This window comes from Equus quagga, chromosome 9 (genome assembly GCF_021613505.1).
Source record: "Equus quagga isolate Etosha38 chromosome 9, UCLA_HA_Equagga_1.0, whole genome shotgun sequence".
Lineage (NCBI taxonomy): Eukaryota > Metazoa > Chordata > Mammalia > Perissodactyla > Equidae > Equus > Equus quagga.
Window position 1 is genome coordinate 59,526,718 of NC_060275.1, and position 129,564 is coordinate 59,656,281.

The 129,564-nt window shown below is 41.5% G+C and overlaps 2 protein-coding genes across 9 annotated transcripts in view; one reads left to right on the forward strand and one right to left on the reverse strand.

The window, feature by feature from the left end:
• Window positions 1–5,144, forward strand: part of PPP4R1 (protein phosphatase 4 regulatory subunit 1) — a 76,082-nt gene extending 70,938 nt beyond the window's left edge. For all 7 annotated transcript variants that reach the window (XM_046671341.1, XM_046671344.1, XM_046671343.1 and 4 more), the window contains 4 exons: window positions 1,872–1,992; window positions 2,090–2,224; window positions 2,931–3,072; window positions 3,979–5,144. In XM_046671341.1, the coding sequence (XP_046527297.1) occupies window positions 1,872–1,992; window positions 2,090–2,224; window positions 2,931–3,072; window positions 3,979–4,142 (562 nt within the window). In that variant the 3' untranslated portion in view covers window positions 4,143–5,144. The remainder of the gene's footprint in view (window positions 1–1,871; window positions 1,993–2,089; window positions 2,225–2,930; window positions 3,073–3,978) is intronic.
• A 17,002-nt stretch (window positions 5,145–22,146) lies between these two features.
• RALBP1 (ralA binding protein 1) lies at window positions 22,147–83,673 on the reverse strand. Of its 2 annotated transcripts, none has more exons than XM_046671764.1 (10): window positions 83,544–83,673; window positions 45,559–45,857; window positions 42,878–43,336; window positions 38,801–39,150; window positions 36,913–37,074; window positions 35,734–35,865; window positions 31,891–31,998; window positions 26,278–26,399; window positions 25,905–26,028; window positions 22,147–24,072 (listed from the first exon to the last, which is right to left on the reverse strand). In XM_046671764.1, exons 2-10 carry the CDS (start codon window positions 45,800–45,802, stop codon window positions 23,806–23,808), a joined length of 1,968 nt encoding a protein of 655 aa, XP_046527720.1. In that variant the 5' UTR covers window positions 45,803–45,857; window positions 83,544–83,673; the 3' UTR covers window positions 22,147–23,805. The 2 variants fall into 2 exon arrangements, with proteins under 2 accessions (XP_046527720.1, XP_046527719.1); XM_046671763.1 differs by lacking the exon at window positions 83,544–83,673 and adding an exon at window positions 83,034–83,184.
• Between the last annotated feature and the right edge of the window lie 45,891 nt (window positions 83,674–129,564).

Sequence of the window (129,564 nt, forward strand, 5' to 3'; positions counted from 1 at the left end):
ATTATTATAGTGGGTGTGAAGTAGCATCTCATTGTGGTCTTGATTAGCATTTCCTTGATGACTGTGATGTTGGCACCTTTGCATGTGCTTGAGGACCGTTTATGTATGTTCTCTAGGGAAATGTCTACTCAAGTCCATTGCCCATTTTTTAATTGGGTTGTTTGTCTTAAATTGGGTTGTTGAATTGTAAGAATTCCTTATATATTCTGGATTCTAGACCAAACCTGCATTTTTAAAAGGTATCTTTGCTGCGTATAGAATTTGGGGCTGACAGTGTTTCTTGTAGTATGTTAAAGATGTCACTCCATTGAGTTCCAGCTTCCTGGCTTCTGACTAGAAGTGGACATGTTGCTTCTGCCGTTCGCGTGGAGGGCTGAGTCCGTCTAGTCAGGAGCAAGCTGGCTTGGGTCACTGCGGTTACGTTGTGTGCACTGTGAGCGTTAATTCGTCCAGCTGCGGGCTGCTCTTGCCTTTTGCTGAGGGTGGGAGCTAGGGTGCTCGTGGGCCCTTCGTGCGTCAGTATTCCACCCTCAGCTTTCAGCTGCTCCTGTACCCTGCAAAGCAGGTGGCTCTCGTCCTTCTCCCCTAGCCGTAGCCTACCCTCTCCCTGAGAGAGGGGAGAATCTCTGGAATTCTGAGTGTGCGTCTGTCTTTGGGAGGCCCTATGTGCCTGGGCTTTCTCGGAATCCCCGCCGCCTCCCTGTGGCATCTAGTCTCTGTCTTGTATGGTCAGTGTGGGCACAGGTTTCCTGCCCCTCCCCAGCAGAGCAGACTTCTGCTTGGTATCCGTGTAGGGTCTCAGCTCAAGAAGGTTTGCTGCTCCCCTCCCACCCCGGGATAGCTTCTTCTCTGTCCCCAGTTGCAGTATGTCCTTGCCTGTGTCCGTGGGTGGACAGGCTCTGCTGCCCTGCACCAGCAGTTTACGGCTTTTGCTTTGTATGCGAGAAGGGCCCAGGGGAATGCGTGGGGTTTCACATTTGTCCCCCAACATGTGGCAGTCACTTACTGCCTGCCAAGGGGCCTTTCTCCACTTTGCTTTTCTGGTCCCAGGCTTTCTCGTGTGCACCCAGGGGAGGCCGGTGAGAAAGTTCACAGTGTCAGAAAATAGAGTTGATAAGTGTGCCTCTCTCCTTGAGGATTTATGTTTGTGTATATATGCAGGTGCATTTGTTGTTGCTACATTATTATATTCATGTGTATAGTTCACTTCCTGCTGATTACAGGTGTGAATAATGTTAACCATAAAATCTGAAAAGCAAAGGTCTCATTCATATCCAAGTTATTTCTTCAGGGGCATTGTTGCTTGTACTCAGGTGAGCCTGGTGGATCTCTTAGTCTTCCTATCTCCTCAGGTGTCGTCGGAACAGTTGCTGGAGGACCTCTTAACCTCTTAGTTATCCCTGGTAAATGGAGCATTCCCTTAGAAGCTGCTCATAGCCTTGACAGATACACTCCAGGCTACCTAAAACTGCTAGAACTTTCTTATTTAGATAACCAATTTGTAGATGGAATTTTCTCAGCACTTTCAGAACAGTTACTGTGGAAAAAATGTGTTCCATGTTCCAGCTGAACATACTAGGAAGTACTTTGCTCTGTCTCAGTCCCTGTGGATGCCATTCCACAGCATTTGTTTTCCTTACATTCTGAGGGGAAGAGAGACTTGAACTTGTATAATGTTTAAGTGCATTTCCAGATACACAGAGACTGGAGGTAATTCTTTGCATGAGAGACCAGGTCAATCACTAGTCTGTGCGTGTTCATCTCACAGATGGTATTCGGTATTACACATCATTCAGGTGATTAACTTGTTTTCATTTCTATTTATTTTTAAATTTTAATTATATTTTTATTTTTATAATTCATTTTTGTAGACAGCTGATTTTACTTCTAGAATTATATAGTCCGAGAGATGTTTATGACTATTTACGCCCCATTGCCCTGAATCTGTGTGCAGATAAAGTTTCTTCTGTTCGTTGGATTTCCTACAAGTTGGTATGTGTTAAAGCTGTTACCATTTTAGATCAGCACATTTTTTAATAAGATCATAGAGTAGAAGCCGTGTCTCACTTCTCCATGCTCCCTCTGCCAGGTCAGTGAGATGGTGAAGAAGCTGCACATGGCGACCCCGCCGACGTTTGGCGTGGATCTCATCAACGAGCTCGTGGAAAGCTTCGGTAGATGTCCCAAGTGGTCTGGTCGGCAGGCCTTCGTCTTTGTCTGCCAGGTAGGCGAGGACTTACCCATTTGTGACACGTGTTTTTATCTAGAACTGTTTCTTTCACTCCTTGCCTCTCTCAACACCGTCTTTCTTATCTTAAGGAACAGAACTTGCCCTCTGGCTCTTTGTAGGATCAGCTGCTCCCTCAGAGCTGGGTGTCCGTCTGCCTAGTTCATCCTCTCTCCCTCAGTCCACCTAGCTCTTTAAAAGCTGGCACCCGGGCCTGGCTTGATGGCATAGTGGTTAAGTTTGTGCACTCCACTCCGGCAGCCCCAGTTCACGGGTTCGGATTCCGGGTGCAGACCTGCACACACTCATCAAGCTGTGCTCTGGCTGCGTCCCACGTGTGAAATAGAGGAAGATTGGCACGAATGTTAGCTCAGGGCCAATTTTCCTCACAAAAAAATAAAAACAGCTAACACCCTGCAGCCATCCTCTAGAGGTTGCTCGAGGCCTGGCCTGTAGCGCAAGTGTGAAAATGAACATGACTGTGAACGCCCAGGTCTCTGCGGAGCAGTTTAGAAACTATGCGTCTCTGTGGGGACTTAATGTCGCTTTTGTGTTGAGTCCCCATTGCCTGGAATATTGGTTTAAAAAGCAGTAACTGAAATCTATGGCGCTTAAGTTGTTACTAAAAGATTTCTTGAGCTAGTGTTATGGTGTGGTACCCAGGCGACATGGGCAAGTCTGAAGCAGTCGTTTCTTTTCCCAGACTGTCATTGAAGACGAGTGCCTCCCCATGGACCAGTTTGCTGTGCATCTGATGCCACATTTGCTGACCTTAGCAAATGACAGGGTTCCAAACGTTAGAGTGCTCCTTGCAAAGACGTTAAGACAAACCCTGCTAGAAAAAGGTGGGTGGTGCCTCTCTGGGGAGATGCGTCTTTGGTGTGGGGGAGCTTCCTATTCCTGGAGTGCGCACATGGAGAGGACACAGAAAATTAAAGGACGAGGACAGGGACTTTCAGTTATCGCCCTGCTCTTCTAGTTGAATTTGTTTTTGTAATTCACAAGTTAGTAGTCTGACAAATTGGATATTCTCTTAAGACTATGGAAAGGTATTGCCTTTGGCACGCCTTGCTTGACATCTGTACTGCTGTTTGGGGCTGTACTGCTGTTTGGGTGGCATGAGTGTCTCCTCCCCCTTTTCATAAAGTGTCAGGCAGCAGACAAATGCCCCATACTATTTGCTTTGCTGCAAATTACAAGCTCCTCAAGATTCAGCTGGTTTTATTTATTGTAATCCCCCCAAAATTCCTAGTAAATATTATTTGAATGCATAAACTGATGGATGAAGCACAGAAAGGAGTTTGTAATAGACTTCAAAAAATAGGAGATAAATGCTGCTTCTCTTTTCTCCTTTGGAATTCACTTAAATTTTTTTAATAGCAATTATGATGGAGTGGCTAGAGAAGACTGGTTTTCAGTGTGTGTATGGTTGGTATTTGGAAGTATTTTTCCCCTTACTGAGCTAGCTAATTAATAGCTATAACAGGTATAAATTTTAATGTATTTATTAGGTTCCCTGCTGTTGAATACTGTGAGATTTAGTCTGCTACATTCAGGGTAAATCTTACAATTCTCTTAGGTTTGGGAATTTTTTTTCATACAATACAAATCAGTTATATTCAACATAGCTGGTGTTTATACTCGTAAGGAAATCATTTTTTATAATGACTGAGAACTCTGTATGCTTGTACTTGACACAACTCTGAACTCTTGGACTGATTTTGTTTGTACTTGACACTTGTCACTTCCAGACTGTTTCTTAACCTCTGCCAGCTGCCATCAGGAAGCCGTGGAGCAGGCCATCATGGCTCTTCAGATGGATCGCGACAGCGACGTCAAGTACTTTGCAAGCATCCACCCTGCCAGCACCAAAATCTCTGAAGATGCCATGAGTACAGCTTCCTCGACCTACTAGAGAGTTGAGCCTTGGTGTCTGTCCGGCTTCCTCGGTGGCCGAGGTTGCACAGCGCCCCTGCATGTGTGGTCTTGGGCCAGCCTTTGGGAGGGGGAGAGGCCGTCCTCTCTCGCAGACTTAATTGCAGGTGCCAGCTGCCTCCCCTGATACCAGGGGTTTTATGAGTCAAGAGAAAGTACAGTAAACACTATTATCTTATCTTGACTTTAAGGGAAAATAATTTCTCAGAGGATTATAATTGTCACCGAAGCCTTAAATCCTTCCGTCTTCCTGACTGAATGAAACTTGAATTGACAGAGCATTTTTCTTATGGAAGGGATGAGATTCCCAGAGACCTGCATTGCTTTCTGCTGGTTTTATTTAACGACTGATAGATGGAATTATAGCCAGAAGGCAGCTGTGAGCCAGGATGTGAAAGAGACCTTCAGTGTTACCCTCACTGTTTCCGTGCAGGCAAGGACCTGTTGGGTTCTGCGGCCAGCTGCCCGGTTCGGCCCTAAGTGTGAATAGTTTTCGATGTGTGTAAATGGGAAAGGAGAATTTTTTTGGATTTCTCCTAAGGGCTTGATGCTAACACTAAAGTAGAATCTGATTTTAACTCTTAAATGCAGCATATTGCTGTACACATTTACAGAACGTTTGCTGAGTATCTGCGTCCTGATTTGTTCTCATGCTGGTCATGACCTGAAGGAATTTCTTAGCACGTATCCTGTATGTCAGGTGTTTTTAACTTGATCATGCTCGGCTCGGAGGTGCAGCTTTTTCTTCACATATTGTACGTGTCTGACCACTCTTGGGAGTGTTGCAGTCTTTCATCATGCTGTTTAAAACTGTTGTGGCACAAGTTCTCTTGTCCAAATAAAATTTATTAATAAGATCTATATAGAGAGATATATACACTTTTGATTGTTTTCTAGATGTCTGCGAATAAATGCAATTTGTGACCTGTATTAATGATTTAGTATAAAATGGGAAAACTAGATTAAAATATTTGTCTTTTAACTGGTTTAGTAATTTCTTCCCAATCTGCATGTGGCCCCTGCGCAGTCCCTGCTCTTGGCTGACGGGAGGGGCGTCCTGGCTCCAGGCTCCTCGAGCATCCTCCTGCAGCTGCCAGAGGGCGAGCAGGGGCCAGCGCCTGTCCGGAGCTCTTTGTTCACAGGAGAGCGGCTCAGCTCAGTCGCCTCTATGAAATGGGAACAAGTACAGGCTGCCTTGTCTCACAGGGTGGTTTTGCAGTCAGATGTGAAAGTGCTTTCGCGAAGGGCTGTGCATCAAAGGTGATTGTGCTTAGAGCCAGGTTGAAAGGCCTCGGCCTCGGTGCTTGGTGCCTCTGTGCATTCCGGTTGTCTTTACTCAGCTAGCGGGGACTCCTAGTTGCAGTACGCGGAGTAGCCCTGCTTGAACCTTGGCGTGTGGATTTGGGAATATATAGGCTGCTTCCAGTACAAACTATTACAAGTCAGCCATTGGTGTCTTGTTCTTGCATCATAACCCAGATATTTGTGCACTGGGAACATAAGCGCGAACAGATTCCACTGGGACAGGTGAATCAGTAAGACCGTGGATAAGGTGTAAGGCGGGCAGTAAGGTAAGGGCGGGGCCAGGGAGAATAGAAAGGTGATGGTCTGGTGGCTGGTGGGGGGGACTCTGTGAAGGAGCGTCAGAGCAGAGATTGAAGGAGGTTGTCTCTTGATTTAATTTAGCCTAATTTTTGAGGTGCATATTCTCTGCTATAAAGTTATTATGATACACTTTGCCCCCCAAAATTTCAGTTCCATAATTACATTAGAATTATACACTAATAGCTGCATTTTTTGTTTAAAGCCATGGCAATGATAACAGTACTTTTTGGGATAAAGAACTCGAATTTAGGGTATGCTAGAGCACCTGTAAACTTAAAAATGCACTGGCCAGTTCTCTAGCCCTCCTGCTGCTGCCTGCATCCTCCTGAGGAACATCTCAGACCCCCTTGGGTGAGAAGTGCTCCAGGTCCTCCCTGAGAATTCAGCCACCTTGCCAGCAGTGCACACAAAGGCGCCTGCGTTGGCCAGCAGCTTTAATACGGTTCAACCAAGGCGGTCCCAGTTTGAATAATCTCCAGTGAAATGCAAAATAAGAAAAAGATGGGAGCGTCGCCTCTTAATTTCAGCTCTGTCTGGTAGTGACCTTGGCAGTCCTTGTGTGGCTCCCTGCAGAAGGCTGGGGAGGTGTGGCTGACCCTTTTTCCAGTGTGTGACAGAGCAGTGGCAGCCAAATCCTGAGGACGTGAGGGCTGTGGGGTCCTGTCTAAAGTGCAGCCTCTCCTTGCACAGGATCTTCAAAAGGAGGAAATTGGGCTTCCAAAGGCGGTACAAAACCAAGCAAACGTAGAAAATTGATGATTCAGCTGTTCTTTGAAATCCCCCAGGAGGCAAACACTGCAAACCACTTGGTCTTCAAAGTATTAGTTTCACAATAGAAAAGTGAAGAAAATGGTAATAATTATGTCCTCATAGGTTTTTAATATTGGGTAGCTAATCTCAGAAGATACTTTGTGATGTCTTAGGACTTTTGAATGACCACAGTGAAGAGGAAAACTATTTTTCAAACATGAGAGCTCTTGCTCCGTGGGGGTCCTTGGTCATTGCCAGGTGTTTCTCCCTGCTCCTGCCCGCCCTCCCACCTGGGCAAGCTTCCTCCCTAGCCTGCCTGCCTCCAAGTTGCCGCCCTGCTCGATCCCTGCCTCCCTCCCCTGGGCTGGCAGGAATGTGTGAGCTTTCCTGAGTTTTCAGTGTCCCTCTGAATTTACCCAGCCCCCTCTTGGACTGTTTAGTGGAGTGGCTTGGGGGTCTCCGTTTTGCCAGTGGTCTTTGTCCGTAAATCTTGCAGATATTTCTGTGGTGCCAGAACACTTTAGTTTTTCTGGAACCCTCTAACTCTGAGTTGGCAAGTGCTGAGTTCTTGGGAGAGCCCCGATGCTAACGCCCTCAGCGCTGGCCACACTACTGGTCTTCTCACGGAGCCCCTCCCCGGCTCTCAGTCCCTGGGTGGCGCTTGGGGCGGCTGCCTGTCATATTATACTTGCTAGGTCCAGGTCCCGCTTTAAATTGGGGTGATAGATTTCCTGGCATACTGGAAGCTGAATGTGCTGAAGGCAGCGTGCCCTGAATCTCATGCCCACTCCAAGCTCAGCTCTCCAGGGGCTGTGAAACGCCAGAAACCGCAGGCGTGCAGCTCAGGGCCTCGGGGAGTGGGGAGGAGGGCCAGCAGGTTCTCCACTGACCCCCTGCAGGAAGCAGCGCTGCAGCCCCGGCTCCGGACACGCCGTGGTTTCCTTGTATGGTAAGGTTTCTCTGAAAGATTCCAGGAGGCAGAAACTGAGTGAAAGGAGGAAAAGAGGGAAACTCAGCAACTCCAACCAAGCCAATGGCCTCTTTAATGGTCCTCTGACTCAACCTGGGGAAAGAAGTTGAGTCTAAATACTCGGGAATAAGCAAGACTTGGTGGACTTTGTGGTATTTTTGAATTCTTGCCTAAGGCTCTATAAACTCGTCAAGCTAGATGGAGAACTCGAGATCAGGGCCACCAGGAAGAATTGGCTGCTGGAGGAAGATGCCAGTGGGGGAAGGAGCCTGGCCGCACCCTGCACTAGAGCTGGCCGACGGGGAGGCGGGGGCCCAAGCAGAGGGGGCTGGCCCTTCCTGGTGTTTAAGTGACCTGCATGGGGCAGAGCCTGCTGAATTCACGTATCTCTTTCCCACCAGAAAACCAGATGGTGTTTCAGGTGAGGGTGGAAGGGGGCCCAGCCCTCCAGTCCTCCCACCAGAAACTCCAAAACAGGTAATTTTGTGATACTTTGAATGTTTTGACCTAATGGTGGTTTTGACCTTGAGAACATCTTGGCTGTAAACACAAAGATACCAACAGTGATGTATTTTTGTGGAAGACATTTTCTGCAGTGGATTCCATTAAGCCCATTTTATTCCTGCATCCGTTTTCTATACGGAATTAATAAACTAGTCTTAGTTTTCTTACAGAAATTATTTTCCTTAAGAATTCATTTCCTGGAAACTTGACAACAAGTTCCATTCAGAGACCAGCTTTTAGTCCATGCGACGTTTTACAGCGCTGTTGTACGTTTATTGCTGCCAATTCTTATTTTTTAAGTCAAATTTTGCTGATTTAAGTTTGGCAAGATTTGATAACTTGGAGTTTTAGTCCATAATTTTACCATATGAATCTTTAACCCTGATCAGCTGTATTTAGTTTTAATGATACCAATAGTTGTTAATTGGATACAAAACATCTAGTAGGTAGTATTTTCAGATGTTTCATGAGAACATTGGAGGCAGCGCCTAGAGATTCCTGAGCTGAGCTGCCGTGTTGCCTAGTGGGTTCTTGCCGCTCCAGCCCTGGAGCTCTCACAGCCATGAGCACCCCCAGACTCTGCTTTGTCTGATAGTCCAGTGTTAGCCTAGGACCCCAAGAAAGTTCAAGTTTGGGAATGAACATACTGGAAGAAGGGAAGTTGTTAGGAAACATTCCCTAGGCAGCTGCTGAGGGAAGAGCTGCTCACAGGGCCATGGAAACAGCCTCTCTGGGCTCACGCCGCTGTTTTCCAGAGGCCACACCTGCTGACATTTAACTGCCAAGGCCACCAGACTAGGGATTTGCTCCTCACAGCAGGCCACTGCCAGTGCACAAGAGGGTTCTTAATGGCTCAGGCAGAATCGGAACAATGTAGTGCAGAGCCTGTGTGTATACGCTGACTTGGATGGTCATTTTTCTGAGCTTTTTTCTTTTGGCTTTTAAAGATTTTATTTCTCCTTTTTCTCCCAAAGCTCCCCAGTACACAGTTGCGTATTTTTAGCTGTGGCATGTGGGATACCACCCCAGCATGGCCCAATGAATGGCGCCATGTCCACGCCCAGGATTCGAACCGGCGAAACCCTGGGCGCCCCCGCCCCCCAAGCAGAGCGTGGGAACCCAACCAAGGAGCCGGCCCATTGTTTTGGCTTTTAAATATCTATAGCCAACAGTTGGTAATTGAGAACAGAGCTTCTCAAACACTAAGGTGCATCTCACTCACCTGGGATTTTGTTACAATGCAGGATCTGCTCCAACAGGACTGGGTGGGTCCTGAGACCTAGCACTCGTAACAAGAATCAAGGTGACAATTTTGAATAACAAGGCCCTAGACGAATCTGTTGGTGTGGCATCTTACGTTTTCCAGGTTAACACTCTGTCTGTAATTTTGATAACTACAACAGCACAGTAATCAAAAATATTAAGCATTTAATATTTATATTTCATTTCCTCAGTTACAAATCAATGCTTTAAGATGAGTTCAGAGTAGACACCCGCATGATGACTGGCCATTGTGACAGGTGGTTATGACCCAGCGGCTACGATGGCAGCACCAGCCACTGAGCTGGTGTGGGAGCCGAAAGCCTAGAAATATCCAGGGGCAGCTTTCCTACAGGTGACCTGGAGCAGTGAGGGCCAGCTAGGTACGGGGTCATGGGATCAGTGTGGCTGCCTCCCCCAGTTTGCCATCTTTTAGAGGAGAGCTGCCTCCTTTTGTGCCTCAATACCACACGGCTCAGAGGTGTTGGGATCAGACTATATGCAGTTGCTTAGCAAGTGTCTTACAATTTTACGTTCAAGGCAAAGTACCAAACCTGGTCAATTCTAAAGCCGTCCTCCCCCTGCACGCACCCGCCAGTTACATCTACTTGATACTGTCAGCATTTCATGCATTTTGTCCTCCTTTTGGTTGCATTGGGTCCTCTTCTGCTTCCATCAAGTAATTACAGCTCTGATTTGTACGGTACTGAAGCATCACTTTGACCTTTTGTAGTAGATATTACACTCAGGTAGGTTGGCCAGACTTAAAAAATAAAAATATGGAAAAGGAGAGAAAAGCCAGGAATGGGTATGTTATTGAGGTCACTCATTACTTTAGGCAAAAAAGCTCAAAAAAAAAAAAAAAAAACCCCAAACATGATACTCAGTTAAATAAGGATTGCATGTGACATCCTTATACTCAAATATTAGTCACCATTGATCTGAAATTCAAATGTAGCAGGGTATCTGTGTTTTACATGGCAACCTCACAGAAAGGTCAACCTAAGTTGGCATATTGAAGCCCAGGGAGCCACACGGCACTGTTTCTCCTCTGGACTCCTCGCCCCTGGAAGAGTTGCCTGTAGGGCTGTGCCTGGGTGGCCCCACCTGCCAGGGCCGAGTTAATGTTTCATTCCAGAAAACTTACCATTCTTTGTCTACCTCTACCCCCTGCTTATGAAAGCCAACAGCAGCTGTCATTGGGACAATCTTTTTTTTTTTTTTTTTTGAGGAAGATTAGCCCTGAGCTAACATCTGCCACCAATCCTCCTCTTTTTGCTGAGGAAGACTGGCCCTGAGCTAACATCCATGCCCATCTTCCTCTACTTTATCCGTGGGATGCCTACCACAGCATGGCTTTTGCCAAGCGGTGCCATGTCTGCACCCAGGATCCGAACTGGTGAACCCCGGCCGCCGAGAAGCAGAATGTGTGCTCTTAACCACTGCGCCACCAGGCTGGCCCCAGAACAATCTTAATTGAAGTAAATGATATACTTTTTTATCCCCGTGTGAGAAACTCAATTTTTGGTGTGACCTTTTTCAGAAGGCTACAGACAGTCTCAAAGAAATGGCTCTTGCTTTCTGTAATTGTAGCTGGAATTTTTAGCAGTTTCTTGCTTTTTATTGGAGTCAAGGCACTCTGGTTCAGACAAGAGTCACACTTGTTATCCCCTCTCCGATGTCCCTCTATTTTGACTTCATCGGGACTTCTGAGCCCAGGGTGCCTGCACGCATGCCGTTCACTCTCTCTTGGTCTCAGGGATGTGTGGTGACAGTGTAGGCAGCAACAACCAACTGTGGATTACACCACTGCTTTGAGCCTCAGTCTCCTGTTTATTGCTGAAAACAAAACAGACCCAAAATGGAATCACATGTGCTAAGCCCCACGTCACCAAACCAAGTCTTAACTTAATTACACTTTCAGCTCTCCGAGAAGTGGAATCGTAAACCGGTCACTCAGGAATCACCTGAGCAGCCCTAGTTAGGTAATCTTCCTGATAGATTCCTGCCATCCCCTAAAGGAAAATAACTTTACTATAACCAACTCGCTTCTTTGCCTAGTATAACCTCCTTATTCCTGCTCCCTTCTGCCTATAGAAGTCTTTCATTTTGTACAGCTCCTTGGAACTCCTTTCTATGTGCTAGATTGGATGCTGGCCGAGTCAAATTTATTTTTGCTCAAATAAACTCTTAAAATTGTTACTATGCCTCAGTTTGTCTTTTAACAGTTCTGGTGTCAGAAGTGGGCTTGAGGAGAACCCCAAGTGGCCACAAGAGCAATAAGCAACCAGGCATAAGTACTGTTGAGCCATTTGAGCTCGCTGCTTTCTCGCTGCCTCTGGAGGTCCTGGGTAAGTTTCTCAGATCCCAGCTCTGCAGCTTTTGCATTATGAGCTTTCAGACTTTATTTGAGCATTTCTTTTTCTGCTCTGCAGAAACCAGCCAGAGTTAGACTTGGTCCAACCTGGACACCAGACTGGGTCTGGGGTCAGACTGAGTTTGACTTAAGCAGGATTGGGTCCAGCATGAGGCCTCAAGTGAATAAAATTTTAAGACTGAAAAAACAGGTTAAACTGAAACCTGAGTTTTATAATTCAAGATAATCTTGAATTATAGTGGCCACAGTGGAGAACTTTTAACCTAGATAAGCTTATTCATTTACAAGGGACCCTAGAGAAAAAGGGGTCTCAGCCAAGCACTTATCATAAAGGGTGGAGGGAAAACTATTTTTCCTCCTCTAACGTTGGTGGCCAGGATGAGACCTGCTGGGACCCTCCACTCTCTCCACAGTCTGCGGACAGGATTGTGGGAAAACTGGGAGAAGCCAGCAATGGGAGAGAATTCTTACCAAAGTTTCGTCTCCTAGATCTCTGTCTGTTATGCTTTGGTCGAGAAAGGAAGGTAAAATTTCATGTTGTCCCTTTCCAAATTCAGGTGACAGAGGAAACACTTCTAAGAATTAGATCTTTGAATTGCAACTCGTGAATTTGCTTTCAAGTACCCATTGATTGTCAATGCTTTCTCTCCCAGGGGCAGCTATATTGCCTTCTTTGAGATTTTTCTTATTTCCTGAGATAAGCCTGTATTGCTGTAAATTTCCCTCTTAGTACCACTTTTGTTTCATCCCATAAAACTTAGTATATTGTGTTTTCATTTTCATTTGCCTTCTGGTATTTTCTGACATCACCTTTGATTTCTTCATTGATCCAATGGTTGTTCAGTAGCATGTTGTTTAGTCTCCACATGTTTGTGACTTTCCCAGCTTTTTTCTTGTAGTTGATTTCTAGTTTCATACTAATATGGTGGATATGAATTCAATCTTCTTAAATTTATTGAGGCTTGCTTTGTTTCCCAACATATGGTCTATCTTTGAGAATGTTCCATGTGCACTTGAGAAGAATGTATATTCTGCTGTTTTTGGATGGAGTGTTCTATGTATATCTGTTAAGTCCATCTGGTCTAGTGTTTCGTTTAAATCCACTGTTTCCTTATTGACTTTCTGTCTGGATGATCTGTCCATTGACATAAGTGGGGTGTTAAGGCTGTCAATTTCTCCCTTTAGTTCTGTTAATAGTTGCTTTATACCCTTTGGTGCTCTGTGTTAGGTGCTTATATAAGTGTTATGTCTTCTTGGGGGAATGTCCCTTTTATCATTATATAATGCTCATCTTTGTCTCTTGTTATCTGTTTTATCTTTAAGTCTGTTTATCTAATGTACCTATGGCTATGCTCACTTTCTTTTGCTTGCCATTTGCTTGAAGTATCATCTTCCATTCTTTCACTCTGGGCCTATGTTTGTCTTTAGAGCTGAGATGTGTTTCTAAAAGGCAGCATATGGGGCTGGCTCCGTGGCCGAGTGGTTAAGTTCACCCACTCCGCTGTGGCGGCCCAGGGTTCAGACCCTGGGCACGGACATGGCACCGCTCGTCAGGCCACCTTGAGGTGGCGTCCCACAACAACCCACAACTAGAAGGACCTGAAGACCTGCAACTAAAATATACAACTGTGTAGTTTGGGGAGATAAAGCAGAAAAAAAAAAAAGAGAAAGATTGGCAACAGTTGTTAGCTCAGGTGCCAATCATTAAAAAAAAAAAAAGGAAGACTGGCAACAGTTGTTAGCCCACGTGCCAATCTTTAAAAAAAAAAAAAGGCAGCATATTCTTGGGTCTCATTTTTTAATCCATCCAGCCACTCTGTGTCTTTTGATTGGTGAATTCAATCCATTTACATTTAGAATGATTATTGATATGTGAGGGCTTAATATTGCCATTTTATCTTTTGTTTTCCAGTTGTTCTATGTTTCCATTGTTTCTTTTTCCTTGTATTTCTGTCTGCCATTTCAGTTTGGTGGTTTTCTGTGTTGTTTTTCTCTATTTTCTCTTTATTTGTGATTTGTGATTCTGCTCTGATTTTTTTATTCTGTGGCTACCATGAGCTTTGTATAAAAGATCTCATACATGAGATAGTCCTTTTTCTGATAAGCCTCTTCTCTCCCTTAGCCTATGCAAGTTCCATCCCTTTCCACTTCCCCTTCTATGCTTTGGCTGTCACAATGATTCTTTGTTGTGTTGTGACTTTGTGACCAAATTGTAGTGGTTATAGTTATGCTTGATGCTTTCTTTCCCTTTATCTTTTATAATTATGTGTTTACTATCCTATTCTGATATAGAGCTGCAATTTTCTGATTCTGTCTATCTCCTTGCTCAAGGTTTTGTAAACATTTGCTTTTTAGTTTCAGATAGGAGGGCTCCTTTCAACATTTCTTGTAAGGCAGGTTTAGTGGCAATGAACTCCTTCAGTGTTTTTTGTCTTGGAAGGCTTTTATTTCTCTGTCATAACTGAAGGATAATTTGTCTGGATAGAGTATTCTTGGTTGGTAGTTTTGTCTTTCAGTATTTTGAATATATCATTCCACTCTCTCCTAGCCTGTAGGGTTTCTACTGTGAAATCCACTGAAAGCTTGATGGGGGTTCTTTTGTAGGTTATTTTCTTCTGTCTTGATGCCCTTAATATTTTTTCTTTGTCATTCACTTTTGAAAGTTTTAATATTATATGCCTTGGAGAAGGTCTTTTTGCATTGAGGTAATTAGGAATTCTACTAACTTCATGTACCTGCATGTCCAGTTCCTTCCCCAGGTGTGGGAAGTTCTCAGCTATTTTTTCTTTCAATAAGCCCTTTGTTCCTTTCTCCCTCTCTTTTCCTTCTTGGATACCTATAATCCTTATGTTACTTTTCCTAATTGAGCCAGATATTTCTTGAAGAATTTCTTCATTTTTAAAAAATCTTAGTTCTCTCTCCTCCACCTGAGTCATTTCTAGATTTATATCTTTGAGCTCACTAATTCTCCTCTCGTTATGGTCGGCTTGATTTTTAATGATTTCTACACTATTTTTCCTCTCATTAATTGTCTTTTCATCTCTAGAATTTCTGTGTGGTTTGTTTTTGGAGTTTCAATCTCTTTGGTGAAGTACTCTTGTTCGTTAATTTTATTCCTGAGCTCATTGAACTTTCTGAGTTTTCTTGTAACTTGTTGAGTTTCTTTACGACAGCTATTTTGAATTCTCTGTCAGATTGTAATCTTCTGTAATTTCAAGCTTGGTTTCTGGAGAGCTGTCATTCTTCTACTATTCTGCTATGTTACTGTAGTTTTTCATGGTGTTTGATGAATTGATCCTCTGCCAGCACAGGTGTGGTAGGAACCACCTTTCTTATTTGCGTAAAGCTTTGGTTACTTTGGTTCTGAGCTGATCTGGTTGTATTTGAGAGCCTGCACTTTCCACTCTCCACTGCCTCTGCCAGTGGCATTACCAGTGCCCTCCTTGTGCTGCTTGTGCCTCTGGGTTTGCTAGTGCCTTGCTGCGTGCAATGTCGCTTCAGCCTCAGGTGTTGCCCCCATGATCACCAGGCTGTGAGCACTTCTGCTTCCGGGGTCACCTGGGTCTCATGTTCCTCCACTGGCTCCCCATGGGCTCTCCATGGGCTCAGATGCTGCTGCCTTGTGCACTGGCTGTTCTTCCTGGTTTGTCTGGGGGTGCGGATTGCACCACTGCCAAGGGTGCTAGGTTCATGGGTCTTGCCATCACTGCCGGGGCCCCAGGGACCTGGGGAATTGTATGCAGCCCCTGCTGCTGGTATAGCTGGTGTTGAAGGTGCTGCCATTGAGAGCTGGATCACCAGTTCTGCTGTAGTTCCTGAAGGTCCTGCCACTGCTGGTGGGAGCAGGGGCTAAGCAGGGAGAAGTTTTTGTTGTTGCTCGCTGTACAGCCTCTGGTCTGTGGTGCTAGCCAGAGTGTTTTGAAAATTCAGGTCAGGGTGTGCCACCCCAGCTGGGAAAATCTGAGTTTTGTATACTATCCCCACTGTTGGAAAGACCTGGCCACTGGCAGCAGGGGTTGGGGAGGGGGAGCAAATGCTGGATCTGCTGAGAGATGGACAAGGAACAAGCCAGCCAACTTTTCCTGCCTCTGCCACAGCTGCTACCAGATGAGCAGGCTGTGTCTGCTGGGAGATGGGCAGGGAACAAGACCCACCTGTTTTCTTGCAGGTATGCAGGCCAGTGTGAGGATCCATGCCCTAGGTTGCTGCTGCGAAGGGAGGGAGAGGAGGCTGCTCCCCTAGTTCCGCTGCCTCCTGGAGGTCTAGTCCACCCATCTTCAGATGTATAGATGCATGGATCCCTTAGGCATCCTGTTGTGCTGTGTAAGGAATCTGTTGGTCAGTGGATGTCTGATTGGTTGTAACTTAGAGAAGAGAGACAAAGGGAACAACTCACTCTGCCATGATGCTGACATCTGTATTGCCTTCTTATTTGTCTCCTTTTGTGTCTTGAGGACTTAGCTTGGCAACTGTCAGGTTGGGGTACCAAAATATGGCCAGACTAAATGTGGGTTGCACTGCATTTGCTAGACATGGCTGGAGGGAAATGTGAGTTGCACTGCATTTGCTAGACATGGCTGGACGGAAATGTGGGCTGCGCTCTTCATTTGCAGCTAGGGTCCTACCAACTGTTGCCAGCTCTCAGGGAAATTTTCTAAATCTTTCCTTTTATTAGCTATCTTTAGGAGTGGCTCTGAATCTTGAGAGGATAGTATCTTTTACACCCTCTTTGGGGATGCCTCTTGCATCCAGGGGTTGTTCAATACTGCCAGGAATATTAACAATTTGTCCAGGCTGAAACTTGACAAGATATATGAAAAGATTTTTTTTAACTAGCTCTATGATCAGAAGTTGACCAAATTGGAAACTAACATTCAGAGCTGACAGAAACTTTTTTTAAAGGCGTTTTCTCCAAAGCTAAAATGAAACTATGTGCCCAGAAGGAAAGGAAAATATTCTTAAGTGTTTATGGAAGGATTTACTAAAATATCCCAAAGACACACAGCTCTAAATAGAGAACATAGAAATCTTTTGATTTCCATCTTAGTTGAAGATCTTCCTGATACAAAGAAGCAAATTGAAGATAATGTAGTTGGATGGGTAGGTCAGCCTCTTGATATCATTCAGGTTGCAAGCCAGATCTTTTTTTTTCAAAGATTGGCTCTGGTGCCAATCTTCCTTTTTTTTTCTTTTCTCTTCCTCTCCCCAAAGCCCCCCAGTACATAGTTGTATATTTTAGTTGTGGGTCCTTCTAGTTGTGGCATGTGGGACACCACCTCAGCATGGTTTGATGAGTGGTGCCATGTCCATGCCCAGGACCTGAACTGGTGAAACCCTTGGCTGCCAAAGCAGAGTGGGCAAACTTAACCACTCGGCCACAGGGCCGGCCCCAAGCCAAATCTTTGTGGAATTAAAAAATATACTTGTCTTGGGGCCAGCCCGGTGGCGTAGAGGTTAAGTTCGCACAATCCACTTCTCGGTGGCCCAGGGTTTGCCGGTTCAGATCCCAGGTGCGGACGTGGCACCGCTTGGCATGCCATGCTGTGGTAGGCGTCCCACATATAAAGTAGAGGAGGATGGGTATGATGTTAGCTCAGGGCCAGCCTTCCTCAGCAAAAAAAAGAGGACTGGCAGTAGTTAGCTCAGGGCTAATCTTCATCAAAAAGAAAAAAAAAATATATATATATATATATATATATATACACTTGTCTTACAAATTGAGTCTTCACAAGAATGGAAATGTGTCTCTAGAAACAATCCAAAGCTCACCTATCCTTTTTACCCAAAGGTGAAACCTCCCCTGTTCATCTCAAAAGGCTTGTAGGTATTGTAAAAGATCCAGACTTAGGGAACAATAGTCCTTTCTGGAGGAACTTGCATTCTTTCTCTGTGCCTTTTGAGATCTAAGTATTCTACCCAGTCTTCTCTATAAAAGGAAAGGCCATTGAAAACTCAGCCTATGAAAAATCTTTAAAATCTTTGCCACATATATTAGTGAAAAGTTTAAGCCATCTGAGTAGCTAACCTTAACTTCTTCCATCTGCCAGAAACATAATTTAGATCCAACTGTTCTTTTATAAACTAGTGAGTTTTGCATTATACCTGTCTCAAGGCTAAAATTTTAAAACAAAAGCTACAAGATCTCTGTTTGCATCTGCCCGTATGTTTGTATGTGTCTATGTATGTAAGTTTTAAATGTGTGACTTTTCCTACCTCTAGATGGCAGTGCCAAAATTAATTTGTAAAGAGCTCTATTTAATTAGCTTAAAGACAAGTAAGTGTTATATAAATCAAGTATACTCTCAGAAATATAGGAACTAACCCAAATGTTTTTCAAGTTTACATGATCTAGCATAATCTTCAATAAATAAAAGCTAGTTTAAGTTTGTTGGTTTAATTAAAACAGGCATGTCTTTAGAGTTATCAGCATTAAATATAATGCAAGCATACAACTTTTATTCTACTTAGGTTTACTAAAAATCAAATAAGCTCACGTTACAGAATTTGTCAGCAAGAAAGATAACTTTTAGCTGTTTAACGTCTTGTGAAATTGTCATGACTAATCTAAGCATAACCTTAAGAACAAGTGAATTATGTAGCTGTAAATAAAAGTTTATAAATGAACTTTTCAACAATAATTATATGTCTACTTAAAAGAGTTTCCAAAATCTTTTTGGTAACTTGAAACCTTAAAGTTACACAGAGACAAATTAAATGATGGATATTCATTGAATATATAGATCTTTTCCAAATAAGATAAAATACTGAAACATTGATTACTGAACACAGGTTTATCCACTTTTGGCTTCCTTTTACAGAGGAACTAAAGATATTTGGGTGTATCAGTAAATAAATATATTTTGTGCCACACTGGAAAATTTCCTATGAAGAAGAATATGCTTCTAGAAATTATGAAATGCACAGTATGTATAAATTTGCCAATCCACAGAATGCTAGTGTAACAGTCCACAATTGCTTACTTCTTAGTTTTCACTGGAAATTAAGGATTCTAAAGGTTAAGAATTCTAATCAACATAAGTAATTAAAACTACTTAGAAATCATAAGGGTGAAAGGAAACAACTGTGTATGAAAAGTAGGTGAGGAAAGTAAAATGATTGATTGTTCCAGAATGAGAAAGAGGAGAAAACATCGGACAAAATCTGAATGGATATAAAAAAGTTGTAAGCTTGTAGATAGAGAATCTTGTGAAAGGAATTTTATGTGTAGTCAAGCTGGCTAAGATTGGAATGGATTTAAGGTGTTTTTAAAAAATGAGTTTAACTTCAACGTACACTGGTGCAAAATTAGAATTTGGTTTTCTCTCTGTTAAACAACAAAGTTTTCTTAGATTATCGGTCTGCTCTTAAGAAATTGTCAAAGTTTTTTGTTTGTTTGTTTGTTTGTTTGTTTACCTTTTAAGTAATCTGCCTGGACAGCGAAGATTTTCTGTCTTACCAAAATAAGTTTCTGTGCTTCATGGTGTCTTTCTCAGGTCCTTGGTTACTTAAGAAACCCCAGTCTTCTCAATATTCAGAAAACTGACTTTTGTTCACAACTATATAACCTTCTGTATTTGCCTTTAACACCTTCTATTTTCACTGGTTACATAGACAATTTAAGTATTATTTCATAATGATCTGTGATCCTATTTAATCAAATGTTCAAACCTTTTGACATTTTCTCAAAATCAAATTCTTAAGCTTTTTTTTTTTTTGCCTCAAACTAACTTTGAGATTTCCCAAAGGGCTCCTGGAAAATCTCAAAGGATTTGTCTCATGTTGTAAAAGAGAGATGCTAAATTAATTAAGTTTATTTGGCATGTTAAAATATATGGGAAGCATTGTCAAATAAGAAGTGATGATAAACTTTTTTAGGTTATATATAAATATGGGTATATGTTACTAACATATAGGTATTCCAGAAATTGAAGTTTCTAGAAATTTGTCAATACTCTCATTGTCCAATTATTATCCTAAATCATTGTACGCCACACGAATAACTACATTTCCTTATCAAATGAGCTCTCATCGGCTATTTGACTATGGGCGTTTTTAAGTCTTTTGTCATTTACAGATAGTTGTTTTACTCTGATTTTTTCCAAGTGAGATTTATGGAAAGGACCCTACCAAGTACCCTTGACATTGACACTGCTGCCAAATTACAAAGTGTGGAAACCTGCGTGCATATTTTACAACTGAAGAAGACTCCACCTGACAAGTGCTGGTGACTTCCGAATCAAACTGGCTAGAAAAGGAGCTGACACTGAAATAGAGTGCTTTCTCCCAAGATGTCAGATCACGATTGTTTCTTTCCATTCCTCCTTCTAGTGATCCTTACACCATGAACGTCTTTATGATCCTTTTCTTCCTCTTTTGCCTTGCTCTGGCCCAGCAAGATACTGCCATCTGAGGCCATCGCAAGGGAGTGGGCAATCCAACCTCTGAACAACTGTTCATTTATCGATGCTGGTGATCCTGCAGTTCTGCTCATCACCAACTTCTCCCTGATTGCCAATGCCTCAGTTTTTCTGGAACAAATTCAGCCCCATCTCTATCATGTCAGGCACACTAACCCCAGGGTCTATTTCCCTGTCTCTGGTTAACAACCCCAGACCCAGGAAACTTTGCATCCAAGTTCTGTACAAAGAAAGGGACACAAGGTAAGGGTAAATCTACGGACCCTTAAATCTTACTGGCCTCCTTGGCTGTCACCTAGTCCTGAGTCACAGACTCAAACCGGAATTACTAGGAGGCATTTGCGATTCAAAATTCACTTGGTTCAACAGACTCCTATTCTTCTGGCTAGGAGTAAGTGCAAATGAGGCCATGATAAGGGCCCTCTCCTTAACTCTTGAAGACATTGCAGAACCTGCTGCTAAAACAATAGCTGCCCAACAAAAAGTCCCTTGACTCTCTCGCCGAAGTTCTTGATAACAGCATATCCCTTGATTGCGTTTAGCGGAGCTGGGAGGCGGCCAATACCACTTGCTGCACTTGGATGAACACTTCTGGGGAAGTTGTGACTCAGCTAAATAAGAGCACTGAACAAGTCACTGGGCTTTTTCTTTTTTTTTTAAAGATTTTATTTTTTCCTTTTTCTCCCCAAAGTCCCCGGTACATAGTTTATATTCTTAGTCGTGGGTCCCTCTAGTTGTGGCATGTGGGACGCTGCCTCAGCGTGGTTCGATGAGCAGTGCCATGTCCACGCCCAGGATTCGAACCAACGAAACACTGAGCTGCCTGCAGCGGAGAGCGTGAACTTAACCACTCGGCCACGGGGCCAGCCCCGTCACTGGGCTTTAAACAGTGACTTCTCCAGCAGTGTGTTTCTTTGCTGGTTGGTTTGGGTCTTGAGGACTATGGCTCTGAAGTCCACTCCAGACACTGGGAAATAGCCTGTTCTAGTCACAGTAGTCTTAGTGTGCTGTATTCTCGCAAAAGCTTTAAAGGCATGTTTGCAGCCACTACCCAACACGCACATGATCTCCCTGAGAACAGAATGTCAAAAAGGAACAAAGACAAGGACTGACTTAGAAGAATGTCAGCCTGACATCATGACCTGTGAATGCCACACAGCAATTCAGCAAAAACTACGACAACTACAGAGCAGTAGCTGGGAGTAGCTCTAATGCCTTAAATTTTGATCACCTCTCTCAGTTAGGCTGAGAGTCTGATCAAAAGGGGGGAATTGTTAAAAGAGACAACAGCCCAAGACAGAGTCATTTATGCTAAACCCACATCACTATGTAATTAGAGACTTAATTACAGTTTCAGCTCTCCCAGAAATGAAATCGTTTTTTTTTTCTTTTTTCTAAAGATTGGCCCTGAGCTGACATCTGTTGCCAATCTTTTTTTTCTCCCCCTTCTTCTTCTTCCCAAAGTCCCCCAGTACATAGCTGTACATTCTAGTTGTGAGCGCCTCTGGTTGTGCTATGTGGCATCCTGCTTCAGCGTGGCTTACGAGCAGCGCCATGTCTGCACCCAGGATCTGAACCAGTGAAATCCTGGGCTGCTAAAGCGGAGTGCCCGAACTTAACCACTCGGCCACGGGGCCAGCCCCAGAAATGAAATCTTAAACCAGTTAATTAGGAAGGGCCTGATCAACACTAATTAGGTAATCTGCCCAACAGACCCCTGTTATCCCCTAAAGTCACTTTGCAAGAACCAACCCACTTCTTTGCCAAGTTGGGCCAACTGACTTGTGCGTCGTGCTAGGGGTCAAAGCTCACTTTCCACTGGAAGCGAGATGTCACTCACAGAAGCAGCTGCAAACCCAATCTCAGCCAGCCGGACTGCGCACACACATGCTCCCCAGCGGCAGCCACTGGTGTGGGGACAGAGGAGGACCTTGCTGTGACCTCTAGGAACCAACAAGTGGGCATCACTTCCGCCTGGCTGAGGAACACAAGTAAGTTATACCAGTACGTTCTGTTCACCTTAAAGAAGTATCACACCAACTCCTTGCCCACCACAGGGCACTCAACTATTTCAAAGAAAGAATGTGTACAAAAAACAAACTTTTTTCCTCAAATGGCTGTTGAATTTATTTGCTTGATCAATAATGGTCCTGGCAAAATTAGTTAACCAACGCTGAGACAACTGTAATGAAATACTAATTTTAAAAATCCATGACACCTTGATAGAAATTAGAGTTTACACAAACAAAAAAGAAACCTTCAATATTGCCAGCAAATATAAAATGAATGTAACATGACCGACAGGACAGCAAGAAGGCTTTACACATTTATATTTGACACCTGACCATATTTTCAGTCACCATAATATCTTCTCTCCAGATTTAAAAAAATAGTATGCTGATTTCTATAACAAAGCTTTTTTCGTACAAAAATCAAATAATGGCCAACAAGTCACAACAGTGCAATAGGTAGAGGATAAAAAACCGCATCAAACAGGTGCTGAAAATAAATACTAACTAGGAGGAGAGGACAGAGCCCTCGTGGGGTTTGTTTCCATCACCGTGTGTGGGGTTTGTCTTCACAGCCATGAGAGCTGACCTACCTCATGGGTGCCATTTATTTGGACAGAGCGCGGCTGAACGAAGGTGCCTGAGAGCTGGCCCCCCAGACGCCTCAGGTCACCAGAGAAGTGACAGAAGCAAGAAAACAGGATTGGGGATCACGGCTAGCATTAAAAGGAGGTTTTCTATTGCTCAATCTCGTCAATTGGGAGTCCTCAGCAGGTTCACTGAGACGACATGGAGAATTGAAAACTTGTTTAACAGTAAATATATGGCTTATTCAGGCAAAGAGACGTTTACATTCCAGCCCAAGCAAGCAATCTAAGTCATTCTGTTTTTAATGGAAGTCAGTCACATTGACGATTCTGGTTTGAGAAACAGATCCTTTGTGTGGGTGCATTAGGCCAAGGCAGCTGCCACCAACCAACCCAGTGAGGAGCACCTGCTGATCACTAGCCGTGAGGAGCCGGAAAGAGCCAAAGGAGCGAGGCGGCTGCTCCTCCACCGGCCACGTTGCCCCAGGGCCAGGGGGCAGGCTCCACAGGCAGCTCTGTCTGAGGCCAACTAGGCCGTCCTGGTGACTCGGGCTCATGGACTGTGGTTTAGGACTGTCAAAGGAGAGGGTGACGAGGGTGGGTAATGGTAACCCCAGTAAGAGCCATTCTGGCCAGTCAGGAAATAGGAGGCAGCTCCCCATTTACAATCTGCACCGAAAAGGTGTAAAAGGCACAAGCAAGAGTGACTAGGTAAGCAGAGATCCTGGAGGGCGAGACTACGGGGCGAGCCACAAGGCAGGAACAGTATTTACCTTGTTTGGTCCCCCCTACCTTGAACGAGAGAAAGAGATCCTGATTCTGCCGTAATAAAAAAGCAAAGAAAGATGATTTTTGGTTTAAAAAGAAGCCACTCAAGGGTTAAAATAGTTATTTTAAGTTAACAAAGAAAATTAATCTTCAAATAAGCTGACACTATCTGGAAAACTCATCTGTCCCCTACAAGCCCACAATGCGTCCACCGCTTTGTCCTCCCGTGTAACCTGAGCCCGACACGGAGAAGTCATACGTGTGAGAGAGGGAAGAGTCTTTGAGAAGAAAAGACGTCTTTATAGAATGCACAGCCGAGAGCTGTGGCTCTGACTCCCGCGTTTACAGTAAGATGCACAGTCTTGCTGGGTCTGGGGTGCCACGAGCACGGGACGCTCAGATGGCCGTCTCCTTCCTGTCTCTGCTCGGCGATGGCTTGGCCTGCTCCTTGCCTGCCTTTGGCTGCTCTTTAGCTGCTTTCGTCTCCGGGGCGCCGTCTCTGGGTGGCTGGACGGCACCCCCGCGCCGCTCGGGCTCAGTGTCGTCCTGCCCCTGCGGCTCGGGCTTGGCTCGCTGCAGCTGGAGCAGGCGGAGCTGCACGCGCAGTTCGATGATGGCCTCTCGCTCCTCGTGGATTGCTTGATTCAAATGATTGTTCTTTATCTTGAGGAATAACAGAAATATCAGTTGTCACTTAAGCAAGAAGGTCAAAAGGACGAAGATTCAGGAGCAGAGAACAGTGGGGTATCCTACGTAAGAATCTATTTTTGTTTTAGTCAATGCAGGTGTGAAATAAGACACCGAACACAAATAAGCCCAGAGGCACATAAACACCATGACTCAGAATGGATAAAACTCAAGAACATAAACTCTCCTAATTACAAAAGAGTAAATACATCTGGAAAACATGAATGTACCAACAGAAAATAATTATTTTACTAATATTAAGTATTCTACTGTTTAAAATAGATTTATGTTTTTGAATTGGCTCCTGATTAGCCCTTAATTAAGGGGAAGGTACAAGTGACTTCAGTAGCAATTAGAGGGGGAGTTAGAGACAGGACAAAATCCTGGATTTGTCTCAAAAGTGAATGTCCTTTGTCTTGTGTGAATGGCATTATCTTCCATCTGAACTGTGCTACTTAGTCAACCCACAGAAAAGCATGATCAGTTTAAACTACCTGCATCGCTCAGCAAAGCTGCAGTGACATAAACAGGAGCTAACCCCACACCCCCAGGCACGAGGCCACGTGACTGACCTTCGCTAAAGGGGGCCCGAAGCCTGGGTTCCATGTGTGCATCTCGTCCCGATAACAGGCATTCCTTGATGCCCTTTTCCTTCCTGCTGACTAAGAGTGGGCAAGACTCAGAGCCGCCACTTTGGACCCCAAGTGGAAAAAGTCCTGTGTGGAGGATAGCAGACCTGCATGTCCACCCGAGGACAGCTCTAACTACCTTGTTCAAACCACGAGAGTACTCTTTGTTACAGTAGCTTAGCCTACATCCCAAGTACTGTAAATCTGGGATGTTTTCCCCCTTAGGATTTTAATATGATCTGTGAAATGTTAAGAAAGCAAAGTAAGGTGCTAAGGTGAGACCTTCCTGGAGCATGGAAGTGACCTGGTGGCCCAGGTCTCAGCGCCTGCCCTGCTTCCCTGACACCCCCCCGCCGTGGCGAGAATCATGACCTTGGGCCTCAGCAGGCATCCTGTCTGCACTCTGGGTGCAGATTCTGTGGAGAGGGCTTTTGTAGGGGGTGTTTCGTGGGGAATTCTAATTTTCTCTGCGGTGGGTAGCTCTGGCTTCCCCCAGCAGCTAAGCGCACCTGAATGAGGGAACCAAGAGGTCCCACTGTTCTCAGACTCCTCTCTAAGAAGAGAATGGCTTCTCTCTCTCAACCTCAGGGGAAACATCTAGAGACTTTGTTTTATTTAGGGTAAGAAGGGACATTCTGATCAAGACCACCGACACCCACCACGCTCTCTTCACTGTGCAGCTGTGTCCCGGTCCCCTAGGGCCGAGTTCCCTCTTGCCTGTGTGTGGCTTATGGGTTGAGACCAAGAGAGAACCCTGCCCCTCATTTTACCACAGGGAGGCTCAGGAGACTTCTCCTTCTTCCACTAGCATTTCTCGTCCTGTTCGTCTTCTCTGGGAACACAGACCAGACCATGCCGAGCTGCTCACACCAGCAGTCAGGTGAGGCTTTCCTTGAGGTGGGAGAGGAGGCACTGTGTGGCACAGCACAGCCAGCAAAGGTCACCACACCTCAGGACAGCCTGAGGAGGCCACATCTGTGCCACCTGCTCGGCGAGAAGTCAGCTCGTGCCCCACATGCGCTTTGGTGAGATGTCCCCCGGTATCCCTCTCTATTCAGCCTCCCAGTTGGTTACCAAGGAAAAGAAGAACAATTCTAAGGGGAACTATGTGGTTTCTACAGAAACGATGTGGTTTCTAGAATTACTGTGGTGTTTTTGGTGATCTTTCCCCAGACTCACCTCCAGCTCTTCGTTCTGTCTCTGCAGGTCCTCCAGGATGACCTGCAGCTCCTCCTCGTCCTCACTCTCGCTCTCACTGTCAGAGGAGTATTCCTCCGTTTCGCTTCGGCCGTGCTGCTGACGACTGCAGGGGCGAGAGGCCAAGGACAACTTTACAGACCAGCAGAGCAAGGTATGCTTGTCTGTCACCTCCCTTCTTTCAGAGTTCCCAGGTTCTCATGAGTCTACTCAACATAACACCATTCTTAAGACTTACTAAGTAAGAACCTTAAAGATGATTAATTTCAGATGCCTAATCCTTCAAGAGCTGAAACAGTTAAGCTTATATTTAAGTAAATATTCTTGGAAATGCCAAATCCTCAGCTTCTCGTACCTCTGAATCTCGGCAATCTCGGCTCTGAGGCGCTCGATCTCCTCCTTCTCTGAGGCGATCTGTCGGCGCAGGAACTGCTCCATGGCCAGAAGCTCCTCCTGCTCCGTCAGAATCTCATTCTCCTACAATAATGATCACTGGTGAACACTTTTCAGAGTCTGAGTCTGGGAAATGTCACTTTTTGGGTGGTCTCCTAGGTCTCCGTGAATTCTTTAGCCCCATATACCTAACACACAAGTTATGAGAAAGCTTGTTGTACTGTACAACCAAAAAATATCCTCTTTCCTTAATGCGAAGAAAAGGCTTCTTTGAGAAAATGTAAACTAAGCTATTTGAGAGGAATGACTGGATTCTTCTCACGACATAAAATGCTGCTTAGGAATCCCATGTCCTGGTTTTGCAAAGACTCCCTGTGAGGCTACACACTGGGCACAAAGCCCAAGTTCAGGTGACTAAGTCTGTTAGCGCTTCCCAGCCCTTCCTGAGTGTCTTCCCACCTCTCAGTAAAGGCAGTCTGTTTTAGGGCCATGGTGGCCTTTGATAGTGTCACCAAGGAAAGAAGGACCCAGGAGATGCGCAGCTGGTGTCAGCGTCGCCTTAAAGCACATCTAGTGAAGAAAAGAGGCTCGCAGGAGAAATGTTTTCTCCTCACCACAAGCCACCGTCCTCCTCAACTCATGTCCCCAGAGATAATATTTAAACAGTAAATATTCTGCTCTAACAGAATATACATTTCTAAAACTGACTGGATCACCCACGGGGAAAAATCCCCATCTGCCCAAGCTCCTCCAACCTAGAGACCAGAGCAGACAAAACTTAGGTGGTAACAGAGATGTAAGGCTATGGAAATTAGGAGCTGGAGGCAGAAAAGGGTCTACAGCATTTCCTTCCAAATAGGTACTGAGGATAAGCACCCGTGGTCGATCTTGAAAGACGCTGTGGTCAAGCTCTAGAGCCCCCAGCGCGCACGAAGACCCTCCTGGAGGGGCTGTGCGGTGCTCCCCAGCTGTTTCTAAACAGAGATGCTTTCCTCACCTCGGCACACCTGCTAACCTCGTGTCCCAGAAAATACCAGATTGAAAACCTCCAAAAGAAAGACTAAATCTGGGACTTTCTTCTCTCTTCAGGGGAAGAGCTATGTGTTCCTGCTTGGCAAAACAATGTATTTTTCAGAAGTGACAGAAAAGGACTGAAACTTGTAAGGCTTTAGGTATCCCACATACATGAGTTTCTGAAAACACAATGTCAGAGCCTAGAACTTCATTCCTTTCTGGTTAAACTCTGGGAACTTCTAGAACAGAGTAAGGGTAACTTGAGAAATTTAGAAAGAAAGAAAGCTCGTCTTGAGCTCTATGCCTGGAATACAGTAGATACTCAACAGCTATTTGTCAAATCAGTGCGGGAATAATAAAACAATTCATCTCCAACATCTGACTTTCACCTGCAAAGAATAAAATCTAATATCTAAAATATCTAAAAGCTGTTATTAGCAACAACTATCAGTTAAAATCTGTATCATTACACTTTAAGGATCCCAAAATTTGTGACATCAGGAAGAATATGTTTTAAAAATATTTATTAAAGTCCAATCTCATTAAAATGGAACAAGTACCACTAATCTGTAAATTAGGGCACGTTATAGGTAACTCAGATCTGTGTATGGATGAGATGAGATGAAATAAAGCATCTAGAACAGTGTCCAGTAAGCAGCACTCACTCAACAGAAGCCAGTTCCTTTCCCCAGCTGAGTACTTCAGCCAACTCCACATTAAGGTAGGGCCAAACACAACAGGCACAGTCCTCTAAAGCCGCTGAACCATCTTACAAGTTTGGTGAGAAGAGTCACACCTCTGTAGTTGAGCTTCTCAAATTGTGATATAAAATGACCATTTACAGTCTTGCAACACACTCCTGAACAACCACTGGGTCAAAGAAGAAATCACATAACATCTAGAGACAAATGAAAATGGAAACAGAACATACCATGGCTTATGGAATGCAGCAAAAGCAATTTGGAGAGCAAGGTTTATAGTAATAAATGCCTACATTAAGAAAAAAAGAAAGACGTCAACCTATCTTTATACCTCAAAGAACTAAAAAAAGAACAAACTCTACCTAAAATTAGCAGAAGGAAGGAAAAAATAAAGATCAGAGTAGAAATAAATGAAGTAGTGACTAGAAAAACAACACAAAAGATCAATGAAACTAAGAGTTGCTTTTTGAAAAGAAAAACTTGACAAACCTTTAGCTAGACTAAGAGAAAAAGAGAGGACCCAAATAAAATTATAAATCAAAGAGGAAACACTACAGCTTTTACAGAGAAATACAAAGGTCTATACGAGACAACTATGAACATTTATACACCAACAAACTGGATAACCAAGAAGAAATGAAATGATAAGTTCTTAGAAACATACAACCTACCAAGACTGAATCATGAAGAAACAGAAAATCTGAACAGACCAATCAGAAGTAAGGAGACTAAATCAGTAATCAAATATCTCCCAACCAAGAAAAGACCAGGACCAGATGGCTTCACAGATGAAATCTACCAAACATAGAAAGAGGAATTAATGCCAATCCTTCTCAAACTCTTCCAGAAAACTGAAGAGAAAGGAACACTCCCAAATGCATTTTAAGAGGTCAGCATTACCCTCACACCAGAGCCAGACGAGGAAGAAAAGACTACAAGAAAAGAAAATTACAGGCCAATTTCCCTGATGAACATAGATGCAAAAGTCCTCAATAAGATACTAGCGAACCAAATTCAACAACACATTATAACGATCATACACCATGATCAAGTGGGATTTATCTCTGGGATACAAATCAATAAATGTGATACACCACATTAATAGACTGAAAAATAGAAATCATTTGATCATTTCAATAGATGCAAAAAAGCATCTGACAAAATTCAATAGCCTTTCATGATAAAAACTCTCAAGAAGTGGATATAAGAAGAACATAGGTCAACATAATAAAGGCCATATACGACAAGCCCATAGATAACATCATACTCAACAGTGAAAGGTCGAAAGCATTTCCTCTAAGACTAAGAACAGGACAAGGGTGCCCACTCTCAGTAGTTCCACTCAATACAGTACTGGAAGTCCTAGCCAGAATAATTAGACAAGAAAAAGAAATAAAAGGTATTCAAATTGGAAAGAAGTAAAATTGTCTCTTTTTGCAGACAACATGATCTTATATACAGAAAACCCTAAAGACTTCACCCAATAACTGTTAGAACTAATAAACAAATTCAGTAAAGTTGCAGGATACAAAATTAACATACAAAAATCAGTTGCACTTCTATACACTAACAACAAACTATCTGAAAAAGAAATTTAAGAAAACCATTCCATTTACAATATCATCCAAAAAAAAAAAAAAAACAACTTAGAATAAATGTAACCAAAGAGGTGAAAGAGCTATCCACTGAAAACTATAAAACACTGATGAAAGAAACTGAAGACGACACAAATAAATGGGAAGATATCCCATGTTCATGGATCAGAAGAAATAATATTGTTTAGATGTTGATACTACCCAAAGTGATCTACGGATTCAACGACATCTCTAGAACAAAATGAACAAAGTTGGAGGGATCACACTACTTCATTTCAAAATATCCTACAAAGCTACAATAATCAAAACACTATGGTACTGGCATAAAAGTAGACATACAGACCAATGGTGCAGGATGGAGAGCCCAGAAATAAATCCACGTATTTATGATCAATTGATCTTTGACAAAGGTGCCAAGAACACACAATGGAGAAAGGACAGACTCTTCAAGAAATGGTGTTGGTAAACTGGTTTTCTACATGTAAAAGAATCAAACTGAACCCTTGTCTCATTCCATATCCAAAAATCAACTCAAAATTGACTAAAGATTTAAGTGTGAGACCTGCATCAACAAAACTATTAGAAGAAAACATAGGGAAAAAGTTTCTTGGCATAGATCTGGGAAATGATTTTTTAGATATGACCCCAAAAGCAGAGGTAACAAAAGCAAAAACAGACAAGTGAGACTGCATCAAATTGAAAAACTTTTGCCCAGCAAAGGAAACAATCAACAGAGTGAAGAGACAACCCATGGAAGGAGAGAAAATATCTGCAAACCATGTATCTGCTAAGGGGTAAATATCCAAAATATATAAGGAACTCAAACAACTCAATAGAAAGAAAATAAACAACCTGGTTAAAAAATGGGCAAAGGATCTGAATAGACATTTCTTAAAAGAAGACATACATAATGGCTAACAGGTATATGAAAAGATGTTCAATGTCACTAATCATCAGGGAAATGCCAATCAAAACAATGAGATACCACCTCATATCTGTTACGTCAAAAACCAAAAGATAAGTGTTGGCAAGGCTGTAGAGAAAAGGGAGCCCTTGTACACTGTCGGTGGGAATGTAAATTGGTACAGCCATTGTGGAAAACAGTACGATGGCTCCCCAAAAAATAAAACCTAGAACTATCACATGATCCAGCAATCCACTTTTAGATATATATATCCAAAGGAAACGAAAACAGGATATTAAAGAGACATTTGCACTTCCGGGTTCATAGCAGCATTATTCACAATAGCCAAGATATGGAAACAACCTAAGTGTCTATCCATGGATGAATGGATAAAGAAGATATGGGATGTATACACACACACAGACACACAAATATTATTCAGCCATGAGAAAGAAGGAAATCCTGTCATTTATGACAACGTGGATGAACTGAGAGGACATTATGCTAAGTGAAATAAGCCAGACAAAGACAAATACTGTATGATCTCACTTAGATGTAGAATCTTAAAAAAAAAGTTGAGGGGCCAGCCTGGTGGTATAGCAGTTAAGTTCGTGCACTCCACTTTGGTGGCCTGGGGTTCGAGGGTTTGGATCCCAGGCACAGACCTACACATGGCTCATCAAGCCATGCTGTGATGGCATCCCATATACAAAGTAGAGGAAAACTGGCACAGATGTTAGCTCAGGGACAATCTTCCTCAAGCAAAAAGAAGAAGATTGGGAACAGATATTAGCTCAGGGCTAATCTCCCTCACCAAAAAGAAAAAACCTTGAACTCACAGACACAGAGAGTAGAAGAGTGGTTACCTTGAGGGTAGGGGAAACGGGGAGATGTTGGTAGCTTAACTGTAGCAATCATTTCACTACGTATAAGTAGATCAAATCATCATGTTGTTCACCTTAAATACAGGCACAGCCCAGAGATATTGTGGGTTCAGTTCCAGACCACCACAATAAAGTGAATATTGCAATAAAGTGAGTCACATAAATTTTTTTGGTTTCCCAGTACATAAAAAAGTTATGTTTACACTATACTGTAGTCTACTAAGTATGCAACAGCATTATGTCTAGAAAAACAATGTATACACCTTAATTAAAAAATACTTTATTGCTAAAAAATGCGAACCATCATCTGGGCCTTCAATGAGTCACAATCTTTTTGCTGGTGGAGAGTCCTGTAAAAAGAGCAATTATCTGCCAAGTGCAATAAAGTGAAGCGCAATAAAACGACGTGTGCCTATATATACAATTTTTATTTAAAAAAAGAGAATCCTGCAAATAGAGAAAAAGAATTTAGCTTACCTGGGCAAGGAGAATATTTATAACTTCTTCATTTTCATTCATTTCCTCTTTGGAAACATCCTCTTTTGAAAGACTGGCTATCTCTTGTGCAATCTTGGTTTCACACTCCTGTCAAGTAAGACGTGAAAAAGAATTGGTTAGCCTATATATAACACATATGCAACAAATTCACACCATTCACCATTCTAGAAGTTTCCCTCTCATTTCCTAGAATTGAAAAAATAACAGTAACAGTCAGATGAACCACCTGGATAGATGGGCATTTGCTAACTGGGCTTGGAAAATAACATGTGGATCTTTGTCTATGGCTTCACTGTGGAAAATGTTCAATTCTGGTTAACGTCCTCATCATTTCTGGAACCCTTTCACATAAATTACTTTCCGTGATACTTTTTTTTGGGAGGGGGTCAATTCTAAGCATACAATTCAATTAGTTTTGACAAATGCATACAGTCAAGTAACTACCACCACAATCATGATACAGAACATTTTCATCACCACACAAAGTACCCTTGGGCTCTTCCACCTTCTGCTGGCCCCTGGCGACCACTGACTTGCTTTCCATTGCTATAGTTTTCCCTTTTCTTCAGTGTCATATAAACTGTATCAATCAGTAAGTAGTCTTTTTTACCTAAAAGCATAATGCTTTTACAATTCGTCTATATTGTCATTTGTATCGGTAGTTTGCTGAGTAACATGCTTTGATATGAATGTACCCCAATTTGTTGATCCATTCACCAGCTGACAGACATTTGGGTCCTTTCTAGTTTTGAGCTATTAAACTAGAGTTGTTGTGAGCATCTTGCATATGCTCTCTGCAGGTATATGCTTTCTTCTCTTAGATAAATACCTAGGAGTGGGATTGCTAGGTCATATGGTAACCACGTTTAACTTTGTAAGAAACTGCCAAACTGTTTTCCAAAATGACTGTACCATTTACATTACCAAGAGCAATATATGAGAATTCCGGTTGCTCTACATTCTTGTCGACACTTAGTTTTTTAGCCATTCTGGCTGGTGTGTAGTGGCATCTCATTGTGATTTTAATTTGCATTTCCTTAATGATTAATGATGTTGAACATCTTTGCATGTGCTATTTGCCATCTGTACATCATCTTTGGTAAAGTACTTGTTCAAATTTTTGCCTTTTTAAAATTGAACTGTTATTGTAACAAACGTTCCACTCTGGTGGAGATGTTGATAATGGAGGAGATAATGCACACAGTGGGTAAGGAGGTATATGGGAAATCTCTACACTTTCCTCTTAATTTTGCTGTGAACATAAAACTGCTCTAAAAACTAAAATCTAAAAGAAAATATGAGTTGTCTTCTAATTAAGTTCTAAGAGTTTTTTATATATTCTAGTTCAAGTCCTTTATCAGATACATGCTTTTTGCAAATATTTTGTCACAGCCTCTGGCTTATTTGTTTTCTTAACAGTGTCTTTTGAAGAACATGTTTTAAAACTTTGATGCAATATAATTTATCAAATTTTTCTTTCATAGTTTGTGAGCTTTGTGTCCCATTTAAGAAATCACTGCCTTAGTAATTTGTTACTTACTTACTTACTGCCTCAGTAAGATTTTTTGTTTTCCTCTGGAAGTTTTCTTTGGATTTTAGAATATAATTCACTTTGAGTTAATTTTTGTATATGTTGTGTGGAAAGAGCCAAGGTTCTTTTTTTTGCATATAGGTATCCAATTGTTCCAGCACCATTTGTTGAAAAGAAAACCCTTCCCCACTGAATTGTCTTGGCATCTCTGTTGAAAATTGATTGCATATATGTGTGGGTCCATTTCTGAACTTTCTATTCTATACATCTGCCCTGTCCGATACCTGCTGTCTTGATTACTGCAGCTTTATAGAAGTCTTACAATCAGGCAGCGTGAGTGCTCCAACACTGTTCTTTTTCAAAATCATTTAGGCTATTCTAGGTCATTTGTATTTCCACGTGGAGAGCTGGTTAATTTCTACAAAAACCATCTCTTTAGATTTTGACTGGGAATGAACCTACAGATTAATTTGAGAAAACCTAACATCTGAACAACATTGAGATATATCACTCCACTTACTTAGGTCTTCTTTTTCCTTTTTCGGTTTAATAACCAATTGTTCATTGCTTTAAATATAAAGAAATACAACAGACTTCTGTATATCTGATCTTGTATCCTACAACCTTACTAAACTCACCTATTAGGTTTTTTTCATAGATTCCTTAGGATTTTACACACAGATGATCATGTTATCTACGTTATACAGACTTATTTCTCTCCAATCTGTATTCCCCTTTTATTCATTTTATTGCATGGCTAGAGTGAAGCTCTAATACAATACTGAAGTGGTGAGAGCAGGAATCCTTGCCTTGTACACCCAATCTTAGTGGAAAGCAGACTTTCACCATTAACTATAACATTAACCATAGACTTTTTTGTAAATGTCCTTTATCAGGCTAAGGAAGTTGTTTGCTAAGAGTTTTTATCATGAATAAGTGTTGCATTCTGCCAAGTGCTTTTTCTGCATCTATTGACATCATCTTGTGGTTTTTCTTATTTTCAGTCTGTTAATATAATGAATTATATTACTTCTATCTTTAAAAGCCATTTATTCCTCAATGCTAAAATCAACTTGATAGAACCTTCTGAGTTTTTTGTGAATTAATGAGCAGGCATGAAAAGACAGCATCAAGAAAACTGGTCAAGTAAAGGCATTCCATCTCTTCCTGTGTTGGCTCTGGTTTGCTACGTCAAAATCCCTTTACCCAAGAGAGATACAGAAGCAAGAGAAACAAAAGCCAAACCCACATCAGCCATGTTCTAGGTCACAGACCCTCCCTCTAAAGGCTGATGGGCAATGCCACATGGTCAACAATCACAATCACGTGGCCTGGTTGGTCAGTCACAAAAACCCGATTCCAGGCTGGATCATGAAGGGAATACGACTAACACTACAATAAACAGGCAGAGGAAGCAACAGATAGATAACCTGGTAAGCAGGAGACAAGAAGGAAGAAAAACACACAGAGGGCTTCTGCCAGTCCTGGAATGCACATGTAAAAATCCCGTGGACGTTTCCTTTCTGACAAAGCTATCCTCCACATAAACGCAAACATCTAACCTCAAAGCAACGACAGTGCGCGGTTGTCTTTGTCTTTTAGCACAACTACAATGGTCACGCACCATCAGTCACGTTCTCTCAGTCTGATAAATGCTAACTAATGTGCCTTGGAAGCATTGTTTGAACCTGCCACTGAATCTGCATGCAGGTTTTAAGAGGGTCCAGAGATCTGGGATCTTAGCTGTGGTGTGGCTGGGAAACTCAGAGTCCCAGAGCCAAGCAACACACACTAAACTAGAGGGGAGATCAAAAGTCCGACTCACAACCCCCAAACTTATCAGGAGTCCCCTGCCACGCTTCCTATTATTAGGAAAAGAAAATCCCTCCTGATCTGCAGCACCTCCACGAGCTTTGAAAGAGCTGCCGCCAAGGCCTCAAATCCTCCAGCAGACTTGGAGATGCATCACTGTCCGCCTGCCGCTCATGCTTAGAAAGCTCTGTTCACAGGTACGACCAAGCAGGAAATGAGAAAACATCTTTTAGTAGAATCATGTTTAATAAAAAAACCCCAACTTTCTAAATTAAACATTTCCCTGAGACTGAGCTGAAGGATCAATCATCCAGAACTGGGAACATTTGAGGGAGCAAATTTCCCATGAGGGAACTTCACTTCAAGAGACATGTATATATTGTATATTTAAAATAACTTGAAACAGTATATAAAAGATTCCAACACATTCTTTTTATATTTTATTATAAACATGATGTACCAAAAATAAATTTACTCACTTGTCTTTTAGCTTCTCTCAGTTTTCTCTTGAGGGCTGTCAAAATTCTTTGTACTTCCCATAGTCTTTCTTCTTTAGATAAATCCTTTATCCCACCCTGCAGATCTCGATGTAAACAATTCAAAAGAAACTCCTAGAAAACAATACACCACATACTGAGTAGTATTCCATGTCTTATCTTAAAATAAAACCACATGCAATTTCTAAAGATGTAGAATTAACTATTTTTCAATTATCACTAAAGGAATAAAATTGTGGCACAAATTATTTATTCAAGGATATGACTGAAAAATCATTCTTATTGTTATGCCTCAGCATTAGGCTCTCATTCATTGTTACATTGGTTCAATAGCAGTTCATTCACGTCCCTTCCCCCAACACATCATCAAGTAAGAAGAAATGGGAGCTTGGAGCAGATAAAAGGGAAGAAAAGCAAGGAGGGATTTGATAACGCGTATGCAAATAAAAGATGGAATAATCATCAAATGTAAGTAAATTTCTTGTGTAGTCCTGAATTTCTTACTCAGTTTGCCAAACACACATACACCCAAATGGCACCGTTTCTTCTATCAAAGTAGCATAGTGGAAGAGCACTGGATTTGGGGTCAAATCTTGGCTCTACAGCTTAGTAAACATGTGACACAAAGTAAGTTATTTAACTCGCCCAAGTTTCAGTATTCTTATTTGTAAAATACAGCAGGGAACAGCAACCTTGTCCAGATAAACTAACATTTCTCGACTGCTTACAACGGGCCTGGCACCAGCTGAGCATCTTTAATGCATTATCTCATTTATGGTAAATTTCACATCAAACCTACGAGAGGATCCATTTTAAAATGGGATCACTGAGGCTTAAAGACATTAAGCAATTTGCCTAAAATCAGTCAATCAGGAGCAGAGCAAGAAATTAAAGCCAGGTCTTTTGATTTCAAAACCTGTGCTGTTTCTACCATGATATTCTGACTTCATTAGCATGAAATAGGCCAAATGGAAATTTCTGGCTTCGGTGTGCCATGAAGAATGTGCCTAACAGCTGCAGACACACAGAAAGTGCTTAATGAACAAGAGCTCATCATCATCATCATCATCATCATCACCACCATCATCATCTTCATGTCTCCAAAAGGGTAGGAGCGAGGTGGGCCCCTCAGGGCTCAGGCGCAGGGCTCAGCACACACACCTGTCTCCTGATCTCCTCCTTGATGCTCTCCTGGGTCTCTGGCAGTGTGGGCATGGTGGCCATGTTAGACCATCGAAGAGGTTTTGTCACTTGCTTTAGTACCACATTTCCAAAGAGCTCTTGCACATGCGTGAAGAACACATACAGGACACGATTGCTAATCTAAGAAAAAAGTAAAAAGATTTGCAAGAAATCCACTAAAATTACCATTTCACCTCATTTAATTTCTGTCTATCACATAGCACATCTTTTAATTCTGGATATGTGAATTAAAGTTTTCCTCAGTAGTGACTAGATATGCTTTGCTAATTAGTGACCAATTTAGAGAGTGGAAAAATATGAACTAAGTCATGTACTCAAGCACCACAAGGAACTGGGGGAAAAAAGCCAGGAAAAGGATGCAGAAGCTGATGACCATCAATTTGTTCTTTTTTAGCACTACAATATTAACTGATCAAAAAAACCTCATGTTCCTTATTTCAAGTTATTTTGAGAACTTTTAACACCACTGGCTCTCCCGGGGAATGGGAAGGAAGAAAGAGCATTTGCAGCTGTAAGCTGGGCTGACAGCGAGAGTCTTCACTCCAGACGCGAACGCCTCCGGGCAGACGTGCATAGCCAGGGTGTAAGTACGAGGTTCAGATGCTAGATCATGGCATTAGGCTGGCTGGGAAGCTAAGGAGAGAAATTATTTCCTACCTAAATCTTACTCTTACAATATACACTTCAATCTTCTGTGATACTGTTACCCCTATATAGTAATATTAAGTAACAATGTAATATTCACCAAACTCTGAGATCCTGACCAATATGAGTGATAAACCTGAAATGTGAGAAACATTTTGCTTCCAAAATATAGCCAATGAGCAATGAAAGAATAAATACATCCTATAAAAGTGTGTTATAACAGACAATGACTGATAATAACCTAGTATATTGGCCAAAGAGGGCTTAAAATAAAAAACATAACCATCATCTCATTTTTTTGCCTTTTGTGTTTGGCCTGAGTAAAATATCAATAATCTAATTAAAGGAAAACATACACTCGCCATCAGCAGGAAATGAGCAGCAATAAATGCAGGCCAAGTATTCACGTTGCGAAGAGACACCAATTACCACACTACCCAATTCCCTGAAACGGCTCCTCAGACTCAGAGTCTCTGAAATGCTTCTCTAAGATCTACCTTTATAAATAAATCTTCAGGTTAAACGCCTGACCAAATAACGAGAGGCCCCTTTGTACCTGAGTCTCATATGTGTGTGTGATATAATTAAGCAATAACGCTATTTGAAGAAATAACCGAAATCTTAAAAATTCTATAGATTTGGGGCCGGGCCGGTAGCACAGCAGTTAAGTGCACACGCTCCGCTTCAGCGGCCCAGGGTTCACCGGTTCGGATCCCGGGTGCGGACATGGCACCGCTTGTCAAGCCATGCTGTGGTAGGCGTCCCACGTATAAAGTAGAGGAAGATGGGAATGGATGTTAGCTCAGGGCCAGTCTTCCTCAGCAAAAAGAGGAGGATTGGCAGCAGTTAGCTCATGACTAATCTTCCTTAAAAAAAAAAATTCTATAGATGAACTCTGTAACTGCAGGTACTATGAGGTCCTTCTCGACTAATGACAGATCACTGTCATCAGGAACTGGTTAATAAACTCACATCAAAGATTATACAACATTCAAATTACATAGCTACAAGCTAGTGGGCAAATATGCTCATTATCTTTTATGTCGACAATGTCCACATTATGAAAGAAAAAGACCAATGTTCAGGCTAATTCATTATCTACTTTCACTGGCTAATTGCTTTGAATGTGACTCAGCAAGAATGTTCCCCTAACTCCCCAGGGCCAGCACCAGAGAGCACGTGTGCAGAGACGGCCATGTACCTGGACAGTTGGGCTGAGCACTATGGAAATGTTCTGTATATTCATTTTTGTTTCCAGTTCCTTTGCAATAACATGGTCCATGTGCACGATCAGCCAGGAAATCAGGAGCTGGTTGCACTCCGGCAGCTCCTTCAGCAGGCGCTGGAATTCCTGCGCTTTCTCACTCTCCGTGCTCCTCCCACAGGCCTCTTCAAAGCGAGGCAGAAGCTCTTTGGTGAGCAGGTTCTCTGGAAGGTCCCGCAAATACTGCTTCAACAAACTGGCTACAGTGTTAGGCTCATATTCTTCCAAATTTGGAGACTCCTCTCTGTCATAGGCTGCTTTCAGCTCATCCACCTTTGATTTAATTCCTTAAAACATTCAAATTCAGAAGAGAAAGAGAATATCGAGAAAAAAAAATCAAACTCACAGCTTTCTCCACCTCTGCACCCACCCCTGGGGGCAGATCTGAGAAGAGCCAACCTGACAATAACAAACTTTTAGTTACGAAGCATTTATCTGCACAGGAGTCAGACAATTCCTCTGCAAACAATATAAAAGACTGAGCTTGGAGGGTGCATTGAACCAAAAGCTAAATGATAAGAGAAAACCTCAATATCTAGAGCAAAAGTCAAGAGCCACCATGGACACAGGAAGCAAATATGCCAATGGATTCAGGCAAAAAAATTTGTTTTTAATTTAAAGATAGGTAAAAATTCAGGAAAAAAATTAAACTATAATCCAAGCATAAGTCTTGCTCTACACAAGCAGCTAACTGTTTTCCCTAACTGGTCACGAGACTGATAACATAAAACACAACTCCACTTGGTGTACATAAGCACGTTCCAAAAAGTTGCAGGTAATTACCTTTTTGTTAAATAAAGACCATATCATAAATGCAAAAGGTGAGTTCTCTATCGAAACAAACCCTTTGAAAATTATTCCTCATTAAATAAACTCCATCTAATTTCTATTTTTAAATTTGAATTCTTTACTTGTTTTCTTAATCTGGAACAGAGCTGGAACAAAAAAAGAGTGAAATCTGGGTTTCTAAAATCAAACTGTTTTGGGGGCTGGCTTGGTGGCGTAGTGGTTAAGTTCGTGCGCTCTGCTTCAGCGGCCTGGGGTCCGTGGGTCTGGATCCCAGGCACGGACCTACACATTGTTCATCAAGCCATGCTGTGGTGGCATCCTACATACAAGATAGAGGAAGACTGGCACAGATGTTGTTAGCTCAGTGACAATCTTCCTCCAGCAAAACGAGGAAGATTGGCAACAGATGTTAGCTCAAAGTTGATCTTCCTCACCAAAAAAAAAATTGTTTTGCTTTTCTTACAGGACAGAAACAAACACTGACACATACAATGAATGTTTTTCAAACATTATATAAGTTTTTAAGTCTTTAGTACAATTTGCACTTAAGTGACATAATTCAGTGACAATGATTGCTCGTAAGAATACAAAGTAGCTTTCTGTTGTTTTAATACTCAAAACTTCAGGCCAATTATTTGAAATAAGCCACAAATCAAGGCTGACAGATTGTAATGGTAAATGCAAATCCTTGTGTTGTCTAATCTGCACAGCATTTTACAATCAATAGTGCTTACATCTGGGCTTTGCCATTCCTACTTGGTGTGATAACCTTTTAATGGCATTACAACAAATGTGTAACTTATCCAGCATTGACAAAATAAAATCAATAACTCCAAATGTGAAAATAACAATCTGAATCTTATTTTTGTACAATCTTTATTTTGAGGCAGAAAAATTAGAAAAAAATTCCTATTTTCTTACTTTTACGACAATATGAGTAAAACATAGTGAGTGATAACTTTAACTGAAATTCTTGGCAAAGATCTCCTCTCTCTCTCATATATATTTAATACATATCTAATTTTCCCCCAATAGTGCCTACCCAGAAAATCGCGCAAGAGAACAATTAGAATATGTGTTTGGTTTGTTGTTACTCTGAAATTATCAAAATGTTTTCATTCTAAAAACTGGACTCTTCAGAGAAAGCATCCCAGGCAGAGAAAGAGCATATGCAAAATGACACATTAGTTTTAAAACTGGAACTAATATATGAATAAGTGAGAACCAAAAGTCTCCAGCAGAAAACAATATTGTTATTAGCACAGAAAGAGAAAAGTCACAGCCATTACTGTGTAGCCCACTGTGCTGAATGCAGCACGCTGCAAGAGCTTAAAAAGCAAGGAAAAAACTGCTCAGCGCAGGAGCTCGGCCTCCATCAGGGGCAGCTCCCAGGAGGCTCCGACATGCCAACAGGGAGCGGGGTCCTGCAGCTCTGACTCTCCAAAAGGACGCCGACATCGCAGACAAAACACAGGGCAAAGACAAAAGCGTCCCTTGAACAAAGCTGTAGAAACTCTTCAGAGAAACTTTCACCTAAAACAAAATTTCTTTATGCCTATCAAAATCACGTGAGAGAAGCAGCTATGTTAGTATTGTTTAAATCTTTAAAGATCTATTCATCATAAATTATTCTTAAAAGTCAAATTTTCAAATTCATTTAAATGTGTTTATTTTTATGTTACTAAGGAGTTATAACTTCAAATTCAATGCCTAATTTATTTTATTTTCTTTGTAGCATTTTAGCCAAAAGAGTCTTAAATGATAACGTTATCTACAGGATTATGTAAAGGTTTCCCCAATTAGCAAAAAAGCCTGCCATTTCTCAACAAAACTTAAATATCAAACCTACCTTCCAGAAATGTGTATGAACCAACTAAAGGGAAAAACTAATTCTAATCTTTATATATCTAAATGTGTATAATTTAACTCATCATGAAAATATGTGTAACCAACAATGAATTTTATAAAATAGATCTCTAGTACCAAGAAACTGAATTACAGGAATGTGATGATTTGGAACACAGATGTCGCCAAAAGTCAGGACGCTCATCCTATACCAATACAAAAGTCAATCTGCTTTGCAAGAAATAAAATCTTTTAACTTTTAATAGTATACAATTTGCTTGATTTTAGACACTGAATATGAATTACATTCTTAACAAGTATGAAACTTAACTTTTCATACATATGGAGCATAGAGCCAGCCCTGACGGTCTAATGGTTAAGATTTGGCACTCTCACTGCTGTGGCCCAGGTTCATTTCCCAGTCTGGGAACACACCACCCTGCCGGTCAGGGAACACACACACGTCGGTTGTCATACCGTGGTGGCTGTATGTTGCTGTGATGCTGAAAGCCATGCCACTGGTATTTCAAATACCAGCAGGGTCACCCATGGTGGACAGGTTTCAGCAGAGATTCCAGACTAGACAGACTAGGAAGAAGGACCTGGCCACTTCCAAAATAACTGACCGTGAAAACCCTACAAAGAGCAGCAGAGCGTTGTCTGATACAGCACCGGAAGGTGAAAGGATGGCACAGAAAGACTGGGCAGGGTTCCGCTCTGCTGTACACAGGGTCACTAGGAGTCAGAATCAATTCAATGGCACTGACAACAATATGGAACACAGATAAATGGAAAATCAATTTCACCAATATATGTAATAGCTGCATATGGCTGACAGAAGCATTCACATTTGGGGCCTGAACATTTAGCAAATAACATTCCACGTCCTTTAGCTGAACTCAGGAAATACATTACATGATTGTGTCAATAAATGTGTCTCTTGGCCACGAATCACCCTTAAGCCAGATATCCTTCCCTCTCCTGGTGATCTCCCTCACAACACTGAGGCTCTGCTTGGAGAGGGAAGAAGGTGAGAATTAAGCAAGGTTTGAGTGCACCCAAGTTAAGGGTCACAACTCACATGCTTCATTTCGACTCATTCCAGGCTGCTGGAAACTGAATAACTCATGTGTAAATCCTCCTAATGAAAGGGAGTATCACGAAAAAAGCAAACTGCCAACACACACACACACACACACAGACACACAGACACACAAAGAGTGTGGGGGATTTTTGTTCAACTGGAAGAATCAAGGAAATGAGTAAGTTTTAGGAGCCTTGTCACAATTTTCCTCACAAGTTAGTATTTTTCCTTCCTTTGAAAAATGGAAGTGAAGTTAATTTTTAAAAACCACCAAGTTAAGTGCATGTCCCCAATACCTGAAACTCTGTAGATGCCTTCACACTTCATGCCATACTTCTCTACATAATCTACACATTCACGGAACACTGCTGGCAGTCGAATGCCATCATACATCATGGTCCTCTCTGCGGCATCAGCCAAAGGAATTCCAAAAATGGGTTTGAGATTCGGAACATCCATCTGAGGCACCTCTGGCTCCTGAACTGGCTTCTTCTTTTTCTTCTTTTCCTTCCACTGTTTAACAACCTCAGCTGCTGTCAAGTCTTTTGACTTCTTCTCTTTATGTTTTTCTTCTTTGTGCTTTTCTTCTTTATGTTTTTCCTCTTTGGGTTTCTCTTTTATTTTAAAATCTTTCTCTTTCTTTTTAGAAAAGCTGGGCTTCTTGAAAACATGGATTCCCTTGGACCTCTTCATTTTGGAAGGACTTTCAGCTTCATCTCCAGAGCTGTCTTCCTGAAAGGCAGCATAGCCTTCAGCTGCCAAAGAAATGCAGGGAGTATAAGTTATACGTTTGTTTAATGTCAGCCTGTCTATATGCTTTCTAAAAACTGGACCAAAAAAAGTGTCACCTGGCACTAGCTACCTAGCTTTCCACTTCGTGGCCAATCCCTCCTGGGCACTCCCAGCAATGAAATGGGTTTCCTCTCAGCTAAAACGAGATGTTGCAGTGACATCTCCAGACCACAAGAGGGCAACATGCAGAGAGCCAGTCATCCTTGTAATAGCAGGTGCTGAAATTGGTTTTACTTTATGCACACATGTGTCGCTTAACGACAGGGACACATTCCGAGAAACACGTCGTTAGGCGATTTCATCTTTGTGTGAACATCAGAGAGGGTATTTACACAAACCTACACGGTATAGCCTGCTGCATACCTAGGCTGTATGGTACCAACCTTACAGGACCACAGTCATGTACGTGGTCCATTGCTGACTGAAACATCAGGTGGTGCGTAACTATAAACGTGTGTAAGTGGGACTTTGGCAAAGCAAATACTAAAAATACACAGGAAAGCCTCTATAGTGAGGGCTAACGGAAAGAATCCTTCTATAAAATAGAGCATTCTTTTGTCATCTGAATAATGTCTTCTAACTTACTTTACTCAGCTTAGATTTTTTCCCACTTGGCCCTGTAACTTGAGGCAGTCTCAAACCACAACACAACTGCATGGCTGGTTAGCCACTCCAGTCATTCCCCTCTCACGCTCCCTCCCCTTCACTGGCTGTTAAGTTCTTTCTGGAGATGCAGCAGGTACTGAAGCCTCATCTGAGTGGAGGACAGAATCAGGAAAGTGCCTAATCTCTGGATGATGGCCGAACCCCCAAGCCCACTTCCCTGCATCAGAAGCTCTGGTTCACACACACTGACAACTGCTTTGTATCACAGCAGAGTTAGCCTAGTTTGGTTTTGCTGTTGTTTTTTTATTATCTATAACTCTCCTATTCTTTTCTTTAGCCAGCTACCTTACAAGCTATTTTATAACAAAGATTAAAGACATTTCATAAATTACCCTTTAATTAAATACCAAACCCCCCACACCAACAGAACAGCAGAAATCTTAAGGGCGTGATACCGTGACAGAAAGCAAGGGGAGTCCTCAGACACTGCGGGTGGGAGTGTCAGCGGCACAACCACTCCGGAAAGTTGTTTCGCAGGCTCTATTAATGCTGAAATCAGCAGGGCCTATAGAGAGCGGTCCCGCTCCCTGGCATAAACATGACGGAACTGCCTAAACACATACAACGGCGTTCCAAGAAGCACTCTACATAACAGTCAAAAACTGAGGACAACCCAAAAGACCAAAAACAGTAGAATGGATAAGTAAATTCTACATATTAATGCAATGAGACAAAACCCAGGAATAAAAAGGAACAAATTACTGCCACATGGAATAATATGGATGAATCTAACCAATATAACATTGGGCAAAAGAAAATAGACAGAAAAGGAAATATGCTTCCATTCATGTAAATTCAAAATCAGGCAGTACCAAGCTGTGCTGAAAGAAGCTTGCCGTCGGGAGGGGTGGGGATGCCCTCTGAAGGGGCAGAGAAAGGGAACTTCTGGGGTACAGATAAGGCTCTACGTCCAAATCCTCGCAGTAATTACACGGCATATCCATTTTGCGATAACTCATAAAGATGTACACAATCTGTGCACTCTATTTGAATGTTATGCTTCAAAAACAAATTAACATAAAAATACTGTGAAACTCAAAATAAAACAACACTTAAAAACTCACCTGACTTGCTTTTAACATCCTAAAGAGCTATGCTTAAACGATTCACACTCTCTACTGAATGGGAACCATCAATGCAATGCATCATAGGACTTGCTTACGATAAATGAATACTTTTTCACAGTTCCAATAAAGTGCACCCCAATCGGCCTACACACCCTACCCAAGAAAGAAAGATTCTATATGGGCCAAATTCCAATATCTACTCTTTATACATTATTTTAAATGACCAATTTAAGAAACTTCCACCAGAAAACTTTATCATTTCTGGAAATTCAGTATTTTTATTTGTGAGATTAAGATCCGAAAACACAACTCTAGTACCACAAAAACTGAGACCCTGAAAAATAAAAGAATGTCAAACAGGAATCTTTGGACATATTTCCGGAAGACAGCAGGTCCGTGTGATTAAAGTTTATGTAAAATATATCTGAAGTATGGAGAAAAATGGCACTTACTCCTTTTTTCCTTTTTCTTAAATTTTCCTTTTTTCTTCCCATAGTCCTTCTCATCATCAGACACTATATCAGGAGGCTCGTGGAGGCTGTCATGGGGAGGCGAGGGCTCGCCAGTGCGGTACAACCCGGGAAACTTAGTTGGGCTGATCTCCTCAGAACTGGGAGTTCGGGTGAGCCCACTGCCATGTTCCACCCTGCGGTGTTCACTGGGGCTGCTGGTGGGGGGCAGGAAGCACTCGGTCATTCTGCCTCCCTGATGAGACAGTGAAGACGGCTTCTCTGTTACCTATCCATTCCACCTGCACAGAGGGAAAAGATTATCACGGTCATCTAACAAACCAAGACAAAAGCACCATACACACACATATCACGGCAATTAATCTTGCATTTATAAATCAAAGATACTTTTCTTCACAATCCCCCTCTAAAAATGAAAATCAAGTTCTCAAAGTAGAACAGAGAGTTCCTTTAAAAAGAACTCACCATTTTAAAAGGCTTCACTTGGATTGCTAACCAACACAGAAACTTACCACAGTCGCCCCTCGGTATCTGCAGGGAAGTGGTTCCAGGACCCCCTGCAGATACCAAAACCCACAGATTCTCAAGTCCCTTATATAAAATGGTAGAGTATTTGTATATAACCTACACACATCCTCCCATATACTTTAAAGCACCTCTAGATTATCTATAATACCTAATACAACATAAATGCCTTGTAAATAGTTGTTACACTATTGTATTGTTTAGGGAATAATTGTTTAGGAAATAATGACAAGGAAAAAAAGCTTGCACACGTTCAGTACATGTGCAACCATCACAGGCCTTTCAACCTGCAGCTGGGTAACTCTACAAATGCGGAACCCACAGATACGAAGAGCCAACTGCGTTTTCCTTAAGTTATGACCAAACAACTATGAATAATAAATTACAAAGACTATTTATATGACTACATATGAGTAGTTTGGTGTCGTAATTAAAATTACAATACAGTCAAAGTGATCTATTTAATGATTCCCACAATTATAGAGCATTAACTGTAATTCTACATTACCTATTAGCGAGTTCATATGTTGATAATAACTATTTTATTTTGTAGTGCAGTTATGTTCAAAGAAACAAAGGAATCCTCATTTACTCAATCCAAAATATAAAATAGTTTCACTAGAAGGGACACTACAAAAAACAAACATAAGAAGAGCTCAAGATTTGTTCACACTTTTCTTCTTCTTTACAGAGAAAGGAGGGTAAAAAAAAGCCTAACTACTGTGTTCAAAAGTTACCTGGATTAGTTCTTACTCCCCTTTAAGATCTTTATGATACTCATTTGAAAAACTAATTCAATCACTTGTTTCTCTTTGCACTCATTTTTAAGGTTATTTTGCACATTTAAAAATCCACAAGCCAAGTGACAAGACGGATAAATCTGACCATAAACAGAGCCAAAAGACGAGTAAATGTGGAGGAAAAATTGCAAATGGTGATAGCAAATTTCTTTAAGAAGCAAAGACATTTTAAGAGGACTGAAATCATATCAAGCATCTTTTCCAACTACAATGGGATGAAGCTAGAAATTAATTACACAAAGAAATCTGGAAAACTCACAAATATGTGGAGATTAAAAAACATGCTACTTAACAACCAATAGGTCAAAGAAGAAATCAAAAGAGAAATCAAAAAATATCTTGCAACAATTGGGAAAAAATATTTGCAAATCATATATCCGATAAAGGGTTAATCTCCATAATATATAAAGAGCTCACACAACTGAACAACACAAAATCATACAACCTGATCAAAAAATGGGCAGGAGATATGAACAGACATTTCTCCAAAGAAGATATACTGATGGCTTATAGGCACACGAAAAGATGCTCCTCACTGATCATCAGGGAAATGCAAATCAAAACTACACTAAGATATCACCTTACACCCATTAGAATGGATAAAATAACCAAAACAAAAAATAACAAATGTTGGAGAGGTTGTGGAGAAAAAGGAACCCTCATACACTGCTGGTGGGAATGCAAACTGGTGCAGCCACTATGGAAAACAGTATGGAGACTCCTCAAAAAACTAAAAATAGAAATACCATATGACCTAGCCATCCCACTACTGGCTATCTATCCAAAGAACTTGGAATCAGCAATTCAAAGAGACTCATGCACTCCTATGTTCACTGCAGCATTATTTATAATAGCCAAGACACGGAAGCAACCTAAGTGCCCATCGACTGATGACTGGATAAAGAAGATATGGTATATATATATATATATATATACACACACACACACACACACAATGGAATATTATGCAGCCATAAAAAAGAATAAAAACATCCCATTCGCAACAACATGGATGGACCTTGAGGGTATTATGTTAAATGAAATAAGCCAGATAGAGAAAGACAATCTCTACATGACTCCACTCATAGGGGGAAGTTAAACAATGTGGACAAAGAGAACAGATTAGTGGCTACCAGGGGAAAGGGGGGGGGGGGGCACAAAGGGTGAAGTGGTGCACCTACAATATGACTGACAAATAATAATGTACAATTAAAATTTCACAAGGTTGTAAACTATCATAACTTCAATAAAAAACAAAATAGAGAAAAAAAAGAAAGAAATCCTGCTATTTGTGAAAGACGGATAAACTTGAAGAACAGGGGCCAGCCCCATGGCCGAGTGGTTAAGTTCGTGCACTCTGCTTCGGTGGCCCAGGGTTTCACCGGTTCGAACCCTGGGTGAGGACACGGCACCCCTCATCAGGCCATGCTGGGGTGGCATCCCACATGCCACAACTAGAAGGACCCACAACTAAAAAACACAACTATGTACTGGGGGGCTTTGGGAGAAAAAGGAAAAAAATAAAAGAAAAAATTTTAAAAGAAAAAATACTCAAAGAATATTATGCTAAGTGAAATAAACCAAACAGAGAAAGGCAAATATGGTATGATCTCACTTACATCTGGAATCTAAAAAAGTCCAACTCATAGAAATAGAGAGTACCAGGGACTGGGAGTGTGGGAAATGGGGAGAGATTGGTGAAAGGGTACAAACTAAATCAAAAATAAAATAAATAAATAAAAATATCTTGCGACAAACAAAAATGGAAACCAAATTGTGGAATGCAGGAAAGGGATGCAAATGAATGCAAAGCATCCATTCCTACTGCAAGGAAGAAGGAAAACTGTCACTATCTGCAGATGACACGTTATTATATACAAAAAAACCTTAAAGACTCGATCAAAAAACTGTTAGACCTAATAAATAAATTCAGTAAAGTTGCAGGATACAAAATCAATACACAAAAATCCATTGCATTTCTATACACTAATAGCAAACTATCAGAAAGAGAAATTCAGAAAACAATCCCATTTATAATTGCACCAAAAAGAATAAAATACCTAGGAATAAATTTAACCAAGGAGGTAAAAGACCTGTATATTGAAAACTACAAAACATTAATGAAAGAAACTGAGAAAGACACAAACAGAAAGATATTCTGTTTTGAAATATCTTGGACTGGAAGAATCAATATTGTCAAAATGTTCATACTACCCAAAGCAATTTACAGATCCACTGCAATCCCTTCAAAATTCCAATGGCATTTTTCATAGAAATAGAACATATAATCCTAAAATTTGTATGGAACCACAAAAGATCCCAAGCAGCTAAAGCAATCTAGAGAAAAAAGAACAAAGCTGGAGGCATCCGGCTTCCTAATTTCAAACTGTATTACAAAGGCAGAGCAATTAAAACAGTATGGTACTGGCATAAAAACAGACACATAGATCAATGAAACAGAATAGACAGCCCAGAAATAAACTTACATATACATGGTCGATTAATTTACAACAAAGAAGCCAAGAATATACAAGAGGGAAAGGACAGTCTCAAGCAAAAGAATGAAACTCAACCACTTTCTTACATCATACACAAAAGTTTACTCAAAATGGATTAAAGACTTGAACGTAAGACCTGAAACCATGAAACTCCTAGAAGAAAACAGGTGGTAAGCTCTCTGAAATAAGTCTTGGCAACGATTTTCTGAATCTGACCCCAAAAGCAAAAGCAACGAAAGCAAAAATAAACAAGTGGGACTACAGTAAACTAAAAAGCTTCTGCACAGCAAAGGAAACCATCAACAAAATGAAAAACAAAACCTACTGAACAGGAGAAAGTATTTGTAAATCATAAATCTGATAAGGGGTTAATATTTAAAATATATAAAAAACTCATAAAACTCAATAGCAAAAAAAAATCTGATTAAAAAACGGGCAGAAGATCTGAACAGATATTTTTCTAAAGACATATAGATGGCCAATAGGTACATGAAAAGATACTCAACATCATTAATCATCAGGGAAATGCAAATCCAAACCACAGTGAAATATCACCTCACAGCTGTTTAAATGGTTATTATCAAAAAGACAAGAAATAACAAGTGTTGAAGAGGATGTGAGAAAGGGGAACCCTTGTACACTGCTGGTGGGAATGCAAAGTGGTGCAGCCACTAAGGAAAACAGTATGGAGCTTTCTCAAAAAGTTAAAAATAGAAATACCATATGATCCAGCAATTCCACTTCTCTGTATTTATCTGAAAAAAACAAAAACACTAACTTGAAAAGATATATGCATCCCCATGTTCAATGCAACATTATTTTTTTTCTCTGCCCCGTTCTTGTTTATTTTTGTACATGCATGAAACACAGCATCATTCTAAAAGCCAAAGCTATGCAAAGAGATATTCTTAGAGAAATGTCCCTCTGCCTCATTGGTTCTTTCCCTTTTCTTCCCTTCATCTTTTTCAACTTACTTCCACCTACCCTCTATAGGTAATCAATCTCACCAGTTTATCCTTCCTGTATCTCTTTTTGAATAAACAAGCAGACACATAATTTTCTAATGTCCTCTTCTTTCTTAGACTAAGGATAGTATACTATAAATATTGATTTGCATTTAATTTTTTCACTTAACAATGTATTCTAGAAACTCTCCATGCTAGTTCATAGAGATCTTCCCCGTTGTTTTTTACAGCGGCATAAGTACTCCATTGTCTGGAAGTAACAATCTATTTAACTATTCTCTTATGTATGAGCATTTAAGTTGTTTCCAATATTTTGCAATTATAAACAATGCTACAATGAATGAATATGCACCTGTGTTTTCTCAATACACCATTATTTACAATAGCTAAGATATGGAAACAACCTAAGGTGTCCATCGATGAATGAATGGAGAAAGCAACTGTGGCACATATACAGAATGGAATATTATTCACCCATAAAAAAGAATGAAATCTTCCCATTTGCAACAACATGGATGGACCTCAAGGGCATTATGCTAAGTGAAATAAATCAGACAGAAAGACAAATACCATATGACCTCTCTTGTATGTGGAATATAAAAAGAAAAACAAGCTCACAGATACAGATAACAGCCTCATAGTTGCCAGAGGCAAAGGCTGGGGGGTGGGAGAAATGGGTGAAGTGGGTCAAAAAAAGAAAGATGTCCTGTCTTTCACATGAGTGCGTTTGCAATTCTGTCTCCTCTCTCTCTCTTATCAAAAGCAAAGAGCTCTTACAAGTGAACGAAAATCTAAACAAATCAAGAGAATAAACAAAGGATGAGAAATAGTTCATAGAAAAATGAGTAATATCTATATGAAAACAATGTTCAAATACAATTATAATTTAAAAATATAAATTAAAACAATGTTATCATTTTTCCAACATCAGACTGGCAAAGAACAAAAAAGGTGTATAATACCCACTGTTGGTAAGGAAGTGAGCAAACAGGGACTCATGCGGATATCTACTAATGGTAGAAGTATAAATTAGCACACTTTTTTTTATTGAGATCACAATAGTTGATAACATTGTGTACTTTCAGTTGTACATTACTATTTGTCCATCATCATATATATGTGCCCCTTTACCCCTTATGCTTACCCCTCAACCCCTTCCCCTCTGGTAATCGCTAATCTGCTCTCTTTGTTCATGTGTTTGTTTATCTTTCACATATAAGTGAAATCATACAGGGTTTGTCTTTGTCTGTCTGGCTTATTTCGCTTAACATAATACCTTCCAGGTCCATCCATGTTGTTGCAAATGGAACAATTTTGTCTTTTTTATGGCTGAATAGTATTCCATTGCATATATGTGTGTGTATATATATATACACCACATCTTCTTTATCCATTCATCAAGTTGATGGGCATTTGGATTGCTTCCATGTCTTGGCTATTGTGAATAATGCTACAATGCACACAAGGGTACATAAGTCTCTCTGAATTGCTGATTTCAAGTTCTTTGTATCAATACCCAGTAGTGGGATAGCTGAGTCATTTGGTATTCCTACTGTTAGTTTTTTGAGGAAACTCCATACCGTTTTCCATAGGGGCTGCAGCAGTCTGCGCTCCCACCAGCAGCGTATGAGGTTCTCTTTTCTCCACAACCTCTCCAACATTTGTTATTTTTAATCTTAGTGATTATAGCCATTCTTATGGGTGTAAGGTGATATCTCATTGTAGTTTTGATTTGCATTTCCCTGATGATTAATAATGTTGAACATCTTTTCAGGTGCCTGTTGGCCATCTATCTTCTTTGGAAAAATGTCTGTTTATATCCTCTGTCCATTTTTTGATCAGGTTAGTTTTTTGTTGTTGTTGAGTTGTGTGAGTTCTTTATATTTTCATTAACCCCTTGTTGGATATATGATTTGCAACTATTTTCTCCCAGTTGGTGGGTTGTCTTTTTGTTTTGTTCCTGGTTTCCTTTGCCTTGCAGAAGCTCTTTAGTCTGATTTAGTCCCATTTTGTTTATTTTTTCTTTTGTTTCCCATACCTGAGTAGACATGGTATTCAAATAGATCCTCCTCAGACCAATGTCAAAGAGTGTATTGCCTATATTTTCTTCTAGGAATTTTATGGTTTCACATCTTACCTTCAAGTCTTTAATCCATTTTGAGTTAATTTTTGTGTATGGCAAAAGATAATGGTCTATTTTCATTCTTTTGCATATGGCTGTCTAGTTTTCCCAACACCGTTTATTGAAAAGACTTTCCTTTCTCCATTGTATGTTCTTGGCTCCTTTGTCAAAGATTAGCTGTCCGCAGATACAGCGCAATCATTTTTGAAAAGCAATTTGGTAATATGTATTAACATTTAGGGACCCACAAGTAAAAATATACAACTATGTACTGGGGGGATTTGGGGAGAAAAAAGCCAAAAAAAAAAAAAAGATTGGCAACAGTTGTTAGCTCAGGTGCCAATCTTTAAAAAAATAAAATAAAATAAAATAAAATTTAAGATATACTCTCTTTGATCCAGGAATTTCTCTTTTAAGAACTTATCCTTCAGATATACTTTTACAAGATTTCAAAGATGTGCAAATGAAAATAGTCACGTCAGCATTGTAAAAGCAAAAACAAAATAATCTAAATGACTATCAACAGAAGATCCGTTAAATCGTGACTTATCCAAACATTGGAATATAAAGTCACAAACGCAATTTCTGAAAATAAATAAGAAATAGTTAACCACTGTTAACTTGGAAGTGGTACAAGGGGAGGGAGAAGAAGATTTTTTAATTTTTTCCCTTCTATATAGTTTGAACCTTATACGTCAATTTATTACTTCTATTACTATTATTGTTTAAAAAAATGTCAGGGGGCCGGCCTGGTGGCATGGCAGTTGGGTTTGCATGCTCTGCTTCGGTGGCCTGGGGTTCACCAGTTTGAATCCCAGGCGTGGACCTACACATCACTCATCAAGCCATGCTGTGGTAGGCGTCCCACATATAAAGTAGAGGAAGATGGGCACAGGCGCTAGCTCAGGGCCAGTCTTCCTCAGCAGAAAGATGATTGGCGGCAGATGTTAGCTCAGGGCTAATCTTCCTCGGAAAAAAAAATTGAATGGTCATGTTTTTTTATCTCATAAAAATCATGCAGCATTACAAAATCATGTTTCTGACAATATTTAATAATGCGGGGAAAAGCAATTTTATTTACAGCACAATATCGATTTTTAAACATTTAAATACATATGCAAAACAATTGTAAGAAGAAGAAAACATTAATAATGATCACCTCTGAATTGTAAGATTATAAAGTGACCCAATTTTTCTTCTTACTTTTCTATATTTCATAAATTTTCTACCCAGTATGCATTATTGCTTGTATAATCAGGAAAAACAGTAAAAAACAGAAGAAAGTTCCTTTAAAGGATCCATAAGCATCACTATAATTCTTCTGCTTTTCTTGATAGGCCCTGACTTTTGGCCATTACTTTTTAAATGTACATTCTATTTTTCCTTTAGTTGAAGGCATCCTAAGTTTTGGCAATCACAGGATTTGAGAGTTTAGAGAGAGCTGGAGTCCAACCAGCAACACAGCTGTACATTACAGATGAGGAAACTGAGCTCCAAAGGCTCAGGAAGCTGGACACAGCTGCAGGGAGGGAGCACAGCTTCACACAACAGAAAGAAAACCGCTGCCAGGCACCCCAGCCACACACATGCACTTTATTTTACGCTCCCCTGCCTTTGCACACGCTGCCTTCACTCCCTGGAGACCAGTCCTCCTTCTGTACTTTTGCACGGCCAATTTATATTCATCTTCAACATTAAGCCTGCAAATGGGTACGAGCAATTTTTTTGGAGTGATGGAGTCTAGATTTGTATGGAGGTGATGGTTACACAAACCTGTAAATTTAGTAAAAATCACTGAATTATACAGTTAAAGTGGGTGAATCTTACGGTATGTAAATTATACCTAAATAAAGCTGTTAAAAAAAAAGGATCAAGTACCAGCATCATCCTCTCCAGGAACCCTCCCTCACAACCCACCCCATCCAGTCCAGCCTTCCATACTGCTTTTCTGTGCCCCCGAATACACCGTTAGCACTGCATGTACCTGCTGTGTTTTAATTACCTCCGCAGGCATCTGTCTTGCCCAGTACTTTGTGAGCTCCAGCATTTAACACGACACAGGGGATACCAGAAGCACTCGTATGTTTACTTCGCAAAGTAATTAGTCTCCTCAATGTTCTCAACATGTTGTGTACTGCTCACAGAACAAAGATTAGAAGAACTTAACCTAGTTCTAAGCCTTAAATTCTAATTAAGGAAACAAAGAAAGGGAATCCAAATTTTCTCTGAGTTCCTGTGGCTTTCGGAACCTTCATGTACATTAACTAACCTTAGTACCTTCTGTGAGAAAAGAAGTATTTTTCCACCTTTACAAACAGGGAAACTAACGCTCAAAGGGCTGAAGTAACTCACTTTAAGGCACACAGCAAGTAAAAGATAAATCTGAGGTCTGTTTGACTCAAAACACCTATTCTTTCCACTAAACTGCTCTTTACGTATCCATACAGAAAAGAGAGTCCATTTAACCCAAGGGGCACGGCACGGCTAAAGAGACAGCAGGAATACGGGGCCTGGTATGAGAATGGTGGGAGGACTGGTCTGGTGGGGGCAGTTTCTGTGAAGGAGCAATGGAACTGAAAGACAAGGTGGATCTGAACTGAATGTCACCTGAATGCCAAGTTGAGGAGCTCAGACTCGACGAGGGAGTCATTACCAATGCCCAAGCCAGGAAGCAACAACACGGGGAGGAGTAAGGGCAGGGATAGGAATAACAAAATGCCAGACAAATTTTTTTTTGAGTTCCTAATAGTTTACATCAATGTGAAATTTCAGTTGTACATTATTCCTTGTCTGTCCCCACATAGGTGGTCCCATTCATCCCCTGTGCCCACCCCCCACCCCCCTTTCCCTGGTAACCACTGAACTGTTTCCTTTGTCCATGTGTTTGTTTATATTCCACATATGAGTGAAATCACCTGGTGTTTGTCTCTCTCACTCTGGCTTATTTCGCTTAGCATAATTCCCTCCAGGTCCTTCCATGTTGTTGCAAATGGGATGAATTTGTCTTTTTTTTTTTGAGGAAGATTAGCCCCGAGCTAACTGCTGCGAATCCTCCTCTTTTTGCTGAGGAAGACTGGCCCTGAGCTAACATCCATGCCCATGTTCCTCTACTTTATATTTGGGATGCCTACCACAGCATGGCTTGTCATGCAGTGCCACATCCACACCCAGGATCCAAACCGGTGAACCCCAGGCCACTGAAGCGGAACGTGGGCACTTAACCACTGTGCCACCAGGCTGGCCCCTGATTTTGCCTTTTTTTATGGCTGAGTAGTATTCCATTGTATATATACACAACATCTCCTTTATTCAATCATCAGTTGATGGGCACTTGGGCTGCTTCCATGTCTTGGCTGTTGTGAAGAGTGCTGCACTGAACATAGGGGTGCATATGTTACTTTGGATTGTTGATCTCATATTGTTTGGGTAGGTACCCAATGGGAGATAGCTAGGTCATACAATATTTCTATTTTTAGTTTTTTGAGGCATCTCCATACTGTTTTCCATAGAGGCTGCACCAATTTGCATTCCCACCAACAGTGGATGAGGGTTCCCTTTTCTCCACACCCTCTCCAACATTTGTTATTTTTAGTCAGTGATTATAGCCAATTTAACATGCATAAGGTGGTATCTTAGTGTAGTTTTGATCTGCATTTCCCTGATGATTAGTGATGTTGAACATCCTTTCCTGTGCTGATTGGCCATCTGTATACCTTCTCTGGAAAAATGCCTGTTGATATCCTCTGCCCATTTTTCGATCGGGCTGTTTTTCTGTTGTTCAGTTGTCTGAATTCCTTATATATTATGGAGATTAACCCCTTATCAGGTAAATGGTTTGCAAATATTTTCTCCCAGTTAGTGGGTTGTCTTTCTGTTTTGATCCTAGTTTCTTTTGCCTTGCAGAAGCTCTTTAGGCTGATGAACTCCCACTTGTTTATTTTTTGTTTCCATTGTCTGAAAGACATGGTATTGGAAAAGATCCTTCTAAGTTCAATGTCAAAGAGTGTACTACCTATATTATCTTCCATGAATTTTATGGGTTCAGGACTTACCTTCAAGTCTGTAATTCATTTTGAGTTTATTTTTGTGTATGGTGTGAAATAATGGTCTACTTTCATTCTTTTGCATGTGGGTGTCCAGTTTTCCCAACACCATTTATTGAAGAGACTGTCTTTTCTCCATTGTATGTTCTTGGCACCTTTGTTGAAGATTAGCTGTCCATATATGTGCGGTTTTATTTCTGGGCTTTCAGTTCTGTTCCATTGATCCGTGTGTCTGTTTTTGTACCAGTACCATGCCGTTTTCATCACTATGGCTTTGTAGTACATTTTGAAGTCAGGGGTTGTGATGCCTCCAGCTTTGTTCTTTTTTCTCAGCATTCCTTTAGCAATTCTGGGTCTTCGGTTGCCCCATATGAATTTTAGGATTCTTTGTTCTACTTCCGTGAAGAATGTCATTGGGATTCTGATTGGGATTGCACTGAATCGTAGATTGCTTTGGGTAGTACGGACATTTTAACTATGTTTATTCCTCCAATCCATGTGCATGGAATCTTTTTATGTCATTATCTATTTCTTTCAATAATGTCATATAATTTTCACTGTATAAGTCCTTCACCTCCTTAAATAAATTTATTCCTAGGTACTTTTTTTGTTGTTGCAATCATAAATGGAATTATATTCTTGAGTTCTCTTTCTGTAACTTCATTATTTGAATATACAAAATGCAACTGATTTTTGTAAGTTGATTTTGTACCCCACAACTTTATTGTAGTTGTTAATTATTTCTAATTGTTTTCCGATGGATTCTTTAGAGTTTTCCATATATAAGATCATGTCGTCTGCAAACAGTGAGAGGTTCACTTCTTCACTCCCTATTAGGATTCCTTTTATTCCTTTCTCTTGCCTAATTGTGCTGGCAAAACCTCTAGTACCATGTTGAATAAGAGTGGTGATAGTGGGCATCCTTGTCTCGTTCCTGTTCTCAGAGGGATGGCATTCAGTTTTTCCCCATTGAGTATGATGCTGGCTGTGGGTTTGTCATATATGGCCTTTATTATGTTGAGATAATTTCCTTCTATCCCCATTTTGTTCAGAGTTTTTATCATAAATGGCTGTTGGATCTTGTCAAATGCTTTCTCTGCATCTATTGAGATGATCATGTGGTTTTTATTCTTCATTTTGTTAATGTGGTGTATCACATTGATTGATTTGTACATGTTGAGGCATCCCTGTATCCCTGGTATCAATCCCATTTAATCACGATGTACAATCTTTTTGATATATTGCTGTATCCAGATTGCCGATATTTTGTTGAGAATTTTTGCATCTATGTTCATCAGTGATACTGGCCTGTAGTTTTCCTTTTTTGTCTTGTCCTTGTCAGGCTTTGGTACCAGAGGGATGTTGGCCTCATAGAATGTGTTAGGAAGCATTCCATCTTCCCTAATTTTTTGGACTAGCTTGAGAAGGACAGGCATTAAATCCTCTCTGAAAGTCTGGTAGAATTCCCCAGGAAAGCCATCTGGTCCTGGGTTTTTATTCTTTGGGATGCTTCTGATTACTGTTTCAATCCCTTGTGATTGGTCTATTTGGATTCTATATTTCTTCCTGATTCAGCTTTGGGATGTTGTAATGGTCTAAGAATTTATCCATTTCCTCTAGAGTGTCCATTTTGTTGACATATAGTTTTTCATAGTATTCTCTTATAATCCGCTGTATTTCTGTGATATCTGTTATTTCTCCTCTTTCATTTCTAATTTTATTTATCTGAGTTTTCTCTCTTCTTTTCTTTGTAAGTCTGGCTAAAGGTTTATCAATTTTATTTATCTTCTCAAAGAACCAGCTTTGTTTCATTGATCCTTTCTACTGCCTTTTTTGTTTCAATAGCATTTATTTCTGCTCTTAGTTTTATTATTTCTCTCCTTCTGCTGACTTTGGGCTTTGTTTGTTGTTCTTTTTCCAATTCAATTAGGTGCAGTTTGAGATTGTTTATTTGGGATTTTCCTTGTTTGTTAAGGTGAGCCTGTATTGAGATGAAATTCCCTCTTAATATGGCTTTTGCTGCATCCCATGAGTTGGTATGGTATGTTTTCATTTTCTTCCAGATATTTTTTTAATTTCTCCTTTAATTTCTTCAATGATCCATTGGTTGTTCAACAGCATGTTGTTTAGTCTCCACATCTTTGTTCTTTTCTCAGTTTTTTTCTTGTAATTAATTTCTAGCTTTATAGCACTGTGATTTGAGAAGATGCTTGTCATTATTTCAACCTTCTTAAATTTATTGAGGCTTGCCTTGTTTCCCAACACATGGTCTATCTTTAAGAATGTTCTGTGCACACTTAAGAATGTGTATTCTGCTGTTTTTGGATGCAGTGTTCTATATATTCCTAGTAAGTCCAACTGGTCTAGTGTTTCATTTAATTCTTCTGTTTCCTTGTTGATTTTTTGTATGATCTATCCATTGATGTGAGTGCAGTGTTGAGGTCCCCTACTATTATTGTGTTATTATTAATGTCTTCTTTTAGGTTTGCTAATAGTTGCTTTATGTACTTTGGTGCTCCTGTGTCGGGTGTATACATATTTATGTGCTATTTCTTCTTGATGGAATGTCTCTTTGATCACTATATACTTCCCCTCTTTGTCTCTCTTTACCTATCTTATCTTAAAGTCTACTTTGTCTGATACAAATATTGCAACACCTGCTTTCTTTTGTTTGCCATTAGCTTGGAGTATCGTCTTCTTTCCCTTCACTCTGATCCTCTGTTTGTCACTGGAGCTGAGATGTGTTTCCTGGAGGCAGTATATTGCTGGGTCTTGTTCTTTAACCCATCTTGCCACTCTGTGTCTTTTTATTGGAGAATTCAATCTATTTACATTTAGGGTGATTATCGCTGAGGGCTTAATGCTGCCATTTTATCACTTGTTTTCCCATTCTCCTGCATTTCCTTTGTTTCTTGTCCTGTGTATTTTGGTCTACCAATTGAGTTATGTAGTTTTTATGTTGTGTTTCTTTGTTTTCTCCTTATTTATTATTTGTGTCTCTGTTCTCCTTTTTTGTTTAGTGGTTACCCAAAGGTTGGTATTCAAGATCTTGTGGATAAGATAGTCCCTTTTCTGATGGCCTCTAATTTCCTTAGTCTAAACTGATTCAGTCCCTTTCCTCTTTCTCTCCTAAGTTGTTTTTCTCATACCTTATTCCATCATGGGTTATAAGTTTGTGGTTAAAATGACAAGATTATCTTTGTTTTTGGTGTTTTCCTTCCCTCTGTCTTTAATGCTATACTTGAGTATTTGCTGTCCTGTCCTGATTCTGTCTACCTGTTTATCTCCTCACTCCATGCTTTGTAACCCCTTTCTCCCGTTTTTTTTTTTTTTTTTTTTTTCAGGTATGAGGGCATTCTTGTGGGTTTCTTGTAGGGAGGTGTCTCATGGCTACAAACTCCCTTAGCTTATATTTTTCTGGGAAAGTTTTCATTTCTCCATCATATCTGAAGGATATTTTCTCTGGATAGAGTATTCTTGATTGAAAGTTTCTGTCCTTCAAAGATTTGAATATGCTATTCCAGTCTCTCCTAGCCTCTAACGTTTCTTCAGAGAAATCCGCTGAGAGCCTGATAGAGGTTCCTTTGTAGGTTATTTTCTTCTGCCTTGCTGCCCTTAGTATTCTTTCTTTGTCATTCACTTTTGCCAGTTTCACTACTATATGCTTTGCAGTAGGTCTTTTTACATTGGCATATTTAGAAGATCTGGTAGCCTCTTCCACATGGATTTCCATCTACTTCCCTAGGGTTGGGAAGGTCTCTGCTATTATTTCTTTGAACAAGCTTTCTGCTCCATTCTTCTTCTCTTCTCCTTCTTGAATACCTATAATTCCTATGTTGCACTTCCTAATTGAGTCAGCTATTTCTTGGAGACTTTCTTCATTTCTTTTTTAGCCTTAGTTCTCTCTCCTCCTCTATGTGGAGCATTTCAACATGTCTATACTCAATTATACTGATATGCTCCTCTATGATATCTGCTTGAGTGTTCAGGGAATCTATACTTTGTTTTATCTCTTCTATTGTGTCTTTCATCTCTAATATTCCTGATTGATTCTTCTTTATAGTTTCAATTTCTCTTGTGAAATAGCTCCTGAACTCGTTGAATTGTTTCTCTACATGCTCTTTTAATTCACTGAGTGTTTTGATGATAGCTATTTTGAATTGTTTGTCATTTAGATTACATACTCTTGTGTCCTCAGGTCTGATTTCTGGGTACTCGTCATTTTCTCTCTGGTCTAGAGATCTACTATAATGTTTGACATTGCTATAGGGAGTGGCTCTGTTTTTTCACATCCTGGTGTTATTTTGTCACAGTTACCACCTATCGCCACTGGGTGGGGGTCAACAGCCATGTATTCTGAGCCCGCTGCCTTAAGCCGAGATCCCAGGCAGTGGAGTGGGTGCAGGGCAGGTGGGGGGAGGGGCGCTTTGTCCTGCTTGCTGTCTGGACTTTCTCACTCTGCTCTCCTGGGGCTTCGGTTTGATGAGGTCACCACCCTCAAAAGCTTTCGCCCCAGTAGAATGAAAGTCACCTCCCCCATTCTTTGATGTTCCCGTGAATGTCTCCTCCCCCATTCCTTCCCTCTTGGAGGTTGTGGTCCTGGATCACAGTCTTTAGGGGCAGGAGCAAAGTTTTCTCTTACCCCTTTCCACCTCCTCCAAGGGGGGCTCCAGCCTCTCTGCCCTCCACCATACGGGTGCCTGGGTCACTCCGTCATTTTCTGTGTGGTGTTTGGATGTCCTCTGTTGGAGTATGAATGTCCTTTTTGTTGTATGAAGGAGGGGAGAGATTATCAGAAGAACTTACTCTGCCATGATGCTGACGTCACCTCTGCAGACACATTTTGATGATTCCCTCCTCTGTGTTCCTACAGCATTTGGTAACTTGTACCTACGTGTACATGTTCTCCTAGTTCATTTATTACAGTTATTCAGTCTCCATACCAGATTGATGAAAGAGGTTTGTTCAGAAAACATTTAATAGACTATCTTGCAAAAACCACTCCAAAGAAATATTTGTTGACTTGATTTACCTATAGTTTGGAATGAATGGAAGAAAGGGGAGCAGCTAAAAGCAGATATGAAGGAGTGAGGGCTAAAATACGTAGCCAGGTACCTGAGGGTTACTGTAGAGAGATAGATGAAGACAGTGGGCACTGAAGCCGAGTACCTGAGGGTCACGGTATATATTCAGTAAGACCATGACTGCCCTTCAACCTTGTTCCCAACCGGACACACATGAAGGCAAGTTAATTTTGTCAATTTGCGGTTTTCCTGTTTAACTTGAGGGGTGACTCAGGGAGCATTTGTGAGCTTGTTTTACAGAAAAAAGAGAATGCCTTTGGGGAGGTTCCAGTCACCAGATGACCAGCCCCCAGCTGGCGTTGACACCCAGAAGTCAGACTGTCCAAGGGCTTCTCTGGAGTGAAAGATTACCCCTTTGTTTCTCTGAAATTCCCCCTGCCAAGTCCCTTAGCTCTAGAAACTCCCCCTGCTTTCTTCTCTTGTTAGGGCAGATTTGAGAGAACCCATTCTCCCACCTCATTCTGGCCAATTCGAATAAACCTTTCTCCATCTCCAAGCACCAATGTCTCAGTGGTAACTGGTTTACTGTGCATCAGGCACACGAATTTGAGATTAACAGGTCTTGAATTAGACCCAGGATGATTTCATAAGAAACAACAATGTGTCTGCATTAGGACACACTGTTTTGAGCATTGGGGAGCTATAGCAAGCCTATTCACTGAATAAAAGGGCAGTAAAGAAAGGCCTCAAATAGCCCATGGTAAATTTAAGTATAAGTAGCCAAAGGTAAGAAAATAAAACAACAAATTAGAAATTCCTATTTCTGAGGCATGAGGAGAATGGAGGTAAATTTGTTAAGCATTGAAGAAAGAGTACTTATCCCTATTCCTTCTGGTAAACACAATTAAAAATCATGGATACTGGATTAAAAAAAAAAGACAACAGACTCAAAAGGTAGAGCGAAGAAGGCAGATGAATTAGGGACATTGGGATTTGAGGAACAACACAGTCTTGTGTCCCTGAGTTTTCTTTTCTCTGCCTCTACATCGCAGACTTGGAGCTCAAGAAGACAGAAATGTAGAAACACCAATGGACACAGAAAAAAAACCCCAACACAACAAAGCCTGCTCTCTCTAGCCAAAGGACCAGTAGGAAAGAGGATGCTCTGCAAGACAGAAAATTTTTAGATAATAATGGTCTACTCCAGCCAAACACCAGAGAAATATCAATGGCCCCATCCCCATTCACACTAGGAAGAGGACAGAAAGCCAATCATTGGTGCTGTTGGGCAAGATTTGGTCCGCTAGAAAAGTGAATGCAAAGGGGTACAAGAGAATTTTGGAGGTGATAAAATGTTCTATATTATGGTTGTGGTGGTAGCTTCATAGGTATATACAGTTGTCGAAACACAAAGAACTGTACACTTTAAACTGGATACGTTTTATGGCATGTAAACTACACTATCAATAAGGTAAAAAAAAAAAAGCTTTTTGAAAGAAATCGACAAGCCATCCTAAAATTCTTAGAAATGCAAAGAACTTAGAATAGCTACAACGATTGTGAAAAAGAACAAAGTTATTAAAGCTAAAGTAATCAAAACACTATGGTATCAGAGTAAACATAAACAGATTAGTGAAACAAAAAAGAAAATTCAGAGAGAGACCCACATGTATGTAGTCAATTGATTTTCAACAAAGGTTCCAAAAGAATTCATGGGGGAAAGGAAAGTCTCCAACAAATGGTGTTGGACAGCCATGTGGAAAAAAGAAAAGCTCAGACCCTTCCATCATATCATCTAAAAAAATGTAATTCATGATAAATCATAGACCTAAAACTTAAAAGCTAAAAATATAAAACTTATAAAATAAAACATACTTTTGAGACCTTGGGGTAGGCAGAATTTTCCAGATGGGAGCAGAAAGCATTAACTATAAAATTTAAAATTGACAGATTGGACTTTATCAAAAGCAAAAACTTCTGTTCATCAAAAGACACTATTAAGAAAATGAAAAGTCAAGCCAAGGACTTGGAGAACATACCTGCAGTACATATACTTGACAAAGGACTTATATCCAGAATAAAGAATGCCTACAATTCAATAACAACAAGACAAACAATCCAAAACAAAAATGGGCAAAAAGAGTTGAGCAAACAATTTACAAAGGAAAATAATACAAATGGTCAATAAGCCCATGAAAAAAGTTCCATGTCAATAAACATCAAAGAAATGTAAATTGAAACCACAATGAGCTATCAATAGACAGGATCCAGACAGGTTAAACTTTGAAACGAACGATTCCTAATGTTGGTGAGGATGTGGGGCACCAGGAAGTTGGGAACGTACAGTTCAACCACTTTGGAAAAGTGTCTGGCAGTATCCTTTAGTTAAACACACCCTTACCGTACGACCTAGCAATTCCACGCCTGAGTATTCTCCTAAGAGAAATGGAAACATGTATGCCCAAAAAGACTTATGGTCAGAGTAACTCTATTCGTTACAGCTGAAAACTAGAAACACCTATATTTCCATCAATGAGATGGGATAAACAAACTGTAATATATTCATACAATGGAATATTAGCATTTTTTTAAAGGAACTACTCGTATACACAACAAAACAGATAAATTTCCAGACAGCACACCCAGACAACAGAGTACATATTGTACGATTCTGTTTCTGTGAAGTTCTAGAACTGGCAAATTCATCTCCATGTCAAAAGAATTTAGAACTGTGGTTGTGGGGGTGTGAGGAAGAGGCAGGGACTGAATACAAAGTAGCAGAAGAGAACTTTCTGGGTTGAAGGCTCTGTTCTATATCTTGACAGGCACGTGGGTTGTATGTATGCATACATTTGTTAAAACTTATTAAACTGTACATTTCACTGAATATAAATTACATCTCAATAAAATCTCTCAGAAGGGAAAAAAGCCATGGATGCTATATAGAGATGACTGTGATCATGAGCCATTAAAAATAGGGATCTTCCTTTTCAAATGTTGCTACTCCCATCTTTACAGCCAACATCCTACCACCTCGCATACCCCAAATCACCACAATAGGAATGTCTATCTCCAGTCTTTCCCAAATGAAGGCCTGTGGCTAGTTCCTGTGTAAAAGAGCAATTTCTCTCCAGAGAAAACTGAAGGTAAAAAATGTCACTTCTGCAGCATCTAACAAAAAGTGTTTAGCATGTAAAGCAAAAAACCACATATCCAGAATTTAACTTTAAAACCAAAAACAACTACACCTTTGGAATTGAATAATATTTCAAGGAAAAGGAACAGTTACAATGGTTACAATCGAGGTAAAAAAAAAAAAAAGAAAGTTTCATAAAACTAGACTCAAACTTAACTAAACAACGGTTTAAAAATATTCACTTCTCCCAAGAACCAGGATATACACTGTTTGTGTGTGTATGTGTGTTTTGCTGAGGAAGATTCACCCTGAGCTAACATCTGTGCCAATCTTCCTCTATTTTTTAGTATGTGAGCGGCCAGCACGGCATGGCCACTAACAGAGCAGTGTAGGTCCACACCCAGGAAGTGAACCTGGGCCACAGAAACAGAGCACACTGAACCTAACCACTAGGTCACCAGGGATGGCCTTACATTGTTCTCAGAATAGTCTTTTCTGCTCAGGTACCAGTCTTAATCAGTACACATTATAAGAATCACTCACCCATGCAAAAGGACAAAGCAATATAAGTAGGGAAGAAAGACTGCTAAATTAAAGTCTCCTGAAATGAGCTTTCGAGAATAAATCTAATGTTTATTAAACTTGATAGTATCTACACAGAAAAAGGCTTATTCCAGAAAACGAAGAGCTTGCTTAACTAGTTTACAAGTTACACAAATTCAGTATTTTATTAATAAATACAGGTAAAAATTCATTAGAAGAAACTTGTCCTCATTTTTATGGTTTTGAAAAATAATCTGTAAATTAAAAGTCTCTAGCCTAAATCTCTACAAGGGAATCCAAACACTGACTCATTAATACATTACACACTGAACACTCACCAGTATTAACCTACTCCTTGGGAATGTTACATTTGTAAGCAATATTTGCACACATAAGACATTCTGGTTCTTCAAAGGATACGGAAAGAAATTTTCCCAGAATTAAAGAACAAGAGTGTCCAGATCATAAGGGACCACTAAGAGCCCCACACAATAAATGAAGAAACACACAACAAAGCACATTATGAAATTTCAGAGCACAGAGGGTAGAAAGATGATACCAAAAGATCTCTGAGGGGTAGGGAACAGGATAAACACTTAAATGCAAAGGGTCAGGACCAACTCGCCAACAGGAACATGGAAACTTAAAGACAATAAGGGACTGTCTTCAAAACTCTGAATGAAAGTTAATTCCAACCATTCAAGTGTAATGGTAGAATGAAGACATTTTCAGACATACAGTTGCAAGAAATGTATTTCTTATACACATTCTCAAGAATTCCAAACTTGAGCTGCAACCCTGGAGAGCAGCAAAGCAAGTTCCAGGAAAAGCAGGCTTATGAACACCAAGTGACACAGTCCTTGGGAAGAAGAGTTCCCACAGACACTGGGATTTACAGCTATCTGACCATGTGGAAAAGTACAATACAATGTGTTCAGGAGCTGCTGGTGCTTTTGGAATAAATTTGCTATAAGAACAGAGTGAAAAAAGCAAATAAAAATAAGAGACAACCATTAACTCTAAGAAAAAGGAAAAGGGGGCGGGCCCTGTGGCTGAGCGGTTGAGTTTGCGTACTCTGCTTCAGCAGCCCGGGGTTTCACCAGTTCGGATCCTGGGTGCGGACACGGCACCACTCATCAGGCCATGGGGAGACGTCGTCCCACATGCCCAACTAGAAGGACCTACAACTAGAGTACACAACTATGTACTGGGGGGCTCTGGGGAGAAGAAAGAAAAGAAAAAGAAAGAAAAACGTAGATGAGAAAATGAAATTGTAGTCTACTGCCTGGCTCAGTATTATACAATATTTGTCTAATTACTGTATTGAAAACAATGAATACTGATTTAATCAAACACTGTGACGGTGTGAAAGGCCTGAAGGCAGAAACTCGGGGAAGGATATGAGGGACCTAAACCCTCATCTACCGTGACAGCTAGTTAACAGATAATGTCCAAGACTGGTATAGGAAGAAATAGTAGTCTAAGCATATTATTTAGAAATAAGGAAATAAACAACAAAAGAAAGAGCTAAAAGAGAAAACTAAGACTGAGAGGGGTGCAAGAACAAGGTTAGCATTTTCCATTGTGAGTTTTTTAGTACCTTGCTGGAGTCCTCAGGAACCCCCCAGAATCTGTGATTCGCTAGAAGGATTTGCATAACTCAGCACACAGTGGTACTCATGGCCAAGATTTACTAGTGAAAGGATACAAAGCAAAAACAGCAAAGGCAAGGCACATGTGGTGAAGTCTGGAGGGAACCAGGCGCAAGCTTCCTAGAGTCCTGTGCCGCAGAGCCCAGAGATGAGCTGAATTCTTCCAGTAACAGTAACGATGTGTGTCAAGTGTGGCTTGCAGGCAGCTCCTTAAGACCAGACTCCCAGAAAGAAAGCAGGTATTCAGCACAAACCACATGGTTTTTATAAACAGTCTAGGCACAGTGAGCCACTCTGATCATTCAGAAGTTTTAAATACTGCAGAGAACTTTACCGGTTAAGTTCCCTGGTGGCCGCCGAGGGCCAACTTGTAAGCAGGCCCTTCCAAAGACAGCAGTCTCAGGCCTACTACCCTCACGCTGTGATTTCTTAAACAAGCACTACGTGATTTCTTAAACATTCCTTATGAATCACTATGATAAAATTTAAAAACATAAAAAGAGAAAATCATGCCTCACAAAAAAAGAAAATTGCAAATCATATTTTAAAATAGAGAAAAAGGGCTTTCTCTTAAAATATGAATATTACTATCCAAGACAAAAAGATTTTAAGTTTACAAGCTGAAATGGGACAGAAATAATCCTTCAGACTAAGCAGATATGGTTTAGAGGGTTTCATATCAACACTGAAATCTTCTCCATAATATGTTTGAGGTTTATGACCTGTACCCAGTAAATGCAAGCTAGTATTGACATTTACAGGCTTGAAAATAATTTCTCATGCACATCCCCACAGACCGACTGTCACCCAATTTAATTCTTATATAATTAGTCCTTTCCAATCTACTAACATTTGTTTAGGGCTGTATTTTAACAGAAATTTAACTCTTTTTATTTGGGTTTTTTTTGAGGAAGTGTGGCCCTGAGCTAACATCCATGCCCATCTTCCTCTACTTTATACGTGGGACGCCTGATTCAGCATGGCTTGACAAGCAGTGCCACGTCCGCACCCAGGATTCGGGCCAGCGAACCCCAGGCCACAAAAGCAGAACGTGCGAACTTAACCCCTGCGCCACTGGGCCGGCCGCTGGGTTCCTGTTTCTTTTCTGTGCCTTCTCACATATTACTAGACTTAATCTCTGTTTGAGTCTCTCTGCTACCGCCAGGTGCTCATCCAAACGAATGAGCTTTTAGTTAGCGTCCCATATGCCATTCACAGAAATTCACTGAACGACACAGTGATTTAATGTTTTCCAGTCACGTTCCCAACATTCTCAGTGTCACTAATTAAAACTATATGGATAAGACAACATATATGTGTATAATAGCTGAAAAAACGTGAAATTCTATGAATATGAATACCTTTTTAAAGCTGACAACAACTATTAAATGACTACTGACAAGAAAATACAAAAATTAATAAGTTATTTTAGGAAATAACTTGACATAATGCAATATGTAAAACCAACCACAAGATGAAACTAAAATCTAAAGAGCACAGATTACGTCCATTATTTAAAGTGAAAGTCCAAACTGAGGATTAGAACAGCAGATGTTGGAAAATGAGCAGTCAAGACATACAGCACCTAGCAGACAGAAATAATTCCCCCTGCTGCCTACAAGGGGAACTGCTGGGAGAGAAACGACTCAGTTCGACAAACAGCTGCCAAATCAAAGAGCATATCCATATATTAAGTATCAGGGGAAACCTGCCTTGGACTCTCGCCTGGAAACAAATCAAAAGTGCTATCACTAGCAGTCACTCCAATACAGAAGACAAAAGAAGTTTTCTTATTAAAAAAATCAGAATAAATATCATTTGGAACTTAGTGAAAAAGAATATTTTTAAAGGGACGGTATATCCGTTGTGGAGAGCAGCCCTATTTCCTGCCATATTTCATAATCCACATAATCTATTCTCAAGTAAGTGTTAAATCAGAATTTAACTGGGGAGGAAGGACCGACAAACTTTATTTAATAATCATTTTTAAAAAGCACACCATTGGTTACAACAGACACTGGATAAAAGCGTTGAGTTCATGGTCCCCAACAATGCATGGAGGCACTCGGAGCACGGTGGGCAACGCCCAGGGGAGCCACAGGGATCTTACATTTGAGGGAAGTGGCAATACTCGACGTCTGTCAGACACTGGACAAACTGCTAACCAGAGGTAGCTCAGTTTCAACATCAGACTACGCTAGACTACTTTCAACGACATATCTTTGTGAAGCTGCGTTTTTTGGGGTAGCTGCAATAATTTTAAACAAAAGTACCCCATGAAAATCAACATGGAACAAGAAACAAGGGTGGCGATGTCCAACCTGATTGCAAGATATCAGAAGTTGTTCAGTGTCCAACAGGCACACACAAACCATTCATTTTAATTGAGAGAAATAAAACCTTTTTCTCTTTCAACTTATGTGTCTATTACTCCAAATGGCTACTGAATTGCTAAAACATAAATACATATTAAGTTGTGTGAACCTAACAGCATAATACATGGAACTATTAGGTATTCCCATTTGGCTGACACCAGGTCTAAGAGTAAGATATGGACAAGATGAGGCTGAAACATCATGTCACGAAAAAAATAAAAAGTTATAAAGATGCTTGGAATCAAGACAAAAGGACTCAAGAGGCAACTAAAAGAAGCCCCCACGGGACAAACAGCATAATGTGAGCACCAATAAAATTAATAACTGCAATGAACTAAAATGTGTATATTTAAATCCATGAGTTCATAATGATACTCAAAAATAAAATTCATTGGTCACTTTGGAGGATGCTAGAGGACCATCTCATAATTCTGAATAGCTGGTAAATAAACGGGAAAAAAGTATTTATCCTGAATTTCTTATATAAAGTGTTGATGCAGCCAAGTTGCTCTTTATCAAAATCTTCCTGCTAATAAACAAAGAATGAAAGAATATCACCACTTAATAAGTAATTTAAGAATGGATACTGGCAATGATCATCAATGGCTGTGAATGTTGCAAAAAAAAAAAGAGAGACAGAGAGAACCAAACCTTATACTTCTTGATGGACGCACACACTAGCTTTGCAAAAATAAAAAAACAGTAAGACCTTAATCTGAAAAAGCCTCACAATCTATAGGACATACACTTTAGTTGCTTTAGTTAATATTTTGCAAGGAAAAAGAAAGGGGAAGGAGGAAGAGGGGGAGAGTGAACATAAAAATCAAGAGTTAAGACCAAAAGAATGAGAACACAGGCCACAGACCAGGACAAAGTATTTGTAACAGATATACCTGATAAAAAACTGTTATCCAAAATATACAAAGAACTCTTAAAACTCAACAATAAGAAAAGAACACCCCAATTTAAAAAAATGCACCAGGGCCGGCCCCATGGCCTAGTGGTTAAGTTCAGCATGGTCTCCTTTGGCAGCTGGGGTTTGGTTCCCAAGCACGGACCTACACCACTCACTGGCAGCCATGCTGTGGTGGTAACACACATACAAAACAGAGGAAGACAGGCACAGATGTTAGCTCAGGGTGAATCTTCCTCAGCAAAAAAAAAAAAAAAAAAAGGGCCAAAGACCAAAACAGACACCACACCAAAGAAGATATACAAATGACAAATAAGAATATGAAAAGATGCTCCACATTATATGTCATTAGGGAATTACAACTTAAAACAATGACATACCACTACACACCTATTAGAATGGCCAAAATCCAAAACACTGACAACACCAAACACTGGGAAGGATGTGGAGCAAGAGGAATGGTACAGCCACTTTGGAAGACAGTTTGGTGGTTTCTTACAAAACTAAATATATTCTTTCCTACAATCCAGCAATCATGCTCCTTAGTATTTTGATATTTACCCAAATCCATTGAGAACTTATGTCCACACAAAAACTTGCACGTGATGTTTAAAGCAGCTTTATTCCTAATTACCAAAACTTGGAGCAACCAAGATGTCCTTCAGTAGGTGAATGGATAAATAAACTGCGGTGCATCCAGACAATGGGATATTATTCCGTGCTAAAAAGAAATAAGCTATCAAGTCATGAAGAGACATGAAGGAAATTTAAATGCACATTACCAGGTGAAAGTCATCAGTCTAAAAGGCTACACATTGTTATGATCCCAACTATATGACTACATGGGAAAGGCAAACTATGGAGACAGTAAAAAGATCAGCAGATACCAGGGGTTGAGGGGAAGAAGAGGCAGAGAGAAAGATAACAGGCAGAGCACAGAGGATTTTTAGGTGAGTAAAAATACTCTGTGTGAAATTATAAAAATGGATACATGTCATTATACATGTGTCCACACTCACACAATGTACAACACCAAAAGTGAACCATAATATAAATTATGGACTTTGGGTGATAATGATGTGTCAGTATTGGTTCATCAGTTGTAACAAATGGAGCACTCTGGTGAGGTATGTTGATAATGGGGGACGCTATGCATATGTGGGGGCAGAGGATATATGGGAAATCTCTACACTTTCCCCTCAATTCTGCTGTGAACCTAAAACTGCTTCAAAAAAATAAAGTCTTATTAAAAAAAAAAAGAGCCTGACGAAAACTTAAGGAAGCAAAATCTAATGTCATAATATGCTCTTTTTTAAAAAATGCTAAACTTAGTTGAAAAACTTAGAATGTTATCTGCCGCTTTTCAATTGCTTGTTATCATACTGGTGGGATAATAAAATGAACTGAGGTGAGCTTTTTCTTCAGTTGTATATTTACACTTTCTTTTCCCATAATTTCCCCAAGCAGAAAGGCAAAGTTCCTGATTCACTATTCCTACTTTAGGAGGAATACTAAAAATTGTTATCTTAAATATACAGCTTTGATTTATGAATTTTCCTTAAACAGCTTTCTTCCAGTAGGGGAGAGGCAAGCTTTCTCCCCTCATCTCCACTCTCTCTCTTTTCCTTTTTTTTTTTTTTTTTTGAGGAAGATTAGCCCTGAGCTAACATCTGCTGCCAATCCTCTTTTTGCTGAGGAAGACTGGCCCTGAGCTAACATCCGTCCCCATCTTCCTCTACTTTATATGTGGGACGCCTACCACAGCATGGCTTGCCAAGTGGTGCCATGTCCGCACCTGGGATCTGAACCGGCGAACCGTGGGCCGCAGAGAAGCAGAACGGGCGCACTTAACCGCTGTGCCACCAGGCCAGCCCCTGTCTCTCTTTTCCTTGACAGTAGTTCCTTACCCAAATATATTTATCTAAAGGCACCTACCTGTGGCAGGCTGGCAAAAGATCTGTATTTATAAAAAGATTAAGGGGAAAGTCTCAGTCACACAAAAACACTGTTTTTATAACTGACAAACACACCTCATTTTTAAACAATGGCAATGGTATGCAGTTTTATTCTCAACCTATTACAATACCTGGCTCTCAGTTTTTAGCGCTTTTCAATTAATTTAACTTTCAATTGATAATGAACTGTCATGCTTCATTACATAAAGGTATCAGCTCTGAAAGCAGTTCCAAATGAGGTCTACTAGTATTTTTGTCTTCAATAACCTCTTATACAAAAGCTTCATATTGAAATAGCTGTACAAGCTTTCTCAACAGTTTGAAGGACTTCACTCAAACATAAGAAACAGGCCTCGTGCCTAGCAGTAACTACTCAACAAATCCTGATTCCCTTCCTCCATGTGTTACATTATGACTATTTAGAATAGAATGTATGCATGTCTCACATACATCTTTACTTGTACGTGGATAAAATATCTCTGTAAGGATATACAAGAAAATATTACGTTTTCATCCCTTCAGTGGTATCTTTGAGGGCTGAGGAAAAAGGGTAGAGGAGATATGCTTTTTTACCTGTATGTACCATGGGTAAGTATTATCTTTTTCAAAAAGTAAACTAAATATTAAATGTTTTCAACTAAAAACACAATCATATTATTTCTATCTCACCCAGGCCCCCATCCCTCTACAAAGAAACTGGGAAATATACTGATAGAGAGAAAATTTGGTCAACAGGAAGTATACAAGCTTTGGCGTCTGACAGATGACCTGGGTTCAAACCCTAGCTCCTACAGGAACACAGACGAAGGTTCTGACTAAGAGCCACCACCCTTCACAAACTAGACTTCCTTATCTGTAAAGCAGGACACTGACATCTATCTGGTAAGGCGTTGCCAAGATTAAACAAAATGGTATTCCTGGTATACAGCAGGTACTTAGTGGGTAGTAATAACAATTACTATTCAACATTTAGTTGTGCCGTTAACTATACAAAAGAAAGAGTATAAAAATATCTGGATAAAACTTGAGATTATCCGGGGCCGGCCCCATGGCCAAATGGTTAAGTTCACACATTCTGCTTCGGTGGCCCAGGGTTTCACCAGTTCAGACCCTAGGTGTGGACCAAGCACTGATGAAGCCAGGCTGAGGTGGCATCCCATGTGGCAGAACCAGAAGGACCTACAACTAGAATGTACAGCTAGGTACTGGGGGGCTTTGGGGAGAAGAACAAAAAACAAAAAAACACTTGAGATTTTCTAATGTATATTTCCCCCTCATATAACAGTCTGAGAAAGGAAAAGCTTTATTGCTTTTTCTTTCCTTGATTCTCCATTTGAAAAGACTCTCAGGAAAATTTAACTACATTTTAAAAACACCATAAACAAATTCAAAACGCTTGGAAAAAAATATTGGCACTGGACACGACAAATATATCACAACATTAACAGAAAAAGAAAAAAAGGAAAACAAACAGTAGAAGATATGAATACAAAGCACACAAAAAAGGTATTCAAAAAGTGAGACAGCCAGCCCTGAAGGCCTAGCAGTTAAAGTGTGGTGCACTCTGCTTTGGTGGCCCAGGTTCAGTTCCAGGACACGGAATCACACCACATGTCTGTCAGCAGCCACACTATGGTGGCAGCACACAAAGAAGAACTAGAATAATTCGCAACTATACACAACTATGTACTGGGGCTGTGGGGGGCAGTGGGGGGAGGAAGAAAAATAAGGAAAATTGGCAACAGATGTTAGCTTAGGGTGAATCTTCCTCTGCAAAAAAACAAAAGAGAGAGCCTTCCTTAAGAAGAAAAAAAAAAATAACAAATTAAAGAGACACTCATAATCACCCATCAATTTTATAAAGATGAACAAGTTTGATACCCAGTATTGTGAGCATGTGAAGAAAGAGACAGCTCATCCATTGCTGGTAAAAGTATAAACTGATCCATTCAGAACAGCAATTCAGCAACATCTTTGAAAAACTAATATTCTAACCTAGCAATTCTACTATTAAAACCTTATCTCCCAAATACACAAAAGTAAGCAATGACATTAGTAGAAGGATGCTTATTGCAGCACTGTTTATAATGGCCAAAAGACCTTTATTATATTGCATCTCTATAAGCATCTAAAATCCTTCAAAAATGAAGCAAAGAACAGAGAAAAAGAAAATACTGACCCAACTACATGCTGTCTGCAATAAATTCACCCGAACTATAGTGATACTAGCAGCTCAAAAGTAAATGGAGCAAAAATAAATAGATGGAGTGATATTGTCAAAAACGGTAGAATAAGGAACTCCAAAAATCCACCCCTCCAAAAAGCACCTAAAAAACTGGCAAAAACTGGGCATCAGCAACACAGCAGAGCGAGCTGTTCCCTTTGTCTCTCCTCTTTCAAACTACAACTAAATGGACATTGATCAATCAGCAGAGGATACCCACACAGCACATCAGGATGCCTGAGAAACCCACAAAGCTGTACATATAAAGGAGGATGGACTACCCCTGGGGTTGTGGTGGAGACAGGTGTGCACTCTCTGGCCCCCAGGCAACCCAGTACATGCGTGCAACTGCTCTCCCAGCCACAGCAACCATAGCATCACCGTGGCCTGGAAGTGGGGAGCACATCTGAGTGGGACTGTGGGAGCAGACAGTGGCAGCCCTAAGCCCCCACATGATCACTTTCTCATCTGGTGGGAGAGCACACAGTACCACTGTGGTCCAAAGTAGTGGCTCTGGCTCAGATCCAGTGGGGAGGCCCTGCCTACCAAGCACAATAGCTGGTGTGACCGAGGAGGAGACGGTGGCAGATCTGCAGGCCTGGGCAAATGAGTTCCTGGCTGCAGCAAAGGCCCATATTACCACTGCTGCCCCAAAGAGGGGCATGTGTCTTGGTAGGACTCTGGAAGCAGGTGGAGGCAGCCCTGAGCCCCCAGGTGATGACTTTCCCATTCAGTAGGAGGACCCATAGGGCTGCTACAGTCCCAAGGAGTGGCCCAGACTGGGAGAGACACAGCTGACAGGGATCATGGCGGACTCAGTATACACAGTTCCTGCCCACCCCTGCCCTGGGGGAAGCAGGTGGAATCTGCGACCAGATACTATTAGAATGAGAAGGCACAAATCCACCCCAGCAAATAATATGAAGAAGTATATTAATATTCCTGACCAGAAGGAAAAAGACAAACACCAGAAATCAATCCTGAAGGGACAGAAATCTACAATCTAAATGACAGAGAATGCAAAATGGCTCTCATAAAAAAATTCAACAAGAGGGGCTGGCCCAGTGGCACAGTGGTTAAGCTCGCATGTTCTGCTTCTCAGCGGCCTGGGGTTCACCGGTTCAGATCCCAGGTGCGGACATGGCACTGCTTGGCAAAAGCCATGCTGTGGTAGGCATCCCCTGTATAAAGTAGAGGAAGATGGGCATGGATGTTAGCTCAGGGCCAGTCTTCCTCAGCAAAAAGAGGAGGACTGGCCAGTAGTTAGGTCGGGGCTAATCTTCCTAAAAGAAAAACAGAAACAAAAAATTCAACAAGAGAACTCAGAAAGATAGTGCAATGAAATCAAGAACAAAACTAATGAACAGAGGAAATCTTCACAAAAGAGACTAAAACTATAAAGAAAAAAACAATCAGAAATCTTGGCAATGAAAAACACAATGAATGAGATACAGAAAAATCTGGAGTCCTTAAATAACAGAGTTGATGTTATGGAGGACAGAATTAGCAATTTACAGAATAGAAATACAGAAATGCTTCAGATGGAGGAGAAAAGAGAAATAAGACTAACAAGAAATGAAGAATTCTCCAAGAAGTATCTGACTCAATTAGAAAATGCAACATCAGGTTTATAGACATTTCCAAGGAAGAAGAGGGAAAAACAAGCAGAGAGCTTGTTCAAAGAAATAATAGCTGACAACTCCCCAAATCTGGGGAAGGAGCTGGAATTACAAGTCAAAGAAGCTAATAGAACTCCTAGTTACATCAATGTAAAAAGACCTTCTCCAAGGCATACATTAGTAGAACTGCCAAAAGTCAATGGCAAAGAAAAAATATTAAGGGCAGCAATGCCGAAGAAAATAACCTACAAAGGAACCCCTATCAGGCCTTCAGTGGATTTCTCAGCAGAAACCTTACAGGCTGGGAGAGAGTGGAATGATATATTCAAAATTCTGAAAGACAAAAAGTTTCAGCCAAGAATACTCTATCCAGTGAAAATATCCTTCAGATATGAAGGAGAAATAAAAACTTTCCCAGATAAACAAAAGCTGAGGGAGTTCATCGCCATAAGACCCCCCTAAAAGATATGATCATGAAGGCCCTCATATGGGCCAGCCCCATGGCCAAGTGGTTAAGTTCGCACACTTCAGCTTCGGTGGCCCAGGGTTTCGCTGGTTCAGATCCTGGGCGCAGAAATGACACCGTTCATCAAGCCATACTGAGGTGGTGTCCTACACAGCACAACCAGAAGGACCTACAACTGGCATATACAACTATGTACTGGGGAAGTTTGGGGAGAAAAAAAAAAAAAAGATTTGCAACAGATGTTAGCTCAGGAGACAATCTTTTTTTTTGTTTTTAAAAAAAAGGCCCTCATAGCTGAAAAAAAAAGGGGAGGGGTTACAAAGCCTTGAGCAAGGAGATAAACAGGCAGACAAAATCAGAAAATTGCAACTCTCTATCAGAACAGATTAGCAAACACTTAATTATAACATTAAAGATAAAAGGAAGGAAAACATCAAGAATAAATATAATCACTTCATTTTAACCACAAACTCACAACACAAAACAGAATAAGTTGTGACAACAATAACTTAGTTATTGAAGAGGAAAGGGGTGGAATCTGCTTAGACTAAGGGAATAAGAGGCTATCAAAAATTGGACCATACCATCTGTGAGAACTTTTATACAATCCTCACAGTAACCACTAAACAAAATATCAAAAGAGAAACACAAATGGTAAATAATGAAAAAATCATCATAGAGAGCCACCAAACTGAACTGGCAGTCCAAAATACATGGGACAAGAAACAAGGGAAATACAGAACAACCAGAAAGCAAATGATACAATGGCAGCATTAAGCCCTCATATATCAATAATCACTCTAAATGTAAATGGATTGAATTCTCCAATCAAAAGACACAAAAGTGGCTGGACGGATTAAAAAACAAGACCCAACAATATGCTGCCTCCAGAAAACACATCTCAGCTCTAAAGACAAACACAGGCTCAGAGTGAAGGGATGGAAGACAACACACCAAGCTAATGGCAAACAAAAGAAAGCAGGTGTTGCCATACTTCTATCAGATAAAGTAGACTTCAAGATAAAAAAGACAATGAAAGACAAAGAAGGGCAGTATATGATAAAAGGAACACTCCACCAACAACACGCAACACATAAATATATATGCACCTAAGACAAGAGCACCAAAGTATATAAAGTCACTATTAATTGATCTAAAAGAAGATATTAAAAGCAACACAATAATGGTAGGGACCTTAACACCCCACTTTCATAAATGGATAGATCAACCAGACAGAAAGTCAACAGGAAACAGTGGAACTAAATGAAAAATAAGACCAGATGAACTTAACAGATGTAAATAGAACACTCCATCCAAAATCAGCAGAATACACTATCTTCTCAAGTGCACATGGAACATTCTCAAAGACAGACTATATGTTGGGAACAAGGTAAGCCTTAATAAATTTAAGAAGACTGAAATCTTATCAAGCATCTTTTTTGACCATAATGCTATGAAACCAGAAATCAACTACAAGAAAAAAGCTAGGAAAGTGACAAATATGTGGAGACTAAACAACATGCTACTAAACAACCAATGGATCATTGAAGAAATTAAAGGAAAAATTAAAAAATATCTTGAGACAAATGAAAATGAAAATACACCACACCAACTCATAGGGGATGCAGCAAAAGCCGTTCTGAGGGGGATAGTCATAGCAATTCAAGCTCACTTATTTTTTTTTAAGATTTTTTTTCCTTTTTCTTGCCAAAGCCCCCCTGGTACATAGTTGTATATTTTTAGTTGTGGGTCCTTCTAGTTGTGGCATGTGGGACGCCACCTCAGCACAGCTTGATGAGTGGTGCCATGTCCATGCCCAGGATCCGAACCGGCAAAATCCTGGGCTGCTGCAGCAGAGCGCACAAACTTAACCACTCAGCCACAGGGCTGGCCCCTGGCCCACTTTAACATACAAGAAAAATCTCATATAATTAACATTAAACTACACTTAACAGAACTAGAAAAAGAAGAACAAACAAAGCCCAAAGTCAGCAGAAGGAGGGAAATAAAAATTACAGCAGAAATAAATGAAATTGAAATTAAAAAAACAGTAGAAATGATCAATGAAACTAAAAGCTGGTTCTTTGAGAAGATAAACAAAATGGACAAACCCTTAGCCAGGCTCACCAAGGAAAAAAGAGAGAAGGCTCAAATAAATAAAATCAGAAATGAAAGAGGAGAAATTACAACGGATACCATAGAAATACAAAGGATTCCAAAGGATACTATGAAAAACTATAGGCCAACAAACTGGACAATCTAGAAGAAATGGGTAAATTCTTAGACTCTTGCAACCCGCCAAAACTGAACCAAGAAGAAACAGAGAATCTGAATAGACAAATCACAAGAGATTGAAACACTAATCAAAAACCTCCCCCCACCCCCAAAAAAAGTCCACAACCAGATGGCTTTTCTGGGTAATTCTACCAAACATTCAAAGATTTAGTACCTATTCTTCTCAAACTATTCCAAAAAATTGAAGAAAATGGAACACTTCCTAACACATTTTACCAGGCCAACAACACCCTGATCCCAAAGTTGGACAAGGACAACAGAAAGAAGGAAAATTACAGGCCAATATTGCTGACAAGCACAGATGCAAAAATCCTCAACAAAATATTGGCAAAGCGAATACAGCAATACATCAAGAGGATCATACACCATGATCAAGTGGGATTTATACCAGGGACGCAGGGATCCTTCAACAACCGCAAATCGATCAATGTGATACACGACATTAACAAAATGAGGAATAAAAACCACATGATCATCTTAATAGATGCAGAGAACGCATTTGACAAAAGCCAACATCCAATTATGATAAAAACTCTGAATAAAATGGGTATAGAAGGAAAATACCTCAACATGATAAAGGCCATATATGACAAACCCACAGCCAACATCATACTCAACAGGGAAAAACTGAAAGTCATCCTTTTGAGAACAGGAAAAAGACCAGGATGCCCACTCTCGCCACTCTTATTTAACATAGAGATGGTTGCACAACTCTGTTCATATACCATAAACCACTGAATTGTACACTTTAAAAGGATAAATTTTATGTTATATGAACTATACTGCAATAAAACCGATATAAGGAAAAAAACAGGCTAAGTCTTTGCCATGTTAAAAATCCCTCCCCACCATCCTCTGCTAACACTTCCCTATATTCTTCCCTTCACAGTTAAGACTTTATTTGTTCATTCTTGAAATAATCTCCATTTGCTTTCTCTGCTCTCTGGCCTCCCATTAATGCCCCAGTTCAATGAAACCTAGCTCCTTCCCCATATGGCAGCATTAAGCAGAATGCTTTCAAAACTGCTCTCACTTAGTTATCAAATTCAACAGACTCCTAGTAATTCTTGTTTTACTCCAGTTCTCAGAGCAATTGAAGTGTAGCTTGCTTTCTTAGAATTTTTATTTTTTCTGGAGAGTCAGTTGTGAAGAATAGCTTCCTTTTGAAATGGTCCCATTTGGGTTTCTATGACATTTCCTCACGATTTTTCAACATCTCTAACCACTCAGGAATTTCCTTTTCCAGTCCTTCTTCCTCTGTCTGGCTTTGGGTGTTGTTCTCCATCGCTCACTTTTAGAACTACTGTCCATCAGTAAACTCCTCCTACCTGGTGTTACGCAAATCAAAGGCTTCAGCTACCCCCTATAACATAGCCTGGCAACCCTCCTATCAAGACCTCTCTGTCGTACCCCAAAACCCACACCCAACTCTGCAGCCGATGCTTCCACCTGCATGTTTCACAGGTAACTCCCACTCAACATATCCACAAGGTAAAATTCTGTTCCTCCTCAATCTGCTCCCCTTCCTGAGCTCCCAGTCTCAGGGTACTTTACCATGGGCTAGACAATCACCCACCTTAAAACCCAAGCCATCTTATCCTACTGTTTCTCTCTCACTCCCCAAATTCGACTGTAACTGAATCCTATGGATTCTACCTTCTAAATATCTGTGCTATGAACTTACTCCTCTGGATCTCCACTGACACTGCCTTAGTTCAGACCCTCACCTCTCACCTCAACCTTTATGAAAAGCTCCTAATCAATCTTTCTGCATCCTGCCTTATCTGCCTTCCTTCCCTTCTGAAATCTACACCCTACAATACCAGAATGATCTCTCTAAAATGAAAACCTTATCATGTCTCTTTCCTGATGAAAATCCATAAAGCTTATTATTATCTATAGGAAAAAAACCTTCTGAAACCCATAGATACTTAAGGATCTATCTGTGCAGCCTCAGCCTCATCTTCTGCTACTCACCACCATAAAATCAATGCTATGGCTGTAGAGAACAACTTTTCCACTCTTAAAAGTGTTCCATACTCTCTCTCTCGTCATGTCCAGCTTTCCCTTTGCCTTATGTGCCTTTCCCCCCACTTTCTGCCTCAGTCATGCCTAAGCCTTCTTTAAGTTTAAGGACATAAAGTATAAAGTACCTAATATAATACCTGACACACAACAGGGAGTTAAAAATGGGTTGATCTGGCTCAGGTCTCTCTTTTTCATCCTGTCACTGGCTCCTAATTGCTTATGAGATAAAGTTGAAATTATTTCGACTGCATATAAGACAGAATTTGGTCTCTGCCTACCTCCCCAGTTTCATGTCTTGCCACCACCCTATACTCTCAGTAGCTATACTTGCAGATCCTACAATTCTACAATTCGTTACGTAAGTTTAGACTGCCATGCTTTTGCTCACACTGTTCCTTCTACCTAAATCCCCATCCTGCCTATGCCTGTATAAACTTACTGTTTTCATCACTTCCTGTATAGTCTTTCCTTACCACTGCCCCCTCCTCAGTCTCCTCTTTCCTCAAGAAACTGACCACTACTGCCTTTGTACACCCACCATACTCGCATACTTTCTCCAACCAAAGCAATCTTAAAAACATATTGTAGCTGTTAACAGTTCAAGTAAGAGATAAAGTCTTGCCACCTTGAAAGTACCTTTAAGTCCTCTCCACAAGGCACAGTACCTGCAACACAGTAATTCCTCTCAACTAAACGATCTGCATTTTTCCTTCTTCCCTCCACAAATACTAACATAAGCTTCTAGCAGGAATTTCCTTTCAAACAAGAAACGACATACTTCCAGGGTACATTCTGGGCCCAGTCTCTCCTTGCCAAGCAAACAACTGTGCAAATAAAACCGGACAAATTAACGTTAACGGGCATTTTCTGAAACCATTTCTATTTTCTAAATTAGGGGAGAAATGGTCCCTGAAAGATCTAAAATAAGAAATAACATCTTGAAAAGACAGCAAAATAGGTTACAGTACATTGTTTCAAGATACTTTGTTTAAAGAATTACTTCTCAACAGTTACTGTCAAATTAGCCTACACCACTTGGATCGAAGGGTCACCCTGAAAAGTGGGAACCACTCTACCAACTTCCTTCCTACCCCTACTACTGCCAATACAGCTACAGTAACTACTCACTGTCAGGAGGATACTCAGGAAGGAATTTTCAAATCGCCAAGATAGTTCGAAAGACAGAAAGTGAGGTTATCCTCCTCATCCACAGTCCTACCTATTCATTAGAAGTTCCGCCTCCGCGATCACCAAACCAAAAGGGCCGGTTCCTTGTCACCATTTAAATACTTTGTGAATAACTGCCAGATATGATGGAATGCTACCCAAAAGCGCTGCAGCATTTGAACATGCCCACTCCACTAAGCCAAAAACTCAGTGAAAGCTCTTCCAACGAGACTAGATGGTGTGTAACTCAAGGTCCAAACGACTGTACCTCTTTTCACGCACATTCCAAATGCCTCAAATTGACATGTTAATTATCTTCAAGAACTCCACTAGGCCTCAGAGGAAACATGTTGCTTGTTCAAGAGGGAGGCTCTGCAGCAATGAATCCCAAAACTTGAAACAGCATAATTACTTCAGGTAAGACTAAGGTGTGGAATATTTAGTAAAACCTGTTTTACTCTCACAACGATTAAAAAAAAATACAATGACCTCAATAAGGGCATTTCGGCACAAGCATACTCGAAAATGAGTTGTGAAACGAATTTTCAACTCCAGATCTGCCTGTCCCTTCGCACCGAAACCTGAACTAAAGACCGCAGCACCCAAGGAGCCCCGCTGCTCCACGCCAGCGAGCGCCGGGGAACATCAAGAGCCTTCCGCCGGCCCACCGGGCAAGCCCTGGGCCCGGGGCCACGTTCCGGTGCGACCAGAACACAGGAGGGTTATGTAAAAGACTGAGCCCCCTCTGCTCCGTTCCGGGGCGCCCCAGCGCTGCCCTGAGGCCTGCAGACTCGGCGCGGAGGGCTCGGTTGCCTACTCTCCTCCTACAGACCCGAGAGCCCCAAATCGCAGCTGCGATGCCCCGAGGGGGCCCGGCCGGCAAGCTGGAGGCACAGACGGTAGAGGGGCGAGCCTGTGGAGAGGGCTGCCGGCAGGAACCCGCCCTAGGGGCAGCCACGCCCCCCACCCCAACTCCAGCCGGCACGGCGAGCGCCCAGCCCCGCACGCTGCCTGACAGCCGCGGCGGCGAGGCGGCTGCAGAGAGGCTGCCCGGGCACGCGAGGGGCATGCCGCGACCCCCGCACGCCGCCCCTGCCGGTCACTGACCTGTGCCTGCCGCCGCGCGACCGCCCGCCCCGCCGCAGCCGCCGCCTCCTCGCGCTCACGCTGCCGCCGCAGCCACCGTAGCCACCTCCTGCGCTGCGCCCCTCGCCGGCCTCGGGTGCCCCATTCCCACCCCGCCCCAGCCTCCGCCTGTTTACAATGATTGGGACGGAACAGGACGAGCCGGCCCAGCGCGCACGCGCATTCCCTCCTCCCGCCGAGACCGGCTTCCCGGGTCCTCCTCTCGGCGCTGACGGCTAGGCCTGCAAGGGCAACGCCCTGTGCCCTCGCGCGGGGCACGCTGGGAGATGTAGTTCTAGAAACCCAGCGCCGGTCTACGGGAGCGCCTTTCTTGGAGGAAGCGCACTACCACACCCAGGAAGCACCGCGTTCCCTTCGGCCCAGGGGCTGGCTGAAGAGACTGAGGGAGCGCGCGAGAGAACATGCCGCTGGTGGTCTACGAGCGCCTGCGCACTCCCTGGTCTTGGGGGACTGGGTGGGACAGACACCTACCCCGAGTGATTGTCGGTGAAGATGGGTGGGGGCCGCTCCTGCGGTGGTTTGAGAAAGGAAAGAGCTTTCCTCTCCACGCTGGGGCCAGGCTGTGGCGTGTTCCTCAGCTACTGGAGTTCAGAGCTTTTGTGCCAGTGGGCTTCAGGCGTCCTAACCAGCCAAACCAGCCTGGGAGGCCGGCCCAGCCTGCCGCTGGGTGGGGCATCTCCCTGGCCGCGCAGTGGGCGGGGAGTCTTTTGCTGGGGATGAGGGTGGTAAAAGGAAGCGCCGTGGGCCTCTGGGTAGAGACTGGTAGAAAACTCTGTGCCGGGACCATGCTCAGAATTCCCAAAATGGGCATTGACTAGGGCCCCCTTTGGTTCTTGCGGGGCGGCGGGCCTGCTGTCGTCCGTCCCCTCTTTGGCTCAACATTTACAAAGGAACACCTGAATTAGAACTGCCTGGCCGCATGTTTAGCTTGCAGGTAGAGCTGAATCACGAAGAAGACTGGAAATAACTGGATTTCCTCCAGAAATCCTTCACAGAGGCTTGAAGAATTGTTCTGCTAATGAGTGGCTGGAAACGGGGGGGGGGGGGGGGGAAGTGGGGAGGGAGTCTTTTGAACTGATCTGGTTATTACGGTAAATACGATTGGGGATAGAGATGGTCCTTCCCAATCGCTCCCATTCCTAGTGCAATACTGTCTTTAGAACTTCATTACATATTTAGGTTGATCTCTGTAATCCACCCTACACTATACCCGCACATCAGCTTTCCTCTAAGCTGACAATAGGTCTCTCCCTTGTACTCTGCAGTTCCTGCCCGGTGAAGTTCAGCCGCCTCAGCCTGGCGTTCAAGAGCCTCCCACAATTAGATACCAAGGTGATCTGTGGTAGCCATTGTTTTCAGATTGCTTGAAAGCTTGCTTATTGCCCTTCTGGCAACAGAACAGTGTCCTCGGACCACTGGGTTGAGCATGTTACCATGCCAGTTAGGAAACTCATTGCCTCTGGCTGCACAGATTGGGCCAAGAGATAGGCACTGACCCAAGTTGGACAATTTATTGAGCCCTTGCTTAAAATTGCTGTATGGACACAGAGAAGGCGGGGGGGGTGGCGGGGGGGGGGGGGGGGTTTTACTGAGATAGCTGCTGATTGCCACCTTCTTCACAACATAAAGAGGCCTGTCTATGATAGGAATGAATGAAGCCAAGGGCGGGGTGTGGGGAGCGGCAATGGAAAGGGAGAAACCGAGAGATGGCAGCATGAAGACTGGTTTCAGTTTGAGAGAGCTTGGATGTTGTATAGCTCTTCTGTAAGTGTTTTGAGTATGTGAACCTAGCTGGGTGAGCCAATACGTTTATTTATTTATTATTATTTAGGGCTAATTTGTGTGGTTGTTGGTTGTCTCCTGAGCATTCATTCTTCCTGTTTTAAGCCATGCAGCATAACTGTTCTCTCTGGTAGCTGAGAGTTTCAGAGACGGTCGTGGAACCCATTCAGAACCAATGAGCCCCACAGACACTTGAGTTTGGGTTTCTAGTGAACTGCAGCATCCTTGCCCTTCTGGTATGGTGTAAGTATATGAGGTCTGGAAATGTAGCAATCTTTTGGCTCCTACAAGGAGAAAGCCTGAAGGGGTAGGGATTAGGGGGAAGGCGCCAGTAGAGCTTGAAGATGAAGTCAATACTGTCAAATGAGTACTGGAAAGGAGAACAACCCTGTGTTTGATGGCATCGTTAGAGTTACACTATCAAATCTCACCTGTTTGACCTATCCTATAGACAATCCTCTATCAGTTGTGAGCCATAAATTTCCTGTATTGTTTAAACCAGGTTTCTGTGACTCAAACTTCTAAAAGTCCTAACCAATTCAGTTGGATTTTTTTACATGACATTGAAAGATCCTGACTAATACAAGTTCCTACTTAGAAAGAAATCATGGAAGAGACTTTCAGCTATGGCTACGTGACATGGTCAGCAACTCCTCTGCACACAAAACAAGTATAAAACTGGACAAAACTGTCAAAAAATACCATTGCAAGGCACTGGAAATCAAACACAGACAATAATTTGAGAAACATCTATTCTTGAAAAACTGCTAGAAATTCCAGTAGGAACAGTAGATGTCTACAACCTTCTTGCCTGGGGCTACTTCTATCCTCCTTTGTTGCCCTATTTGTAGTTTTACCAGTGTGGATGGGGCTAGCCAAGAAAACTAGCAGCTTTGCTGCCAGAGGGGATGGACTCATTTTGTGGTGGGAGGTAAAAAATCTATGGCTTTGCCAGCTGGAGGGTCTATAAAATGATGCACCTGCTGTGGAAGACAGTATGATGGTTCCTGGAAATATTAAAAATAGAATTACCATTTTATCCAGCAATCCCACTTCTGAGTATATACCCAAAAGAATTGAAATCATGTACTCAAAGAGACATTTGTACATCCATGTTCATAGTAGCATTATTCATGATAACCAAAGGTGAAAGCAACCCAAGTGTCCACTAATGGATGAATGGGTAAATAAAATGTGGTGTATACATATAGTGGAATATTATTTAGCCTTAAAAAGGAATGAAATTCTAATGCTTGTAAAACAAAAGTCATGAAAACTAAAGGAAGAAATTGACAATTCAGTTATGGGTAGAGATTTCAGGTTCCTCTCTCAGCAATTGACAGAACAGGGCAGAAAGGCAACAACGGTATAGAAGACCTGAACTGCACTATCAACCAACTTGAAATATTTGACATATGTAGGAAACTGCATCCAGTAACAGAATAAAGATTCTTTTCAAGCACAAATGAAACATTGTCCAGGATGTCATACAATAGGCCACAAAACAAGGTTCTGTAAATTTTTAAAAGATTCAAAACATACAAAATATGTTCTGCTTCCACAATGGAATTAAATTAGACATCAACAACACAAAGAAATGTGAGAAATCTCCAAATATTTGGAAATTAACACATTTCTGAACAATACTTGTGCCAAAGAAGCAATCACAAGGAAAATTAGAAAATATCTGGAAGTGAATGAAAATAAAAATGTAACATATCAAATTCAAGGGAAGCAGCTAAAGCCAAGCTTAGAGGGAAATTCATAGCATTAAATTCTTGTATTAAAAGGAAGACAATATTCTAAGCTTCCACTGCAAGAAGGTAGCAAAAGTGGAGTGAATCAACCTAAATTAAGTAGAAGTAAGGAAATAGTGAAGATCAAAATAGAAATAAATCAATGGGAGCCAGGCTGGTAACATAGTGGTTAAGTTTGCATGTTCCACTTCAGCAGCCTGGGGTTCATGGGTTCGGATCCCAGGTGCAGACCTATACACCGCTCATCAAGCCATGCTGTGGCAGCATCCTGTATACAAAATAGAGGAAGATTGGCACAGATGTTAGCTCAGGACCAATCTTCCTCACCAAAAAAAAAAAAAAAAAAAGGACTGTGCATCAGTCCTGTGGTCAAGTGGTTAAGTTCACACGCTCCACTTTGGCAGCCCAGGGTTTTGCCAGTTCAGATCCTGGGAACAGACACAGTGCTGCTCATCAGGCCATGCTGAGGTGGCATCCCACATAGCACAACCAGATGGACCTACAACTAGAATATACAACTATATACTGGGAGGCTTTGGAGAGAAGAAGAAGAAAGAAGAAAGAGAAGGAGAAGGAGAGAAGAAAAGAAGAAGAAATCAATGAATTAAAAAACCAGAAAATAGACAAAAGGCCCAAAAGCTGGTTCTCTGAAAAGATTGAATTGATGAACCTTTGGCTAGATTGACTAATAAAAGGAGAGAGAAGACACAAATTACCAAAATGAGAAATGAAAAGAGGGACAACACTATAGACCTTACAGAAATGAAAAGGAATATTATGACATCATAATTCAAATAATTTTAAAAATAGATGAAAATGAGAAGTTCCTTGAGAACAAATTACCAAAACTAACTCAAGAAAAAAATAGAAAATTTAAATAGACATTTATCAGAGTGAAAAACAAATCAGTAAATACAAATCTTCCCACAAAGAAAGCCCAGGCCCAAATGTCTTCACTGGTGAATTCTATCACATATTTTAGGGAGAAAAAAAACACTAAAGCTATTAATAACACCTTTTTAGAAAATAGAGAAGAAGGAGCACTTCCCAATTCATTTTATAAGGCCAATATCACCCAGGTACCAAAACCAAGGACATCACAAGAAAATAGAAGTACAGATTGATATCCTTCATGAGTCATACGCTTTAAGGGAGTTAGTTTTATGGTACGTGAATTATATCTCAATAATGCTGTTATTTTTTTAAAAGATATAAGAATTGAATAAAATATTCTAAAGACAACCCCACGCTTGGATGAACAGAGTAAAAGCATCCAACCCCTGGTGCCAGTACCCTTTGGACTGGCACCTGAGGCTCGATCCCTAAACTGTTCACTGAGTCACAGCACTGTTACATAATTGAAATGTCCTATTTTTATACATTTAAAAGATATGATATTTAGAACTCTTTACAAAAACAAGTGTCAGGACTGTATGAGTTCAGCTTTGCACTTTGCAACAATTTATCACACAACTTAGTGGCTTTAAACTGTTCCGCTGCTCATGCAATTGTAGTCAGTTGGTGGGTCAGGTGGAAGTTGGCTCACCTGTGCCAGTTGGGATGGCTGAGCTTCGTTCTATAGTGGTCTCTCATCTTTCAAAAGGCCAGCCTGCATTCTTAGTACACAAGCACTTTTCAAGGGTTTGCGTGTCATTTACTAATATCACATTGGCCAAAGTGTATCACACGCCAAGCCCCAGATTTAAGGAATTAAGAGATGGAGAAATAGACTCCTCCACTAGATGGGAGGCACTGAAAAGAATTTGTGGCCATTTGTTTGCAATCTATGACAAGAACTCTTGAATCTCCTTTACTCCTGAAGGAATGATTGTATATCCTCCAAAGCCCCGTACGTTACTGTGAGTTGACACCTTTCGCTAAACCAGTTGTCTCTTAGGTAATTGGCTAGCGCTGAGGAAGTAAGCACAAGAACAAAAATTGTAAATGTGTTTACCATTCTAACTGATGACTAGAAGAGTGCCTGGCACATAATAGATGCTTAATAAACGTTTATTCAGTAAGGTTGTTAGAATTCTTTCGGTAGCAGATGATGGAAATCCAATTCAAATTTGCTTAAACAAAAAGGAGAATTTATTGGCACACATAACCAAGAAGTCCAAGATCCTGACTCTAGGCACAGCTGGTTCTAGAGCTTCAAACGCATCATCAGGGCTCTTGTTTACCATCTTTTGGTTCTTCTTTCTTCATGTTGGGTTCATTTTCTGGTAGACTCTCTCCATGTGGTAACAAACACGCCACTAAGTTTATATTTTTCGATGCTGTGCCCTGTAACTGTGTACGTCTTCTTCCTCTGTGTGAAATAATAACACTTGCTATTTATAGAATGACTATTCTGTGCCAAACACTGTACATTTAAGTTAAATATATATGTATTTTCACTTCAATACATATTTATATCTCATAGTGATTAAGAGCATGGATTCTAGAGCCAGTCTGCCTGAATTTAACCCTATATTTATACAAATCCCAGATTATAGCAAACAATTTATAGTTAATACTAGAATGCAGTTTGTCCTTATGTTTGAATTATCATCATGTTTGAGTGTTCTCTGTAATCCTTCAAGTTAGCAATGAAGCTATCCCAAACGATGTCACTCAAAATTTGTCTGGAGGGGTGGTGCTGGCAAATGATTTATTTTGTGCCTCTGTCTTTCTGCCAAATTCTTACCTCTTTCTCTTTCTTGCTGAAGCTGAGATAGTATTATCTCTAAATTTTCCCCTTTCCTCTTGAGTTTTTGATATAGCTTGTCAATCTCCCTCCTCAAAAGAAAGCATGGTAAGCCTTTTTGCTAATTGAGCTTGCTCAACTTGTAGAGTTTTTTTCCCCTAGTATCACTATATACTAAATATAGAAGAAAAAATAGAATGGGTTATCGTGTTGACTGCTTTGTTGAAAGTAGGTAAATACTGCCCTCCCTCCAGTCCACTCTAATCCTAAAATTTTCCTGAAGTAAATAAACTACAAAGCTGATTCAGATACCTTACAAGCATCCATACAATATAGCAAAGTTATTTCTATTCTGTCATACGTTGTAAAGACAATGCTTTGTTTAATCATTTCTGGAAAAAAATGATAAAATTTATGTCATAATTTAAATTATAGTCATGTGCCACATAATGACATTTTGATCAATGACAGGCCATGTATATGATTGTGGTCCCATAAGGTTAGTACCATACAGGTTAGGTGTGTAGTAGGCTATACCATCTAGGTTTGTGTGAGTACGCTCTATGATGTCCGCACAGCAGAAACACCTGACGGCGCATTTCTCAAAGCGTATCCCCACCATTAAGTGACACATGACCATATAACATTTGATTCTTTAAAGTTATGAGTGATAACAGTGAGGTTATCTGGATTGTTAATAATTTGGAACTTGAGTTTATGAATTTTTGTTTCAATCTTAGATAAATCTCTACATATAAAAGTATGTGATTATCTTCTATAATATTTTTTAAAATTTTGCGGTCTTTTTTATCAGTTGTCCGTGCACATAGTTTAAAGCATAATATAGATCTTCTTGTCTTGTGATGAAAATGTTAATCATCTGCCTAATTCCACGTCCCAGTGCCAATATCCACTCCCAAGGGGAAACTAATTTCAACTCTTTTAACTGATTATTTTGCTATTTACCTCTATATTGCTAGATAGTGCATTTATACTGCTATGTCTTGTGTTTCTGAATGTCTCCCAAGCAGAGATACTGACACCTTTTTTCCTGAGCTATCTTTTCATGGCTGTCTGTACAGCAAAGTGTTAGAAAAGACAGTTTCTCTCCAGAGTGGAGAGCATGATTTTTTGTTGTCTAGTATAGTAAAGATTGTCCCCTTTGGGGCAAAGGTGGGCAGGTTGTGGCTCATTATAAAATATTGGGGTCTGCTAAGATTCCTCAGCTGTAATGTAAAGTTGTTGCATATGTAGCATCCACCTGGGCCACTCTGCATCACTCCCAGGGGACTGAGGGTGAGGGGAATGAATGTGATCATGAAGCTCGTACTGCTTGCTGTGCCATGAGTAACAAAGTACTGTGTCTCTCACCCAGGAGTCTCATGTCTTCTGTCAGCATCCATTCTAATTTGATCGCTTAAAGTAAGGTAAAAATCTCAGATCCTTCGCATCTCTTGACACTTGATTTTTCCACTTTTGGCCCTACCAACTGATCTACCAGTATAGAAGAAGTGGGAAGACTCCCTCCACTCCTCCACCAACCTCTGTCACACGGATACATATGTAGACTTCCTGTTGTCCTCAGTGTAGTCAATACGATAATTTGGGTCAGTATTAAGTGTTGACAGTATTAGATCAGTGGTCAGATCAGTATTAAGTGTTGACAGATTAAGGCTGTGCCAATGCTGTTCACAGGTACATCATGTAATGTGCCATGATTACCTTTCTGTTCCTGCACAACTTTTTATTTTCTGAAGGGTTGATAATTCCTTTTTATTTGTTTGATTGATTACTTGCTTAGTTTTCTACATACTCATCAGTATTTTGTTCTCAGATTCCCTCTCAGTTGTATGTTCAGTATATTTAAACATACTAGCTGTTCTATTAATTTCATCTTCTCGAAGACATCCCTCCCAGAGACTTCTGACTTGCTTCTATCTCCTTTGCTTGCTCTCTAGGCATACATGGGCTGTCCTCTTCTGTTGTTCCTTTTGCCATCATCCTGGGCATTCTCTTCATCTTTTTTATTGGATTTTGTATTGTTTTACTAGCGCTGCCATAACAAAGGCAGACTGAGTGGCTTAACAGCAGAAACTTATTTTCCCACAGTCCTGGAGGCTAGAAGTTGTAGATTAAGGTTCAGCAGGGTTGGTTTCCCCTGAGGCCTCTCTCCTGAGCTTGCAGGTGACTTTCCTCTCCCTGTGCCTTCACACAGTCTTCCCTCTGAGCCAGTCCCTTCTTATAAGGACGCCAGTCGCATAAGATTAAGGCCACACCGTATGACCTCATTTTACTTTAATTCCCTCTTAAAGGACCTACCCTCAAATACAGTCACGTTCTGAGGTACCGGCAGTTAGGACTCCAACATATGAGTTGGAGGGGGACACAATCCAGCCCATCACAAATCCCTTCTGTCCTGGGCTGTCTTATTGTTTCTCAGTTTACTCTTTCATTTTGGCAGAGCGCATCCTCCAGAAACGTTTAGAGAATGGATGTGTGGAGATTCATTTTTTTGAGAACTTCCATATCTTAAAATACCTTTTTTATGCTGACAATTAATTGACTTGGTTTGACCAGGTGTAGATTGGAAATCATTCTACCTCAGAATATTTAAGACGGTTCTCCTAGCTTCTAGTGTTGCTGTGGAAAAATCCAATGCTATTCTGATTTTTGATCCTTTGTGTAAAAAAAAAAAAAAAAGGTACTTGAGTTTAAGAAAAAAGTACTTTAAAATTCTCTATTTTGTCCCAGGTTTTATGAAGTTTCATAATCATATGTCTTGAGCTGGAATTAGTTTTATTCTTTGTGTAGGTTAAGCACTTTATGTGCCCTTTCAATCTGGGAACTCATGCACTTCAGTTCTGTGGATATTTTCTTTTCTCTTTTTTTTTTTTTTTTTTTTTTTGAGGAAGATTAGCCCTGAGCTAACATCTGCCAGCAATCCTCTTCTTTTTTGCTGAGGAAGACTAGCCCTGAGGTAACATCCGTGCCCATCTTCCTCTACTTTATATGTGGGATGCCTGCCACAGCATGGGTTGACAATCAGTGCCATGTCCGCACCCGGGATCCAAACCAGTGAACTCCAGGCCACCAAAGCAGAATGTGCAAACTTAACCACTATGCCACCAGGCTGGCCCCTCTGTGGATGTTTTCTTGAATTATTTCATCGATGATTTTTGCCCCTCCATTTCTCTGTTCTCTATTTCTGTAACTCCTATAATTTGCTGTTGAATTTTTATACTGTTCCTCTACTTTTATTGTCTTTATCTCCTATTTTCTCTCTCTGTCTTTTTACTTAAATTTCTGGGAAATTTCTTCAACTATATTTTCAATCTATTTATTGAGTTTTTCATTTGTGGTCTCATACTTTTAATTTCCAACGGCTTTGTTGTTGTTGTCTTAATTTTTTCACATAGAATCCTGTCCTATTCTTGGATGTAATAACCTATTTTATCTTCCTGAGGCTAGCAATGATATATATATTAAAGTTTTCTTCTCTTTGTATAATCCCTGATTCTTTTCAGGTGTGATTTTGATGTTTTAGGGTCGTTGTTTGTGTTTGTTTTGGTCCCTGATTTTCATATTAGAGATTTTCCTCAAATGTCCAGTGACCTTTGGCTATCTAAACATATTTAAAAGTGTGGAACTAAAAACATTGTACATATGTGTAGGGTTGGGACTTGTGGACCTCGTTCATTGTCTGGTGGTCTGGCTGGGCCATTTTGTTAGATGTGTCAAACTGCTAGTTTCCTGCAAAAGACGTTTCCCCTAGAGGTGTTAACTAATCTTATTGTGGTAACCATTTTGCCATATATACATGTAGCAATCATCAAATTGTTCACCTTAAATTTATGTATGTTCTGTGTCAATAATATCGCAATACAGCTGGAAATTAAAAATTCTTGTAAAGAAAGTTTCCCCCTTTTCCTTTGCCACATGAGGTATGGCAGCTGAGGAATGTACCTCTTGGATCTCTGACTGTAGGGATCCTAATTGACTGATGGTCCCAGATGCTGTGCTCCGAATGCATGTCTGTGTTCTTCCTAAGGCCATACTTCCCAAGTTGGCTGCTCCCCAGTCAATGACTAAGAGTGGCAGGAATACTAAGGCAAGCCCATTCCTACAAGATGCAGGATTCCCCCCATGGGTGTATTTGACTTGAACACTCCCCATAGCCTTGCCAAAACTTTCTTAGAACTGCACTATAGCCTATGGACATTCCTTCCTAGTTTCTTCCTTCTTTCCTTCCTTCCTTTCCTCCTCCCCTCCCTCCCTCCTTCCATCCCTTCCTCCTTTACAGAGGTCATACCTGAGTCATGACTGATAGCTCTCCCAGTCTCCTCATTTTCTCTCACAGTTGTTTCCCCTTAATAAATCTCTTGCATGTCTTGTCCCATACTGGCATTTGCCTCTCAGAGGACTCAGACTATTGCAAATTGTACAGAAATTGGGATCTAAGAAAAGAGATGGAAAGATGGGATTTGGGATTCATTGACTCACCACTTGGCAAGTGTTGAGGATGCTATCTTGAATGGTAGGTGGGCACAGATAGTCCTGGCACAAGAGTGTGACCCAATTGCTAAAGATTTTACCAGGAGTGAACTGGGGAAATGTCTGGGGAGAGGAGAACACTCTTGCAGATAAAATGATTCAGGAATTTGAGAAATACGAGGGAAAAAATGCTTTCCATGACAAGTGAGTTGGATGGTTGCTGATCAGCTGTATTAATGCCCTGCATAGGGATAATTAGAGACTGAGTGCCATAAATGCCAAGAGTCATAGGCCTTTTTGGTAGCACACAAAGAGGCCCTTATCTCCTGCAGTAGAAGAGCAGGTACAGATGAGCTCCAGGGATATTTGAATTCTCAGCCAAAGACAAGTCTGTTATGGTACGGTCAAAGTCCTACCTGGGACGCCGAAATATGGAATAGAGACAACTGGATGTATGCCATCGAAGATGTTTACTCTGGAGACCCTTCTTAACCCTAAGACTTTCAAATGTTCCACCCTTCTGTAGTAAAAGCGGATACTTCCACTATGCTGGAAATCACTGCACAGGTCTCTCCTTGACAACACAACACGTATATACCTCAGGAGCTACTCCCACCACCTGTCCCGGGCACCAGGACAATAACTAGGGTCAAATCCCAGCATAACCTGGACAGGGACATGCTGGGCCTGATAGTGGAGGACAGAGACTCCACCAGAAGAGTTGCTTGAATTGACTGACATGTACTGGCAGGAGCCACAAGAGTACCCCTGGGACTGGATTTTGAGGGTTCTTGTTCACGGGGGTCAGAATAGAAGACAGGATAAGCAAGAATTTATTATGCTGGGGCACCTTTTCAAGACATGAAATTTAACAACACAGCAAAGACCCTAAGGAATAGGGTAAACTTGATGCTCAGGCAGCTCTTAAAAGATTGCAAAGGGGCTGGCCTGGTGGTGTAGTGGTTAAGTTCACACGCTCCACTTCAGCAGCCTGGGGTTTGCTGGTTTGGATCTCGGGCGCAGACCGAGCACCACACATCAAGTCATGCTGTGGTGGCGTCTCACATAAAATAGAGGAAGACTGGCATAGATGTTACCTCAGGGCCAATCTTCCTCACACACATACACAAAAGCTTGCAAAAAACAATGACCAACACTCAGTGAAGCAGAATGTCTGAGTTTCGCTGGCAGATGGTAGAGGAAAGAATAAAAAGGTTGAGGGAAGTGGGCCTGTTGCAATGAATATATTATGTGCAGCCAGAAGACCCACAAGAGGATTATGTTCTGCAGGAGAATCCCAGGATGCATCATTCATCAAGGTCATTAGAAATGCGATTGTTAGAGGGGGCACCAGCATTACTAAGGAGTTCTGTGGTCTTCTCCTCTGTAGGTCAGAGATGGTAGTAGGAGAGCACAGGGCTGTACTTATCAATACCCATGGGGAAGATGGGGCCACAAAGTAACAGAGGCCAGGTGGCAGCACTTAACTTCCAGCAGCTGGAGGCTGCCATTACTATAGTCAAAGGGACAGCCAATGGGGCTCAACCAGCAGGGAGTGGTGGACATGGTTAATAGAGCACAGTGTTGCAACAGGAGGAATAAACAGGCAGCTGATAAGCTGCTGCTTGATATCTATACTCACGAAAAGGGTAAGTATGAACCAGCAGAGGCTGAATGAAGTTATTCCCCAAAAATCTCTCGCCCAGTTCCTACACCCAATCTGATTGTCTGGCTGACTGGTCAGGGATCTGGAAAGAAGAAGACTGGAATATTGGAGGCAAGAAGGTTTGGAGTGGAGACATATGGATGAACATATAGAGTGGGGATAGAATGTGGGGTCTAACTCTTCAAAAGACTTTCAACAGGGGCTGGCCCCATGGCTGAGTGGTTAAGTTCGCGCGCTCCGCTGCAGGCGGCCCAGTTTTTCGTTGGTTCGAATCCTGGGTGCGGACATGGCACTGCTCGTCAAGACACGCTGAGGCAGCGTCCCACATGCCACAACTGGAAGGACCCACAACGAAGAATATACAACTATGTACAGGGGGGCTTTGGGGAGAAAAAGGAAAAAAATAAAATCTTTAAAAAAAAAAAAAGACTTTCAACAAATTCTCCTGGCTTTAGTTCCTGAGCCTTTTGCCTAGTGCCTTTCATCTCTGAGCTTCTGGAGAATTTTGCAGTAAATTGGCTTGCTTTCTGGCTTTCCTACTGGCAGCTTAGATTTCGTCTTTCGTGAGTCTCCTAAGGCAGTTAATCTGTCTTCTAGCTTCCAAATGTCATTATTGTTTTCTCTTCTCTCATTCTCTTTGCCCTTGTGGGTTTATGGTTTTTATTTTTAAAAATCCCTTCATTGCCATTTTATTGGATTTTAGGAAGGAATTAGAAGCTATTGCCTTCAATTGGAAGTTGACCAATACATTACCACATAGAATCCTATTCAAGCTTTCCCTGCCTCAATCTATAACAAGAGAACTTGATTAAGTTATACTGCTTTCATGGGAAGGCTGAGCTTGGCCAGCTTTTGATTGGCAATCAAGAAAGAATTTCCTTCAGGTTTTCTGCCAGTCCCTTAAGCAACCTCCCCTCAACTCTAAGAAGATCCACCAAAATAACATAAATATGTACATAAACTGTATTTAATATGTATATATAAAACCTAGCTGTGACTGACAAGGCAGGCTCAGTTGGGATGACATTTTCCCCACAGACATGAATCAACATGTAATTGTACTATCATCCAAGCCACAGCTCTCTAATGTGTCCACGAGGATAAGGGAAATACTGTCAAAAACTTTGCAAAAATCTGTATACACAATGAGCAGGTACAATTAGACTAGGTAATGGGGCACAAATTATTTGGAATTTGACAGAACTGAGTCTGAACATAGGCTTTACTTCCTACCGTATGTCAGGGTCAGCAAACTTTTTCTCAAAGAGCCAGAGAGTAAGTTTATTACATTTTTGGGGGGCCACATGGTCTCTGCTAGCACCACTCAACTCTGCTGTGGTAATGCAAAAGCAGCCATAGGGAATATGTAAACAAATGAGTGTGGCTATGTTCCAAGAACTCTTTATTTAGAAGAACAAATGAAGGACTGGATTTGACCTATGGGCCATACTTTGCTGACCTCGACTCCATGAACATATTTTCTTACCTCAATTAGGTCATTTGCAGAAATGGTCCTAATGCTAACTACTTTGTAAGATTGTTCTGGCAGTCGTATAAATTAATATGATAGATCTTAAAAGTTCTCGTCACAAGAAAACAATTGTATTATATGTGGTGATGCAGCTGATAAACAAATGGCAAGCAATAGGATATATTGGAGTATATGAGGAAGCCATTTGGTGTAAAACTAATTCAGCCTGACCTTGTTTTTCCAAAAGGGCCTGATGTGGCCATTGAGCATGCATTGCATATCTACTTTAAGCATTTGCTGTGTCCCAAAGACAAGAGCAAATGGCTTTAAGATAAAGATGCAACTTCCCCCACATTGGCATTTCCTTAAGGATAAGCATCTCTCCCTAGGCTAGGAACTGATTGCTGTGCTCACCTGTGACCACTCAGCTTGAGACAACAGACCTGAGACAGCAGACCTGCTACTTGCTGTGTGAATAGCTATGCTGTGCCGGCTAGGCAATCTTGTGGCCATTGTAAAGGGATATTCCTATCATATGTGATGTATGCTCTTTGTTCCAAAATGGTATATAACCACTCTGTATACCCCACTTCTTTGGTGCCCTTTCTTCCTTGGGGAAGGAAAACCCTGGGCTAGTCTAGTCCTCAGATCTGGCTCATAATAAACTCACTGCAATTTTGATTTATTGATTGGTTATGGATTATTTTCATCAACAGATGTTAACTATGGGCCGGCCTTTTGGCGCAGCAGTTAAGTGTGCACCTTCTGCTTCGGCTGCCCGGGTTCGCCAGTTCGGATCCTGGGTGCGGACATGGCACCGCTTGGCAAGCCATGCTGTGGTAGGCGTCCCACATATAAAGTAGAGGAAGATGGGGATGGATGTGAGCTCAGGGCCAGTCTTCTTCAGCAAAAAGAGGAGGATGGGCAGCAGTTAGCTCAGGGCTAATCTTCCTCAAAAAAAAAAAAAAACAGATGTTAACTAGACTTATTGTGATGACCATTTTGCAATATGTACCAATATCGAATCATGTTGTACACCTAAACTAATATAATATTATATATGTCAATTATATCTCAATAAAAGTAAAATAAAATAAAACTTCTATTTTAAGTTGGGGGAAAAAAAAGAACCAAGGCAGTGAAATGAGCCCCAAAGTCAGAGAGATTTTTGAGCTGAGTCTGGAATCTGTTCACTAACTGCTTACAGGTGACCTTGGGCACGTTCCTAAACCTCTCGAAGCTCTGCCTGGATTGGACCAAGCCTAAACTAGTTTACTTGGCAGAGGATCGTTAAAGGAGCATTGTAATTTCTGGTTCATTGATGTGTCTATGGTTCTGGTTGCAGCCACATGGATATGCCATTTGTGACTCAACCGAAAACGTTCCTTTCAGCTCTTGGTCTTCCTGAAGCTCTTAACAGTTTTGTTTTGTCATTTTTTCAAATAGATCTTAGGTTTCTGCCCCTCCCTGTCTCCCAATCCTTCTCTTCTCTCTCCCTGTTTCCTTTGCTGCCTAGCATAGGACTTTCTAAACAGGAGGAGAGACGTCATCCTTTGCTTAATGAACGCAGTGACTCAATCCTGTTGGAGTCAGCTATGCTTGTAGAGACATGCCTTTGATGACTGAAAATCTAGTTTTCAAGTGAAGGAATCAGATATTCCATCTTTTCACTGAAACTGAAACAAAAAGAAAAGAACCCTAACCAAAACAAGGCTTTGAAGTCTGCCATCAAAAAGATTTCCTTATAATGGCTGCTGAAAGCTTTTAAAACTAGATAGACTTTTAAAAATAAGGTGGCTACCATCTCCCTGGAAAGTTTATGTGTGGGTGTAATAACAACAAAGGAGTTATCAACTGAAATAGCCTTTATAGTCTTTGAAATGGCTGGGAGGCTGTCTGGTAAATAAAGCATCAGAAATGTTCCTTTGGGCCAGCCCGGTGGCACGGTGGTTATGTTTGCACGTTCTGCTTCAGCGGCCCAGGGTTCACTGGTTCATATCCTGGGTGTGGACATGGCACCGCTTGGCAAGCCATGCTGTGGCAGGCATCCCACATATAAAGTAGAGGAAGATGGGGATGGATGTGAGCTCAGGGCCAGTCTTCCTCAGCAAAAAGAGGAGGATTGGTGGCAGATGTTAGCTCAGGGCTAATCTTCCTCAAAAAGAAAGAAAGAAAGAAAGAAATGTCCCTTTCATGAATATTTAAGAATTCCTTTGTTAAATGTTTTCCTTTGCAAGCTAGAAGCTGCAGGTTTCTAGAAGCTGAAGTAGTGGCTAAAAAATGCTTACGCTCTTGGTGAGACTAAATTGGTGCAGCCTTCCAAGAGAGAAATTCGATATCTAACAAAGTTTGTAGTATACATAAACTGTGACCCAAAAACTTATTCCAAGGTTATAATAGGACAAGTGAGGCATGCACAGGAATATTTATAATGTTGCTATTTCTGGTAATGCAAACACTGAAACCTAAAGGTCCATCAACAAGGGACTGATTAAATCAATTATAATACAGCCACGGCAGTGGAATGCTATGTATCTTTTTTTTTTTTTTTTTTAAAGATTTTATTTTTTCCTTTTTCTCCCCAAAGCCCCCCCGGTACATAGTTGTATATTCTTCGTTGTGGGTTCTTCTAGTTGTGGCATGTGGGACGCTGCCTCAGCGTGGTCTGACGAGCAGTGTCATGTCCGCGCCCAGGATTCGAACCAACGAAACACTGGGCCACCTGCAGCGGACCGCGCGAACTTAACCACTCGGCCACGGAGCCAGCCCCGGAATGCTATGTATCTTTAAAAAAGTACTATGTATCTTTATGTTTTGGCATGAAAGATGTCCATGACATACAGCAAACAGCTAACTTCGTTATCTGCACAGAATGTGTGTGAGAATGTGTTCACTGTCTCTGTCTTGTTTGAACAATTTATGAAAATGATGCATTACGAAAGAGGAAAATAATGAGGCTTTCAGTTTGGAAAAAAAGCAGCTGTAATTTGTATTTTCACTGCTCCAGAGACAGAGCAAAGAGCAGAATATTGGGCTGAAGAGATCTATGGTGTTCTAGTCCAATTTCCTCACATATGATGTAGGAGTAAGACACTTTAAAAACTCATTTAACATAATGCTTTACTTAAAAATACGAGGAGTACCTCTCTTTTCCAAAATGTGTTGCTGAGAATGGTGATACAAAGTAAATTATATTTTTTCCAAAGGAAATAACGTAATAATTTATTTCCACATTAAAAGCATTACAGATATGATCAAAATGATGCCATAAATTTAAAGATATATATACCATATATAAAAAATATAATAAACAACAGTGTCATAAATTTGAACTGTTTAAACTTGCACAATGACAATGTATAATAAACGTCAATTATTTAATAAAATTTTGATTGGCTTATTAGAATTTTGATGGACTGAGGGAGTGATTTGTGTCGGTCACGTCACTAATAAACTTGTCCATGAGAATTTTAAAAGATACCTTTTTCTTTATTGGTAAAGTTTTATGTAACCAACGGACACATTTAAAAAATTCTATTAATGCTAAGCTAGAAAATTTCCCATCATCTTTCATTTCTCTCTCTTTCTCTCTGGATTTATAGCTTATTTGCAAGAACTGAAACACTCAACCCAACCCCTGTTTAGGTAGAAAGCATTTTCATCACTCAGGAAAGTTCCCTCATGCCTTTTCTTCGTCAGCCCCAGCGTCAGCCTCACCAGGAAAGACCTGCCGTCCTCATTTCTCACGCCGTAGGTGAGTTGTGCCTATGCTAGAACTTCACATAAGTGCAATCATACAGCTAGTACTATTTTCTGTAAGGTTTCTTCCACTCGGCCTGTTTTTGAGAGTCATTCCTGTTGTGTGTTTCAGCAGTTCATTCCTTTTTAGTGCTGGGTGGTATTTCATCATTTAAGTATGTCACAAGACGTTTTATCCATTCTCCCTCTGACGGTCATTTGGGTTGTTTCCACTTTAGGGCAATTAGGAAAAAAAGCTGCCATGAACCTGCCAAGAACTGTGCAGGGTCTGAGGTTTTCACCCTACTTGCAGAATAACAAGCCAGCCCTTCGCAGTTTCATGGATGCTGGCTCCTGAGTCAGGTGCAAAAGGTTTTACTGCTCCCAGCAGTAGTGGTAGCCAGACTATCAGTATTTGCACCAGTTCCCTAAGCCCCAGTTGCACAGGGTGACGGAGCAGGGCCAAATGGTATCTGCATACGGAATTACATCCCGGAGACAGACGGGAGCTCAGGGAAGTTGAATTTTTTATGATTGCCCTGGAGGGACATTATCTTCCAAGGCTGTTCTCTGTGCACAGACAGCTTAGAACAAAGGCAGCTGCTCACACGACGTGCAAAAAACCAGAGCCCCATGGAGAGTTGTCTCCCAACAAAACATTCTTGGACAAGTTCTTGTGAACACATTTGGAACCTGTCTTGGGTAGAATCCTAAGAGTAGAATTGCTGTGTCATAAGGCAGATGTTTGTCTAACTATTATCACTTTTTCCAAAGTGATTGCATCATTTAATACACCCGCCAACGATGATCCAGAGTTCCTGTTATTTCATCACTTGCCATGTTGGCGTGGTCAGTATTTTTAATTTTAGCCATTTGGGTAGTCGTGGTGGTAACTTAATTGTAGCTTAATTTGCATTTTCCTGATAACTAATGATGTTGAACACTTTTTCATTTGCTTATTGGCCATTAGTAGATTTTCCTTTGTAAAGTGTCTGCTCAAATCTCTTGCTTTTTTAAAAAAATAGGTTTTTTGTTTTTCTATTATTGGGTTGTAAGAATTCTCTATATATTCTGCATGGATATCCTTTATTGAATATATATTTCTGCAAATAGTCTTCTTGTTTGCTCATGTATCTTCTTCTTTTTTTTTTTTGAGGGAAATTAGCCCTGAGCTAGCATCTGCCTCCAATCCTCCTCTTTTTGCTAAGGAAGACTGGCCCTAAGTTAACATCTGGCCCATCTTCCTCTATTTTATGTGGGATGCCTGTCACACCATGGCTTGACAAGCAGTGCGTTAGGTCTGCACCTGGGATGCACCTGGGCTGCTGGAGCGGAACGTGCAAACTTAACTGCTGCACCACCAGGCTGGCCCCTCATTTATCTTCTTAACTGTGCCTTTCAGGGAGGATTTTTAAAATTTTGCTGACGTCTAATTCATCCGTTTTTGATTTTGTTACTTTCTGGGTTACTACTTTCTGGCTTCTAAGAAATCTTTGCCTACCTCGTGGTCATGACGTTTTTTATGTTTTCTTCTGAAAGCTCTATAGTTTTAGCTCTTAAGGCTAGGTTTATGGTACATTTTGAATTATTTATTGGATAAGGATGAGGTAGAGGTGGAAGTTTTTCCATATGAATATCCAGTTGTTCCAGCATTATTTATTGAGAAGCCTTTCCCTTCCTCATTGAACTGCTTTGGTAAAATTAAGTAACTATAAATGTGGATCTGTGTCTAGGCTCTCTGTTCAGTTCCATTAATTCGTCTGTCATTACGACAGCACCACACTGCTTACTACAGCTTAACGGTAATCTTAAAGTCAGATAGAGTAAGTTCTTAAGTCTCGTTCTTCTTTTACAGGATGCCTTTAGATAATCCAGGTCATTTGCATTTTTATATAAATTCTAGAATCAGCCCTGGAATATAGAGAAATAGGTAGCTAGCTAGCTAGATAAGAAGATGGATAAATAGATAATTTAGTTTTTGTGTGGTGTATAATAGAGAAGTTATTTTAAGTATAACAATAAAGAAAAAATTTTAAGAACTATATTATAACCTTCATAATTATTTTAAGTTTCTAAATCCATTAAATATACGGCCAAATTGGATTTTTAAAATTTAACAAGTGGTATATGCCATGTAATTTGGTTAACATTAATTAAGTAAGAAAAACAGTGTGGTGTGTTTGTTACGTTTTGCTTCTTTAGAATAGCACATTCTGCTAGGTCTGACTAGACTGATTGGATTGGCCTCATTAGAACAGTCTTGCTCTAGAAAGAGTAAGAAGGAAAGAAATTGAAGAACAGATTAAGCAATCACACTATTGACGCTCATCTAATTCTGACACAAATTTGAATCTCCCACCTAAAGTAGCACTTCTAACTAAAGAATTTGTCGATGCGTAAACAAAAATAAAAAAGTAAAATTATGGAAAACCTTGAAGAATTGTTAGGAGCTAAATATGTACTTTTTGAAAGTTTAACAGTGGAATTATCTGAAAATCATGAGAGATTTAATAGGCTAATATTAAAAATCTAGAATAAATACCAGGTATACAAACAATTAAGTTGGCTCATTAAGAAAGTGATCTAGATACAAAAATACAATGCCAATGTAAAGTTTTTCACTCATTTCATAGTGTTTTAATATTTATTATTTTACCAAAGTTGCCTAATATATATTTTCTCCCTTGTCACTTTTAAATTTCTATCATGAAAACTAATTCATTTGCCTAATGTTTTGAAATAGTAAATTTCTCAGTTATTATATTTATCTTGTTATTGAATAAAATTTTTATCCTCATAAAACACTTTTTGTTATGTTATAAGTTTCTGGGGATTTTAATACATTAACAAGTTTGTCACTTTTACTACCTACAGAATGTTGTGACACGCAGAGGTAAGAAGTTGTGACCTGTTGATTGCCAAGCTTCCAGTATGTCAGGTTCAGGATTCTCCTTTCTTTCGGAGAACCTCATTGCTGGGAAACTGACTGACTGCCAAAAAGTCCCTGCTGTCATCATGTAGTCATGGAACCCTACATGGAGGGTAGTTTCATGAATAGTAGCTGGCCAGAGAGTAAATATGAACAATTAAGGATTTCCAGATATATAAGAAAATAAGCAGGGGCCGGCCCCATGGCATGGTTGTTGAGTCCAGTGCACTCCACTTTGGTGGCCTGGATTTGTGGTTTTGGATCCCAGGCGTGCGGGTTCGTATCCCGGGCAGCGACCTACACCACTCATCAGGCCATGCTGTGGTGGTGACCCACATACAAAATAGAGGAAGATTGGCACAGATGTATGCTCAGGGCTAATCTTCCTCAAGCAAAAAAGAGAAAGATTGGCAACAGACGTTAGCTCAGAGCAAATCTTCCTCATCAAGAATAAAAAATAAAGAAAATAAACAGACAAACTTGTTTTGGAGCAAGAAGTGGTAAGTCAAGGTATCCTGACATATTATTTAAAAAATAATTTTCAATTTAAAATGCCATATACAGTCGACCTATCAATTGAATGAGAAAATAAAATAAAGACATTTGCACACATGTAAGAATTTTTAAAATGTACCTCTCACATACGCCTTTTTAGGAAGTTTTTAAGATATATTTCATTGAGGTGAGTGGAAAGCCAAGAAAAAGGAAGACATGAGATACAAGAAAGAGTGAAACTAACCCAGAAGCCTATTAAGAAGAAGGCATGTTTCTTTTTTTGACAAGATAAAAGAAGGGCACTTAGAAACTTCAGGAGAAATGGAAAGTTGTAGAGGACAGTTGCAGTCAGACAGCAACAATCAGAAGGCGTGATTTTTGAGCCGCTGGTAGAGTATTAGAGAAGAGAATCTTTTTTGTTTCTGATTATAGGAACACTTCTTTCAGGTGTTACTGGAGTGTGGCACTGACCACATATGGAAGAAAATAGAACCCTAGCATTTCTTCTTTTAATCTCTGCAGTTAATAATACCTACATAGTGATAATAATTTACATGCTGTTTAATGGGTTTCAACTTTGAAAATTAACTTATAGACAATTTACAGAAGCCTTAGTAAGGAACCTAAGTTGAGAGGTGAAAGTTGGAGAATTCTAATCTTACATCCTGGAGATGAAAGGAATATTTCATAAAATTAATAGAATAAGAAATAGATGTCTAAGTGTACTATTTCAAGTTACAAAAGTTAAAAAAAGAAGAAATGGGCCGGCCCAGTGGCGCAGCGGTTAAGTGCACACATTCCGCTTCGGCGGCCCGGGGTTCCCCGGTTCGGATCCCAGGTGCAGACATGGCACCACTTGCAAACCAAGCGGTGGTAGGCATCCCATGTATAAAGTAGAGGAAGATGGCATGGATGTTAGCTCAGGGCCAGTCTTCCTCAGCAAAAAGAGGAGGATTGGCAGCAGATGTTAGCTCAGGCTAATCTTCCTCAAAAAAACAAATGATAATAAAAATTTTTAAAAAACTAAAAATAAAATAATTATCAAAAATTGAGGAGAGAAGGGCAATAGTGTGGGTTAAATCCTTATCTTTTGGAGCAGGGGGTTGTTAGATAATATCTACCTAATCTAGAAGCAGCGATATGAACGCAATATTTAGAATCATGAAGGTAACTACCAGAACAGAAGACAGGCAAGAGCCTGCCTCTGAGAGGAGGCCTGGGACGGGAGGGATGTGACACAAACCCCGCTTTACTCTGCGATTTTTTAAAAAGTAATTTATATCTATTAAGTTGATAAAATCTTGTCTGCATCTGTATTATGGCATCAAAAATAGACCAAAGGAGTTATCTCAAATGCTTGCAGTTTCTGGTTAGAAAACACCAGGTGGTTTATTTTTATAATTTTTCTGTTTAGTTTCTAAATCAGAAGATAGAGAAGATTTCAAACTGCCATTTGTCATTATTTATTCAGAAATCATACATTGTGAATGGAAGACTTTCTTTCTCCATCAGTGAAAAGCCAAGTTGGATTTTTTTTTTCACTGTTTCTCTTTTAATGTTGATTTTTGAAGAATCAGAGAGAGTTTGATGTGCTCAGATAAATACATATTATAGATCTAGTGGAAGATATTTGTACATCTTCTTTGGAGAAATGGCTATTCAAGACCTTTACCCATTTTTAATGGAGTTGTTTGTTTTGTTATTAAGTTTTAGGAGTTCTCTATACGCTCTGGATAGTCAACCCTTATTAGGTATATGATTTGCAAATATTTTCCCCCATTCAATGAGTTTCCTTTTCACTCCGCCTCCCCACTTTGTCCAGTAGCTTTATATAGACTAAATTAAAAGGTACAGAAGTAAGGACAACAGAATGAAAACTGCATCAGGGTCCAGGGCACCTGAGGAGCCGACTGCGCCTGCGCAGCGGTAAAGCCCAGGCAGCTGCCGCGGGAGCCGGCGCATCTGATCTGCTCACTGGACAAACCTTTGGTGGCTCTCAAATTTTCTATTTTAAGGTTGAAAATTTTAAAAAGCAATTACTACTTTATTTTTAAAAACTGAAACAGAAACAGCGACCATTCTATCTTCTAACAGAGAACCACGTTAACCCTCTGCTGGGAAACACCGTCCACTGCAAAAATCTGATTCATGAAGTCACCGCTTTGAGACCACCCCGGACCCATCAGAGGGCTTCCTCCCCAGGAGTGGGAAATGCTGCTGTGGAATTTTCAGGCCTCCCACTTCCCCCTCTCAGACTCCATGCGATGAGCCATTCACACGAGCCCTCCATTACTGCCAGGCTGGTGAGGAAAATTTGGAAACACAGTCTTACAATTTAAAAAGGACATCAACATTCTCACCAAGAGAACCGCACTTGGTGAAATGGCCTCTGCACAAACTTGAGGAAGATTCAAATCTCGACTGGCAACCTCTGGCTCGTAGGTCTCCCCTGACGTCTCTGCAGTTGTTAAAACAAGCAGATTCTGAGGCCAGGAGAGCGATCTGGCCTGGAGAAGCTCCCGCCAGGACGCAGGAGCACAGAAGGCACCGCGCTGGGCCCGCGGCCGCCGAGGAGCTCGCCCAGGCTGGCTCCGGAGCAGAGTCAGTGCCGCGCTCAGGACACCAGTGGCCACTTAGCATTATACTTCAGGGTGTTTGAAAGTTCTGTGGAAGGGAAGCCCAACTGTGACCTTGGGACAATTAATTTTAAGAAACATGATTTTCAAAGGCTATAATTATATTTCAAGAACATTACTCACCACTGACATTTGAAGTAAGGGTTTTTTTTCCTTCCACAAAGATCATTTTGACGTGTTTGCTTCTTGGCAACACATATAAAGGCATTGAACTGGATGTAGTTGACATCCTCAATGCTTAAAGTTTGTCTTTCATTCTTTCAAAAAAGAGAAAAAGAAATAAAGGTAGTGGGGCTGGCCCTGTGGCCAAGTGGTTAAGTTCTCGTGCTCCACTTCAGTGGCCCAGGGTTTGCGGGTTCAGATCCTGGGCGAGGACCTACACACCTCTCGTCAGGCCACACTGTGGAGGTGTCCCACATACAAGAGCTAGAATGATTTGCAGCTAGGATATACAGCAATGTACTGGGGTTCTGGGGGAAAAAAAGAGGAAGATTGTCAACAGATGTTAGCTCAAGGGCCAACCTTCCTCACCAAAAAAAAAAGAAAAGAAAAGAAATAAATAAAGGAAGAGCAGGCCATTTAACAGCATTAAAACATCTTTGAAGGTTTGATAGGCTTGTGCTATGGAAACCTAAAGTGAAACGGAAACATTTCTCAGAAGGATGGAATTTGGAGATTTTCCCCAGCCTCTTTTGCAGAGATGTCAAGGCTGAGACCCAGTAATATCAGGTCCTGCTCTTCTCCTCCCAGGACGTAGCCTGGCTGGTAGCAAGGCTCCTTCTGGACAGGTCACAGTATGTGCAGGTAGGTGGCTCAGCAGTCTCTCCAGCCCTCTCCAGGTCATTCTCATTGCCTGCCTCCTAATCCTAAACCACCACCAACAAAACCCAAAAAGAGCACAAACAAACAACTACCTTCTAATTTTAAAAGACAGGCAATATATGTTAAAAAGAATGAGATGGCTGTACATACACTGACATGGAACAGTGTAGTATGTTAAGCGTAAAAAGCAAGTCACAGAAAAAGAAATTCAAGGTCTGGTAGCAGTGCTCCTTTATTCAGAGAATAGCATGGGGGCAGGACCCATGGGCAGTGAAGGGCTGCAATGTGTTGAAGGCAGGGCTAAATTTATAAGGCATGGGTACGTGGCTTATTTTTACTAGACAAAAGGAAGATCATGTAAAAAGTGATTAAAACGGTATCAGTGCAGGTGGGGTCTGGCTATTGTGTGGGCATATAACTTTAGACATGAATCGGGTCATATAGATCAGCACGTGGGCCAGGATGCCTTGGGCTTCTTTCCCTGGGGCAGCCTTGATCCACATCAATTCCATTCATGTTTTTTTAAAAAAATGCATGGTTTTTAAAAAAATGAATGGAATCACACACACACACATACACCCATGTATATATGTAAACCCATAAAGAGGGCAGCGTCCTCCCGCCCTCAAGGGAGCCGAGGCCCCCACACTGTCCTCCCGCCCTCAAGGGAGCCGAGGCCCCCACACTGTCCTCCGAGTGTGTTCCGCTTGGGAACATTCTCAGCGTGGCTCTCCCTGTCCCGGAGTGTTGCCATGGGGCTGTCTCCTGAAGCCTGCCAGAGGACCCAGTGATGGAGGGTCACCTTGGGTCTCTCCAAGCCCCACCCAAGGTGGGTAGGATGGACACAATTACAGAAGGAAATAAGGTACAGAAGGGTTCAAGTTCTTGCTAACTCTTCTTCTCCTGAATTTGAAAAGCTTGGTCCTGCGAAGGGGTCTGTTCCCTAGGAAGACGTGGTCCGCGGGTGCCCCCTCTTTGTCTAGGCAGACTCCTCCCAGATTCTCATGGCCTCTTCCAGCCCCTCCATTAGAACGCTCTCCCTCAGTTTCTCCAAACTGGCCCCTCCATTGCGCAGCAGTGTTTGGGATTTTCTCCTTTTGGTCCTGAGGTTGCTACCGGACCCTTACTTTGTAAAATCGCACCTCTTTTCCACTCTAGGAAGTGCTCCAGAATAAAATTCTTTTGGCTCCGTGACCTTGGAGAGTGCCGAGGGAAGGCGGGGCCCGTTTTCCCAGGAGGGTAGGGATGGGGCTAGGGTGGGGAGTTGTCTTTCTCCCACATTTGTAAATACTCTGAGAGGTCTGGAAGGATCTGTGGGAGCAGAGCAAGATGAGAGGAGAGTGTGTGAAGGAGCTTTCACTTTTCATTCCACGTATTTCCATATTGTTGCGTTTTTTACAAGTATGAATTTGTGTTTTAAATTTGTAACTACAAAAAAATAGAGGCTTAGCTGGTTAAATGAGCTGTGTGTGGGTTTATGTATAAATTTTTAATTTGCCATCTTTCCTGGACCGGGGATCCTCTCTGAAGTGAAGAGATCAGGCAGAATAATGCAGAACGATGTGAGGGACCTGACGCAGGCACATAGCTTTCTCCACCTTGGTGGTTACGCCCCAGATAATTAAGTTTAGAGGCAGCCTGTCTTCAGAACCACTTCAAATATATAAATATATAAGGAAAGCACTCAGATCAATTTAGTCTTACCGGCTGTGAAATTCTGCAAAGCTCAGCAGTGGTCAGAAGAATCTGCTCGCAAGCGAACTCTGGCTAAAGGAGGTCAGGGAGGTGATAACTGATGGGAGACCAACTCGTATGGCATATGAAGACAGCTTTGTAGTCCATGTTCATGTTTTAGAACATGGAATCTTATCTCAGCTTTCGACAAATAGCAACACAGAAACTTCTGCACCATACACTGAAATGTTGAGAGATGATCAGTTTTCTAGTTTACACTATCGAGTGATGTGGATTAGACAAAAGAGATCTTATATAATAGCTGAAAAATTAGAAACTTTGGATATAAAATGGGGGGGCAATCATCGTTGCTGCTGAAACCATTAGCTATGTACAAGTATCCTGCAAAGCATATTTTTATCGTTACTCTTTGTTAATATGGCAACATTTGGATAAAAAAATGAAAAATACTATCTAAGGAGTATGACCCTAGAAAGCAAATATTTTGTTTGTTTGTTTGTTTTTGGTTTTTTTGAGGAAGATTATGCCTGAGCTAACTACTGCCAATCCTCCTCTTTTTGCTGAGGAAGAATGGCCCTGAGCTAACATCTGTGCCCATCTTCCTCTACTTTATATGTGGGATGCCTACCACAGCATGGCGTGCCAAGCGGTGCCATGTCCACACCCGGGATCCGAACCAGCGAACCCCAGGCCACCGAGAAGAGGAACGTGTGAACTTAACCGCTGTGCCACCGGGCCGGCCCCTAGAAAGCAAATATTGAGCTTCCATCTGGTAATGTAGTGAAATCAAATGCAGACAGAACATCTAACCTCCTTGTGAGGAAAATGAATTTAGTGGGGGAAAAAAAAGGGCTGAAGCAGTGATTTGCAAATGTGGCCATTTTTAATATTGTCATGGATTGTATCAGACATTGCAAAGAAGAAAAAAGTAACTGTTTATATGTTACTCACGTGGAGAGAGTTAAGACAAATGAGACCTGACACAATATGCCACTTCGAAGACGTACTGGATGGCACTGTTTTACACCCCGGCACAAGGGACTTCCCTTTTCAACAGTGTCCGCAGAAGGTTAGACAGAGACGGCCAAATTCCCTGGGCTAAGAATGCAAAATGTATTTAGAGGTGGAAGACTTGTTCCCTTGGACTGTTCACCATCTTGCCGCTGGTCCCACTTGCTCCAAGTATCTGCCTTGTTCTGCATTCCTGGGCTCCTGTCAAGTTCCGGGGACTGGCCTTTGTTTAAAGCAATGTTCCAGCGTTCGTCATGCAAATGTCGTTTTTGCTCTGGACATGATTTCAGTGTTTGCTGCTTCACAGATGCTTTGATTACTCGTCAAGCAAACCTAGTTCTGGGGACCTCGTGAATTCCGTAATGGCTCGTGCTGTTAAATAAGGCAGCTTGTCAAAACTCCTTTGTGCTTCTACTTCCAACAGTTTTTTCTTTTGGCCATTTACCAATGTCCACGTTTTCAGTTTTGAGTTTTTGAGGAGACCCAGAATGTCGATTTCCTGCTCTCTCAAGTGAGTCAAATCCTGAAGGACGTCATCTTCCAAAGGAAAACTGATATTAGATTCAAACGCACTGTTTTCACATAAGTGTTACCAATGGCTTTCCCATATGCATGCCTGTAAACACGTCAACGTTTGTCTTATCAGAATCCTCTTGCCGTAGCCTGCTCGAGCTGTTATAACAAATACCATAGATCCCCAGGATGGCTTAAAAAGCATTTCTTTCTCACACTTCTGGAGGATGGAAGTCCAAGATCAAGGTGCTGGCAGCTTCGCTGTCTCGTGCAGGCTACCTTCTTGCTCTGTCCTCACATGGGAGAGAGAAAGAGTTCTGTATCTCCCTCTTCTTGGAAGGACACTAATCTCATCATGGGGGCTCCACCCTCATGACTGCATCTAAACCTAATCACCTCCCAGAGGTCCCACCTCCTAACACCATCCCATCGGAGGTTAGGGCTTCAACCAATGAATCTTTAAAGGACACAAATATTCATCCCATAACACTGCTGAACATTTTTCCAAGGGAAACAGAATCAAGCATTTAGCAGATGGGCAAATTGGGCCCTAAATGCCTGTTCATTTCCCATGAGATAAAATATGCCTTTCCGAGATCCTATGGCACCACTGAGGTCTTTGAGGCAATGGTACCTGGGAAGTACCAGACCAGACAGCACAGGGACGCGGCTCCTGCAGCCAAGGAGAGGCACAGCTAAGTCAGACCCGGCGGCTCTTGCTGTCTCAGTCCTATGCGCTGGAGCATCCGGCGCAAACACACAGCAAACTACTACGAGTCAGGGGAGCTGCGACCTGGTGCCTGCTCTGCCCCTGCGTGTTATTAGAAGTTGCCAGCCATTAGGCCTCCACTTCCTCACCTGTAAGCGAGGAATGGCTCCAGCAAGGCCTCTCAGTCTTTCCCATGCAGTGTCCACAGTGGTAGAAGAGAGGCAGCTCCTGCCCCTAGTGGCCCTGGGCGCACACACCTCGGTTTGAGAAGGGTGACTCATCTGCATCCCCAGCGAGGGGCTTCTGGAGATGCTGCGCTGTGGTTGGTTTGGTCGCTGAATGATGGCCCAAAAGAGGTCCACGCCCTAATTCCCTGTGAATGTTACCTCCTATGGAAAAGGGGCTTTGCAGGGGTGATTAAATTAAGGGTCTTGAAATGATCCTGGATTATCTGGGTGGACCTGATATCACTGAAGTGTCTTATAAAAGGGAGGCAGGAGGGGAGGCACGTGATGAAGGAGGCAGAGACTGGAGTGATGCCCTTTGAAGATGGAGGGAGGGACTGCAAGACAGGAATGTGGGCATCCACTGGAAGCTCACAAAGCCCGGTAAAGGGATTCTCCCCTCAGAGCCTCCAGAAAAACCTGCCCTGCTGACACCTTGCCCTTAACCCAGTGAAATCGATTTTGAACTTCTGACCTCTAGCACTATGAAGAACAGGTTTATGTTGTTTTAAGCTGCTGAGGTTGTGGTGGCAATTTGTTAACAACAGCAATGGGAAACTAACACAATTGGTATCAAAGCGCGGGTTATTTCAGCGGTTTCCCCCAGTGCCACAAATCCTTGTTTATATACTTGTCCTTCACCCACTGCCAAGTAAGTCAGAAAAACAAAAGCAGCTTCCGGTTGGGTGTGAAGCCCATTTTCTCAATTCAGAGAGGAGAACCCACTTCCTGGGTGCTTGTCTGATCTCACTTTATTGTCCCCGTCCAATTAATGCCCAATCTCTTTCATTCTTTGCCTAAAGGAAGAGTCAGTAAGACAAGAAAAGTGCTAGCAAATGAAGATACTTGTTTGGTCAGTGACCCCGGGCAGCCCTGGCATGTCTGAGGACGGGTTCCTCCACTGACCTGGGCATCACCTTGGCACAGACTGATCGTGTCCCAGAGTGATTGTCTTAAGTGGCTTTGCCACTCAGCAGGAGTTAAGCAGGCTGCAGAACAACACCACAGACTGCGTGGCTTATAAACAGCAGACATTCATTTCTCACAGGTGTGGAGGCTGGAAGTCCGAGGCCAAGGCTCCTGCAGATTCAGTCTCTGGTGAGGACCCATTTCCTGGTTCACAGACGGCCGTCTTTTCACTGCGTCCTCACATGGAAAAGGAGCGAGGGCGCCCTGCTGGGGTCTCTTTTATAAGAGCACTAATCCCAGCCATGAGGCTCGGCCGGCCCTCACAACCAAAATGCCTCCTGAATGCCCCACCTCCTTACACTGTTGCGTCCGGGTTAGGATTTCAACATATGAATTTTGGGGGACACAAACGTTCTGTCTATAGCAAGGGCCAAACTCTGACTCCAGTCTCATTCCTGTTTTCTCACACTAATCCCTCTTGGAATAATTTAACTGATTCATCATAGGGAACTTTCTTTTTGTTTTCAATATAGTAAAATTTTCAAGGAAAAGGGAAAATAAAGCAAAATTTTGCAGAATATGATTTTATTTTGATTGTTCTTTTCAACAAATTGAAATGTTCATTATGGGACATCTCAAACATATTCCAAAGTAGGAAGAACAGCGTAAGAAACACCCGTGCAGCCATCACCCATCTTCAACAATTATCCGTACATGGCCGACCCTGCTTCATCCCCTCACCCTGCACCTCTGGAATATTTGAAAGCAAGTCCCAGACGCCAAATCATTTCATCAGTAAATACTTATGTGATTATTTTAAAGAATAGCTGGTAAAAAAAAGAAAGCACAAAATTCAAAAGGTAGAAAGTAAAGTTAGGAAGAAATAAGTCATGATGCTTCTCTGTCCCCCTCCAGTCAAGTCCTGCTGCCCAGAGGCAATGACTGCCACTATCTTATAACTAGTTCTTTTAAATGGAGGCACCCCTTAGAACCACAAAAGGGAGCATTCTCCTAAGAAATCAGCGTACAAATAGATAGACTGAGCTTGGTATATTTCACTGATGCCATCTCTGGTGAGAATGGTCAGATTGGACTACATACTGAGCACATTGTAGATCAATTAATATTTGTGGCTTGGTTGATGCTGGAGCCACCTAAGATAGATGTTAATCAAAACTCAGCTTTCAAAGTGCTTATTTTGCACCACTCTATCTGGCCGTATACAGAATGTAAGAACTGGAAGGGCCCTAAGCACTAATTTAGTAAAGCCCTGGGAGGCAGGGAATCGAGACCAGGGAGGTCAAGCTAGTGGAAGAGAAGAATCTAGTTCTCCTGTATTCAGCACTCTGTTCACTATGGCTCCTAAATTCTTCCCACAACCTGTCCACATTAGAGCACGTTGTGCCCGTGTTAGATGCGTCATTATCCACAATTGAGGGCAGATGCTTCATGCTCTTAAATTTGTCCCTGGAGAAGGAATCCTTATGGTGTTTGATAGAGCAGCTAAGAGTGTGTTTGATATGCCAGAGCTGGCCATGGAAAATTCTTCCTAGGATTCAAGCCATTTTCTTCTTTTAAAAAACTTTTTATGCTTTTTTTGGGGTGAGGAAGATTGGCCCTGAGCCAACATCTGTTGCCAACCTTCCTATTTTTTAAAATTTCCTCCCAAAGCCCCAGTACATAGTTGTAGATCCTAGTTGTAAGTCATTCTACTTCTTCTATGTGGGGTGCCACCACAGCATGGCTTGATGAGCAGTGTGTAGGTCTGTGCCCAGGATCCAAACTGGCGAACCTTAGGCTGCTGAAGCAGAACACGAAAACTTAACCACTCAGCCATGAGGTCAGCCCCCAAGACATTCTTGAACAGAACCCACCCAAGAAAACATTGCCAGGCCCCATAATGGACTCTGCTCCTCTCTGCTCACTGCATGCAAGTCATCTTAAGTTAGCATGTATTGGTGTAGCACCAAAGAGTTTATAAAATATGCTTACATCCAATGGCTCACGTGTTCCTCCCCCTCTAAGGCAAATATTTGTAAGCCTGGTTTCACATTAAGAAAAAAAATGAAATTCAGATATCCTCAGTGACCAGCCCAGGGACATTCAGTCAGTAAGGGGCAAAGCTAGGGCTTAAATGATGGCCTGTGGCCCAGTCCAGTCCGCCATCTTCATATCACAGCTGGCTCAAATACACAACTTGACAGGGGCCGGCCTGGTGGCACAGCGGTTAAGTGCGCATGTGAATATTTGTGCGGCCCAGGGTTTGCCGGTTCAGATCCCGGGTGTGGACATGGCACCGCTTCACACGCCATGCTGTGGTAGGCAGCTCACATATAAAGTAGAGGAAGATGGGCACAGATGTTAGGTCAGGGCCAGTCTTCCTCAGCAAAAAGAGGAGGATTGGCAGCAGATGTTAGCTCAGGGCTAGTCCTCCTAAAAAAAAGAAAATACTTGATAAATGTCCCTATTTAATGAGAATATATAAAACGTCACTAATAGAAGCCCATAAGCACAGTACGTGTTTATCCTGGCACCAATTTTAATTTAATAATTTTGGAAAGGGCATTTCAGCAGGGGGCAAATTGGGCGTGTGGGGAATTATAAGCAGTTTACATCCTGGAGCATGAAATGGGGATCAGACACTGATGGAGAAGAGGTAGAGGAGCGGGCAGGAGCCAGCTCACGGAGGAAGGGTTTGTACACCCTTAAGAGCTAGAATTTTATCCTCTAGGTTGCAGGTGAGGAGTGATTGAGGATTTTAAGCAAGAAGTAATATGGAAATATTTGCCTTTTACAAAGGTCATTCAGGTGGCCACTAGGAAGATGGATTAAAGGTGCTAGGACCAGAGGCAGAAGGACTGGCTGGCAGGCTACGCATCGGCCAAGTGAGAGATGGCGAGAAGTAGGGAGTGGGAGGGAAGGCACACATGGCCCCAGGATCTGGAGCCCATGGGAAAGGCTAATTTACTTGCGTCCTCTCCTAATGTTGTAAGTAGGATGTGGCATTGTTGTCTGGTTTCACATTTTAATTGAAAATCATTTCAGACATGAGGAACATATGGCCAAATGCACAGGGATTAGGTGTTCATTCTGAGGAGTTTTGATAATTGTATAACCCGTCTGACCACCAGGATGTGTGGCTGACAGGTAACTCCAGGTGCGCACACTGTGAGAAGTGAGCAACTTTTTTCTTTCTTTTCTTTCCTGCTGTATACCTAAGACATGCTGCCATGGCACAATGCCAGCATTACAGCCTTCAGATTTCTTTATTTCCTCCAATCTTCTGGATGACCCTAGAGAGATTACAAAGGGAGAAGAGATAGGAACAAGTATGGGTTGAACACCAGCAGAAACTGCATGGATGGTGACAAGGATCATGGCATTTTAACCCTCCCAGCGACAGCCTCCCAACCAAACCATGAAATAGGAATGATGGAGAAGCTGCGTGTCGGGGGCCACGTGTGTCATTAGACAAAGCAAAGGAAGGAGCCTCCTGAGCAGCCGGCAGGAAACAGCCACAGGTCAAGTACAACGGACAGTTTTTAGAAACTCCTAGTTCACAGAATTCACCCATGTGCATTCCCATCAAGGAACTCTGAAACAGTGAGGCAGCGATGCTGGTCACATCCCATCCACAAAGAAATCAGAATGGAGCTTGGCGCAGGTCCACAATGGCCAGAGAGAGAGGCCATGCACAGCTCATGCGAGGAATGCTGCTGGGTCGCGGAGGGCTCGAGGGGCAGGGGTGCCTCCATGCAGTCTGAAAGGGTCTGGGGCTCCCCGATTTAGGGGCCTTGGGTGCAAGGCTGCAGGGGCAGTAAAGCACCTCCTGGCTGCAGCTGCCATCCAAAAATGTTCCAGGAGCAGACGTTTAAAGTCACAGGAGCATGAAAGCTGTAGGCAGAAGGTGACAAAATGTTTGAAAGGCCAATTTCTTGACAGCCCTATGAGATGGCCAACTGCAGGGTCATCTTCGCTTGAGTTAGATGAGATGCTCGGAGTTTTTGTTTCAATTTTTTATCTTCGTGACAGATTTGCTGCTTGTAAAATGTCACAGAACATGTAGAACTGTAAGTTATGTCTCATGCTTTTTTGTGGCTCATTTTATGTTCTTTTGACAGTTCCAATATGCATCTGCTATTGAAAAATTGGTTTTCGACTGAGAAAGCCAGAACTGTTGCTGGAACTCACCGGGGGCCTGCTGGGAAGGCAGTAAGTGCCCAAGGGCTGGAGCTGGTGGGGCTCCAGGGAAGGCAGACCTGGAAAGAACCTAACTTCATGGTGGGTTTCTGTGGCATGTGGTATTTTTTCAGTAGGATGGCAGGACATTGGACTTTGCTTTGTGATGACAGCTATTCAGAAGTTTGGGTACTTTGCAAGGAAATTCTGTAAAGTTTTAGTGATATTTAGGAGAATTCTCACAATACATTGTCAAGTTAAAAAAATAGCATTTCAGTCTGATCCAAGAAAAAGTATGTAAGTCCATTTGTGCAGAGAAAAAGAGACCAGGAGAACACGGTATTACTTAGCATTTGGGGCTTTAAGAACAGAAACACACAAATTTTTCAAGAAAAAAGAGAGGTTAAGAAATACAAGGATATGGAAGAGCCATGAACCATCAGGACTGAGGATTATTCTGGAATCAAGGCAGGTCTAGAAGTCTCAGCAGCAGGAGCCGGTGCTATTGAGGCTTGGCTTTGCCATTGCGACTGGCCAGCTTTGTCACACCCCTTTCTGTATCTTCCCTCTCTCACAGCTTCTATGTAGATTTTCTGTCCCTTCACAATTGCTGCTTACAAGGGACCCTTCAGGGCTGCGCTGGTCCTCCCAACGTAATTCTTTCAGCCTGGTCCCCACTGCCAGCCACCATTCTCTCAGCAGCTCCTGGTTCTACTACCCAAGAGATAATATCCACGGCCTTGTTAGTGCCTAGCCTCGTTTTGAGCCCAGTCAATGGAACTTGGGCTGCTTTGGGATAGCTGTGCTCCTGGGTCCTACTAGCAAGGGACCAAGGTCACATGGATTACTTTGACTTAGTTCCTCAGTGCTGTGGCCGGTGGGGCAATTTAAGGTGTAATCAGACAACACACACAACATGTTAACCTAACTAAAATGTGACTGACGAGAAAGAATGCAGTTCCACACTAGTGACACGGCACCCCTCCTTGGAGTGCGGTCATCACTGGCAGGCGCTAGATCCGCTGCAGGCACCCCGAGGGACACACGTCTGGCAGAATGCACAGCGATGGCGTGCTCCCAGCTGTGGGCTTGAGGTATCCAGAGATGCGTCCCCCTCCCTGACTGTCAGCCTTGCTCTCAGTGCTCTGGTTTCCCAGCAGAAACATCTGAGTATGAAAATGATTGAATTATGAGTTGTTTTTTCAATCTGTTTTACGAATCCATTCTTATCAGGAAAATCAAGCATTGAATGAAGAATAGTTTTCTCTTTTCCCTTACTTTCAGTGGGGATGTTTATTTTTCTTTTTATCTGAAAATCACAGAGAGAGAAAGAATGGGGGAGTCTTCAACACAAAGACATAGATGTGAGGTGGTCCATGTGTAGGAGACGAGCCGCCCTGCCAGGGCGAGTGGCCCTCATTTCTCCAGTATACACCTCTACGCAGCGACAGGCGAAGGCAGAGGCTCTGCTGTTGGGTTTTGTCTCCGGAATAGTGGAACACCTGCACTTCTTGAATTTCATTCAAGAATCAAAAAGAGAATGTGTTCTTTCAAGAGATCAGATCCATTTCTGGAGCCTGGAGCATGAGCATGCCTGGCGTCGTGCCATTGGCCCCAGGAATCACTTGAGAGTCTGTGCTCTGGGCCTTTCTGGAAGGAGCTCTTTGTTCTGAACTCTGTGCTTGTGTGAAAAGGTCCCTTGGAGGAAATCTGGTATGTCTATTCAGAGCAACTCACAAAAGGGAGAGTTGTAAACACTCCGATAGACAAGGTTTGCTTCAATAAATTAACAACTGCCTTGAAATGATTACACTCTCAGGCTTCCTCCTCCCCACCTGGGAGCACTGGGTCCTGCCAAATGTCCTGAGCTCTTTAAAAACTGGCAATAGCAAGGAGATTCCAGGTCAAGAATGTAATGGAGGCCCCATTACCGGGGCGGGAGGAACAGGGATGTAGAAAAGCCATGAAAGGCAGAAGGTTCACAGATTATAAATGCAGCAACAGATGGGAGCCGTCGGTCAGTGTGTTCTACGTGATCACACATACATTCTTCTTAAAGGTCATTCTCATGGAATTTTAACATCAAGGTTTGGCGTTTCTTGCCAGGGTTTTAATGGTTCTGATTAGTTTAAGGAAGTGGAACACAGCTGTTTAAAGGAGTGCTATAAACTGAATTTACACTCTTGAACTTCTCTATAAGGACAAAGAAGTAAATCTCATTATAGTAAAGGGCAAAAACGACAGGACTGTCTGTCCTAAAATCTTATCCCTCAGGTCTTAAATTCTATTTGGGAACTATTTATTAGAATTTGAGAACTGAATATATGTGGGAACTATTTATTAGAATTTGAGAACTGAATATATGTCATTGTCCATCAAAAACATGACTAGATCGACAGTGTGGAAGTTATCAGTTCTGATCAAGACTCCCGGTGATACAGCGTTTTGACCCCATCGTCTGTTAACATGTTTATTAGAGACTGTGGGTATCTAGTCACTCATAGGGACCCATTTTAAGGATGCTGCAAAATTTATTTTTATAGGAAAAATATTTGTTGTCTTTTAAAAATTTGAACTTTAGTTATTTTTTGAAAAGGTAATACCTTCTCATGGTTCACAATTCAAAGATACCAAACAGCATAGAGTGAAAGTTTCCTCCTATCACATCCCTTAGCCTCTCATTTCCCCTCCCTGGATGCAGCCGCTGTTTTCGTTTTCTTGTGAATCCTTCCAGACATTTTATTTGTATACAAGAAAATATGTACATAAATTTTTCTCTGCTTTAAACAAATTGTAGACTATTCTCCATAGTTCTACACCTTGCTTTTTTCTGTTAACAATATATCTTGGAAATTGCCCATTATTCTGCATAGAATTCCATTATAAGAATGTACCGTAATTTAGTCAACTTTCGGTTAGACACTTAGATCCAGTATTTTGCATTATAAACAATGCTGAGTGGATGACCTCGTACCGCACGTGTGAGTAGTGTCTGTAGGATAGATTCCTAGACATGAAATAGCCATGTCAATGCAGACGTGCCAGATGTACCCTCCCTTCAAAGAGGCTGTGGAAAATTGCCTTCCCACAAATGGCACATGACTGGTTTTCCCACACCCTCCTCCATGTTATGTTATATGACTTTTTTTTTCTTCCTGAAGCCCCAGTACATAGTTGTATATTCTGGTTGTAAGTCATTTTAGTTCTTCTATGTGGGACGCCGCCACAGCATGGCTTGATGAGCAATGTGTAGGTCTATGCCCAGGATCCGAATCAACGAACGCTGGGCAGCTGAAGAGGAGTGTGTGAATTTAACCGCTTGGCCATGGGGCCAGCCCCCTGTTATATGACTGAACACTGTCAATTTCATACATGAAAAATGTTGATCATTGTCAATTTGATAGAAGAAAAATGGTATTTCATGTTTTTGTTTTATCTGTTCATATTCTAATTTGCATTTCTCAAATTTTGAGAGAGGCTGAGAATTTTTAATAGTCATTAGCATTTCCTGTTCTTTGAATAGTCCATTTATATACTTCAACTATTTTTTTTTTAATCAGATTGTTATTCTTTTTTTACTGTCAGGAAGGGGAAATTTCCCCCCTTCCCTTCTTGATTCTTTTGGCTGATTGAATAATTAAAATGACATAAGGCAGACTAACAGGAGAAAGTCAAATTTAATTACGTACATAAGGGAAATCCACATCACCATGAAAGATTCCAAAGACAGTCAGGCAAAATGAGGAAACACGTCATTCTGGACTCAGGAGAAGGGAGCAAGGATCTGGGATTTCAGTGGGAAAGACGGCAATTCAAAAGAAGAATGAAAAGAATAAATGTTTGGTAAACAATGTTTGCTGGGCCATCTAAAGCCAACTGGACACAGAGGGGACTTTGGTCAAACAGGCCTTGCTAGGTTCCTCCCTGTCTACCACACCTAGTTCAGGTCTACCATAGTTATCTACGGTGATATCTCCCTTTCTGGAACAGGTCCTCAATCTAAATTCTTTTAGGCAGTTAGGGAGAAGCTCAAAGGTCCTTCCTGAGACTCGGCCTTGATTGTTTTCAGCTCATAATAATCTGCATGCAGAGTGGCACATGTTGGGGCAACTTGCTCTGAATCCCTACCTTACTGACGTATCAAAACAAATTCCCAATTTATCATATGTCTTTTTCATTGTTTATTATGTTTTTTTAATTCCAAAACTCAAATTTTGACTTTGTAGTAAATATGTCAATCTTCTCTTTGCTGGCTTTTAAATTTTTAAATTGTAATTAGAAAAGTCTCTCCCACACTAGGATTAAAAAATAATTCTCTTTTTCTGGGTAGTTTTGTGGTGTGATTTTTATATTGAAATCTTTGAGTGATACGGAATTTATTTTGGTATCAGGTGTGAGGTATGATTCCAGTTTATTCATTTTCAGAGGGTTAACACTATGGATTGAATGTTTGTGACCTCCCCAAAGTTCATTTTGAAGCCCTAATTCTCAATGTGATGGTGTTTGGGGATGGGCTTTGGGAGGGAACTGGGTTTAGGTGAGGTCATGAGAACAGAGCCTCCATGATGAGAAGGATGGCCCTGTAGAAGAAAGGAAGAGACAGGAGACCTCTTCTCCTGTGTGTACACACCAGGAAAGACCACGTGAGCACATAACCAGGACAGGGGCCCTTACGAGGAACCTGACTATACACCACCTGATCTCGGACTTCCCAGCCTCCAGAGCTGTGAGAAATAAATGTTTGTTGCCTATGCCACCCAGTCTATGGTATTTGCTATAGCAGCTGAACTAAGACAGGTATCCAGTTGTTCCCACATTTATTTAATAACAATTCCCTGCTGGCATGTAACATCTTATACTTCACATTTTATGCATTTGGAACTTATTTATGACATAGATATATCTGTTAATATGCCAGTAATATGTTTTAGTTACTATACCATTGATAACATGTTTTAGTATCCTTACCCTGATTTTAAATGCATTTTGTAAGCAATTTAGTATTAGATGGTGTTCTTTTGATGCAAGCGACAGAAACAGGTTCTTAAGCAAGAAAAAGCATTGAGCTGGAAGGTGGTCGGGGTAGCTCTGCGAATCAAACGAGTCAAATGGGGAAGGGCAGGAAGTAGGTCAACTCCAGAGAAATCCACTGATAGAGCTTCTCTCCAGAGTGGTGCCGTTACTGTGACTGGGCTTCTGGATCACTACCTTCCAGTCTCAAGTTCTTGAGCTAGAGATGTTCTAAAGTCGGCCTGGTAGAGAAGTGGCGCTGTCAGGAGAACACCTAACGAAGCTGAAGCTTTTCCTCCAGTGGACCTTGTGGAGACCTTTCGTCTTCACTTGTGCTCTACACAAAGCCCCCTTTTTGGGAGTAATTTCTGTACTTCCTTTGGAGACCCACTACTCCCCACTCTGTCCATGTGATTTGGGAGGACCCCCTGGACCATCGTGAGCCCAACCTGGGCCTCTTCTGGAGTTACCCGCATAGTGATGATCTGCCGGTAGTGCCAACTGCAGGAGGGAGCCTGCGGTGGGGGAGGCTCCAGGGGTGCCCCACCCAGTGCAGAGTACCACAGAGCTGCAAGCAGGAGGGACCATTCCCTGCCTTCCTCCAGGCTCCAGCCGAGGTATCCCTGAGCTTTTCAGGTTTTTTTTTTTGCTTGAGCTGGTTTAAATTGGGTTTCTGCTGTTTGCAAACCTAACCCACCCTGTTAGAAATACTAAAGGAAGTCCTTTAGGCTGACATGAGAGGACACTAGACAGTAACTAGAATCCACATGAAGAAATAAAGAACACTGGTAAAGGTACTAAAGAGGTAAATATAAAAAACAGCATAAATGCCTTTTTTTCTCCTATCTGATTTAAAAGACAACTGCACAAAGGAATAATTATAAATCTCTGTTGATGGGCATACAAAGGATAAAGATGTAATTTGTATGACAATAAAATCACAAAGGAGGGGTGTGATATACAATAAGAAATAGATATTTGTTCTTAAGGCCCTTGGAATTTCCTAAGTGACAAGAGCACTAACTGTGTCTTTTATTATTCATAACAAGCCCCTTTCAACCACACCTGAGTTTATGACAATGAGGTGACTTTTGGAAAGCCCCTTAAGATGTGGGCTAGTTACCAGGGGAGGCAACCCTATGATAAGAGAGGTGCAACTTTCAGCTGCACTCCCCAACCTCCAGGGAGGAAAGAGGCACTGGACACCGAGTTCAATCACCAATGGCCAATGATTTTATCAATCATGCCTATGCAATAAAACTTCCATAAAAACCCAAAAGGACAAGGTTCAGAGAGCTTCCAGGTTGGGGAATAAGAATGCATCCGTGTGGCAGGAGGGTGGTGCTCCCCACCCTTCCCTGGGACAAAAGCTCCTGTGTCGAGGACCTCCAGACCTCACCATATGCATCTCTGCGTCTGGTTGTTTTAATATCTGCCTTTCAACAGCAGCTTGAGGCTGCCTATCTTTTAATATCTTCTATAGATAAACTGGTAATCTAGTAGGTAAACTGTTTTCCTGAGTTCTGTGAGGTGCTTTAGCAAATTAATAGACCCAAAGAGAGGGTGGTCAAAACCTCTGATTTATAGCTGGTCAGTCAGCACAGGTGACAACCTGGACTTGAAGTAGGGACAATCTGTGGGACTGAGCCCTTAACCTGTAGGATCTGGTATCAGAAGTGAAGTACAGAGAGTGGAGTAGAGTAGTGAGTTAAGGAAATACCTGTTTTCTTTACAAGGTGGGTAGGAATGGAGCTATATACTATTGAAATTAAATTGGCATTAATTTGAACTAGATTGTTATAAATTAAGATGTTAACTGTAATCTCCAGGGCAACCACTAAGAAAGTAACTCAAGAATATATAGTAAAAGAAACAACAAGAGAATTAAAATGGGACACTAGAAAATATATATTTAATGCAAAAAATAAAAGGACAGTGATGGAGGAATATAGGAAGAAAAAAAGACATAAAACATATAGAAAACAAATAGAAAAATGGTAGACATAAATCCTTCCTTATTAGTAATTTAATTAAAAGTAAATGGATTAGGGGGCTGGCCCCACGGTGCAGCGGTTAAGTGCATATGTTCTGCTTCAGCGGCCCAGGTTTGCTGGTTTAGGTCCTGGGTGCAGACATGGCACCGCTTGACAAGCCATGCTGTGGGAGGCGTCCCACATATAAAGTAGAGGAAGATGGGCACGGATGTTAGCTCAGGGCCAGTCTTCCTCAGCAAAAAAAAAAAAAAAAAAAAAAGGTAAATGGCTTAAAAAATCCAATTAAAAGGTAGAGACTGGCAGAATGGATAAAAAATCATGACCCATCCATATGGTGTCTACAAGAGACACACATCAGATTTAAAGACATAAATAGGTTGAAAGTAAAAGGATGGAAAAAGATATACCATGCAAACAGTAACCAAAAAAGAACTGAAGTAGCTATGCTAACATCAGAAAAAATAGCCTTTAAGACAAAAATTACTATTAGAGAAAAGAAAGCAATTATATAATGATAAAAGGGTCCATCCATTAAGGAGATACAACAATTATATACATACATATATGCATCTGACAACAAAGCCCCAAAATACATTAAGCAAAAACTGATAGAACTGAAAGGAGAAATAGACAACACAACAATAATGGTTGGAGACTTCAATATCTAATTTCCAATAATGTATAGAACAACTAGACAGAAGATCAACAAGATAAATGACAGAATGTATTAACGTGGTATAACTCCTCTAGATCTGTGCTGTCCAATATGGTAGCCATTAGCCACGTGGCTATCGAACACTTGAAATGTGGCTAGCCCAAATTGGGATGTGTTGTAAATGTAACATATACATTGGACTTAAAAGATTTAATACAAAAAAAGAATGTAAAATATATCTAATAATTTTATACGAATTCCATGCTGAAATGCTAATTTGAATATATTGGGTTAAAGAAAATATATTATTAAAATTAATTTTACCTGTTTCTTTTTACTTTTTTGGTGTGTACCTGTGTGAGGAAGACTGTCACTGAGCTAACATCTGTGGCAATTTTCCTCTGTTTTTTGTATGGGGGACACCACCACAGCATGGCTTGAAGAGCAGCGTATAGGTCCATGCCTGGGATGTGAACCCATGAACCACAGGCTGCTGAAGCAGAGCATGAGAACTAAACACTACGCCTCCAGGCTGGCTCCTCTTTTTACCTTTTTTAATGTTGTTACCAAAAAATGTTAAATTACAAATGTGATTACATTGCGTCTTGCATTATATTTCTATCAGACAGTAGTACTCTAGATATTTCTGTCCTGCATGACTACTTCAGAAACCAAAGAGAAGTCCTTGGTCCATGATCTTAACACGGAAATATCTCAAGGCTGGGCTCTCTTGTTCTGGGATGAAAGTCACTACAGATTAAGCAATGAAGCTTTAGCAAACTGGTCCAGTTGTGGATTACATATGCTTTCTGGCTCAAAAGAAATAATTTACTTCACCTCCAAATCAAGCAGAGAAAATGAGAGAACACTGATATTTTCTAGAGAAATTCAGCCAGAGAAAAATCTAACTGTATTAAATAAGAAACTCCATTAAAAAGGGCACTTTGGTAACATGTGAAAAAAGTTACCCAACTCATATGTACTTCTTCAGAACCAAACTACTGAGAAATTGCTATTAGCTAGCTTGATCTAGAGCATTTTCAGTCATGCCCCTTTTGATAATCATAAAAATCTCATTTTTCTTCACCTGCCACTCTGTCTAGACCCAGTGCTTTCCTAGCCGGTCCAGGGGCTAGTTTTGTGTTTTCATGCTAGACACACAACCTAATTCTGGTGAGGGGGTATAAAGCCAGCTAAATAGGAAATTACCACACAGAGTGGTAAGTACCGTGAATGAGAGGTGTTTAGGATGCTGTAGCTGCCCACGCACAGCAGAGACTGACTGGTGCCTATCATTCTCCCCAACTTCATTCTCTCCTTTCTAACAGAAATCTGATTTTTATTCAGTTGTTATTTCCTAGTCACTCTTGCAATTAGTGGTTGCCAGTGAGATGCAAGCAGAAGTTGTTGGATGGGCTTCCCGAACGTTGACTTGGTTTGGAGGTGTAGCTTTTCTGCATTAATCTGCTTCCTCCTTCTTGGAAAGTATATATGATGGTTGGAGATCCAAAAGGCATCTTGAGACCATGAAACAAGCTTGAGGATGGCAGAGCAAAAAGCGGGAGACTATTTCCTGGTGACATTGCGGAGCCCCCATTCCAGCCCTGGTGTACCTATTTTCAGACGTCATGTTATGTGAGAAAAGCAAAAAACAAACCCTAGTTGTTTAAACTACAATTACTTCAGGTCTCTATCATTAGCTGCTAAAAAAATGAGAGGCCCCAAATAGGGACGGAAGGAGAAAATCAGTGTGCTGTGGTCAGCCAAGACGAAGTCCTGAGAATAAAGAACGCCGGAAATCCCCAGTGGTAACAGGTTTCTATAGAAAGAGCTCAAAGTTGGACCACCAGTTAGGCAAAGCCATCTGAGATAACCCAAATTCTGTATGGTATCATTGTAAGAGTTGTTTGATCTTTGGAATAGGAAAAGATGCAAGATTCCATCAGGTTCAAGGTTCTTGAGAGTTTTTCCAAAAGATATTTCCCTACTTGAGGATTTCATCAAGGGGTATTTGGAGAAAAATACAAAAACATATGTTACCAGTGAAAGATATGCAAAGTCCAATTCAGTCATTGACTTAGGTGGGAAGTGCAGACTTCTCTTCTCTGGGAAGTTGGGGGATGTAGGTAATGTGTATAATTTGAACCTAAAGGACTTGGGTTATGGGGTGACTTGTTGAGAACACTTTTTCCCTAAGCCTCACATTTCCTTCCTGAGTAGGAAATCGTTTAGTGTACCTCTGGGCTTTTCTCTGCCTCTGTTCATTCTGCCCCGGGGCAGAGGAATAACTTGCACCTCTCAGTAGTGAGTTGACCATAAAGAACACATACTTTGTCCCACTCTGCCAGGGGAAGGCCCTCCTGGAGGCCATATGTTTGGGGGGGCACGTCTGCCTAAATTTTGCCTCAAGTCTTATTCTCTAATCTGTCCTCTATCGTTTTTCAAGTTCTCTGGTATCCATTCTTACTGAGGTCATAGGAAACCAGTAAACTGTTTTGCTTAATAGGAACCTGTTTTTCAACCTTGGAATGATTTAGAGAATCTAGGGTAAGAGAATCAAAACCCCATTATCAGTGTTTTTGTGTTAAGAATTGGCATGTTTGAACATTACAGAGGATTTGGCTTCTTAGAGTGAAGCCTCATAAATCCAATTTAAAGCACATAATTGAGAAACTGAATTAGACTTGATTTTAAGTTGCAATCTTCCTAAGTTTATGTGCAGAATTGCAACTTTCAATTGGTTCATCTTATTGGTGAATTTAGTGGTTGTCTAAGTACTCAGCCACCATTGAATGAGGGCCCTGTTAAGGTGTCGTTAGAGAGTTGGCTTGTTAAACTCTTAGACAGAAATATTTGTAAACTGTTTTTCACCAACTTAAGGCTAAGCTGAGACCCTTGTGAATTGGTCAGTGAAAGAGGTGAGGGTCGCGCAGAGCGAAAAGCGCCCCAGGCTGAGCAGGCAGCACTTACAGGGGAACTGAGAGCAGCTCGGAGGGATGCAGTCTGGGCTGTGAGGTGGAGGTCTGCGGCGGGCCTGCAGAATGAGAGGACCAGACTGCGGGCCCTGAGGAGTTGGGCCTTGATCCAAGTTCAAAGAGGAGCTGCTATTTGAAGCACAAGTACGATAGGATCTGCTATCACTCACTCACCCACACAGCAGTTTGTGCCTGCCAGGGTCACACACTTTAGCGTGCTGGGGTAGCTGCATGTAAGGCAGTGACAAACAAGAGCAACAAGGTCCTGGGGCCAGCCCCATGGCCTAGTGGTTAAGTTCAGTGCGCTCCACTTCAGCAGCCCAGGTTCAGATTCCAGGCATGGACCTACACCACTTGTCAGTGGCCATGCTGTGGTGGTGACCCATGTACAAGATAGAGGAGGATGGGCACAGATGTTAGCTCAGGGTGAATTTTCCTCAAGCAAAAAGAGGAAGATTGGCAACAGATGTTAGTTCAGGGCCAATCTTCCTCCCTACCCTCACAGGCTTCACATGCTAGCAAAGGAGAGGAGATGATAAACAAGTAACTGATAAGCACTTTTGGAGAGTTACCTGATATTAAAAATTAAAACAGGATAATAGGATTGGGGTGACTAGGGAATGGCTTCTTTAGAAATGGTGGCGGAGACGATGTTTGAACTGAGACCTGAATAAGCACAAGGAACCAAAATCTGCACAAAAGCAGACGCAGCAGAGGAAGCAACTCATGCAAAACCCAAGAGTAGAACAAACTTGGTGTGCTGAGGGAAGGCACAGCCAGCAGTGAGCGGAGTGGAGGGAAACAAAGAGGGAGGTGTGAGGCAGTGTGGCTGCCAGGGCTGCCAGGTGATGAGGCTGGGGAACAAAGATGCCATTCTGCAAACCCAGGGGTGCAACGTGTCACATCTCATTAATGTTCTTCAAATCAAACGTCTGACTCTGAGCCCCATCCCATTCAATGTCTGCCATGAGAGAGGCTCTCTCACCTATCCTGGGTGTCACGGAATCCTAGAGGCAAGTTTGAGGTCAGTGAGGGCTGGGCTGTGCTGGAGTGCTAATATCCGTAAGTCGAAACCTCTAGAAGGAGGCAGCTGCAGGCTCAGGAGCCAGGCCTCCTGCGTGGGCTGCAGGGCCAGTCCTAGAGCTCGAGCCTCATCTAGGGCATGTCGAGGACCCGGGGCACAGTCCCCAGGGCCTGGGAGACCCAGGCTTCTTCTTATCCTCTCTCAGGGCCCCAAAGGCACTGGCTCTCCCCCCTCCCCCAGCTGAATCACTGGAGCAGGTGAGGCTGCTGGAAAACCAAAGGCAGGCTGTCTTTGTCTCCTGTTTCCTACTGGGTAACTCAACCCTCTCAGGCAAAGGAGCACAAAGGCCTTGCTATTTGCTGGGATGGAACTCGGGTCAGGGATGAATCATCTGCACTTGTGTTTTAGAACCATCACTGGCTGCAGCGTGAAGTATGTAAGTTAGGAAGGCAGGAAATAGTCATTTTTGCCATAAAGATATTTCAGTGGTGACTGTGTCTAACTTCAGTGGCTATCTTCAATCAAATAGGGAATTTCTGTCACCCTGATTGGGGAGGGTTCTGCACTTTTCCAGGCTTCATTCAGTGAGCCGCAGCACCATTGCAAGGACAACAGAAATCTTTCTCTGCTTCTGCACTGAAAATGTTCATCTCAAAAGCTGGATCTTGGAGTTTTTGCCGACTCCATCCTTTAAGCACAGACTTCAAAACAAAAGGATATAAAATGAATTTTTTAATTGGTTAGGAAAAGTCTAAAAGGTCTAAGAGTCATGCTAACACCTACAAGCCAGTGGCATGTCTGTCGACTTGAACTCAAAACCTGCCAGGTGTGGAGCAGCCTGATGGGGCCAGCTGCCCCACCGCCCGCCGTCTGCTCCCTCGACTCGGAGATCTTCCCTCTGACTCTGCAGCTCCACACTGACCCCTCTGCCTCTCAGCTCCACAGAACTGCCTGCCACTGGACACCTTCAGCAAAGGAACAACTTTCCTCCTCAAATGTAGTATCGTTCTTGAAACTAATTCTACTCCCGGAATTCCTCAGATCTGTCACTCCCTTTAAGCCACTCAAGCTGGCAACCTGTCCTCTTGAACTTTTCCCTCTCTGGATCCCCCATCCAC

Bases quoted from the DNA above. Each gene is read 5' to 3' on its own strand.
- RALBP1 (XM_046671764.1), bottom strand. From the start codon at position 45,802: ATGACCGAGTGCTTCCTGCCCCCCACCAGCAGCCCCAGTGAACACCGC. The intron at 35,866-36,912 runs GTGTGTGTGCTG...ATTGTTTTCTAG, and splicing joins AGGAGGAGATCAGGAGACAG to GAGTTTCTTTTGAATTGTTT. The intron at 24,073-25,904 runs GTGAGTCTGGGG...TTATTCCTCAAG, and splicing joins GACAGAACGAAGAGCTGGAG to ATAAAGAACAATCATTTGAA.